This window comes from Strongylocentrotus purpuratus, unplaced genomic scaffold (genome assembly GCF_000002235.5).
Source record: "Strongylocentrotus purpuratus isolate Spur 01 unplaced genomic scaffold, Spur_5.0 spur5_scaffold_18, whole genome shotgun sequence".
NCBI lineage: Eukaryota > Metazoa > Echinodermata > Echinoidea > Camarodonta > Strongylocentrotidae > Strongylocentrotus > Strongylocentrotus purpuratus.
This window is the reverse complement of record NW_022145603.1, coordinates 9,930,523-10,073,086: the sequence shown is the minus strand read 5'-3', so window position 1 is coordinate 10,073,086 and position 142,564 is coordinate 9,930,523. Positions and strand designations below refer to the sequence as shown.

The 142,564-nt window shown below is 37.7% G+C and overlaps 2 protein-coding genes across 2 annotated transcripts in view; both read left to right on the top strand.

Moving 5' to 3' along the window:
• LOC115925410 overlaps positions 1–9,854 on the top strand; it is a 27,721-nt gene extending 17,867 nt beyond the window's left edge. Inside the window, exons 10-11 of the mRNA XM_030989178.1 lie at positions 1,135–1,198; positions 9,668–9,854. Of these exons, the coding sequence (XP_030845038.1) occupies positions 1,135–1,198; positions 9,668–9,784 (181 nt within the window). The 3' untranslated portion in view covers positions 9,785–9,854. The remainder of the gene's footprint in view (positions 1–1,134; positions 1,199–9,667) is intronic.
• An 11,722-nt stretch (positions 9,855–21,576) lies between these two features.
• On the top strand, positions 21,577–93,492 carry LOC100888763 (hemicentin-2). The gene is made up of 15 exons (XM_030989517.1): positions 21,577–21,933; positions 71,740–71,875; positions 75,581–75,745; positions 78,493–78,697; positions 82,517–82,656; positions 83,680–83,818; positions 84,669–84,796; positions 85,706–85,830; positions 86,378–86,528; positions 87,062–87,352; positions 88,306–88,578; positions 89,443–89,526; positions 90,091–90,250; positions 90,929–91,087; positions 92,833–93,492. Exons 1-15 carry the CDS (start codon positions 21,577–21,579, stop codon positions 93,029–93,031), a joined length of 2,712 nt encoding a protein of 903 aa, XP_030845377.1. The 3' UTR covers positions 93,032–93,492.
• The last annotated feature ends 49,072 nt before the right edge of the window (positions 93,493–142,564 follow it).

Sequence of the window (142,564 nt, the reverse complement as noted above, 5' to 3'; positions counted from 1 at the left end):
AATATATTTGCATATGTGACACATTGCACGGAATCGCCCTAATTGGCACTGATAATTGCTCTCTTTATTTTCCTTCTTTTTTTTTCTTTTTTTTTATTTATTTTTGTTCTTTCTTTTCTTTTCTTTCTCTTGTTTTCATTTTGGATCTTAAGGTAAAAACTGGTGAAATATATGTGTACAGTACAGTATGTGGCTACCGGTAAGTGAGCATTTGTGTTGGAAGCCGAGTTCTTTTTTCTGTGCCATTGCCCAGCTTCTCCGTGTTATGGTGCAGATCCATTCTTGTGTGGATTAGAATGCATGTTGTTCTTTTCTCTGTCTGGTGTTATCTTAAAATCTACCTCCTTTCTTCCTGGGCCTTTTGTAAAGCAACATGCAGATTAATCAGGTGTCAAAACTGAGGGCTGCAGGAACCCCAGGCTGTGAAGAAAGAAGGAAAAATGGAGACTTGCAGTTTTGTCTCCCTCTCTCTCTCTCTCACTCTATCGCTTCCTCTCTCATTCTCTCTCTCTCTCTCTCTTACTCTCCTACTTTTTTGCTTGTACATTTGGGGATACAGTGCTGGATGAATTTCTGCTCTAAAGTACATAGTGGTCCAGGAAAAAAGGATAGACCCTTCTTTTTTTTAGCAACATGCAGATTAATTAGGTGTTAAAATGAAGGGCTGCAGAGACCCATAGCTGTGAGGGTTGCGGGGAAAATTGAGTTTTTGTCTCTGTCCGTGTGTGTGTGACTGTGTATCTCTCTCTCTCAGTTTTCTCCCACTCTCTCTTACTTTTTGCTTGTTCATTTGAAGATACAGAGTTGTGAGAATTTCTGCTCTGAGGTACACAGTGGTCCAGAAAAAATGATAGACCTGTCTATTTTTTTTTTAGCAACATGCAGATTAATCGAGTGTCAGAATTATTAGTCACAAATGTTTGCAGTCATATACTTATGTATCTCTGGCTATGAATTATTCTGTTTCTAAAAAAAATTCCCTTTGATACATTTTGCTTTCAAAACATATTATCTTTAATCTCACATCTGAAAATAGGCAAGTGCATCTCAATTTAGGTGTAAAAGACAAGATATGTTTACTTGATCACTCATTAATGGTTTCATTTTCTTTCTTTTGTCTCTTTTATTCTGCAGCTCTGCGAAAGCTCAGCATTCATTCAAGATGTTCCACACACCAACACCAGTTCGGCAATCAAAGGTAAGTCCATTTAGATAAACAAACAAAAAACTAATACAAGTTTGAAAGATATCTCTCTTGTTTCAGTACAGTGCGTCCCAGAAAAAAACAAAACCGAGAATGATCAATTTTTTATCATAACTTAATCACAATTATAATTAATATGTGTCATTTATTTATTATAATTGTGATTATTAAAGTTATGATAAAACATTGATAATTCTTGGTTTCGTTTTTTCTGGGACGCACTGTATAATCTTACTTTTATATTGGTATAGTGCAAGAGCTAATTAACTTATAACTAATTAAGCTTATGCCAACTGTAAGTTTCAATTGAAAATCCTATTTATTCCCCTTTACAATGATGCCCCATTTGTAATGATTATTTAATCATGGAATGTGCAGCTCATCTGAATATGAGGGCAAGTCAAAAGTGAAATGTTGCAAAATGCATTCTTATTCCTTCAAAAACACAATCCACTTTCCAAGCAAATGAAAACTTCCCTACTGGTAATAACAAATGCATTTTGCAATATTTCATTTGTGACTTCGCCCATATTCAGGTGCACTGCACATTCCATGATTACATAATCATTAAAAATGGGGTATCGTTGTAAAGGGGAATTGAGAGAATTTTCAATAATACCAACATCAAGTATGATAATACAGTACCAAGAGAGATAGAAAGCTCAAACTTGAATTGCAGAACTTTTTTAGAGATTCATATGTTCTTGAAAGAACAAAGAAAAATGGGCATCCATGTATATTAATCAAATCAAATATAGTAGCAGTGAGAGCACTTAAAGGTAAAGACCGGTTTTGGAAACGTCTCCCCTCTCAAAAGATGAAATGGAAGCTCTTATTACCAATCATGTGAAAGAATATGTTTTGATTAATACGTGATGATAACAACTTTGCCGAGAAACCGCCTACTTATTGATATATTTGGTAAATTGTTATATCTATTTGGATGTGACAGATATCGCGCACGTGTCACGTGATCCCATATACATCTTTCTGTGTCCAGTGCTTGTAACTTTACCAAGATTTGGCCAAATTTCTTATCATTTTGATGATTCCAGAACCTTGCAGTACATTACTTATATGCTAGATGATCAACCTTTTCTGATCGATTCCACACCGTTTCTTTCACAATGCAATCGCATGACCATAACTGCCCTTTATCTTTAATAACAGATAAGTCAAATTATGGTTCAATTGCACTTTTCAGTAGGCGTGATTCCGCTTGTCACCTCATCTCAATCACTACCAGACCATCTTTTCCGACGTTCTGAAAAGCGGCGCAAACATGGCTTTATCGCTTTCCAACAAACACGCTTAAGTCATGTCAACAGAGCGCGAACTGGGCAAATACCGCTGAAAATGCTCCAAAAATTGATACATTTAAGGTGAATTCAGTCTCCCTTGGAGTACATATTTGTATAAATCGAGTGGTGAATGTCACTTTTATTGTGTGGTGCTGGTACTGGTGGAAGTCTCGGCTTTGTAGGGGAAGTGAGCGTGAAGGGCTATTCAGTCTTGTTTTTTCATGGTCTGGCTTTTTGTCTTCTCTTTCTTTGTGATTTTGAAAGGAGACGAATAGGTATGGTACACATGCATGAGATTCTGTGTGAACTTGTTGCTTTCATGTGACTCACAGTATGTTTCACACACATCGGGATAGGACTTGGTTACACTTTTAAAGATGCTCTGTTTCATTTTCTATTTAAGCGTTTGTTTTCCTTCTCCCAAATACCCATTTTTTTAATTAGGATTGGGATATACTCTTTGTAATATTTTAGGCTGTAAATACAAAATACAATATAGGTAACAGGTTACTTTAACATTTAAAAAAACACTTTAAAACTAGTAATGGGTTTTTTGCAAAATCTCCTTAATTTTTGGAAACAAGAATATTAGGAAATGTTATTTCTTCTTCTTCTTCTTCTTCTTCTTCTTCTTCTTCTTCTTCTTCTTCTTCTTCTTCTTCTTCTTCTTTTTTTCTTCTTCTTCTTCTTCTTCTTCTTCTTCTTCTTCTTCTTCTTCTTCTTCTTCTTCTTCTTCTTCTTTTCCTTCTTCTTCTTCTTCATCTTCTTCTTCTTCTTCTTCTTCTTCTTCTTCTTCTTCTTCTTCTTCTTCTTTCCTCTTCCTCCCGTCCTACTGCTCCTCCCCCTCCCCCTCCACCTCTTTCTCCTCCCCCTTTTCCTCCCCCTCCTCCCACTCTTCCTTCCCCCTCCTCCTCCTCCTCCTCTTCCTCCCCTCTTTCTCTTTCTCTTCTTCCTCCCCCCTCCTCCTCCTCCTCCTGCTCCTCCACCTCATTCTCCTCCCCCTTTTCCTCCTCCTCCCCCTTTTCCTCCCCCCCCCCCTCCTCCTTCTCCTTCTCCTCCTCCCCTCCTCCTCCTCCTCCTCCTCCCCTCCTCCTTCTCCTCCTTCTCCTCCTCCTCCTTCTCCTCCTCCCCTCCTCCTCCTCCTCCCCTCCTCCTCCTCCTCCTCCTTCTCCTCCTCCTCCTCCTTCTCCTCCTTCTCCTCCTCCTCCTCCCCTCCTCCTCCTCCTCCTTCTCCTCCTCCTCCTCCTCCTTCTCCTCCTTCTCCTCCTCCTCCTCCCCTCCTCCTCCTCCCCTCCTCCTCCTCCTCCTCCTCCCCTCCTCCTCCTCCTCCTCCTCCTCCCCCTCCTCCTCCTCCTCCCCCTCCTCCTCCTTCTCCTCCTTCTCCTCCTCCTCCTCCTCCTCCTCCTTCTCCCCTCTCTCCCCTCCTCCTCCTCCTCCTTCTCCTCCTCCTCCTCCCCTCCTCCCCCTCCTCCCCCTCCTCCTCCTTCCCCTCCTCCCCCTCCTCCTCCTCCTTCTCCTCCTTCTCCTCCTCCTCCTCCTCCTCCTCCCCCTTCTCCCCCTCCTCCTCCTCCTCCTCCTCCTCCTCCTCCTCCTCCTCCTCCTCCCCTCCTTCTCCTTCTCCTCCTCGTCCTCCTCGTCCTCCTCCTCCTCCTCCTCCTCCACCTCCTCCTCCTCCTCCACCTCCTCCTCCTCCTTCCTCCTTCCTCCTTCCTCCTTCCTCCTTCCTCCTTCCTCCTTCATCCTTCTCCCTCCTCCTCTTCCCCCTATAACACAAGCATTTACTACCAAAAATTGTATTCTTTCAAAGATCACATCGCTAAGATTTATAAATCCGCTCTGGTTAGAACGCACCCACATTTAGTGCACTCTTGATGGCGTTGTTACATTGTTGCATTATAGGTAACTTGCCCTAATTGGTGCTGCCCGAAACGGGGTCCTATAATGGAATGATAATATTTGAACCCTCTAAGAAATTACAGGCCACAACATTGGAGTTGCAGGTGTTCAAAAGCTTGTAAGGGGTTGAAAAATCACCTAATAAATTTGGTCAAAACATTATCGTTCTATTAGCTTCTTTAGCGTGTATAGTGCAACATTATCAAAACATGTGCAGTACCTGGTTTGAGCTGTGAACTATGTACTTTCCACATCAGTTTTGGAGTACTGTTGTAAAGTAATTATTTTTTGGCCTATCTCAAGTTATTCTAATGTAAGAGAGTAATTTCTACACTAAAACTAAAAATTAAAGGGAAAGATCACCATGATATTAAGTTGGTTTGAATAGAAGCGGAAAAATTAGAGGAACGGGTCAGAGAAAGTTTGAGTGAAATTAAATTAAAAATTAGAAAGTTATGAATTTCACTAATTTATGTATCTTGCTTATTTCTTTTTTTTAATAAATACCAGCTAATGATGAGGGTAGACTTCATCTTTAGTTTGGCCAGGAGGGATTAGACCTCCCTGCATGGTCACTGACAGGTGGTTATCTCATCAAATCAGCTCTCAATTAACCTAAGAAAATAGGGACCATGGGGACCAATGGTCGCCCATCATTAGGCATTGTTTGTTATATAGAGGGCGCAAGTAACTACATGTATTGCAGTAGTGCAGTGGGGCTTTAAGATGTTGCATTTAAGAGTGGGGTATATAGAGTACAGAATCTGTGACGTCATAAAAATCTATTTTTAGAATTTCTTTAAAAAAAAAATCATTTTCCGAAAGAGCGTCAAAAATAATGTCCAAATGTCGAAAACCAATTGAATATGTTAAGTATTGGCTGAGATATGACCATCTGAATAAATATATGTCTTATGGGAACTCAGTGTTATATGCTCTGGCTCCTAACCATTAGGAGCCATAGCAGAGAATTAAAGGGAAAGTTCACCATGATATTAAGTTGGTTCAGCGGTTAGAGCGTCCGCCTCATGAACGGGAGGTCGTGGTTTCGAACCCCGGCCGAGTCATACCAAAGACTTAAAACAATGGGACCTTCTGCCTTGTAGCTAGGCGCTCAGCATATTTGATTGGAGAAGGGAAGTAATAACATATTTATGTTATGCAGAAATAAGAGCAGTTTCATAACTGAAATGGCTACCCTGGGTAAATAAAATGTTATTATTATCTTGTATATATGCATTTTTATTGACTACAAATAAAGGTATATAGACATGTATTGAAAGAACATCAAGTCAGAGGAAAGTACAGAAGAGAGAAAAATACGTAAAAAGAGAGTAGAGAGTCTGAATAAAAGAAATACAAACAGACAGATTATAAAACAAAAAGAACAACAAAATAGGCAAGTTAAATCCACTAAGCGAATTAGCAAACACACAAAATGGACATCTGAAGTAGCACTCGACACTTAAAAGCATTTTATGCCACCAGAAAAGTGGCTCTTAAGACCCAGACAAGTCCACACAGCGAACAAAAGCTAGCCAATTCTCATGGGCAGTGCAAGATTTGATTGAGATATTGTTGGTCATTCCTCACCCCTTGAGGTGATATCCAAATTCTCTTTATTGAATTCTTTGAGAAAATAGTTTCCTAGCTGGAAAAGGGGGTTGTTTGTTTGAGAGCTAGAGACCCCCTAAAGCTAATAACGGCCGGGTGTCCAGCTTTCTGGCTTTGTCCCCCATTCACAAAAGGCATTTAACTCCGGATAGACAGACGACGTGTGCTAAGAGAAGGATTTACTATAACTGGTAAAGGATGTCAGAGTTACAAACAGGTACATCAATCAATTAACGGCACAATTGAATGGGAGGGAATTATCTGCAAAATTTGAATTACTGAGGGTTTTTTTTATAGATTAGAGAAAGAAGAATATTAGATTGCAATCTTGCTGTATTAAATTATTTGAAATTTGATTTTGACCTAGCAATTCGTTTTTACAGAACTTCCGCAAAACTTGCATTTATCTTTTGAATTGATTTAATTGTATACATGTACATATTCCTGTCCAATTTGCCAATTGGTTTGACCTATTAAAAGTTTAAAACATTAGGAATCCTTCTTGTTTTAGCTTACCATTGCAAAGTTTCCCTAAGTACAACACAGTGAATTGACCATTTAGTCAATTTCCGATCCACATACGTGTGTGCTGTAATCTCAACTTTCCAACATTTTTAACTTACTCCAATTTCTTTAAAATTTTCACTAAGTCCTATTTTCACAGAGTATTTCTCTTTTTCACTCAACTTGTTTATGCAAGACTTTCATCACCCTTTAATTACCATTTCCCTATTTAGAAGGAAAATATCATGACTGGACAATAAATAAAAGAGAAGCTTTCTGGCCAGGCTTGCTATGCTTGCCGTCCAGAGTCTCACCCAGTCTCGTGGTGGTCTTTCTCGCGTTGCCATACCCTGCAGGACTGATGGTCCTTTGTAGAGAAGTATTAAAGCACAAGTTAAGTCAGTCTTATCTAAAACTTTTGATGGATAGGTGGGTTTTCTCCTACTGACTGTTCTATTTGACAGGCTAGCTGAAGCTCTGAGGCCGTGTGAGTTTAGGCCCAATTATAGCCTCTGTGTGAGGTGTATGAATAAAGACAGGGCTTGTGGTGTGTGTGTACTTTTGAAAGTAGAATAGCGAGAAATAGATTTTGTTATTTGCTTGCTTTTTACCTGAGATCTGACAGATGTGGATGTAAGTTTTGTATGTAACGTGTCAAATGGCTGTACTATTGACTAAAGTATACTGTAATTGCTTTTCTACATGTATCTACATGTATGTCCAGTATAGGGAGTAATGAAAAGAGAAGATAAGGTTTTTTTGTCTAGTGGATAAGTTATTGGACTCTAGATAGCATGTCTTTTGGCAAGGCATTTATCTACATTTGCCACCCTATACCCAGGAGAGAAATGGGGACCTGTTAGGATGACAAAAACCTTTGTGTTAGTGGCATGCCCTCACCGGGACCATATACTCCACAGGAAATGGAGATGGTGCACATTGTGTGTGAATGCAGCCAACCTCAAATGCTGTAGAACTTTGCAGGAATTATGAATATGTCATGTACATGTATGTCCTATCTGTGAAATTTAAACTTAGCAGTGTCCTCATATTCAAATTATGCAAGGAAACCCGTTTACTTGCTAGACTTCACTGTCAGACACTATTGAGTGACTGACTGGCTTTTTTTCTTCTTTGGTAATAACATACATGGAAAGAGTTGTAAAGGGTACATGAGTATTTGTCTACATCAATAACCCACTTCTTGTGATGGCCAAGATTAAACTGATTGAATCTTTGCGCAGCATAAAACGTATGACCATTCGGTACAATTGTCTGAAAATCAAGACTATTACTTTTGGGCTCTATAGCCCTAAAGTCGATTTGACAACTAATAGTCGTTATTTTCCCACTTGAAGACATTTTCAAGCCCCACCTTTTTTCGGGAAGTTCTAAATTAGTATTATCTTTCAAATGCAGTTGGAATTTAACTTTTTCATTTTTGGGGCCTGCAAATGGGACAAAGTCCCTTTAAATTGACATTCGCTTAATGTTTGTTTACTCATATTTACATTGTTATATTTTTTGTGAATTACAGAATAAATTATAAATTAATAAATAAATGCTATATAAATCCAGATCATTATTATTATTATTATAGCCTGAACATTAATCTACATTTGCCACTCTCAACCCAGGTGATGTAAAAGGGCTCTGGTACATGTAGAAAGCGATTCCTTGAATGCTTTAGAGCCTTCAATAACAGGGCAGCTAGCGCAGAGTTGGTTTAACAATCCAAAGCTCTTTAGAAACAGAAAGACATTGCTACATAGTAATGATATCTGCTATATAGAATAACTGAATATATTTGTAGTAAATAATAATATAGTTTATGAACATAATGATCTTTTTGAGTTTGATGGGGGGGGGTCCTACTTGTTCTTCTTTTTTCTTTCTTCTTGAAGCGTATATAGCTGAACATAAAAGATAAAAGTACACTAACAATCCACAAAGGTTATTCAAATTCAAGTTTATTGCCAGCAAAAATCTGGCAATACAGCCAGCCAAAAGGAAAACAAATAATAACAAAAGCTAACTGTAACTTCACAAATAGAACCCCTTGACCGCGACTCTATGAAATAGAGTTTGTTGATTGTTGTAAAAGCGTCACAATTGTGGTGTTTCTTGAAGCTCCAGATCTGGGGGATTATCCGAAATGTGATATGAGCAAAAATGAAAATTGTATAATAGGCCTATTCTTACTTATTTGTGGAATATAAGATTTAAGGCTGGAGGGTCTAAATTGTGGCCTGATTTGTGATTGATTTGAAGTTTTAAAAGCTTTTTCTTCTGAGTCAACACAATTTTATTTCCTTTTTTGTTTAGGAAGTGCAATTGTTGGGAGGAAGTATGGCATTGGCAAAGGGGAGACTTTGCGGCGAAGGAGAAGTGCAATGAATCTTTTCTGTATTTTTTTAATTGGTGTAATTTGTATATGACAAAGAAATGTAGAGACCTTTGATAGATTAATTCATCTTGAACTTGAAATATTACAGAATTTTGACAGTGAAAGATACTAGATTGTATGGGTTCTTTTGCATTTTAAAATTGTATCTCTTTTCTTTTTTCTCCATCTCTCGCTATCATTTCTCCCCTGTAATCACCTGCTTCCCCCTTTCTCTTTCTGTTCTCTCTTTATCTTTCTTCCTCTATGTCTCTTTTTGTTCACTACGTCATTTTGTCTTTTCTATCTCTCTCTCTCTCTCTCTCTTTCTATCCATATTTCTCAATCTTTTCCTTTCTATCTCCTTTACCCCCCACACTCGCCTTCTTTCCATCTCTCCCTGACTTTTTTTCTTTATTTGTCTTTTTGGGGGTTCTCTTTCTTTCCCATTCTCTGCACTCTCTCTCTCTCTCTCTCTCTCTCTCTCTCTCCCTCCTACCCACTCACTCTGCTCCTTCTTCTCTCTTTCTCTGTATTTCTGATTTTTGTTTCTTCTTTTGGGGTCCTCTTTCTTTTCCATTCTCCTCTCTCTCTCTCTCTCTCTTTCTCTCTCTATGTCCCTCTCTCCCTCCCTCTTTCTCTCCCTCTTTCTCTCTCTCCCTCCTTCCCTCTCTCACACCCACTTACTTCTCTCTCTCTCTCTCTCTCTCTCTCTCTCTCTTTATGTCTTTCTGATTTTTGTTTCGTCTTCTCTCTCCTTCCCAGGTCCTGGATCTGCACCAGAGTCCCAATCTATCAAGTCCAGAGGTGGAGCTGATGACCATGAGCTTCGGTTCTCCGTCTGCTACCCTCAACCTAGGTGGAATGAATTTAGATGATTGAGATTTAAAGCCCCACTGCACTACTTATAGCTACTTGCGCCCTCTATATAACAAACAATGCCTAATCGGTGACCATTGGTCCCCCATGATCCCTTTTTTGAAATGTTAATTGAGAGCTGATTTGTTGAGATAACCACCTATTGGTGACCATGCAGGGAGGTCTAATCCCTCCTGGCCAAACTAGTTCGGAGAGGCTCACAATATATCTTAGGTTCTCTATCCTCTTCTCCATTTTTTTCTTTTTATTCTTTATCTTTCTTACTTTCTTCTTCTGCTCATTCGGTTCTATCTTTGTTTCTTCTTCTCCTTGTTTTCTCATCTATGCTCTTGCCTCTCTTTCTGCTAAATCCAGCCCAGCATTATAAAGCAACATGACATGTCAGCTTTGCTTCTCTTCTTTCTTCACACTGAGTGGAATGAGCTTAACTGATTGATGTTGAACTCAATAAACCACTCCCCCTTCATTATTCAATGAATAAATTACCCTAAGCAGTTATTATATGTCATGGAGGTGTCGTAGTATAGTGGTTCATTCACTTCACTTTCAATTCAAGGGTTGAGGGTTCAAATCTCAGCCTGGCGCAAACGCGTTTGGCAAGACATTGATCCACATTTGCCACTCTTCAGCCAGGTGTAAATGAATACCTGGCAATTGCTGAGGTAATAATAATTGTAGGGCCCTCAGGAATAATAGCATTGGAGCTGATGAGGCTTCCCCGGGTAAATATAATTATTATTAATAGCATTACTATGTCATCACACTTCCCTTTTTGGGTCAAATTATATGTCTTTAAAAGTGGATGAAAACGAAAACTTTCATGTATCAGCGCTAGCAAAGTTGGTCAATGCATGTATGATTCTGTGTAGAACAAAGTTAATAAGCAAAGTGGAATGCTTTTTGAAAATAGCTTTATTAGATCAATATTTGCCTAAAATTAGTTATACAGTGTTGTTGTCTTAACATACTCAGACATATTCATGTTTGTCAATATTTTGTAATAGGTTTATTTTCATAATAACCAAGAGGCAAAATATATGACTGTACAGAATAATGTTGAAGCAAGACAGAATACTTTTCTTGACATAACTACCTGTTATGTCCGGAGTATGCCTAAAATAGTTAAACTCTTTTTGAAATTAGGAAATACAGTATAGAATATAATTGTGAATATGATTGTTTTTCATAGTAACCAAGAAACAACTTTTGTGTATATACCGGTACTTGTTTTGTAATAATATTTTCTTATTTGCTTTTCTTAGGATTTGCTAATTACAGTGCAATGATAGTATTTTTAAAATGTCACCAATGTACACATTTTAGAAAACTTTATTATTAATATTTGTACATTATATATTTCTTGACTATTATTTGTCATAATTGAATGTGCACTTATTTTCAAGATGTGTCCACCATGAATTTAGAGAATATATTGTTGTTGTATGATCTTAAAACGTATCTGTTTATGACACATACAGTATTATATAAAATCTGTACTTTTAATTTGCAATTAAATACAATTTTTAAATGTTTATTCACTATTCTAACAATTCAAATGTGCATGCACATACATGTATTTCATATGCAAGAATGTAATTATTTGGTTGGAAGTACACTGTAGAGTTTAGAATGCATGTACTTTTCTCTCTGTTATATTGTCACAATCCTATTACATGTACTGCACCACTTAATTGAAAACAATTGGATACTACTAATGATGTAATTTGTAAGCTACTATGTACATGTACATTACATGTATAATTTTACCACTCCATTCTGCAAATTCCTGTAAAATTTCTTGGAAATTATTCCAAAAAATTGGGTACAAAATAAGTGTGTAGTGTAAATACTGTCGTGTTTAGTGTGGTTTATAGTGTAAAGGTTATCTGAAATGGTTTATATGGACAGAGGAATGATATTTTTGTTCCGCTACACATCTGTTAGCAGGAGCAATAATTCATGTACTAACATATGTTTGTTTAGTTTTACTTTGTGTTTTTTAAAGACCCTGTGGGATGTGAAAAGTGAAATAGATGAATTATTTATGAACTGAAAGATTATAAGCAGTAGATTACAATAATATAATTTACCTGCTTTTTAGTGTCTGTCAGGGGTAACAGCTCTCTGAAAACTAAAAATGTAAAGCTTTAAAAATTACATTTTTATGCCTGATATTTGTTCTTCGTTTATTAAGCTTTTCATGGATATAAGATGTATTCTAATCGGATAGGGTCTTTAATTTATGAATTTTAAGAACATAGAAGATTTATCCCTGTGCAGTCTTTTAAACGTATTGTAGTTTGTTTAAGCAGGTATGAAATTGAATTGACCCTTATTGGTCTAAGTCATATGTAAAATTACTTTCACTGTCACTTGTTACACTAAGATTCAAAGGGGAAAAACAATATTTTGTAGCTTTGCATGAAATATCAGAGATCAGGGACAATATCTCATAACTCATACTGTACATTGTTTTCCCTGCAATTATTATGTTACAACATATTATCATCTGTCGAATGTTTAATATGGGCAAATTATATATCATAAAAATTATCATTAAGTGGTTTGGAGATGAGAATTACACTAACTAAGACATTTTTAACGATTTTATACCACCACCCCCCCCCCCCCTTCTTTCAAATTAATGTTTATTAATATTTTTTATTCAATTTATTTATGTTATCATGTAAAAGTTCAGGGATTTAGAGGATAAATTTTAACGTCCCTTTGTGGATTTAACTGTTTGTGTAAATGACGTGTATTATCTCTATTATGCATGCTTACAGATTTGCCAAAGTAAAATTGATGAATTCATTTGTGTTAAGATTTTATGTACATGGTATGTAGGTACATGTATAAGATTGCTCTAAGAGATTAAGTTAAGTTGACGGTAATTCGGGTATTTCATCATGTCACAATTATGATTACAGATACAGTATCTAGATCTGTGAAATACAATGTAACTTATCTTCTGTACATCTGTTATTAATGTGTGCTTGCAGCTTTGCCAAAGCAATGACCTAAATTTAATGAGAACATTTCTTCTCTATTGTTTAAATTATGAATAAGGGTAGTTAGAAGATTGTGCGGGAATACTTTGTATTTAAATGAAGAATAATAATTGTATCATATCATGAAATGCATTTAACAATTCATATACACTTTTGTTCAGCTTTTTCGCCGCTTTCACTGAAATGCAATTGATAACAAATGCCAATGGTTGTTTTGAGTCTCATTTCTAGTCATGTGACCTCCATTCTCACCTCATTTTCGCAAAGACTTTCGAGAAATCTAGGATCCCTTTCACAAAGCTCTTTTACAATGACAAATGACAACAATCACTGACAAATCTGCTGATAACCAATCAGAAGCAAGGATTTCAGTAGCTTATAACAAAAGCGGTCATTTGTCACTGATGACAAGTTATGTGAAAAGGGGCCGGTCAAAGAGCCTATCAAATCAAGACGGTATTATAAATCTCATAGAAATAATCATGTTCCGATGACGTAATATGTCATTGTCATGTTTCAATGACGTAATGTGTCATTGTCATGTTGCACATCTACGTAGCTGATTCCCCAAAGCTATCGAGATTGCATTGGGTCATTGGGTCATTTTCGAAATTCTTTGCGATGGGGTTAGTTAAATGCCATCTCTTATATTCTCGGTCATCATCGAAATGCTTTTGTGTAGGAGAGGTGTTTGTTTTTGTTTGTTCTTTTGGGGTGATTGTGTTGTGTTTGGTTGGTTTGGGATTTGTTCGTTTGTGTGTATGTTTTTTTGTTTTGTTTGTTTTATTTTATATTGTATTGTACTGTTTTATTTTGTTTTGGAGGGATGTTTTTGCATTGTGCCGAGTATGCCATACATATATTTGTATAATATTCGATTATTTTCTGCTTTCTCTCTCTCTCTCTCTCTCTCTCTCTCTCTATCTCTGTCTATTTATATATCTCTTTTTCTCTTTTCTTCATGCTATTTCTTGCCACTCTCTCCATCAGCTATATATTTCTTTTCATTCATCTGGACATTCTACCCGTCTTCTATTTTTCTTCTTGAGGAATGTTCGAAAAATAGATTTTTGGTGGTAGCCTCGACCGTGACCCTCTTTCGTCCTGTTTCTCTGGCTCTCTCTCCGTAAGCTCGTAAATCGTTCGAGTTTTCCACAACTTCGCTTGAAATCCAAATATCCCCACTGTTTTGTTTCCAAACACGGGGTGCCAAAAATCCCACGCACACTGAAAAGGTGGAAAGATCCGAGGAGAAAATGGGTCCCCCTTCTTCGAACTTTAAAGATCTGAAAGGTTGACGGGAGTATTGGTAAAACATCATTATCAATAACATGGTTTAAAAGGAAACCTTAATAGGTGGCTTCCTGTTAAACATTAAAAGAAAACAGACAAATCACAGAAGCCGGTCGACTGGTGAAGGTTTTGAACAAATCAGACGAAGAAAATAAGACATTTGTGATTTTTTTTTTTTTTTTTTTGGTAACGAAGTTGTTATCATTAGAATGAGCACTTCAAATTGGCTGAATCGGTATATGTCACTGTGATGACATGCTGGACGACTCTTCCATTTGTTTCAATACACAAACGAACTAAAATGCCAATTTAAACTAATGTACGACCCAGTGGGTCTTTTCCTATTAGAGGAACCGTAATGATAATATCCGTAACATATTTTGAGTAGCGCTCGCAAAGAGAAAGCGCTTAGGAGAAAAACAAATTTTAATGACATTTTTGTACAGGACAAACGGGAGTTGTCAGTGACCACGTCACAATCCACTAACTAAATTGCCAATTTGAGATTCGCATATTTTAGTAATCATTTCATATTTCAAACACTAAAAACTCTCTTATTATTGGTATGATTTATTTCAAAGTTTTGCATGTCTGTTTCTATGTTCCTGCTTTATACAAACGAAATATTTACAAAGGTTGGATCGCCCTTTAAAATGTCCTAAAAGTGGGCATGCTAGCATGATGTCTCTATCGATAATGGTTGCAGCAACGGGAAATAAGCTACACCGGAAATCATACAGTGAAGCGACAGCATATAATTTTATCTCCGTTGTACACGAAGCGTAATTTGCCGACGTAGGGACTGCGTCAGCGACTTTGCCGCCACCGATGCGCCTTGCGAGAGTGACATCATTTAGTTAATTCTTAATTGATAGTACACACATTGCTAATCAAGGCAAAAAATGGGAAACACATCGACGACACGCTAGTAACCCAGCGAAACGCAATTGAAATGATTCCTCGAGAGTTATAAGTATAACACCGGTAAAGTGATTATTGTTAGCTCAAGTAATTAAACGCACTGCTTGCATTGTTCGTTCTGCATTGACTCATTTTACGATTTAGCTCTCGCATGGCGAATCAATGACCGTGCTATACGCTGACGCAGTCCTCCGCCAGGTAAACGACGCCACGTCTGCAACTTCTACAATTAATGCTTGTGCATACGAAGCGTCATTTCGATTGCGTTATTTACACGCTCTAATCAACTCTAATAATTCAGCGCAACATCTGTATTGTCCATTTTCAGTCTCATTTTGCACGAATAGCGCTCTCGCATGATGCGTCGGAGCTAGTACTAGTCAGTCGTTGACGCAACCCTACGTCAGGTTAATGAAGTGTGCAACGAAACTATTGCGACTGGTGTAGAAATGAAAGCAGATGGCCTTGATTCGTCATGTTATATCATTTACAAAGGGAATGAGCAAGGTTGACTAACTATTTTCTTAATAATATTAATATATGATTAATTTTGTTGAGTCACTTTTTATCAAAACTTTCGTTTCTTTGGAAATTCCGTCCAAAATCATTCCAAATTCACTTTGGACCTCTTACTGTTCCCTACTTCCCCCTCCCACCGCCCACATACCACATTTACTTGTATTCATTCAAATTCAATAAACATGGCTGTATGAGTCAACTGCACTTTCTTTTATTCCCTCTCTTTCTTTTACCCTCTCTCCCCTTGCCACCCTTTCGTCCCTCTTCTCATCGCCTTAAATATTCTGTTTATTATTGTGTTTGGTGTTTTTTTTTTCTTTTCTTTTTCATCCAGCTTAATAACTCATCATTCTCAGCTATTATGTTCTGTATTATTGATACTTTTATTGACATTTTCACTTCATACTCCTTAACCTCATTTCTTGCGGCTTAGTTTTATGTATTCAAACCACATCATAATAACAGTTGAACTTGTTCCTAATATCTTATACTTCTGTCCACAAATCCCACAGTATGTCCTTATATTCCTTCATTTTATTCCTTTATTTGTGTTGGCTGTCACTCATGTTTCTACGCTCTTCGGAAGCAACTGTTACCGGAGAGTTGCGGGTTCACGCCACTTTTGTTCTCCGCTCCCCTCCTAAGCCGTTCTCAAAGCGGTCCGGATGTTTTTAGAGCGGCAAGCGTCTGACACTTTGTAACAAAATTTCGTTTTTTAAGCGATTTATTTTGTGTCCCCCCCCCCCCCCTCTCTCTCTCTCTCTCTCTCTCTCTCTCTCTCTCTCTCTCTCTCTCTCTTTCTCTCCCTTTACACCATATCTCTCTCTCATGATCCTGTACATGTATCCATTTTGTCTTCCTTTTTATAAGCATTCTCTCTTTATGCTCATCCTCTCTCTCTCTCTCTGCATCTCTCTCTCTCTCTCCCTCTCTCTTTCCCCCTCTCGCTCCCCCTCTCTCTTTCTCTCTCTCTGTCTCTTTCCGTGATTTCCTTTTCCTCGATATCCATATATTTTTCTTCTCCCCCCCCCCCTTGTTTCTGACGTTATCATCCAAATCTATGCCGTGTGCCATGGTTCTTGTTTCAAACGAGTTATACTTATTTAATCATCATGAATTAAAAGCTATTAAGATTCACAACGATATTATGAACAGAATTTGCGTCAACGTACAACAAATCAAATTGTAATTTCAGATCAGTACATTTCTAACCCAGACGAGACGCAAAGGTACTCAAATATGTCATTCTCGGGTTAGGTCTTTCTTCTCGACCTTGATCAATTCCTATGCCGTGTTGATCAGCTGTGAATAGCCCAGCAGGATACGTCAGGTAGGCCATTATCCTGCGTCTTTTAGTTTGGTCCGCCCTCCTGCATTCATGCCACAATACAGCACTTGACGCGTGTAAATCGCTGAGAATTCGCACAAAAACTTTGCCGATGTTTGTTCCAACCCACCTTAGGTGTCTATCCCTCCTCCGACTACTGCTGAACTCAAAAGTATTGGCAAGGGGCGTACTATGGGCATTTTTTGTTTTCAAAAATTGAGGAGGCATGGGAAAATATACCCGATTTTGCCAGATTGTGGATTGTGGAGCGGGGGGGGGGGGCTACGTCTCCCAATTATTGACTTCCTAGTATCTAAATTCGTTACCTGAATCTAAGTTGATAGTTGCCCAAAAAGGTGATTTTAGTGGGAATTGTGGGAGGGGGATCTGGGCATTGTGTTGCCCACTGGATCCAAATCATTTTACCTTCTATATCAATTGGAGAGAGGGTTGACAAATTGCCGATATAATATTTTTTAAGCAAGAAACAAGAATATTATAGCATAATAATAGCCGACTTTGCCGAAACAACGTAAGAGATAGAAATCATTACATTTATACGTTCATGAGAACAACCGGTACTGATTTACAAACTTAAATTTCGAGGGGGAAGGAAGCCCCCTCCCCGGCCGCCCCCTTTATGCGACCCTCTAACAAACCACTGACAACCGGCCTGTACTTTAGAACTGATTCAGTGGTCTTTATGAAATCATCAAAGAAATGAAACTGTTTATTTTCTGTGAGAGGAAGAAAAATATTGCTACAGTCTGCATAATGACGGACCTCCTCCCGATCTATTAAAAAGGGGGCCAGGCCTGGCTCAACAACAAAAAAGATTGGAACCGTTTCTGGTTTGGGGCTGAGAATCAATATTGCGTGTGTATGAAAGGAAGGACTCGTTTCCTTTCTTTCTAAATGAGGACAAAAGGTGTCAATCCCGACACTTTATAATCCGACAAATATTTAGATTCAATCCTCGGCGACAATAAGATATGATAAAGAAATATGCAGAGCGTGAAATAAGATTTTCGAATGCAGTCATTATGCGTTGTGTTTGTCGAGTCATGAACTTACGTTTTGAGGAAGATCTGTTACCGTCGGGACGTATTATAGGATTGTGTGTGCGCTGCCGGTTGTTTCTCCGATGGGATCATTGAAGTTGGATTAACTCCTCCATTTTGTATCAATTCGTCGTAGTTATGCTCTATTTCTTGCTTTTATCATATGAAAGACTGACGTCTATGATCGGTCCACCATCCCATAATAATATGGCCACTTACTAGACCACCTTTGGTTCGATTACATTTAAAAAACTAAAACTTGTTGTTTTTAAATCAAAATATAAAGGTGCCGAAGAGTGACTACTTTGATAAAATGTCAGATAAACACTTTAACATGCTAGATTCAATGTTTATGGTGTTGGATCCAGCATGATCAAAGTGTTAATCAATCATTTTGACAAAGTCCTTTTAATTGGTGATTAAACATTTTTTTAAGAGTGTAAGACATGAAAAAACCCCTAACATGATTCATCCACATTTTTCTGCACGTCCACCATTTGAAATAAGTTAACCTTAATCCTTATACCTAGGTGACATATAGGACAGATTTGGCAAACAGCTAAGAACGTTCAATTGGAAGGAATCGGTAAGGATTGACTAATAATGCCTTACCAAATGACACTAGCACTACAACGTGGTTTCGAACCAAAGGCCTTGAATTACAAGACCACCTTAACTACTGAGCAAATTAGGGAGGTGTCATTGTCCGTGTAGCAGGTGTACAAATGGTGGTTTTAGAACACCACTTCACCAAATATCTACAAGGCCACTGTATTGTCCATTTTATGTAACATCAAACATAAGCCAAATGAATGAATGAAATGTAATTTCACATTCCCAGCAGACATTCAGTCTAAAATCTTCCTTTTTAACAATCCTCCCAACCCGTAGAGACATATAGTACATAATAGCAATCAAAGAAACAATTTGGGGATTACAAGTTTTCCTAATAGTTATAATTCTTTTATAAAGGATTGATAACATAATTGTTATTATACCGGTAGGGAATGTCAAAATTGCTCTAATAGGACATCATAGATTGCATGCGTCCTTCTTTACTATGTCTGCCCATTAGTCTTATTATGTTCTAACGAATATAGATTGCCCATCTACAGATAGAAATTTGTTCGACTGTTGTGCATTTCTTTGGGCTGCTTGAAAAGGTCGCAGCGTTGAAAAGATAATATATGCTTATAATGTAAAGACCTCCGTGCGAGAGCTTTATGTATGTGATCCCGGTTCCTTATTTTTCTTCTCCTTCTTCTTCTTCCTCTTATTATTGATATTATTATTATTATTATTATTATTATTATTCCTCTTCTATTTCTTCTTCTTCTTCTTCTTCTTCTTCTTCTTCTTTTTCTTCTTCTTCTTCTTCTTCTTCTTCTTCTTTTTCTTCTTCTTCTTCTTCTTCTTCTTCTTCTTCTTCTTCTTCTTCTTCTTCTTCTTCTTCTTCTTCTTCTTCTTCTTATCCCTTTTCCTGCTCTTCATTATACTCCTTCTATTTCTTCTACTTCCTATTCATCTTCCTCTCCTCCCTCTTCATTATTCATCTCCTTTCCCTCTTTCTTCTTCTTCTTCGTCCCTATCTTCTTCACCTTCATTCTTTCTTTTCCTTTTACATCCAATCGGAAATTATCTGCTACAAAACTTGCTTCTTAGCTCATGCCTCTATGTTATTTTGGATTTATTGTTTTTTTAAAGAGAAAAATATGTTTCGATCTGACTGTATTCATAATCCCGTCCTTTACGTTGTAAATGAAATAAATTTCCTTTTCCTAGACTGGAATGCTGAATTAAAAGGCAGCACAAAGCCAGCTCATAATCGGTGAATACTTTATTTTAAAAAAAATCACTTTATTTAACAATAGTTACGTTGTAAGTTGTATCAGCGTAGATTAGAGTAGATGCAGCCGGGGTGGGGGTACCGGCCTTCCTCTCGCAAGAGCAGTATCTAGTTATTTCACTTTCAAAAAAGGACGAAATAAATTATATGAAAAACTATTTTTTTAAGGCCATAGAGTGGGGTATGGGAAGGGTTGTAACCTATCGTTTTCTTTTTCACTGTTCTTTCATTCTCTCCCTTTCTTGCTCCACACCCCTCTCTCTCTCTCTCTCTCTCTCTCTCTCTCTCTCTCTCTCTCTGTTCCTCCTGCATTACCATTCGTGGGGGAAGGGAGAACACTCCTCTTCTAGACATTTATATACTCTTTAAAAAACTGCTTCACAAAACGTATTTTTAATTTTAATAATTTTCTTTTCACAGAACATGATTAATTTGACATGTTTCCTAATAAGCCTAGCTGAATATTATTACAGAGAGAAGGATTAAAGCGTCCAAAAGAATCTCTTCGAAACCGTCCTTCATATAACTTACAAGCTACTTTCCTTCTCCGGTTTCGAATACAAATAATTAACTCCAAAAACCTCATCTTAGCCTAATTACGGTTATTTTGCAAGATTTGGATGTCTCACTTTGGAGATAAAAACAACTGGTTTTGTCGCAACTGTCATATTGACACACTCTTGTTTGGCAAAGAAGAAAAGGAGCAAAAAAAATCTGCAAGAGATTTGATTGCTCTACATGAGTGGACACGAAAACCTGTCTTATGAGCTGTGACTCTATTATATGATACGCGAGGTTATATAGCTGCTATTATAACGCCAAAGAGTTGAATTCTCGTTTTTTGAAGGAAAAATACGGATTTGTTTGCTTTAGGCAAACGTCTATACCTTCTTCCGAAAAGGTGTTCTATTATTTCCTTTTCGCCGACTTTAATTTGACTCGAGTAGGCTAGCAAACTGAAGCGATCTCGACTTGCAGTGTGAATCAAGAGCAATTAAGACGAGGGAAGAATAGGAAAGAATAGATTCCAATCAAGTGGGCCCGCGAATTTAATTTCTTTTGCTGTTCCTTTGTCGCATCGGGTAAATTAGGGTCATTTGTGAGACGGAGAGGCTATTATTACGACGTCAGTTGCTTGAGCCCCTCCGCAAATAGACGACTTCGTATGGATTCACCGACAGTCCGGCAGAACACACAATCGTTGACTTCACAAATTGAAATTAATGCCTGATGTGAACGCGGCCTCGCATCCGATATAGGTTTATGATATTCGGAACTTTTCTTTTGGCATTCGTGCGCGCGTCGATCCTCTGTCGTATTTCCCTTGTCGTCGTCCGTTCGCTCGCGTCGCTCCGGTATCCGGCTCGCTTCCGTGCGCACAATTTTGTCATAAATTGCAGACGATGAAATAATTTGTGAGAATTTGTGACTTGACGCTCATGGAAGTTCGGACCAATTACGGAGCTACTTTCGCTTGAGGCAGGTGACTTATTCTTAAAAGGGGACTTGTTCATGCAAAGGAGCTCTCAAAACTTGGTGCTGGAAAGATATTCTCCCTCAGCGATTTTACAGAAGCCCCAATCAAGCTGGGATTGGATGGCACTCATTGTCTGGTTGTACTGCTGACGTGAATTAAGTAAACATTATCTGTTTTTGTGTTTGATTTGTTTGATTATCAAACAGCGTCATTCAAGTGTTCCATTAAGGGCAGGGAAAAGTAAATCGTTTTTCGACTGCCTTCATCACAGACATCACTCAACAAACAATAATTGTCTCTGTAACATTTGGATGATTTTAATAGAAATAGTCAGATAACCATGGGATTTTCGACGTTTCTCGTCTTGGCGGTCGTCGCCGGAGTTCTACTCGGCAACGTCCCCGAAACTCTGGCGGCAAGGCGTGATCGACAACAGCAACAGCAGCAGCAGCGGTGTCAGCGAATCAAGACTCCGCAATGCAAGGACGTGGGACTACCTTACGAGCGGACAGTCTTTCCGAACATCTTCGGGCAAGACAGCCAGAAGTCGGCCAAATCGAGCCTGAAAAAGTGGGAACAGGTTATCGAAACCGGTTGCTCAGCTTACATTCGACCCCTTCTCTGTGCCGCTTTCGTCCCGGCCTGCCCCCGTAAGAGCTCGCAGACACTGCCCCCATGCCGCGAGCTATGCATGAAGGTAAGTCGACACCAATTTTCTATATTTTGTACAAAATTATTGACCTTGGAACACCAAGCGTGGTGCTAAGTTCGTGATCTTTAGAAGATTGTTGATCAGAAAATTGATCAGATCTTCTCGCGGTGTAATGGCATGCTACGTCTATTTATCAAACTGATAAAGGACTAAATCTCCCGTTTAGTCAAAGAAATGACAGTAAACAGGGCAGAAAATAGGTAATTACCGTCATGAGTGAAGTCGTTTAGCAATCAATGTAACTGATAATCTTTGGATTATCGTCCGTCTATTCTTATGTACACGGCTACAACTGTTTGTGAACATAATGTATTCACTGCACGATTTCATGAATGATATTTGAAGGCTGTGATTCATAGCTGGCGTGTGCGAGAATTTCGTTTATATTTTTCCTTTTACCTTCTTCTTTTCACACAATAATACTAATCCTGACGACAAAATATGTCAAAGAGAAATTTTGACACTAAAATATATTTGATTGACAGTAACCGAACGAGATCCAAGTAAGATCAAGAGGCGTTGAATATTGTACATTTTAAGCTTTCTTGAATATAGAAGGCTACAACTCACTGGTATTTGTTCATAAGTATATATATATATTATGTCCTAGGTTTTTCATTACTTTTCAAACAATCTTTCAGATTTTAGAAAAGTATGTCGTAGGTTTAAGTTCACTTTTGAACATACATGAATTTGTATATAACTTTATATCAGAAATTAATTTGGAACAACCATGAAGTTTGCATCACTCTAGCTAGTTTTGTGCGCTGATCAATGTGAACAAGGAGCTTGAAATATATAGAGGGGAAAGAGAGAGAGGGAACGAGGGCGATATAGAAAAGGGGAAGGAGATAGAAAAAGATAACAGAAGAGAAGATAATAGAAGGAGAGATAGATGATCGTTAACTTTTGCTACTGTATTACGTGTATTTTAATTTGTTTGAACTCTTAAGTGCCCTGAAACTGTTTAATATTATGTTGTTTTTTTGTAGTTTGTTCAGGATATTAATTTTCTTAAAATCAATTTTCATGAAGCGCATTATAAATGACTTTTTCATAATCATTATTAACATAAATTATAAGAGAGAGAGAGAGAGAGAGAGAGAGATGGTTAAGAATAAGATTGTATGTTGTTTATCGTACTTTATTAGCAAATCTCTGGTCTGTTTGTTCGGGATCGTTTTTGTAAACTATACACGATAAATGTAACAGCATCAGGAGAAATAAATGAAATATTCATGAGATTAATCTTTCATTGCTCTGATTTAATTACTATGTTAACTATTGTTCTGAATTAGTGTTTTTAAAACAACATTCGATCCTCTGTTAATTTGTGCTTAATCATATGTTAAACCTTGTTTATTTACTGTTAATGTCTACATTTTTGTAAATTCATTAGTTAATGTTAATCTGTATATGTTACACCAGTGAAAATAAAATATCCAGAAATGGACAATAAATACTAAATTGAATTGAATTGAAGAAAACAAAAAATCAACGAAGAAGAAGAAGAAAAGCAAATGTTATTTTTTGTGTATGCCTTTTATATGTATTTGTACCTTTTACTGTATCTTATTGTTTTCTGCATAGATTTCACTATAAAGGCAATAGAATCAGTGACGAGCCGGTTATTTTGGACACATTTACGAGTAATGTCATGTTCTCACCCTCGCTCGTCAAAATTGAAATAAGACCTCTTTCGTTGCTCTCAGTTCAATCCGCCGTAAATCGCACTTCACAACAATTCATCATATTTCGATTATGGCATTATCCCTGCAAGTGCGTAGGTCAAGAATAATGTACCCTTGTAAAGATCTTGATGATAAACCTCCCCAGAAATGCTTCTTGTCCTACTAAATGGAGAAGGGCATTCATATTTTTTGTTTGGCTGGGGGTGGGGGGGGGGGGGGGGGGGGGGTGAGGTGTGCTGGAGTATTGATAACATCCCGTTGATTTTGTTTTGTATTTTATTCAATGGGATAAACGGAGTTTTTATTGTTGAAAACGTTTTTTAACATACATCTCATACATGTTGATCATGATGAACACCAAAATGATCAACGATACATCGTTGTTTTTAAAATATATACTGAGCATTTGAGCATTAGACTCGGCTAGATTAAGCAAACATATTGCTGTCCCTCGAATTAACTTTCAGAGTCTGATATGTTGATTGATTATAATGCAACGGAATCTTTCCTTTAGCGTGGATTAGTAGGCCTGTTGTTTTTGTATGTACAAGTAATACGTGATCTAATCATGATAATGCAACACTGGGCGTAGCTAGCATATACATTGGTGTAGATGAGCGTACGTATACAACCCTTATTTTAAAGTCCCCAACAAAATCAGTAAAAACGCGTCACGCCTATAGGAGATGGACTGTAGCACAAATGCACCCCAAGTACATCATCTACCCCTCTCCCAAGTTTCTGGATACGTCTTTGTAACTACGTTGTGAATGCCTCACAAAGAGTATCGCGAGACCTTTTCTTCAACATACTTTCTGCTATCAGGGAGCTAGGTGCATGTCATTTTAACTTGCGAGTGAACTTTACTATTAGCGATTAAGGTGGGAAGCTTAACCCCCTTCCCTCTAAACAAATGAAATGATGCTCATAATAGTTTATCAATAAATACACAAATAAATTAATAATAATACTAATGATAACACTAAAATTAAACATAATCAAGCCTCCATCCTAATTGTCCTTGATCACACAAATATTTATGCGAGGCATATGACTTTGTAGACATTATTACAAGAACCCCCAATCCGAGCACCCTACCCCCCCCCCCCCAACCCCCCTCCCACCACCACCACCACCACCACCACCACCACCACCACCATCAGCTAAAATGAAGAGAGAAAAAAAATCTAGAACCGTGCCTGATTTCACTCACTACTGTAGGAGTGTAGTCCCAGGTTAAATCCATTCTGTTATGTGTCATTATGTACCCTAAACGACGGCGACCCAGAGGGGATCTTTTAGGAGTTTTGTTGGGAGCTAGTTGTGCCGGACTACTGTGTGGGAGTTTAGAAAAATTGTGAACTATTAAAACGCATCATGTCATAAAATGTTTTTATTTTTTGTTGTTGTTATGTTGCTTTCTTTTCCACCTAGGTCAAGATATTATCACTTGCACTCCTAGTCACAATTTTGCATTTCTGCAATCGATCTGTATCTTGATAGTGATAGTGGGGTTCCCCATGTGCTAAGGAAAATAAAATGTTTTGCAAGACTAAAACAAATCAACACAAGTATCGTAGATTTTTTGGCTAAATAATTTAGTCAACCAATTTTGTGGGCCGCTGTAAATTTGCACCCCCTCCCCACCCCCGGTCACTTCGCAAACAAAGTTTGTTAAAAAGACTATAAAATGTTTGGAAACTTCTTTTTCATTTGCTGTGATCTAAACTTGCAACTGAGTAGAATATGGGTACAGGCTATTGAACTTATTTGGCTTTGGCGCTCGGATATTTATCCAAACTAAACGTTTCTAACGCCCTCTCACTCCAAAGTACAATTAACTATCACTCAAACATCAATCACCAAAGATGAGTTCTGCGCCTCACACTCATCACAAATCCTAGCGATTAATTTCAGTCCTTGTCATCACCATTGAATGCATACAATTACGCGCTTTAATGCGCGGGGGTGAAGGCTGAAGTTAGCAATCAACTCGCGTGTCCAATTTGAAGAGGGTTTACAAACTGGAGCGCGTCGACAGATGAGGATGGAATTATTCGGAGATCACCATCTAAAAGGGTATTGGATGGTATAGCGTAACGGTGTCTCGAAGGTATTGGAAACGTTTACCTTTCTGCTCCATTGGGGACCGACTCTGATGGGTGGAGAGATAGGCACTTTAAACGCAATTTGTGAATCGAAACTAGATTTGTTAAGCTGGTCCTGAATTTGTGTTGTTTTCTATTAAACGTGCCAATGATACGGCCTTCAAAATAATCATAGGCATAGCGTGTTAAAGTACAAAAAGTGCAACATTTCGAAAAGTCTGTAGTAAAAATAACATTGGGATGCTAATTTGCTGAAACAAATGTTTCGTGTACTAGTAGGCTCTTTTGGAAAATAGTTGTATTTCAAGAAATTATGGACCTTTAAATAGGATAAAAATTGAATGATTCCTGTTCTTGCATTGGTGTCAAGATGTCGGTCTTTCTGATGAATATCACGCCACCTGCCACGGTAAAGTTTTTTTTTTGTTGTCAAGAATATTTTGGGCCTAGACCTACCTACTTTCATCGCGATCCCATTTGTGCCCTACCGATTATGATCTTGATTCGTATATTTCAAAGGAACAAAGCATGTTTTATTCTCCTTCTCTTTTTTTTCCCCTTTCTACCATCCCCTCCATATCCCTCTTTTTCGCTCTTTCTTTTCCAAGCTCGTTTTATTTCTCTCCCTCTTTTCTTTTCTTTTTTTCTGTCCACATTTCTCCCTCCCTCTCCATGTCTCTGTCTCTCTGTCTCTCTGTCTCTCCCTCTCTCCCTCTCTCTCTCTCCGCCACACACACAACCATACGCGCACACTTTCAAAACGCCAACGCCAACGCACACTCCCCCACCCCCTCTCCCCCTCTCTCCCTCACACACGCACACCTCTTACACCTCTCCCCCACTCTGCTATATAGCCACTTTCCTTTCTCTTTCTCTCTGTTTCATATTGCCTATACATCCCCCGTGTTTATCCCCCATCTTTCTTACTTTCATGTGCCTATTTTCAGTCACCCCTCCCCCCCCCCCCTTCCCTTTACAAGCACTTTTCAATATGTCAAGCCATTTTGACACTTGGAACATTTCAAACAAATTTGACTTCACGGGTATCAAATCATCGTCATGATCATATTTACAAATGTTCGGACAATCTGTCGACGATAGTAGCGCTTGGGAGGTCTTTTCTTGTCTATTTAATCGAATATATTTCAAATTTATCTTTCTTTTCCTTCATGATACCTCGGTCACACCTTCGAACCATAATGGTCGAACCGACTCCGACCCGATTCCGAACTAACAGATTCTTGGCAATTCTTCACAATGTATTATCATGTTTGGTCTGTTGTTGGTCTGGGGGGGTGTTTCACAAAGATCCTAAGTCGAACTTAACTCTAACTTGGACTTAAAAATTATGAAGAGCCATTTTTAGTCTTAAAATAAAATATATTCAAAAGCAGAAATTCAATTATTTTAGACTTTTTATAAATTCCAAATCATGAACATAAAATCTCCTTGATGAATAGAAATATGAATGATTTGTATCATCATTTTATGCCTGTTAAAATCACTTTTATAAATATTTTTTATGGATGCTAACGGCTTTCCATAATTGTTAAGTCCAACTTAGAGATAAGTTTAACTTAGGATCTTTGTGAAACACCCCCAGGTGTCGGTCTGGTGTCGGTATTGTTGACTCAGTGGTAAGAAAGTGGTCGCGTTACCGGGAGGTCCCGGGTTCGAAACCAAGTCAGAGCGCTCGTGCCATTTGGTAAGGCATTAATCCTCATTACCAAGTCATTCGGTGAGGACTTAAAGCCGTCAGTCCCCTGGTTGTTTAATTACAAACATATACATGCTAACTTAGCAGTCAGAAAAACAATAATAATAATAATAATAATAATAATAATACTCAGTTTATATAGCGCTTATTAGAATCACTAAGCGCTTCCAAACTTGGAGATTATTACTCCGGCTTTAGCTGTGCTGCCATTGCGGCGCTCTAGCATTTCAAGGAATTAATTCCTACCAGGTACCCATTTACATCACCTGGGTTAAGTGTGGCAAATGTAGATCAATGTCTTGCCAAAGGACATTAGTGCCGCGGCGGGTCTCGAACCGCGGACCTTGTGATCGACAGTCCGGCGACTTAAACACTCGACCACGGCACCTCTCAATCAGCGATTATCATCATCGAATGAGTCACGACGCCTGACTGACCATTTCTTGGCCATACGGAGTAATATAATCTTGTGTTCGGCCTGTTTTCGGTCGTGTCGTTTGTACCAGTGTGCCTGGGTTATGATTCTGCGAAGATAATTATTGATAATTATCAATAATTTGATACTCCAGAGTGAAGAAGCCTATAGAATGATCATGATGATGATCTCATCGGAGACATATTTACTCGACTTTTCCTCAATGATTTGATTGTCGAGATCCCCGAAGCGATGCTGGTGTGATCTGTACAGATATCGTGGGGTGGTCGAGTATCATCACCATGCGAGCTTGTGCGGGTCAAACATTTGCAGAGCAACAACAATCGAAAGTGAACCAGTCAAGGATATAACACGTAGAACATGTAAAGAGGCAATTATAATGATTGAAAGTGTTGTCAAAACATGAAAGTGCGGAGAAATTCACCCCTTTCGTTTATACTTTCGATGCATAGACATTTTTTTCTTTTTTTCTTTTTTTAAGAAGCAACATGAAGTACATGACAGATATTATACAAACCAAGAAAAAGGAAACGTACGCATGAAAAACTTGATATTAAAATTTGCCCCACCCCCCAACTCCCATGTTTTTGAAAAAAGTGAACCATTAGCTTTTAATAATTCAACTCTAAAGATGCATAATTATTAAACAAAAACTGCACCTCTTAAGGTTTCATTGTACAATCTCATTAGCCAGATTTCATCCATGGTGCATATTTGTGTTCATATTAGCATCATGCATAGATCTGCTGCTGTAATGCTGTTATTTTTATTTATTTTTTATTTTTTTTTTTTTTGGGGGGGGGTGTAATACTAATAATATAAATAATAATCTGGATTGATATAGAACTTATTACGAAATATTGTTATTAATACGAGATATTATTACCCCGTTCATCGGATTTTTTACGGTCAATGTGCACCATCTCCCCGTCCTGGGCGTTTTCCTTCCATATTGACACCATGAGGGCATATGGCAATTACTAACACCAATGCTTTCATCATCCTACCAGGCCCCCATTTCTCTCCTGAATGTGGAGTGGCAAATGTAGATTAATACCTTGCCAAAGGACATTAGTGCCATGTCGGGGATCGAACCCACATCCTTCACATTTCAATTTAAATGTGTAAACTACTCGACTACGATACCTCCACATGGGTGTGCAACCTGAAACCATAATTTCGTAGTCTGTAGTAAACATGACAAGATTTCTCTCTTTAACCACTGCTTTTCTTGAAAGCCCGCTTACATAAACCCGTTCGTGATCAAGACGACTTCAACGGCAATTAAAGGTAAAGACCAGTTATGGTCATGCGATTGCATTGTGAAAGAAACGTTGTGGAATCGATCAAAAAAGGTTGATCATCTAGCATCTAGCATCTGCAAGGTTCTGGAATCATTAAAATGATAAGAAATTTGGCCCTTTCTTTGTAAAGTTACAAGCACTACACACAGAAAGATGTATATGGGACTACCCTATATCTCTCACAGACCATGAGAGAAACAAAGTTACCAAATATATGAATTAGTAGGCGGTTTCCCGGCAAATTTGTTATCATCATGTATTAGTCAAAACATATTCTTTCACATGATTGGTAATGAGAGCTTCCATTTCATTTTTTGAAATTGGGGCGTTTCCAATACTGGTCTTTACCTTTAAGAAACTGGGAAAGTCAATCTGTTGTTTTGATTACACGGTACATGCTCTTTACAAGGGTGTATCCGGGATTTATCGATTCTATTGGAATTCATTGAAGGGATTATTACTTCCATATCGGTCACGTGCCGTTATTCGGCCGTGTGATGTCATACCAATAATGAACAGTGAATAGGGAAATGCAGAACAGCTTCATTTTAATTAGATTACATGTACAAAATCTGGTGAAAATGGCATCGGATTGATCATTGGCTTCATTTGCAATTTTGTTGCGAAAGGATTGTAGAAGTATTATGTCTTCTTGAGGTATTGGCAAGCGAAAAATAAAATACACGGAAACGGTTGGCGATTTAGCTCTGAAAAGCTCCTTAAGAACTTTGTATAAATCTTACAAAGAGTGCTATCGAAATCTTGTTCGAAAGTCAGTGATTGTAACTTGTTATTGATAACAATGTTTATGAAACAGGGACCTGAAAATATGATGTACATAATTATAGGGTATCTTACGTGTACATTGTTATCTTGCATGGCTTGAATGCTATAATATTTGTGAACATTAGATTGCCTGTTTAGGAAGCAAAACTCTCGAATATGACTGATTGGATAGAGCACCGCCATGAACAAAGGTTAGCGACCCTCACCCACGTATTCAACAAACAATTAATTGAGAGGTGTGACAGCGAGGGTAACGGTGGGTCCATGAGAGACATGGGGTGTCCGAACCTCTTTCTTTCTTCTTTTTTTCATTCAAGAAATCTGCGCGCAGGGAGGACACCCCTCCCCAACCCCCCCCCCCCTCCCCCCTCCACCCACCACCACCACCACCACCACCACCACCACCACCACCACCACCACTACTGCCACGTGTAACAAGTCCTGGGGGTCGTTTGCAGAGGCCGTACAAATCTTGCGACAGGCCTTTGAAACACGTGTTTTACATTCAATGGGATGTCGATGAACTTGTTTTAATGATTGTTCGTGAGTCGATGCCCGGGAGACATTTTCTTCTGAACATGCCCGAACATTACAGTGATTAACCCTGTTTCATCCGAGCGCTACTAGTTTTCCCATAATTTAATAGCACCCCTGTATCGGTATTGGCATGAAATTCATACCCCTTTTGCTGGGTATCCGGGGCGTATCCAGTAAACAGTGGGGTCGACGTACCCCCTTCACCCCCACCCCCCCCCCCCCTCTTCACCCCTTTTGCTGGGTATCGGGGCGTATATCTAGTAAATAGTGGGTTGACGTACCCCTTCATTCCCCGTCACCTGCATCAGAAGATGTCAGTCAGATTTACCTAATCTTGGGTCTCCCTTAAAGCCCCCCCCCCCCAATTTATCAATTTGTGAATATGTCAGTGTACGTACATTCAGAGAGCTAATCATAATTTTGAAAGACAGCCCACACAATTTGAAAAAACATTTCAAAAGCACGAAGATGATCTTACACGTTTGATTTTAGAAACCTGGATAGCCGTCGCATTGACATCAACAAACCCCACAACACAATCTGTTTTTTGATAAAGAGGTATACATTACACTGTATAAGCAACACGTCTGCTGCTGACAATTGTCAAATTCATCATCATCATCGTCAACAACAAAGCCGTCAGCGAGAAATAAACGCCCATATCATTTGGTGGCTTTGATGGTAAAAAAAGAGAAATGGAAGTCACTCCGCTGCCGCCGTCTCAATAAACAGATACTTGTCACAATCAATTTGTGAGGACGTCTGTAACTGAACTGAGGACTAGAGAAATAGGGACACCTCGGAGTTTGATAGCTCGGACCAGGGTATTATCAGAGGGGCGTTAAAATGCATTGGTGGAGGACACAAATATATGTTTTCTTTGAAATATGGATTGTTATGTGAGAGAAAGTGAAAGTTTGAAAACATGATGGTATGATGTCAGGGATAGTTTGTGTTGCATTGATGTAAAATGCTGCCTCTAATCAGTATGATTCAACATTATGTAAGTATGTTGTACAATATTTTGATATGATGAGGAGGATGCGTGGTGGCTGTGGTTATAACGACGATTTTAGTCGAATACGAGATATTATACATTATGCATGAGAATAAAACGTCGAAAGCCAAGTGCAAAATCACAGTTTGCATTCTTCATCATGTTCATGAAGATTTAAATGTATTAAGATAAAATAACTAAACGATTGTTAAACATTTTAAGTTATAGTATACAATACTGTTTACTTGAAGCGAGCGAAATGTTTAGGGTTATCGTCCGTTAACCTAAATAGTGATTTATGTTCAAATCATTCTGTTTTAATTTTGCGTGTCTCTTCGACTTTGCATATTATTTCCATAATCACCTAATTTATTTCATCAATATCAGACTTATGATTTCTAGCTAAAATAAAGATGGGTTTATATTTAGCTATAACACTATAGAAATGGCATAGCCAAATGATTAAGCGACAGACACTATTATACACTTAAAGACTGTTTCAAATATTTGAAAGTCCAAGTATCCATGGTTACACATCGGTATTTCATTTAGGTTATTTGTGTAATGCACTTCACTGAATTTCGGCACCTGTTATAAGTATAGCTAATTAGATTTGCGTGAACGAAACTAAATTACTTGATTAGATGACTTTGTGTGAAATTTAGGTGAAACGTCATAATGTGACATTTCACGAAGAGGGTGTTGAAAGCTTGCAATTGGACTCACTCTTACTCAATGGCCCGAATTCACAAAGCAAGGCTTGAGCTCAGACCGGGTTTGAGCTCAAACCTCCTTTTGTTTCGCCAAACCTCCTTTTGTTATTTACAAACCAGGTTTGTAAATAACAAAAGGAGGTTTGGCGAAACAAAAGGAGGTTTGACCTCAAACCTTGGTCTGAGCTCAAACCTTGCTTTGTGAATTCGGGCCAATGTGTTCTGCCTCTGTATTTAATAACTTAGTCTCTCTCTCTCTCTCTCTCTCTCGCTCTTTTTTTCTTTCTCTCTATCTCTCTCTCTCTCTCTCTATCTCTTTTCCCTCTTTCTCTCTCTCTCTCTTATGCTATTTGCTCCGCCTGACCACATGTTATTTTTTTCCATTTGTAACTGATTTAATAATAAAAGACATTAGTTCATGTTGGGCTACTCCCAAGTCATCAAGTCATATTAACATTGTTTCCTCCACCCCCCTCCCCCACATTCCTCGACTACCACCACTGCATGTTGTAGTACTTTATTTGTCACTCGTTTGTCAATAAAAGTTATGTTGGTGATTGGATAGATACTCCTGAGTCACCTTGAATATGGCCGTGAAACAAACTATATTAAACTGAACGAAAATTCTCTCACACAGTAGAATTCAGGGTTGCATCTCTGCTTTGAAATTAAACAGTGACGAAAATTACCCATCGTGTGATCAGTGGTGAATCTGAAAAGCAGATGAAATAAAATAAACACATTATCACATGCTTTCCAACGTGTGTTAGTTGTAAAGTAACAGAAAACACGATGATAAACAGAAAGGATTAGGCAATAGATTATTGTGCTTTGTAGCTTGATCTGAATTAGGCGAAACGAAAAAATAACTTCACCTAAAGTACATTATTTCCTAATTTTTTAAAGAAATCCTTCACAAAATATTTCGAGTTTTTTTTCTTCTATTTTTTCTTATAATATTTTATTCATGCAAATAATTGATTTAGTCATTATGCCAATGACTTAAAAATCTTCTCTTTTTTTGTCAATTAATTATTGCTTTTGCAGAGGATTGGGATATAATGATTTCATAAATGTATCTGATGCAATAAAGTAAACCTCCGTAATCGCCATTTACAGTTCTCAACCATAAAAAGATGCTCATTTCAGTTGTTTACGAAGCAAATGGCAAGAACTTCTAGGCCTACTCGGGGCTGTTGAAAGAATTATCACAAAACAGAAATTGAAGAACGGGTGTATGGAAACCCAAAGTACTTGGGTTATATTTTAGTTGTCACGGTTCTTGCTAAACTTCACAGTTCACGGGCATTTGTGGAAAGTTCAGCCTCATTCAAATACGATAGTTTAGGGTTGTTACAGGGGCTCGTGGGACAACTAACGTCTTGAGTCGATACCCTTTCTCCGCTCTTAGAATCAACATTATGGCAGGAGTGAATAAATAATATTCCGCATATCTCCAGCTCCAAGCAGGCGAGTGTCAATGTTTCACTCAATCTGTGTGAAGCAGGGGCTTTTGACAGGTGGAGTGCCCATTATAGGGTTCGATGCTCCTCATGGGGGTGGAGTCTCGGATCACAGGGGGGCAAAGTTACCCCCCTGTAAAGCCATCACGTTTAATTTGACTTTTATGAATGCATAAAATGTCTTTGTTTAGAAGTAGAACAAACTTACACAAATATTACCACTGATGACAGAAGGAAGAACAAATACAAGAATGTAACTGGTCTGCTCCTCCTAATGCATGGGGACGGAATTCCGGATGTCGGAGAGAGACGAGGTAGGGTTATGAAGATTACCCCCTTCATTAAGTTTCATTTCTATAAGTATAACAAATGGAATTTGAAAAACAGTAGCAAACGCGAATACCATAACAAATTATACTACATGAACATGAGTTGTACGTGTGGGGGAGGAGGGCTCATGTCTGGAACGACCCCCCCCCCCTCCTCTGGTGAACTATCACAATAATTTTGATTGAATAAATGCGCAACATTGCTTTGTTATCAAGTAGAACAAGGAATAATTAAATCCTGCTACTTCGTTTTCAACATAAAGCACAACAGACATGACAAAACGTAGTGCAAAGAAAATGTATCGTTTACAGTTTTATAATTAAAACACAACAATATGTATCTATGCGGTAAAACATTCGTCAAAAAGATATGAAATTACGAATGTATAGTGTTGCTTTAATGCGCTTAGTACTCAATACACCCACTTATGATTCCACAATTAATATGACAAATTCATAAATTGTTTTGCAGCACTTTAGAGATGGCACAGTACTTCAAACGGAAAACACAAAAAGAGTTTGTGTCTTTTCCTGTACATTTTCTTTTATTTAGGTTTTTTGTTAAGTTTTTATTTTGTTTGTGTTTTTTTTTTCCTTTGTGTTTTGAAAAGATTCTGGGTAGAAAAAACTGTTGCCATATACAGTGAATCCTGATTCACAGCAACATTTGCTCAACCTCTAAACCTGTATTTGTTTATTAATACTTTTGATCACTAATGAATAGTAATGTTAATGAGTTCGCATCGTAGTTCGCAAAACTGTAAGGCATTAAATATTTCTGCCTTAGAACTAAGCGACATGCCTTTGGACTCAGAACAAGAATGATATACAGACAACTTGTCACTTTGGTTAATGTATTTGTTTAATTTTTTTATTGTGGCACTTCATATCAGTGTTGCTGCTTTAAATGTTTATTACTGTTGTACGGCTCAAGACGAGGAGAACCGTAGAACGGAAAATCATTTCTGCTTTGGAACTAGGTTCTATTCTTCTCTGGTCGAAACAAGACAAACAAATATTTTGTTTCATATTCTAATATTTATGGTGATCCATATCAATAACATTGTCAGTAATGGTTATTATTATTGCTCACCTCAAATCGTAGCAATCAAACTGTGTGAGGTATCCACTCATGCTGCCTTGAAGCTAGGCTAGATGCCTCTGGCGTCGAAATAAGAATAATATACGGACAATTTGTCTATTTGATTGACGGTTTGGAAGCTGAAACTAGCCCCTTCCGTGAGGAATTGTTGAAATAGCATAAGGTATATCCCGTAGAGATGGGCGAAAATATCAACTTGTTTTGGGTTGGATTTGAAGTGTATAAACAGCTCTGGCAGGAGATTGAAAGAAAGTGTTTTTGGAGGAGGAGGAGTGGAAGAGAAAAGGAGTTGATGGGTATGGGGTGGAGTAAGGCACAAATCATGAGGGAAAAGGATGAAGCGATGTTGTAAAAATTAACGGCTTTGAAAAGTGGGTTTAATCATGGATAAGGTATTAATACGTACATTTGATTTATCTATTTAAACACGGTAACTCTCTCGGCTTAAACGGCTGTTTTTCGGAAAGTCCGTGTGATGTATATCGTGGGAGCGCTGTGATCTTTTAGTATAGGCTCTACTTGTCTCTCATACGAGAGGTCATGGTTCGATCCTTGCCCGGTGCTTACGTCCTTGGACAAGGTATTTCCGGGGGTATTTCGCCTGCATTTGTCTCCCTCTACACAGGTGTATTCATGGGTACCTGACAATGCTAAATGAGCGGTAACTGTAGTAAATGTGAACAGCAGTGTAAGAAGAATATGCAAAAGGAGGTATGAATGTGACCCTGTGAACAAATGTTACGGGAATCTGTTGTTCTTGAGCTAGTATTCGCTATGTCACAGTGCTAATGTGTGTTGGCAAGACATTTGCCACTCTCCATCCAGGTGAAGTAAACAGGTGTTGATGGGAAAAATCATTTTATCCTTGAAATATGAAAACATGAAGTACTGTTGCGCAATTAAATTTAGGAAATTCATGGATGTGATAATTCCCTTGATTGCCGACATTTGTATTACTGTCCTATTATTTTCATAAATACTACCTGTATTTCAAATGTGTCCAATAAACCTCTGAACTCATAGTTATGCAGCTATGATTAAATGAAGTAAGAGAGTATTTTTTATTTTATTAATAATGCAGATTGGGGTTTTTATACGTATTTTGCGCCAAAGCATAGGTTACAAATAATGTCTACAATATACATGTAGAATCACATATTGGAATATCCCCCGTGCGAAATCTCTCTTGCCTCCAATATCTAGCTACCAGCAAAGAGGACCTTTTAAGTCACCATTTTCTCCTCTCAAACAAATAAAGAAATCACTTCCCAGCGGAGTCTATAAGCAGGTAATGCGGGTCTCTTAACCCGATATGGCTCGGTGAACGAAATCAGAGAGGGGGCAACAAATTTGCCGAGTATTTTAGTCCCCCAAAAATCCTCGAATAAACAGCCGAGAAAGAGAAAGGTTCCCAGGGGTGGGTGGCGGGGTAGGAGGGGAGATGAATCGGGTGACTGGTTGTGGCAAGGCTAGGAAGTACTGGAGATTTCTCTAGAAGGAACTGAGTGCTTTGGAGGCAAGACTTTCTTTTGTTTGATTTAAATTCATGATCCTTCATTGTGTGTGTAATATGTTCTAAATGAACATTGTAGATATTCATTTTAGAATGCTGCAAATGTATAAACATCGTTTAATTGAATCAAAGGTAATAAAAGCATTCTGGAAAGGGCTTGTACTGAAATACCGCATTGATTGTGGTCCTGTTTCCCACGTTTCGGCCATGTTGAACTCATAGCCTGCCATAAGACTGCATGCATGCTATTTTTATAGTGCTTTGTACACGCGACCAAGTTGCTGCTTCTCTGCTTCTTGCATGATTGCATGCATTCGTAATAACAGTTATTGTTCATGCCCATTGGACCGTGCCTAGTGTTTTACACGCGCTATTGATAGTACCATCGCGTTAATCCGATTATCTCGTTATAAACTTGGCACTGGGGGGATGTGTGGCTTGGCAGAATGGGGATTAGCCCTGTGGCATGATTAGAGTTAAGAAAAAATGTTTTAAAAACAATTATCCTTTAAAATCAGTTGGAGCCCTGTTGTATATTTGCGAAAGTTCCCAGCTTTTTTAGATAAGGTCCATGACCCTTGGGTTCGATCCTTACTCGAAGCGTACATCACTGAACGGGTGTTTTATTCGAATTTGCCACTCGCTACTCAGGACTACATGTATATAATGGTTACCCGTGAATGTTGAGCGTAATTAATAATGACAAACGCCATGCTCTCAGGGAGAGCATGAAGGCCTAATGGTACTGATAAATTTACCCTGGGTTGATAAGTTAATATCGCTCTGAACATTATTATCGTATGTGTAGAGATATACAACAAATTATAAAGTAATGGGAAACAAAATTCGGTGAAGTATTTTTCAATCTATTTCTTTTAGGTTTATTCTATTCGCTTGTTACTCTGCTATAGTACAGTAGTACAGTGAAAAGGTATATACAAAAATACATCTTTCCGCCTGTGAATTCATCTACCCAATGAAAACAACCTAAAAATAAACACTTTTCTAAGACAAGCATCCTAGTTAAATCATCATTCACACCCAACAAAATTACCAATAACTTGAGTCGTTAACAACAGCTCAAACAGCTGATGAAACGTCCAATCCCCCCCCCCCCCTTCATGTTATTTGTTTTCACTGAGAAGCATGATGCGACCACATACCGGAGTAACCAGCTGTGTTGTGAGTGGATATGACATTGAAGTGACATACGGGACACGGGTAACGTTGTGACGACATTGAGAAGACATGCGTGTAGTGTTGATGTGACATTGATGTGACATTGATATGACATTGATATGACATTGATTTGACATTGATGTGACATTGACACGACAGTGTGAAACGACTTGTTATTATCGTGAATTGGTTGCTAAATATGGGATGTCGGTTGTGGAGATGCCACCGGAACTGAGAGGACAACTTTTAGGAAATGATATAAAGGAGCGATAGGGAGAGAAATGATAAAAAGGGTTTTATGCATCAAACAAATGAGGCAGATACAATAAGGTTCAGGTGGTTAGGACAGAATCGTGAGTGCATGATAGAGAAAGAGAGAGGGAGAGAGAGAGAGAGAGAGAGAGAGAGAGAGAAAGAGAGGAGGGGAAAGAGAGAGTGGGAGAGAGAGGAGGAGTGGGAGGAGGGGAGAAAGAGAGAGAGAGAGAGAGAGAGAGATGCAACAAGGCGAAAACAGTCCATGTACGGTAACCATGGTTACACAGTTCATTGATTCCCGATTCTTGCGGATCGAAATACCTTTATTATTTGTACAGCAAATTTGATTTTCTTAGCTTCTACCGATTATAGTGTCAAAGAGTCAACACCTTTTACGCTCTGAAGTGAAACGCGTAACCATAGTTGCATAAACAGCCGCTCAGAAACGGGATGCACTTTTTTTTTATAATTGAGGTATGAATCGGAATGCACCGCCCCCCCCCCCCTTCCCCCTCCACCACCACCACCGCAAATAGAGGAAATGAAAGATGATTATGGTAATATACAATTAAAGGCCGTTATCAATTTAATTCGAGTTAGCATTGTTGCTCCATCTTTGTCGAAGAGCTGCATAGCAAGGAGATGAAGTTTTCTAGATTTAGAAGTCTATTCACTATCTATAATTATTATGATAATGGAGTAGAAATCTGTTTTCTTTTCTTCCTAAGATAGCAACCCCCCCCCCCCCCCACCCTCCCCCCTTCCCTCACCGCTACCAACATCAACAACAAAACCACCAAATACAGGAAATGCAATAATGAATTTGGGATCTACGATTACAAGTCATCATCAAAATATTTTAGAAGCGTGATAAATTGTCATGTCTAATTGGTACTGATGGTCTCCCGCCAGTGGCCGCGTCTGGGGTACCCTATATCTGTTGACAACTAGCGGGCTGGATGCCCGCCGGTCGCCCTTGTCATCGACACTCGCCAGTCACGGGGGCCGGTAGCTATGCCTCCCGCAGATCGGGCTTTCATCGAAAGGGTGCGGTGCGGTGCGGCGCGGTGTGGTGTGCTCAACGCACCCATTCGATAAAAGAGGGGGGCCTTTTCTCGAAAGGGTGCGTTGAGAGCGGAGTACCGTTTTAACACACCCTTTCGATGAAAGCGGGGGGGGGGGGGGGCTTTTCTCGAAAGGGTGCGTCGACTAGTCTTTCGCATCAGTCGTTTAAAATGAGGATCTCGGACAGAAGGTAATAGTTGCCAATTTAAGTATATCGAAAATGTATTTAATAAAATGGAATGGTCTTGATTTTCGTTATTACTATGTTGACAGAGAGAAGGAAAAAAGGGAAAGGGAAGATAAAAGGAAAGAAAGAGGAATAAGAAGAGAAGAGGGAAACGGGGGGGGGCGAAGGACTCTTGCCCCCCCCCCCCCGCCAAAAAATAAATCAGAGAGAGAGAGAAGGGAAAGGGAAAGAGAAGATAAAAGGAAAGAAAGAAGAGGAAGAAGAAGAAAAGAGGTAAACGGGGGCAAAGGGCTTTTGCCTCCTCCCCCCCCCGCCAACAAATAAATAGGAGAGAGAGAGAAGGGAAAGGGAAAGGGAAAGAGAAGATAAAAGGAAAGAAAGAAGAGGAAGAAAAGAGGGAAACGTGGGCAAAGGGCTTTTGCCTCCTCCCCCCACCCCCGCCAACAATAAATAGGAGAGAGAGAGAGAGATAGGGAAAGGGAAAGGGAAAGAAAATATAGAAGGAAAGAAAGAAGAAGAAAAAGGAAAGAGGGAAATGGGGGAAGGGCAAAAGGTTCTTGCCTCCTCCCTCCCCCCCCCCCCCCCCCAAAAAAATAAATAAGAGAGAGAGAGAGAAGGGAAAGGGAAAGAGAAGATAAAAGGAAAGAAAGAAGAGGAAGAAGAAAAAAAGAGGGACACGGGGGCGAAGGGCTCTTGCCCTCCCCCACCCCCCCCCCACCAAAAAAAAAATAAGAGAGAGAGAGAGAGAGAAGTGAAAGGGGAGGGGAAAGAGAATATAAAAGGAAAGAAAGAAGAATAAGAAGAAAAGAGGGAAACGGGGGCGAAGGGCTCTTGCCTCCTCCCCCCCCCCCCCCCGCCAACAAATAAATAGGAGAGAGAGAGAGAGAGAGAGAAGGGAAAGGAAAAGAAAATATAAAAGGAAAGAAAGAAGAAGAAGAAGGAAAGATGGATACGGGGGAAGGGCGAAAGGTTCTTACCTCTCCCCCCCCCCCTTCCCGCCAAAAAAATTAATAAGAGAGAGAGAGAGAAGGGAGAGGGAAAGAAAATCTAAAAGGAAAGAAAGAAGAGGAAAAAGAATAAGAAAAGAGGGAAAGGGGGCGAAGGGCTCTTGCCAACAAAATAAATAAGAGAGAGAGAGAGAGAAGGGAAAGGGAAAGAGAAGATAAAAGGAAAGAAAGAAGAGGAAGAAGAAGAAGAAAAGAGGGAAACGGGGGCGAAGGGCTCTTGCCTCCTCCCCCCCCCCCCCCGCCAACAAATAAATAGGAGAGAGAGAGAGAGAGAAGGGAAAGGAAAAGAAAATATAAAAGGAAAGAGAGAAGAAGAAGAAGGAAAGATGGATACGGGGGAAGGGCGAAAGGTTCTTACCTCCCCCCCCCCCTTCCCGCCAAAAAAATTAATAAGAGAGAGAGAGAGAAGGGAGAGGGAAAGAAAATCTAAAAGGAAAGAAAGAAGAGGAAAAAGAATAAGAAAAGAGGGAAAGGGGGCTAAGGGCTCTTGCCAACAAAATAAATAAGAGAGAGAGAGAGAGAGAAGGGAAAGAGAAGATAAAAGGAAAGAAAGAAGAGGAAGAAGAAGAAGAAAAGAGGGAAACGGGGGCGAAGGGCTCTTGCCCTCCCCCCCCCCCGCCAAAAATAAATAAGAGAGAGAGAAGGGAGAGGGAAAGAAAATATAAGAGGAAAGAAAGAAGAGGAATAAGAAGGAAAGAGGGAAACGGGGAAGGGCGAAGGGCTCTTGCCCCCCCCCCCCCCGCCAACAAAATAATAAGAGAGAGAGAGAGTGAAGGGAAAGGGAAAGAAAATATAAAAGGAAAGAAAGAAGAGGAAAAAGAATAAGAAAAGAGGGAAACAGGGGCGAAGTGCTCTTGCCTCCTCCCTCCCCCCCCCCCCCCCCGCCAAAAAATAAATAAGAGAGAGAGAGAGAGAATCTGTTCTGATCCTGGTCCTGATCCTCAAGAGGGATATAAAGATGACCAATAAGAACGTTATCGTTCGAGAGAGAGTGTTTGTTGCTTCTAGAACATTTTAGAATTAAGTCCCATCACATTGCAGTTGTGGGGAGGGACTATGATTATATTACCCCCTTGGATGGCTTCCCATAAGAGTCCGGCTTTGAAGGTTTCGACTGCGTCGCAGGCAAAGATGCTGGGGGGGGGGGGGGGGGGGAGTAAATTCCAGGCCCGTATGGTTCTTGGAAAGAAGGTGAGTCGAGATATATCCGTCTTGCATCTTATGTTGGAGAAGGAGAGGGAAAGAGAAGATAAAAGGAAAGAAAGAAGAGGAAGAGGAAGAAGAATTTGTGTTCTGCCAGTGTCACAAATAGATATATAAATATGCTCATCTGACGATAATTTGATGTATAAAACCCCTCACCTTCTTGGGGCTCCGCCCCTTGGATCCAACACCAATTTGTGTCCTTCCAGTGTCACAAATAGATATAAAAATATGCTCATCTGACCGTTATTTATTGCCCAAAACCCCTGAGCTTCCGGGTGCTCCACCCCCTGGACCCCACGCCATTTCGTGACCCCTGTGTCACAAATAAGGTATAAAATAATAATTATTTAATGGACAAAAGTCCTGAGCTTCTGGGGGCTCCGCCCCCTGGACCCAACACCAAATTGTGTCCTGCCACTGTCACAAATAAGGTATAAAATTATGCTCATCCGACGTTAATTTTGATGTTTAATACCCCTGAGCTTCTGAGGGCTCCGCCCTGTGAAAAAAACGTGTAAAAAAACACGTTAAAATTTACCGTTTTTGGGAGATACACCCCCCCCCCTGGCGTTCAAGGGGGGGGGGGGTACGATTTTTCAAATTTTTGAGGGCCCCAAAAAAGATTAGTGCTCTCTAGTAATTTCGCGACTACTCCGGAACCGCGGCAGATATAAAGTTTTTCTTTCATGACTTTTTTCTTTCGAGTCTTACGCATCTTTTGAAACATTTTTTTTGTTGAAAATCGGACGTATAATTGCGGAGTCACGTGACCTTTTGTTTTTGCATGTCAGCCCTAAAATCGCTCATTTTTGTGATTTATGTACCAAACATATGGAAATACCATTTATTCTTTTAAAAAAAGAGAAAACATTGGTTATTTGGTCTTGTTTCAAGTAAATGTGTTTGATTTTGGCTAAAAATAGTTGAATTGTGGTTAGAAATGAAATGAAATAACAAAATAATATAATACATAAATACAAATTATCAAAACAAGAGATAACATAGGGATAAACTGGCTCTTCCAACTTTGTTGTCGTATTATTATTCTAACGAATATATGAAGTGAAAAAGAACGCTCGAATATGAATTATATATGATTTATGGGTAAAAATGTGAATTCTCTGACCTTGTTTGCATAAATTACCATAAATATGCATTTTCGCGGCGATCGGCTGTGAAACGGCCGAGATCTTAGGGGGACCCCCCCCCCCACCCTCAAGCCCACTCCAATCACATTGAAAAAAAGTATGACTTAAATCATCTCTCTCATCATTATACCGCTATAGTATTCATGTTTTTAATATTATTTATTGTCCATTAAACAAGTTCATAGAGAAAATACTTATCTCTCTGCAACATTAAAAAAGAATCTTCATTAATATGTCTTAATTTGTATTGATAGCCTTGTGGTCGCCAACAGTGGCGAAGGCAGGGGCGTCTCCAAAGGGGGTGTGGGGGTGCGACACCCCCCCCCCCCACCTGTCAGGATATTGTCGGTAAAATTGCGCTGCCGTCGGGAAAAAAGAGAAAAGGGGGAGGGGAAAAAAGAGAGTAAAAGGGAAAGAAACGAAAAAAAGAAAAAGAAAGGAAAGAAAAGAGAAGAAAGAAAAGAAAGAAAGAAAAAAAACGAAAAAGAGGGAGAATAGGAAAGAAAGGAGGCAACAGCCCTTCGCCCCCGTTTCCCTCTTTTCTTCTTATTCTTTTCTTTCTTTCCTTTTATCTTCTCTTTCCCTTTCCCTTCTCTCTCTCTCTTATTTATTTTTTTGGCGGGGGGGAGGGGAAGGAGGGCTAGGAGGCCAGAGCCCTTCGCCCCCGTTTCCCTCTTTTCTTCTTATTCTTTTCTTTCTTTCCTTTTATCTTCTCTTTCCCTTTCCCTTCTCTCTCTCTCTCTTATTTATTTTTTTGGCGGGGGGGGGGGAAGGAGGGCTAGGAGGCAAGAGCCCTTCGCCCCCGTTTCCTTCTTTTTCCTCTTCTTTCTTTCCTTTTATCTTCTCTTTCCCTTTCCCTTTCCCTTCTCTCTCTTACTTATCTTTTGGCGGGGGGGGGGGGGGGGAGGAGGAGGCAAGAGCCCCTCTTTTCTTCTTATTCTTCTTCCTTTCCTTTTTTATTCTCTTTCCCTTTCCCTTTCCCTTTTCTCTTTCTCTCTTATTTATTTTTTGGCGGGGGGGGGGGGGGGAGGCAAGAGCCTTTCGCCCCCGTTTCCCTCTTTTCTTCTTCTTCTTCCTCTTCTTTCTTTCCTTTTAGATTTTCTTTCCCTCTCCCTTCTCTCTCTCTCTCTCTCTCTCTTATTTATTTTTTGGCGGGAGGGGGGAGGGTGGGGAGGTAAGAATCTTTCACCCTTCCCCCTATCCATCTTTCCTTCTTCTTCTTCTTTCTTTCCTTTTATATTTTCTTTCCCTTTCCCTTCTCTCTCTCTCTCTTATTTATTTGTTGGCAGGGGGGAGGCAAGAGCCCTTCGCCCCCTTTCCCTCTTTTCTTATTCTTCTTCCTCTTCTTTCTTTCCTTTTAGATTTTCTTTCCCTCTCCCTTCTCTCTCTCTCTCTGTTATTTATTTTTTTGGCGGGAGGGGGTGGGGGGGAGGTAAGAACCTTTCACCCTTCCTCCGTATCCATCTTTCCTTCTTCTTCTTCTTTCTTTCCTTTTATATTTTCTTTCCCTTTCCCTTCTCTCTCTCTCTCTCTCTCTCACTCTCTCTCTCCTATTTATTTGTTGGCGGGGGGGGGGGGGAGGAGGAGGCAAGAGCCCTTCGCCCCGTTTCCCTCTTTTCTTTTTATTCTTCTTCCTCTTCTTTCTTTCCTTTCATATTCTCTTTCCATTTCCCTTTCCCTTCTCTCTCTCTCCCTTTCGCCCTTCCCCCGTTTCCCTCTTTCCTTCTTCTTCTTCTTTCTTTCCTTTTATATTTTCTTTCCCTTTCCCTTTCCCTTCTCTCTATCTCTCTATCTCTCTCTCTCCTATTTATTTGTTGGCGGGGGGAGGAGGCAAAAGCCCTTTGCCCCCGTTTCCCTCTTTTCTTCTTCTTCCTCTTCTTTCTTTCCTTTTATCTTCTCTTTCCCTTTCCCTTCTCTCTCTCTCTGATTTATTTTTTGGCGGGGGGGGGGCAAGAGTCCTTCGCCCCCCCCCCGTTTCCCTCTTCTCTTCTTATTCTTCTTTCTTTCCTTTTATCTTCCCTTTCCCTTTTTTCCTTCTCTCTGTCAACATAGTAATAACGAAAAAGACCACTCTGTAATCAAGACCATTCCATTTTATTTAATACATTTTCGATATACTTAAATTGGCAACTATTACCTTCTGTCCGAGATCCTCATTTTAAACGACTGATGCGAAAGACTAGTCGACGCACCCTTTCGAGAAAAGCCCCCCCGCTTTCATCGAAAGGGTGTGTTAAAACGGTACTCCGCTCTCAACGCACCCTTTCGAGAAAAGGCACCCCTCTTTTATCGAATGGGTGCGTTGAGCACACCACACCGCGCCGCACCGCACCGCACCCTTTCGATGAAAGCCCGCAGATCGCTACTGGCGAGGGATGTGTGGTCTAGCAGTTCCATGAACTTGTGCTTAAGCATTTAACTTTGTGCACAAAATGATATTCGAGAAAGAAACTTGACATTCAGCCCCCACCCCCCCTCCCCCCTCAACAGTGGCGTAGCCCCTGCATTCATCAGGAATCTGGAGAGAGTGGAATAGGGGTCGATCGTAGTTTTTTTAAATGTAGTTTGTTTGTTAATTTGTTTTGTTGTTAATTTTTCTTTATTCTTTGTTAACTCTGCTTTCCCTCCGCTTTCCGTTATCTCTATTTTATCTTTTAGATCTTGTTTAAATGTATGATTTCGTAATTTCACGGGACACTACCAATAGTGTAACCCCCCTCTCCCTTGTTACTTGTTACTTGTTGGGCGTTCCCAACTCAAGCTATGCTTTCCGGGTTTTCGCCTCCTTCCGTATCTGAATTATTTACTGTGTACTCAATGTTGAAATAATTGTTACATACATCATGTATATAAACATTGTGTTTCATATTATACTGTTGAGAAGGAAATACATGTTAATAAATACAAAATAAAAATACTTGTAGCTAAGCCATTAATTGAGGATACTACAATCCTCTACAACGAACCTTATATCGCGTGTCAAAGGGGGGAAAGGAATATATAAATAGTAGTTGACACATATCGAGGAACGAATATTATTGTGCAGGAAGTATTGTAAACATAATGATACGTGAAAATACCAACCAGATCGAAACGAGAGAAGGGGGAAGGGGAATGTGGATGTTGTGTCTGACTCGATGTTCAAAACAACATTTTTCTTTTTGACCTGATTCTAAAAAACACAAAAACAATAGGAACAGGTGCCCCTTCCCCCACACGACTTATCTCCTGAGATTCGTCCTTAATTCGACTCCCATACCCATTTGGGAATATTATGGGGGAACATTTATCGAGAAAGACAGTTGTCTGGTTTCGAAATTGAAATTGGTATGACGATATGTGAGGTTTTGTTTTGTGAAATTACGGAAAAGAAAATTCCTCACGTTCGATGCAATTGAACGCAGGTTTCTTTATTCAAAACGTCTAGTTGGATAAGTATCGTGTGAGGTAGAGTAAAAGTACATGATTACTTTCGTATTCACACTCAGCCAGTGGCAAATCGACTATAACAATAATTATCCTTGCTTATATAGCGCCTAACACTTACTTTATCAGAAGTCTAATGCAGCATAATTACCCTGGCTTTAGCAGTGCAGCTGTTACGCGCGCTGCGTTTCAAGGAATAAATTCCTACCAGGTACCCATTTACTTCATCATTGTCACATCTATCTTTAGGCAAATTGTATAACATATATTTATCCACATTTAATTAGGACTTCTCAGATTTCTACCTTGGAATGGGAACCCCCATGTCGTTATATGAAGCATATATTTATCACAGAAACGGCAAACGCATAACCCTAATAAAAAGTCATGCTGAAGATCATATTCGCTAGTCACGTCAACTTGGACATGGCACCCGCGGGGCATGTTCGTGAAATGTCCATTAAAAAGACATTACCGAAACCAACGAAACCAGGTCGAGATTCTGATGTACAGCATTTACAACGATGAACCCGCGTATAGAATTATAAGAATTGTTGTGTCTTCCACAGATCAAATTTAGAAGGAGATGGGGCAGCGAATCTTAATCCATAACAGAAATTGTTTATCTCTTTTGTTTTAATCGAGCGAATCAAATTGTGGATATAAGAATATTGCATTAACCCCGAAGTGTAGCTGATGGGACGGCAGCGGTGATCGAGGCGTCTGAAAGTGAAAGATGGCAAACGCTTTACATAGAAGGCGACTGCCCCATCCCACTTACTTCCCCTCTCTTTATTTCATTCTCTCTCTCTCTCTCTCTCTCCCTCCCTCATCCCTCCCTCATCACTCCTTCCACCCTTCTTCCATCTTCCTCTCATTCCATTGCTCTTTGTATCTTTCTGCATCAAATACCCTCACGATTTGATAACATGGTCAGTTTTAATAGGCCGGTTTAATAACCAATGTACGACCCACATTTTCAAAACGTTATACACTTCATTTTCTATTACTTTAATTTCCTTTTATCCTAGGAAGTAGGGCTTACTTCTGACTTTCATATACTATTTGAATCTGTACACTATTTCTTAGCGCAATTTCAAACGAACTCTTTCACCTCACTCCACCCCCTATGTTTGTATTCATTGGTATCAATGAACGCCGTTATGGGGGCAGTTTACGACGCCAGGGGTACATTCTTACATCCCTACCACAGGAGCAGTCATCAAAAGCCCTCGTTTCCATGTTTATATCTGTCATTAATGTCAAATATTGTAATATTCCGACATTCTGGCGCGACTGTTAAATATCTAAATCATCCAACGTGAACATAATGAGAAATAAATGCAACTCTGGATGAAAGGCCGTTAAAAGTTCATGATACGATCATTTCCATTGGAGAAGGAATTTTAGTAGTTCCGCTTTCATAATTTATTTTGCAAAGATCAATCTAAGATCAATTGATGCACGCTCAATCTTTATAATAAAGCTTCTTTTCATTTTTCTTTCAATTTAAAGTACATTTCGACTAAAGGATAGGAAATGATATGGTTGCTTTATTCTTCAGAGGGTGTTTCTATTTGTAGCTAGAATGACGTTAACGTTAACACAGAGTTAACGCCCTTCTATCTCTGAATAGACTTTATATGACTGATTATCAAAGTGTCCTCAATCGTTATATGAGCTTGTTTTCAACAAAATGATATGGGAGGTTGCGATCGCACTGCATGAAGTACATTTGACATCGATCCGATTCGTTAACAATATGCGGATAGCAAATTGCACAAAATGGTAGGGCGATATAAAAGGAAGAAAGCGGTTTTTAGAGCAACATCACGAACCCTTTTACTGATGAGATACAGATCGTTTGATTTTATACAGTTGTGATTTTTGTTGATGATGTTCTTGTTATGTTTTTGTATGTAGATGTTCTCGTCATTATAGAAATCTTGTCTAATACCAGCGACGAGTCCAGGAATTTTTAAAGGAATGGGCACAATATTCAAAAAAAGAGCTGCCACCTCAAAGGGGAGGCACAATAAATTATGATATTGTCTGCCTTACATGAACATCAAAAGAGGGGAGACACCCGCCTCATCAATTCCCCCCCCCCTCCCTCGTTAAATATACCAGTGTCTAGGAGGGCCCCACTGAGGGGGTGAATGCCCTCACATACCAGAGCGCATTTATAGTATCCATGGAGGGTCCGTGCACATCCTTTAATTTGGAATGAATAGCCCAAATGTCAGGCCATCACGTCCATCAAAAAGTAAATGTGTCGTCTGCCGCATATTTCACTTTTATAGTAATATAAACACGGATTTGTCAGATGTAAAGCCTGTGCTTAGATGTCTACATCTGAAGTGCTCTTTTAGCCTAGATTTAAGGCGAATTGTATATTTTGTTGTCATCGAAATAAATGATTGACCTAGGCCCCTTTATAAATTATTTCATTATCATGTAAGATTTATCTTTACTCCGAGTGCCAGCAAGCAAAATTAGCTTAAAGGTACTTTGTCCCATTTGCAGGTCCAACTAATGAAAAGGTTAAATTCCAACGGCATTTGAAAGATAATACTAATTTAGAACTTCCCTAAAAAATGTGGGGCTTGAAAATGTCTTCAAGTGGGAAAATAACGACTATTAGTTGTCAAATCGACTTAGGAGCCAATAAGAGCCAATAAGTAATAGTCTTGATTTTCAGACCATTGTACCGAATGGTCATACGTTTTATGCTGCGCAAAGATTCAATCAGTTTAATTTAGGCCATCACAAGAAGTGAGTAATTATTGATGTAGACAAATGCTCATGTACCCTTTACAGCTCGTGTTATTTATGTTATTATCAAAGAAGAAAAAAGCCATCCAGTCACTCAATAGTGTCTGATAGTGAAGTCTAGCAAGTAAACGGGTTTCCTTGCATAATTTGAATAATAGGACACTGCTAACGTTTAAATTTCACACATAGGACATACATGACATATTCATAATTCCTGCAAAGTTCTACAGAATATGAGGTTGGCTGCAAAAGGGACATAAACCTTTAATGTAATTACGTTCTGTCCTACCATTATCATGAAGATAATTAAAGCGGTGCTTATTTTCCTTTATAAAATATGTTAATTTACAAAAGATATTTTAGATATTTATGCCGTTTTGGGGTCGGATGTAGTATCAATGTACTTTCGGCATCTCAACGAGCTTCAGATTAAGAATTTAGATGATGTTATTGATCTCTATTTCCAAAACGCATACACAAATAATTGAGACCCGCTGGCATCTCAAGAAAGACACTAACGTAGAAAATACTATCAATATACAAATTTACATATATCCTTTAAACATACTTAGATACAGATAGCGAGAGAAAAGATGAGGAAGAATGGGAAAGACCACAATTACATTTTTTTTTAAATAGAAAAAGAAAATGTGCACCTCAAGAGATGTCTCTTTCACTAACTCCCAACCTGTTGATTTAATTCTCAAAATGCTCAAGGCAACAATCACCGATATTTGCCACGACTTATTTAATACTATATGAAGACATTTCTTTTTTCGCCTGGTATATAGGCCGCATAAAAACATTGACACATCAAGCAGATATGAATTGAAATATGTACATGGTACATGTTTAGCTTGGGAGTTCACAGTGCACGTAGGAGAGGGTCTTTCTTAAATCCCACTTATATCCAACCGTGTTATTCTGAAATCAATATTGAAGGGTTTTTAGTTGCAGAAGGCTTTTTGTGTTGATATTTGCCATTGAGCATGCTATGTTCATATTGCCACGCTTTGAATAAACACATTTATGTCCTCATCGGGTTCTTTATTTAATAAACCTGCACACGAGCCCTTTTGCAACTGCAGTATTGACACTTTAATATACATGATGGCATTTAAAACGGTGACATCGTTACCAAAGGATATTCAGTCCATTTTTGATATAATTGATACTCGGGACAACCCTCAGTTTGGTGTTGCGATATAAAGCCTGAGTTCATGAAATTCGAAATTGACTTATTGCCTTTTGTAAACGACGTCATTTTTTAAAATACCATCTTGCCTCACTATCTAGAACACAAAAGGATTTACGTGTCAACACTGGAATCGATGCTATGCTCATTACAAACAAACAGGCATATTGCCTTGTCACACAAACGTCACCGTTTATGCCAACATGCCTATTTTCTTTATTACACCGAAGAAGATTTTAAGTGCCTGTATGTAGAATGTGAATCTTGAACTTCGTCCTGGGTTCATAATATTAAATGTTGACATAAGACCTCATGGCATGCAGCCATCGTCTAAAATGTCTAACTTTCTTTTTTACAACACAAATGGGCTTAATTACATGTATGTTGAATGTAAAACATTAAGTGAACGTCGTCCTGGGTTTATAATTTACAAAATGGACATAATACCGTATGACATTAACGCCATCGTTTAAAATGCCAACATGCTTATACTGCACAGCGCAGAAAGGTTTAAGCACAGGTATGTTGAAGGGGAAAATGATATGGGTTTGATTTAGGAATCAATTTCGCATTAAAAATCTAAATGGACTTATCGCCATCATTTAAAATGCCGACATGCTTACTACAGCGCAGAAGGATTTAAGTACAGGTACAGGTACAAGTATGTTAAATATATAAAATGCGATGCGTTTGAATTAGAGAATAAATCTCGCAGAAATATCAGAATGGACTCAACTCCTTGTGACACTAACTCTACCATTTAAAATGCCCACGTGCTTTAATATACTTCAGCGCAGAAGGGTTTATTAAAGTACGGGTATATTGAATGTGAAACATGCGAGGTGTTTGATCAAATTCGCATGAAAATGGGAATGGACTTATCGCGTTATGACACTAACGCCATCATTTAAAATGCCGACATGCTTACTAAAGCGCAGAAGGGTTTAAGTACAGGTATGTTGAATGTGAAACATGCAGTGTGTTGGATTAAGGGATGAGGAGGTCGTAAGTCAGGAGTGAGCCCATGAAAGTACATCTGCCCTGCACTGTGACGTCTTATTTCCAATCCTTCATCACCTGCATCACTTGTGGTACTTTTCTTCCTCAGGCAGTTCACTACTTTTCTCAATTCGTACATGAATCAACTTTGCTTTTTCAAATTGGCATGAACGTTTCGTTTGTAGTTCACTCTTACCGAGTTTAAAACAAAACAAATGTTTACTAAATGAACCGATGTGAATGAAAATTACAGTTGTAACAAGAACAATAATGTAGTAATTGAGATTTTGAGATTGTAATGCTTATTTTCAATAGAAATTTGTTTTTATTCTTGAATGGCACATTGTAAAGCAATAGAAATGAACTTTTGAATGGGCATTTTCTTTTCATGTATTATGGGGTATGGAGTAAGTCATGGCATTTGGCTAAAAATGTCAAGCAAAATCGTCACTGAAAGCCGACTTTGAACTTATGTGGAGTCCTCGGGCGTCGATAACACATTTTAAATCTGCGATTGTCGGACCAAATTTGTCGACAAGCCTTTTGCCGAAATTTTCATTTTTATCGAGACCAACATAATTGTTCTTTTGTGCTGTTAACCACATTGAACATGTTTGGTATCGAACGGAAAGCTCAAACAAAACCGGGGAGGGGAGGGAGAGAGGGGTAGGCCATAGTTAATACCCAAACTACTGTGCATTTGGAAAAACGCATCCCTTTGTCTGAGTGGAAAATCTCTCGAGATGTTTTCTTCCCTACCAAAACAGCATCATTTTATGTAGTATGCAATGTCTTAAAAGGACGTAGACATAACGCAGAGACAATATTTTGAGATGCCCTAACATCCCCCTCTTGATACTGAGCAGTTTCCATTGATTTGACAGCACGAGCTCAGAATTATGTTAAGAGGTCGAAACACATTCGAAACCTTGTCACTGTTCGTAAACTTGTCTCGAACCATCATCAGCGATGGACATGACCTACATAGGTCTATTTATAGGATAAGATAGGATGGTATAGTGGAAAACTAGCTACTACAATTACCATTTGACTTTTTTGAAAGCTCAATCGGTCATAGGCTGCGCAAAATCTATACTTGTAGGCAAAGTTAGACCCTTATCCCTCTTGAGCGGGGTTGCCCCCTCCTCCATCTTCACATTTTTACTTTGTGTTCCTCCATTTTTTTTCTCCCCCCTTACACTTTCTGCATCTTCTCAGTCCCCCCCCCCCTCATTCACATATTCTTGCTCTTCGCCTCTTTTGCCATGTTTAATAGGCCAATCGGTCTTGGGTGGTACAATGTCTACTTGTAGAGAAAGCCAGATCCCTTCTCCCTTATGAGGGGGGTTGCCCCCTCCTCCTTCTCCTCTTCATCCTCACATTTTTACTTCTTTTCCTCCATTTTCTTTCTCCTCCTCCACTTTGTATATTTGCTCCCCCCCTCCCCCCCCCCCCTCCACCCACATCTTTTTACTCCTCGTCTCTTTTCCATCACATTCATAATTCATAACTTCCTCTCTTTTTTTTTTTTTACTCATGTATATGTATCTCAGAGAGAGGGGGAGAAGAAAATTAGAAAGAAAGTGAAAAGGGAAGATGGAGAAGGTAAGAATGAAAGAAGGAACGAAATAAATAAAGCAATCAAGCAAGCGAGAAACATAGAAAGAAGAAGAAAAGAGAAACAAAAATAGAAAGAAAACAGATACAGGAGGAAAGAAGAAGAGAAAGAAAAGGGCAATGGATTAAAGTGGGGTTGTTTATAATCGAAGTCAAACGCGACGTGTTTTGTTGGGAGTAGAAGCCAGACTTTTGTTCGATATCATGTTTTTAATGATGCATCAAAACTGTACCTATTATGTGGATGATTTGTGTTGTTTCTACTTTCTGTTCCTGTAATGTGCACTTTGAAAGAGATGGTTATCAGAGTTATACCGAAACTCTCATTAATAAACAGTGTCTCCTCAAGAGGGGAAGGGACATGGGGGTACTAACCTCGAAAAAATTACAAGATAAACATTTATATCTTTGACTGTGTGAACCAGTCATAGCTACGTGAGTTCCATAATTCAACCTGTTGAAACATGCAAAGCCGTTTAACGAGATTAATGACTGATTTCTTACAAATTTCTTAAAAAATAGAATATGAATAGGTTGCATCATCTTAAAGTTACAAACAAATGATACACATTTTTACTGCTTAAACCGAGGAAGAAAATATTTCATTTATTTTCAAGCTTTTAAATATCAATATTACGACGCCCGCTAGGTGACATAATAGGTAAAATTAATATTGGTTACCGTGATCATCTTACGCAAAAACAATGTGTGACAATACATTTACAAATAGTATAGACAGTAGACAATTTACTACGTATACACATCAACATATTACTTCAAAACACCGGCACATCGATTCCCACAGTTATACGAAATGAGAGACAAAAAAATGCATCTCTCTGCAGAACACTTCATTTTACAATTGTACATGAGGATTTCTGTTAATACAGCACGTTGAATCCCTAAACATGGTCCGAAATGAAAATACACTTTTGAGAGGAAAACGTGATTTTCCCAACCTTACCCATCCCACTCTCTCTTTCCTCTTCATCATCCTCATTTCTGCAGAGACAACAAATATTAGAGGGGTTGTTTGACGTCTAGCCTAACGACGAGCACATTGCCTGTCACACGCGATTTAAAGGATTAAACCATGAAATTGGAATTGTTCGAGTTGGATTTCTATTTTATTCACGATCCAAACGGACATTCAATTCCGCAGCAAGAAGATTGCTTTTTATTCAATCCGGCTTGAGCGTTCAACTATTTGTCTTTCTTTTTTGTTAAATTGTTTTCATCCTTTATTCTCCTTAGTTTTGTCTTTCTTTCATTCTTTTCTGCACTTTTTCTTTCTTGATTTTTGTAACCGTTTTCGTCATTTAGTTTGTGGCTTTTATCTCCCTTCTTCTCGCAGAAGGATAATGATCATTTGATGGAGGAGGTCACCGCCCTTGATTGTCCTCATTACTAGTATCGAAGACTGAACGTGAGATCTTCTCTTTGACCTGGACCCTCATATTTTGCTTGTTTTGGCATAAATGATGTTTGGTTGAATTGACTAATTGTCTGATTTTGTCAATATAATATTATGACTTATTTTGACGTATTATTTACTAACAAGCGTGACACCAAGTAAGGATCATTTCAATAAAATAAAGATTAAATTTCAGCATGTTCAGACCATCTCTTTGATCTGGACTCCTTATACTAATTTGCTATATATGCCCCACTGCTTCCGGGGTGAACATGTTTGGTTTTAATTGACTAATAATTGTCTGATTTTTAAAAAATTCAATATCGTGACTACATTTACATACACGCGTAATACCAAATAAGGACCTTATCAGTAAATAAAGATTGAACATGAGATCATCTCTTTAATCTAGACCCATCATAATTTGCTGTAGGTCCCACCGGTTTTGGCATGAATGATGTTTGCTTTAATGGACTAATTATTGTCTGATTTTGTTTTTAATGTAATATTATGACTGCATTTACATACACGCTTAACACCAAGTAAGGACCTTATCGATAAATAAAGATTGAATTTCAGATCTTCTCTTTAAACTGGACCCCTCATAATTTGCTATAGGTCCCATCGGTTTGAGCATGAATGATGTTTAGTTGAATTGACTAATAATCTGATTTTTTGATGTTACATTAAAAAATCAGACAATTACAGTAATATTATGACTTCATTTACTAACAAGCGTGACACCAAGTAAGGATAATTTCAATAAAATAAAGATTAAATTTCAGCATGTTCAGACCATCTCTTTAATCTGAACCCCTTATACTTTGATATATGTCCCACTGCATCCGGGGTGAATGATGTTTGGTTTAATTAACTAATTGTCTGATTTGTTTAATATAATACTATGACTACATTTACATACAAGCGTGGCACCTAGTATAAGGACCCTATCAATAAATAAAGATTGAACATGAGATCATCTCTTTAATCTGGACCCCTCATACTTTGCTGTAGGTCTAACCGGTTTTGGCATGAATGATGTTTGGTTTAATTGACTAATTGTCTGATTTTTTAAAATATAATGTTATGAATACATATTATCAAAAAAATAAAGATTGAACTTGAGATCATCTCTTTAATCTGGACCCCTCATACTTTGCTGTAGGTCCCACCGGCTTTGGCATGAATGATGTTTGTATCACTGTATAGCATCAACACGAAACTGTGATGACATGCATGCCATACACGATGACAGATCTAACTAACCGTAGCGAGCTCTGTATCCTTTTCCTACTCGAATCCAGCCAATTTCTACTTCTGACTTCTGTTATTGATCTTGATCTGTCGTTGGCTGAATGACTCAACTTTCTGCTTCGATCTGAAATTAACAATGAGCACTATTCGAGATTTTGCAAGTGTTCCACTAAAAAAACTGATAAAGTTCATCATGATTGGAATGAACAGTTTCTTTGAAATTCTTCATAATAAAGACGATCCCCCTGTCCAAACCCGAATTATGCAACTATGGATTAATTTTGTATCCTCTTTTTGACTCGTATCCAGCTTGAAAAGGGGATAATCAAGAGCGGTGCCCCTACCCCAAAAAAATAAAATGACGAGGAAAAAAAAAGGAGAAAATAGGAACAGAAAGAGAAAAGGAAATTGTGAAAAGGAGAGTGAAATGAGGTCGCTTGGAGCCCCTCCCACGCTCTCCCCCTAATCAATGTCCTTGTCAAATCGCATTTAAATCACCAAGTACGACTACCGCCCCCTCCTTCATGACACTCCTGGTCCCTCATGTCTGGATTTACGCTACGCCCGTGGTCTAAGTGGCCTTTGTTTTAACATTCGTAGTTATCAGTACTCATTAGTAATCATCTACTTTAATACTCTGATTCATTATGACGTTGTATTTAATGATGAATCCTTTCGTAAGGCCACCATGGTAGTTAGGTTAAGGAAGCACAATGTCATTTGCGTTGCCATACATATAAATATTAAGACAAAAATGCCTCGAGCAAAGACAATTCATCATGAGCTTGTATTCAATATTTAATCCGTTCTTGTGAAGCTCCTGCTAGGTTAAGGAAGCACAATGTCATTCGCGTTGTCAATCATGATGTTTAAAACACAAAAATTGCCTCAAGCGATGACATTCATAATGAGCTTGTATTCAATATTAAATCCTTTCATGTGAACCTCATGTTATTTTAAGGAAGCACGATGTCATTCGCGTCGCCGTGCATAATATTTAAAACACAAACTACCACAAGCGATGACAGACGTTACTAACCGTAGCGAGGTTTGTATCCTTTTCAGCTCAATGCCTGCCATTTCGTGTTACTGATATTAATCTCTGAATGGCCCAAATGACTCGACGCACTGTCCTTTTTTTTAAAGAAATATTTTAGATATATAAACAGGAAACTGTAGAACTCTATCATTAGGGACTTTTAGATTTGCGTGGACTGATACGTGTGACGTCCATTCAAGGCAGTGCATTAAAAGGACGTCGATCGTAGCAATCCACGTTGTCGTTGTGCAAATCTAAAAGTCCCTATTATTGCATCAAGCACCTACTAGAGAAACATAATCAGAAAATGTAGGGCAGGGGAAATATTGTCCTTCTGTTTCACCAAAATGTATCTCCGCTTAAACATGTCAAACACATTTAAATCTACGCACCTGCATAATTGAGCTGACAGATTTTTTTTTCTCCCTAGACTTACGAGTTATCTTGTTCTTGTTTTCGATGAACATATATACGAATGCATTTTATATCATTATATAATTAATTGTACATGAAGGGTTGAAATGAAGTGATGTTGGTAACTGAATTACCTAGAAAAATTGGAACTTTCGTGTTCCAACGTGCTAGATAGATAAATAAATGCATATTACATGTATATAAAGAAAGAAAGAAGCAAATAAACAATTTTTTTCAAAGTAAATCAGTACATGAATTAATATTTGATTAATTATTATCATTTTACATTTCTACAGTAATAATAAATAACATGATCATTCTACCTTCTTTACACTTTAATCAAGTAGTATAATTATTGACATAGGCTACATCTGTTGTATTGTGCTTGTTGTAAAACGGTTTATATTCATACAGCTTAAGTCAAATCGAAAAAGTGCGCCTTTTCCCAAGTGGATTTATCCTTTTATGATGTGCATTTGATTTTCTTTTAAGCGGTTCATCCTTAAATAATTTATAACAGCTTTGTACTTTGATGAGGAATTCCGTTTGTCGTTAATCCAAATAGTGAGAAATCAGGATGTCATAAAGGGTGTTTAACACGATGTCTTGGGCCGCACGTGACAGATTTAACTAACCGTAGCGAGTTCTGTATCCTTCTTCGACTCCAAACCCGCCATTGCCATGATTGCTTCTTCTGTTTTTTGTCTCCGTTTTTGTTCGGTGAAATTACTCAACCACTTCCTCTGACATACATACCCCTTGGAATTAGTAACCTTGCAGAAGTGATTCAATATTGGGGGTAAACTTATTCATTGATTTTACTTTGTTCTGAAAGATTTTTTTATGGAGAGAGAAAAGAACATAGGCCTAATACTAATTCATTTAAAAGAAATCTTTTTGAAATGAAGAACATGTTTTTAAATTAGTATCACAGATAATGCATCATGAATCCTTTGTTTTAAAGATAATGGTTATGTTAATATTAATAATAGTAATATCAATAATAATAATAATAATAATAATAATAATAATAATAATACTTATTATACTACTAATATAAATAGTAATAACAATAGTTATACTACTATTCCTACTAATTCTAATAATAACAATCATGTATGATGATGATGATTAAGATGATGATGATAATTATTAGTATTATTAGTAGTAGTAGTAGCTTTGCAGAGTGTTATTATTATTTTTACTATTATTATTATTTATATTACTATTATTGTTATAATTGTAAAAATTATAGAAACAATCATATTCATAATTTTGATTATAATAATGCTAATAATGACATTTTGAAAATGCAATGTGCATTCCAATTTTTATATACAGAGAGATTTAAAAGGTGCTAATTTATCTCTTTTTTGTTAATATGATAATTATAGCATAATTTGTAGGCAGGTATGACACTTTATATAGTCCCTTAACTTAACCGTCTTTGCGAAGCGGACAAAAGCAAAACAAAATAAAGGAATTTATAATCCTCCACGATTCCAACCACTTTCGTGGAACTTCTAATAAGTTTTTTTTCCCAATATGTCAGAACATATTATACAAAAAAGTACACTTGACTTTTACTTTCCTTTCAAGTCTCCTACCATTCGAAACATTTCCACTGATTCTGTGAAACGCTTAAGGTATTGGCTGCACAAATCTCAAGGCATTATAGCTCAAGTGTTTGGGGTAAATCATCATCTTCATATTTTGCCCCGGTTGGAATATTTTCCATTCCTCCTCCCTCCTCGGTTTTATCTCATCACTCATCTGATGATAGACCCTGCTTCTGATCGAGTCCTCGTGTGCGTGAGGTAAACTACCATTTGGTCCAAAATCGTTTCTTCTTATACTCATTTCGTCTAATTTCATGTCATTGCGTCTACTTCTCGTTTTGGTAGGCCCGGTTCTTGAACAGCTAGTTCTCGCTAGTACATGTACCCACTTAGATTAGCAGGTATAACCGGACGACTAGGACAACTCCCCATAGGTCAGCTATTCCATAGGATAATTACTCCCGGATATCTGCCCCGGACAGCTATCCCCTCAGTTAATTACCCTAGGTAGTTTGGGGAGTGTTGTTTGTTATGACGGGTATTTGCACGAAAAGTATTTGTCTGGGTTAAAGTTCCTAGGAATACTTTTCCTAGAGGGTAGTTGTCCTTTTGGCTGGTTTTCAGGAGGTTACTTGTCCCGGAGAAGTGGTGCTGACCCGGGGAAACCCCTGCCCATGCTGATTATATAATTTCGTCTAATTTTCTCAATGAGCTTGAAAGTTATTCTAGCAATATAAATTCTCAATATTTTGATTAAGGAGTCATTACGATTATGGATAATTTCTTTATTCGATATAGTAGGGGAACGAATTCAGCCCACGAGACCGATATTTGGTGTCGCGGGCCGAAATAAAAATTGTGTGGGAGTTCACGAGGCCGAAACCGTTGATCATCGTAGGCTGTCGGTTTTGTGGGCTACCTGTCTACCGGGATGTCCCGAGGGCGGGGTGGGTGCCGATAACATGTGATGGGACTAGCTGGGTTTTTGGAGACCTAACAGAAATAAACTGGTTTTAACTCATCTCTCATCAAGTAAAAGACCCTGTTTGCGATCAGAACCTCGTATATACGTGTTTAATACCATCATGATTGATTGACAGAAATTGGTAACACAGGGCGCCAGAAGTTACCCGTGCATGGACCTGACATGTCATGCCACCCTAGTAGCCCGATCGCAGCTTCGTTATAGGAAAATGAAAATGTCCATTATCTTTCTTATGTCCTTTTTGTTATGACGTCGTTCTCTATATAACATGGCTCCTCATTACTAAGTTCATGAACCTAAATCTTTTATGATTTTAGAAAGATGGGAAAGAGTGAAGTATTAATCACGGAAGACCAATATATTATATTATATAGTAAAGGCCACTTGCTAATATGAGAGACATACTTGTGTTGTTATTTTCATCTTATTTTTACTAAGAAATTGCTATCTAAATTGCGTCACACTCCGTACCCCTGAGTATCAAAAGATTTTACAAACTATATATATTTTATTTTGTTTTATTACTATTATTTTCAGTACAGGCAAAAGTACCTCGTATCCCAGATTGCCATAAGTAATCCCTAATCGCAATTGCATTTTTATTGTTGTAAAATGAGAAGTATTATGCTTCTTCCATCTCCTACCTTCGTGTCTACTTTATTTTTCTTTGAGGTTGCAATCACATCCCACGCCCTCTCATCTGGCCATCTCTAAACACTTTATTTCATTTTCATTTTCATTCAAAAAGCAGTTGGAAATCGCATGTTCTAGTGGGTGATGTAGGAAATCAGTTCTAAGAAATGACTATGCTCGCGTTTGATTCCTTGTTATTTCTTCCATGACTGTACTGTGTTTGCACGCCACCTAGCTTGCACAAACATTTGTGAAGAAAGAAAACTTAGAAGTCAACAACCAATCATCGCTTGGCGTTGCGTGGCTTCTATGATCACGTGACTTTTCTTAAACTTCTTTAAGTGCCTCTCACCATAGCCGTATGATCTTTCTCGCAGGTCCAAGCTCTCTAAGTATTTTAGTCATCTAATACGACTCAGCTGGGGTGTTGGTATACTCATCATCGTTAGGTCTTACAAACTTCAGATAAACTTTTGTGTTTGTTAATACCAGTTTATTTTCAAAAGACATCGATAGAGTTGTTGATAATAAAAGTGATAGTTTATTAGAAAAGGAGGTAATAGAAAATTAAACATTTGTTCATATTTGCATTAGATAACATGTTTTTGTATTCATTCATTCATTTTTGTTCGTTTGTGGATGTTATTTGCTATTTTGGTTGTGTATGCAATATTTTGTTATGTTCTTTTTTTCATATCGAACTGTAAACGTGCATAATTATACAACGGTAAAACAGACTGCGTCATGAACAGAGATCAGTATTTGATTGACAAAGGTTGACACAGCCTGGTGTATTTTAGGGTGTATTAAGAGCCTTCTATCAAAGCAGTGATGATGTATACTGTGTTTGTATAATAGGGTCAGGCAGCAAGTCGATGATTTTTCACGGTCAATGCTAAGAAATGCATAGCATGGACCACCCCCTGCATTTTCCTTATGATACTAGGTCTATTCCGTTATACCCATCCGATTTTGTTCAGTATTTAATAAACTAATAGTTTGTTCCTCTCTTTCTTCATGATTTTGTTAAAACTTGCTTCAGCAATTATATATTGCAATTATACTTTATCATTTATTTCTTGTGTCTTTTTCTCTTTCTTCTTCTCCTCCTCCTTCTCCTTCTTTTCCTCTTCCTTCTCTTTCTCCCCCTCTTAATTCTTCTCCTTACCTCCTTCTTTTTATCTCCTTCTTCCTCTTCTCCTTCTTTTCCTTCTTCTTTTTCGTCTTCTTCTTCATCTTCGTCTACTTTTTCTTCTTCTTCTTCTTCTTCTTCTTCTTCTTCTTCTTCTACTCCTTCTTATTTTCTTTTTCATTTTCTTCTCCTCCTCCTCCTCCGTCTTTTTCATCTTTTCCTTCTTCTTTTTATCCCAAGAAACATGCATTCTATTTTCACTTTCCAATATAAGCCTTTTAATAATTTTATTTTATTTAATGTTTTGATATTGCGTACCATTATGCTCCCTAGAGAAATTGCAAATCTCAAAATCAACTAAATTTTTCCTGATAATCCAACTTTACTGATGATTTGTAAATATGAATGATCTTAAAACTTGTATAATATCTCAATTAGTAATTGAGAGTCTGTTTTGGTAGGGATGGAAGGAGATTTAAAGCTGATCCCAAAATATTATCATGAAGCGAGCATAAAAAAGGAGGCTTATCGAAATCCGATCTGGAAACGGCTTATGTTAACAAGACTGAAATCCTCTAGTAATTGAACAAGATCGTGGTAATGAAGATATTTTTATATCATACTTAAAATAATTACCATCGATTGGCAATGAGTCAAAATTAGAAAATGGCGGGGGTTGTCATTTAAAAAAACACTCTACAGCAAAGCGTCCTGGCGTATCCACCAGAGGGTGATGGCGGGGTACGCCCCCACCTCTTTCCTCGGAGGGCAAGGACAAATTCAATGGTTGTACAGTGTGCAGGACTGTCTATGTTTATATTGACCCCCCCCCCCCTCCTTTCTCTCGGGATGATTTCATCCCTTCCTATCTGGTTGTATACTCCAGTAAACAAAAAATGTTTAGATCTCTTTGAGGTACACGTACGAACGATTTAAAGTGATATTGTTGGATTGAGAACGAAGGGTATCATATTCGGTCTGTGTGTTTGTTGTTGTTTTTTATTACAGAAGTGTATCAATCAGATATGATTATTTATATGACCGACCTTTGACGAAACCATCCGAAAGACGTGACTCCATTTCGAACCGGGGTCCGCCTAAGTAGGCTTGTCGGCAATGACAGAGAGCTGACTATACAAATGAACGTACCACTAGACCAACTCACAACTCCCTAAATAAGCCCATCCTCCTCTATTTTGTAGATAGTTCTAGCATCGTCCCTGGATAAGTAGGTAGTCGTAGAGTGGGTATGTTATCCCTGGTTGTACACAGTGACCCGTTACCCTATCTTAGAGCATTCAACAATGGGTAGCGGAATAGAAAGTTGTATTTAAAAGGTTTCGGTAATCACATTAAAATGGTACATCATAATTCAAAAAGATTAAGTGTAAAGGTAAAACGAGATCGGACTAAATTGACTGATATCATTTGTTTTTATTTGTTATTACAGAGTGAATGTGTTTGTAATAATTGATGGCGCTCTCGTTGATTTGATGACTCTCTCACAAACGTGTACTTTCGCTTTCATTTGGTCTCGCTTTGCAAACTTGAGTTTAATGAACCCCCCCCCCCCCCTCCCCACCCACCCACTTCACAATACTCATCGGTACTGTTATGCACTCGGTAGGGCACGTTATTTGCTTCGTTCATCTTTACAATGAGGTTGACGTGTCAATAGAAGTAAAAGTTACCCCCTCCTTGCCCATATCTAAATATGTTAATTCTCCCCTCCCCCAGTAATTAAACTGAAAATTTGAAATAAGTTTAGACGTTTCGCGACTCTCCCCCCTCCCCCCCCCCCTCTCCACACCACCCTCCACCACCTGTTATATATAGGGACTTGGACTACCCCCTTCCCAACCCCCCTCTACGGTCACATTGATACTCCTACGACATATAGTGGAAGCACCCACGTCAAATGCCATAATGATGCTTTTATATCCCAATAATTACATGGACAATGAGCCCACTGTTTTGGACACAGTCCCTACCCGGCATTACCCTTCTCTTCCACCCATGTTACTCCCCCCCCCCCCTCACCCCCCACCACGCACCCCTCCCCCCTCCCACCCAATGGGGGCACCCAAGGTCAATGTCAAACACGGGTATTAAACTCAGTTTCCATCCTCTTTGCATTCACGGAGGTAATGTTACCAACACCTGTCTTTTTCAATCTTAAAAGTGAACAGAAGACGAGAAAAATGAAGAAAGATTACTCAAAAGACCTGTTCAGAAAGAACCGACTATTCTCATTATCTTTGAAGCCCTAATCCACCGTAATGACATTTTTCGATTAGTTGGCTATCCTCATGGGAGGCTGCAGGGCCGCCCAGTTGTAATGTTTTCGATACATGCTTCTGAGGGACTGAGAGGGACAAATCGTAATGCGTATCTGTTTTGTTTTCCGTTATCAAGGTTTATTAGTAAAGTATTTTGTTTGTTTAGTTATGAATTCATTTGTTTGGTAGTTTGTTTGTTCTAGCTCATAATTCCACATTTATGAAGAAGGAGAGAGAATGGGCATAAAGAAAATTGAAGGACTTTTGGGACGGGGCCCTGATTGTGTTTTAACCGTGATTCATCGTCATAGTCATGTTTTTGTAATTCTTCTTCTTTTTTCTTTTTTTCATTTGATGTTTTTCATTTTTCCATGTGTAGTTTTTAATTTATTTTGTCCACTTTCTCTTCATTGTGTTCTTTATTATCCTTGTTATTATTTCTTCATGTCTGCTCTGATCGTACGGCATTTCAGTACGTCGGCTTTGGCTTTATTTTTAAAGGTAAAGACCAGTTATGGTCATGCGATTGCATTGTGAAAGAAACGTTGTGGAATCGATCAGAAAAGGTTGATCATCTAGCATATAAGTAATGTACTGCAAGGTTCCGGAATCATCAAAATGATAAGAAATTTGGCCCATTCTTCGTAAAGTTACAAGCACTATACACAGAAAGATGTATATGGGACTACTCTATATCTCTCACAGACCATGAGAGAAACAAATTTACCAAATATATGAATTAGTAGGCGGTTTCCCGGCAAATTTTGTATCATCATGTATTAGTCAAAACATATTCTTTCACATGATTGGTAATGAGAGCTTCCATTTCATTTTTTGAAATTGGGGCGTTTCCAATACTGGTCTTTACCTTTAAGCCTAAGAGACAGTTGTCTGTTTTTACTTCGTGTCTGGATTTACACAGTAATTGTGTTGGGACAAAAACCAATTTTGTGACTTCTGTCTCCAATTAAATCGTAACAACGTCTTTCTTCGATTACATCTCCATTACTCGCGTCTCTATGTTTCTGACCACACTGTCAGCACCTGCCGTTGGAGCATTAGTTTCTACCAAAATCATTCAGGCCGACTGCACTCCTTATAGCTACTTGCGCCCTCTATAACGCAAACAGTGCCTAATCGGTGCCTGTTGGTCCCCCTGATCCCCTTTTGTTTTATGTTAATTGAGAGCTGATTTGATGAGATAACCACCTGTCAGTGACCTTGCAGGAAGGTCTAATCCACCTGGCCAAACTAGTACAGAAAGGCTTTAAAGGCAATGTGTACAGCGCATTGGAGTGGCAGATCCAGGATATGATGGAGCCGTCATTTTAATTAAGTAATTTCCAACAAGTCATATATTTGCAAATGATAATGTCCATTTGACAGATGTGTCTAACGTATAACGTGTTAGTTAAAGACTGTGATAAAATAATCCGATCGCAATTGCTATTACTGTATTAGTGGTGTCGGTGGTGTTATATACAGTGCGTCCCAGAAAAAACGAAACCGAGAATTATCGATGTTTTATCTATATGATAAAACAATCGATAATTCTCGGTTTCGTTTTTTCTGGGACGCACTGTATATTATGCTTATGGGGTCGCTCGTAGAAGGAAATTATATTACCAGGGTTCAGAAGCGTTAATTCGCAAAAGAAGAAAAGGCAAGATGCTAACCTCGCTTTTCTTTTTTACAAATTTCGGACAAAATCTGGCCACTGGTCATTTTGTATTTTGACCTTATCGAAGTTCAACAACCCAAGGCTGAACAGCTTTAGCAGGATTTTCATTACTAACCCCGTTATTCTGGTCAATAAAACTAATAACTGGGGGCTACAAAATATCGGTTAAAATTGACCCCTTAGATTATTCCAAGAACAACACGAAAAATAAAGGTCTTTTCAGTTTGACCCTTTTGGAATGTTTGACACTATTAGGGGGAGAAATCGATGCAATATTGATAATAAAAAACATAAATATTTCCGGGAAAATATGTATTTCGGCTTCATGAGCTGCATTAAATTTGTTTTCCAGAAGAGTTCTTTGTCATATTCATACAAATTAAATACTATTGCGTATATGAAATATTCTTCCAACCACGGAAATGAGAAAGAAACAAAAAGATGGGACAGTAAAGGAAGAAGTGAAAGTGAGAGAAAGAAAGAGAGAGGGGGTTAAGAGCAGGACATTGATTTAATTTTTTTTTTTTTTTATATAAATGAGTGGAAATATTCTAAAATTCTTCCATAATATCTAATAATATTGTCTTTCGATCTATTTCCGTGTATACGCGTGTACCTAACCGAACGAAACGGGCATAAGCATAAAAAACAATATGAAAGGGTGGTAAGTTTCCAAACTATTCAAAAATAAAAGTTTTTAAAAACGGCATAACAAAAATATGAAAGGGTAAAAAGTTTCAAAAACAATTCTCGATTTACAACTTCTGACCACTTATGGCCACTAGCTTTAGGCAAGGAAAAAAATTCTCACCAAAATATTGCTTTCTTCTAAAAACGTCACAAGATAAAATTTAAGCTTAAACAAACTTTTTCCGGCGTTATGGAAAAGTTCCGGCTCCATTTTCAAAGTTTGAAAGAAAGTGTTTTCTGTTGTTTGGACAAGGAAAGAGACTGTGGGAGAAAAATCGCCCGAGAACCTGCTCTTTTCACAAGTAGTAGTTTCATTGTTTTGCCCAAAACGTGTTTGGACACCGGTTTACTTTCCAAAGTCATATTATTCAACAAATTTCTATCCATTGTTGAAATAAAAACAGAAATTCCTGTACGGCTTGGAGTTCTTAATTGCCGTAAGCCAATTTTCATGAAAGGATGTTTTCACAGAGAACAATATAGCGACTGACCACAGCAAATTTCGAAGTGTCGTGTTAGGAGAGTGTGAAAATAGTAATAGGTATAAACTTGTAAATATGGTCACCTAACGGTGGATTACAATCGAACCAGGGAAGAATCAGATTGGATAACAATCTTAGGAAACTTTACTCTTTATACATTATTGGAGTCAGGAAACCACTCAATAACGAAAGATTGGACAGTCACAACATTTATGGGACTTTTTTTTACGTGCAATACTTCTAAATATGTTTTCTCTCACAATTAACGCATTGCCGAGGTCCTCGGGGAAGTGCGGGTAAAAAAACACTCCCCAAGTTTGATTTCAATATAAATAAAGCAAAATATTGTACATGGAAATGCATGAGATCTCCAAAATATTGAGACTTCCTAATAATCATGAATATTGAAGACTCTTTCAAAATACGGTTTACGTCGAGATACTAAAAAGAGGTCGTGTAGATAAAAACGATTTGAATTGGTGAATCATGTTAACTTCCCCAGTTTCGTTTTAGCACTTTTTAACATATCAAATACCAATACAAAATGAAGTTTGCACTCGATAACCTCAGGAAAAGAGGATATAAAATATAAATTGGAATATGAGACCACGAATAAGGGAAAAGTTCTTTGCCCATCGCATTTGAATAGACGTCAAGTTCAAACTGATGTCATCGTTCCAAATATGTCAGACTTTTTTTTTCTTTTTCTGTAAACTCTCCAAGTATAGTCAAGGTCAATTTCATTTCTTCGCAGAAATTGTTTGAAACCACGGCCCACATCAGTGCTCTAACCCACTTCTCTCTCTCCATTTAATACGATTTAGTAATGTAAATACATTTATCTCATTTGTCTCGCCGCCGTCTTTTTCTTTCTTTCTCTCTCCCACTCCATTAATCCTCAACCGCTTAGATCCCCCCCCCTCTGCCCCCCCCCCCTCTCTCTCTCTCTCTCTCTCTCTCTCTCTCTCTCTTTCTCTCTCTCTTCCTTTTCCCAGCATTTTCACTACATCTTACCGCAGTTTCTCGTTCTCTTTCTGTATACCTCTTGTCTTCTGATATATTACTTTTCCATTGCTAAATGTTAATATGTATTATAGAGATAGAGAAAACTTTATAACCGACCTCTTCTCTTTTTCTATCTTTTTACTTTTTTCTCAAACGTGTGGAGGTATCTCTCTCTATCTCTTCATCTTTCTAGTACCTATCTACCTATATCTCTTTATTTATTTCTCTATGTCTTTCAATTATTTTTGTTACATATTTCCATTCATGACATTTTGTTCAATATTTGTAGAGAATTATTTATCACTATCATCAAGCACTCCCCCCCTCTCTCTCACTCTCTCTCTCTCTCTCTCTCTCTCTCTCTCCCTCCCTAACTCCCCTCCACTCCACTCCTCCCCCCCCCATCTCTCTCTCCTTATCTCTCCCTCTTTACTTTTTTTCGACTCCATAATCTTTACGTTGTGCACGAATCCGATTCCATCATTTACTCTTCGGAGGCGTACGTAAGTCTCGCAGTCAATAACACCCCCTTTCGTTCCCATTCAACGACTTTAACCGGCAAATCAGTAAATTTCGTCGGCAAATGTGGGAATACGAAATAAGCGTCCCGGTAAATCCCCCATTCAAGATTTTCAAAGGTAGGCGGGTCAACAGTGGTCCAGATTAAAACGCCATTTTCTCTATTTGAATTGTAATAGATACCACTTTACTCGCTAGGTGGGCTTTGCGGTACCCCTCTACCAGCGTTCCGCTCCCACGCGCGCACCACCTGCGAGCCCGGGCAGGTGTATGGGATTGGGTCGTGGCGCCATTTTGCTTATGTTGAGTGCGCACATTTTTTAGATATCCTATTAGAACATGCTGTAAAGGGGTGAATGAAATTGTCATCAATAAAGTCGTGTGATTAAATAAAAGTTATTTTCAGTTATCCCTGTCCAACACCCGACGATGAAAAAAAAAATTTTTTAAAGGTCACTTCATTTCTTTTTCTTCGAGTTACTTGGCATATTTCTACAGTTACCCAATGCTTCGCTAGAATGCTCTAAATTCCTTAAAAATATTGTTATGATATTGATGTTATAAAATATTAAAGTTACTAAACAATTTGCTTTGATTACAAAATATCAGCACGATAATAGTTCCAACAAAGAATTCACATTTAAATGTAAAAATTGATAACTGTTAATACTACGTAATGGCATGTCTTACAACATTCACTTTATAAGGGGGGGGGGGACATGATATTTCAGTTTCTTAATTGCTTTTAAAAGACCCAAATTGGAAAGTAACAGACGAGTTGCAAACCAATCGTATAATGTTTGCGATAGAGATAAAGAATTACGTCACTTCAAAAATTCTTAGAAAATTAGCCAACCTCAGATTCATTCGTCATCATCTAATTCCACGAAGAACTTTCCTCCGGGATATAAAGGGCGCAATTTTGATTAAAAAAGATGAAGCTATATCAAATATCACTTGCATTAACCGAGTTCTATTGCCAGAAGTGTGCGAAGAAAATGAGTAAGTCGGAAGGGCATACAAAAAGTTGGTCAATTATTCGGAAGAAGAGAGAGAGAGAGAGAGAGGGGGGGGGGGGATGGAAGCAATGATGGTGCCAATTTTAGGGGGTTAGTATGTAAACAAAAAATTGTGATTCATCGCGGATTTTGAATTGGTAAGGAATACGGTAAACCACTACATTACTATATATACACACTATACCCTAACCAAATTTTGCAGTTTTTTAAGTATGTGAGGGAATAAGTTTGTCCCGAGCTATGGTTCTGGAAAATGTGACATCTTTAAAGCTTGCATCTAAAGGTATTCAACAAAGGCCCTAAGTCGTCCAGTTCACCTTTCATCCTTGAGTTACAAAACACACAAAAACATCAAATTTACGAAAAGTATTAATAATTTAGTTGTTAACTTAAATGAAATTCAAGTCTTAATCACATGAATTTTATGTTTACATAACCACTTAAACCATTGTACTGTATTACTATTTACACTAAGGGGACCAAGTGACATTCGTAAATCCGTTATAAATAGCTTTGAGTGAGGAGTTGCATGGATTAATGGAATACATCTAATGTAAAGTCTATAGAAAGAGGGATTCGAAAGTGAAAGAATGGCATAGAGATTGGCACAGAGTTCATTTTTATTAAACGAGAGAAGGCTATTAGAAATATGGGACTTGTGCAAGGGGGTATTTTGTTTTTTGTTTTAGTAAAATATTAACTTATTCGTGTTTATCCCCCGCCCCCTCCCCCCCTCTCTCTCTCTCTCTCTCTCTCTCTCACTCACTTTTGTATATATTTATCTTTATCTCCTTCCCCCTCTCTCTCTCTCTCTCTCTCTCTGCCTCACTCACTTTTGTATATATTTATCTTTATCCCCTTCCTCTCTCTCTCTCTCTCTCTCTCTCACTATAACTTTTCAACTTTGAGCAGGCGCGATAGCTCAGTCGGTAGAGCAGTGGTCTCGTAATTCGGTGACCCGGGTTCGAAACCAAGTCGATGCGCTAGTGCCCTTTGGTAAGGCAGTAATCCTCATTACCATTACCAACCTAATCTTTCTATACAGCCTCCCTCTCTATCTGTCGCTAACATTCACTCGTGACTTATCTTTTCTGCTATGAACAGCCATCAAGGGTAAACGACTTTTTGTAATTCAAAGTTCGGTAACCGATTCCCATTGTTGGGTATTAAGCGGCCGTTTATCCTTTAATTGGGCCCCCTTTGCACAAACATTGTATTGCATTTTAGCAAAGCGTTTTCTAATAGAGGGGGAAACATCAATGGCAATTGAATATTGTATGGACCAGGTCGTTCACCTTAAATGCATTTCAACTTGAATAACAAATGAGGGATTGTGAGTGCACTATACCCTTTTAACAAAATTATTTCGCTCTTTTGAGAGAAAAGCTTGCTTTAGCGAAAAATGATAATAATACAATATTAAAACTAACATATTCAGGAGGTCTAAGCCCTAAAAGTTCACCAGTGCGAAGGTTAAATCATAATTTATGAATGACAAATTTCTAGATTGTTATCTGTAGATAATTCATGATGATAATTTAATAATAAATGCGTATGACTGAAAGAGAAGTATTTGAGCACATCTTTTTTTTTTTCTCTTCATATCTTTGGAAGGGGTCATCGTCAGTTTATCGAAGAGTTATTCACTGTTTAGATAAAGAGAAAACGATTTATAAACTTCGTTTAACTTTATGGCTCTATACATTGGTATCTTTCTTGTCGGTACCAAATAATTACTTTTATGAACTAACTTTGTGTTATTGTACTTAAGTGATCAAGTAGTATGTTAACACGAATATGTGATCGTTTGAAAATACCCGAAATGCATTTGTTAGATTTCTTTAATTATGGTTTATCTTTATCAATACACCCGGTTATAAGCTTTTAATTGTATTTATCTTCGTTGTGCCCAAATTAAAGGTAATATGATTAAGTTTGATGATCGACTAGGATCAATAGACTACATGGATTTCGCCATTTGGTTGAAGGGAATTCTCTTATTTGAGAATGTAATAAAGGAATGGTGTTAAACAATGTAAGGTATATTTTTAAATTTAATTTCGGAAGAAAATATTCTTGTAGATCATGAATTCCTTTAAACATGTTAGTTGTTCCTTATAAACATATACCTATACACTTTTGTTTTTCCGTAATTTTTATTTTCCCCAACCAGACGAATAATTTTTCAAATACAATTATTTGTCTTTCACCATGATAGCATAACTAAAATATTTTAATACATGTACAATAATTCATAAATTCCTTCGAGAATAAATTAAATGACATCAGTTATGATATAAAACAAATTATAACCCCCTCCCTTACTACTGAAACCAAAAAAAACCCACAACAATCTACTATAAACACACGCACACACACGCATACACACGCACACACACGTGCATACAGATAAATATATATTTCAAAGTGTTCTTGGAACTCATTACACTTTTCTGTAGCTTCATGTTAGTTTGAATGTGAATGTGAAACCTTTCCTTTAAAGGTAAAGACCAGTTTTAGAAACGCCCCCTCTCAAAAAATGAAATGGAAGCTCTTATTACCAATCATGTGAAAGAATATGTTTTGACTAATACGTGATCATACAAATCTTGCAGAGAAACCGCCTACTAATTGATATATTTGGTAAATTATAATATTTATTTGGACGTGATAGATATAACGCACGTGTTGCGCACGTGTGCGTAGTCCCATGTACCTCTTTTTGTGTACAGTGCTTCTAACTTTACCAAGACTGGGCGAAATTTCTGGTCATTTTGATGATTCCAGAACCTTGCAGTACACACCAATACTTATATGCTAGATGATCATCCTTTTCTGATCGATTCCACAACGTTTCTTTCACAATGCAATCTCATGACCAGAACTGGACTTTACCTTTAATGTCGTTTTTTGTTTCTTATCATTTTCCAGGCCAAGATGGAGTGTGAGAGTCAGATAACCGAGTCCCCGCTAGAATGGCCTGTAGAGCTGAATTGTGATACATTACCTTCTTACAACCCGGAGAGAAAGACGCCGAAATGTATCCACTATGAGCCTCCAAAGCCAGGTAACATCATGATCAATAATTATTACATCGGAATATTGAAAGTGATAGAAAAAGCAGAAAAAATGCGAAATGTATTTAGTTTTATGTTAACCCATTTTTATTGTTTTTGTTCATATTAACATATGTGTACATTTAAAGTGCCAAAAGCCAAAATCATTAATGGTATTAATAAATACAAATGTAGTCACATTTAAGAATATTAGACTAGTAGTTACGGATATGCACAGTGTTTAGCACATTGGGTCGCAAAAAGTGCTCTAGGTTAAGTCGTAAATGCAAAATGAATCAACTTAGAGTGCGGTATCCAGTTTACTTAGCCGCCACTAGAATGGCATGAAGGGTTGAATTGTGATACACGTGCAACCCCGAGAAAAAGACACCAAAATGTATTCACAACGAGCCACCCAAATTTGGTTTAGTTATGATTAAAAGAAATGAGTGTATTACATAGGAGTATTACAAGTTCTAGTTACCCCTCTTTAGAAAATTATATGAGTTTAAAATTTAAGGAGCGGGTGCAGTTGTCATCTTTCCTAAGGCTGTTTGGATGAACCAAATATTACCATACTTTCATTTGTATTAATATTTTTTTGCTTTGTGTAAAAAACTTTATAGATATACCGGTGTAAATTAAGGAAAAGACGAAGCTAGTTTTTTAATCTCTTCTCTACTTTATCAAATTGAAATACACATTAGAGTATGTTAATGCTACTAAACATGGTTAAAACAGGCCAACATTTTCAAAAGTTTGTATTTGCCATTTAGTTCATATTCGTTTTAGAGTATAAAAAGAAGACAAAAAAGTACCTGAAGAGTTCTAATTTCGATACATTAACTTTTCGCTATAACACTGGAGAAGAATTGTACCCAACTCAAGAAGCAAAATGTCAGCAAAGTAGCTGTTTAATTTACATACAGGAGCTACCAATGAAATGAATACATTCAAAATGATCTAGATGATATGGAACATTGTTAAAAGAACCCGTATAACCAGTAAAACTATAAAAGCATAAACCATCGTAAGTAGCAATTCGAAACAAACTCTTTTAACATTCCATATTTCAGCTTTGGCACCATTTAATTTCTTCTTTTGACGGATTCGATGTTTCTGGAAAGATGATTCATACGTCTGAACTGAACAGGGTGGTGAATCAGAGGGTTTGAATTACAACTCCCTCTTTGAAGAAATTGTATTTATTCTTGTACATCATATAGTGGTGTATCCATACATGGATAAAAGATGGGGCAAAATAAGGATAATGTGTTGATGTAATATCTTAAATTTGTCTTAAAGTTTCCTTAAACTTTTTATAGCACTCTGCAATACATTCATTTGGTTTATTTCGGCGAAATATTGCCATTAGTTTTAATGAGGAAAAATGTATATTTTCAAACATGCAACCAGGGGGGGGGGCGTTTCCCGCTCCGCCCTCTCCTGGATACGCCATGTTTACCTATTTATCACTATTATTTATAACAGTACGTCAGTTTAAATACGCCATTGGCATTCAACTTGACTTCAGGGACCACAAGAAAAGTGTAAACCTTAAAAAGAACACGAAATGATTGGCGTTGAACAGCGGTGCGGGCGTGGAGCGACATCCTGCCCCGCTGTGGCCCGGACGTCACTCAAGAGTACCCCTTTTGTGCCACCCGGGAAAAAAAGTGTAACCTAATCGCCATCAAATCGACAGAACGTGTTGATTTAAAGGCAGTAAATAGCGGCCCGGCCATTGTCTCGCTGGTGGGAAATTGTCGAAATGGAAAGGTTAAAACATCAAGAAAAGTGTTACAAAATAACAGTCACATAAATTATCGCCGCTGCAGTTGGCGCAACTGAGCAATTTGGATGTTTTGCCATTGTCAACTATTTTAATAAGAGCTGGTTTTCTTCTTGAAGTGGAAGTCACCCCCTTTGTCGGGGTTAGGAGCTTAGCCTATATCTAGGGAGGGGGAATCAATTGTCACACCTCCGTTTTTATTGTTTGATGGTGAAGAGACAAATTTAATTGTACTATTGCGTAAATAATTTGGTTTTTCCTTTCTGTACGAAGTGCTAATGAAATGATCTTGAGTTGACGAAATACAAACCCTTTTGTAAAATTTCTTTTTGGGACTGTGAATGGACTTGTTTGGGACTGTGAATGGACTTGTGATTCAAGAAAAATATGACTTTTGGTGACTTAAGATCTCAATATAAAGAGGATTAAAAGAATTGTTATTATTGAATATGAACTGATCGTGATGTGACGAAATACAAACATGACTACCCTTTTGTAAAATTTCTTTTTGGGACTGTGAATGGACTTGTGATTCAAGAAAAATATGACTTTTGGCGACTTAAGATCTCAATATAAACAGGATTAAAAGAATTGTTATTAATGAATATGAACTGATCGTGATGTGACGAAATACAAACATGACTACCATTTTATTAAGTTTTTTGTGGGAGTATGAATGGACTTGTGATTGAAGAAAAATATGATTTGGGGTGACTTAAGATCTCAAACTAAACAGGATTAAAAGATTTATTATTATTGAATACGAAATGGTCGTGATATGACGAAAATACAAACATGACTACTCTTTTATGAATTTCTTTGTGAGACTGTGAATGGACTTGTGATTCAAGAAAAATATTACGTTTGGTGACTTAAGATCTGAAGATAAACAGGATTAAAAGACTATTCTTAACTCATGTTCTGCTTTATGCAGAGAAGATGATTATTTTAAAACTTAAATGCCTTTCCTTTTCTTTTTTTTTTGTTGTAATGGATTTGTCTGGTTTAATTCTGTATATTGATGCTTTGTGTTATTTTAATCTCTGTATTTCTATCTCGTTTTTAGTATATTTAAGAAACTGTTTATGTAACTTTTATTATCTCTGGGAATAACCTTGATAGGCCATTGGCCTTTGTTCCCACCACATTATGGTTTAAATTGAAGATGTGTCATTTTGAACGTTTGTTAATGTATATACATGCATATGAATTGTACTTGTGTTTTTTTTAATCAAATGTGGAAATAAAACTTGAACTTGAACTTGAATTTGACGATCTATGGTTTTTAGATCAAGAAAAGTGCAAATTCTGAACATGTTTTAATGGTGTCCACAGAAAGCAAATTTAAATTAATTCCCTTTTTCCTGTTTCGTTTCCACACACATTATCTTCTTAATTATGATGCTAAAAAATACGAATCATGAATTTGGAGAGAAGAAAATTCTGATTGGTAACATCACTGTGATCAAAATAATGATACTCAGTTTGCTGTGCCTTTTGAGTTTATTACTACACAGTTGTGTTAATATTAATATATGTCCATTTCAAAATTAATGACGTCTATCATGTCTATTTTGTAAAGTCATTATCAATTATTAGACAATTTGAAAAGGGGAGAAATATATCCTAATTCCCCAAAACTCGAACAAGAAACTGGTTATATGTTCTACTTGGCTTCATACGTTCCCTTCAATAGTACGTTTTATTTATGATTTTTTTTTTGTTCAAGATAAAAAAGAAATCCTACCGGCAATACCGTATATTATGCATACTATTGAGTTCAAAGTTACATTACACATAAACTATTGTATTTTTTCAAAAACCATGCTTGTAAGTATGATAATTTCGAGTATTTGATGTCTCTAATATCAAAACTACGTTTATTAATACACATCGGATTCATTTCCAACCTTTTTTCCTCTAGCCCATTGTAAACTTCACAAGGAGATCGGACCGTGTAGCACCTACCATCCTTTCTGGTACTTCGACCGGGTGGCAAAAACTTGCCAGACATTCACTTACGGCGGTTGCCTTGGCAACAAGAACCGGTTTGAAACGAAGGAGGCTTGTATCCGAACCTGTGGACAAGGTAGCATATATGTACATGACCTCTGACCCCTGTCACCTTTCATAGTGCTTCATTTCATGCCATTTTCATTCATCACCTAAAGCTTGGCTCTGATTGGCGTACTCTAGGTCGTCACGTGACCAGTGGCGCCTCGAAGCCGTTCATCTTACATCTTCACACCCCTTTTCATTTTCCTTTCATTTTATTTTGCTATGTGTGGACAAAGTACCGTACGTGTACATGACCCCCGACCATTGTCATCTTCCAAAATTACGTCATCTCATATCATTTCCATTCATCTCCCAAAGCTTACCTGTGATTGGCTCATTCTCAGTCGTCACATGAATCATGTCGACAAGGTGCCATTCAACTTCTATCGCTCACCTTTTTTTATTTTCATTTAACTTCATTTTTGCTTTGTGCTCTTTGAACAATTTTTCGATTCACATTATTCTTTTTTTAACCTTTCTGTTTCCTTCATCTCGTATTAAAGATAGACAGTGATTGGCTTGTACCATATTGTCACGTGACCCATGGCGCCACGATGTCGCCCATGTTTGTTTTTACTCGTTTCCTTAGTGTCTCCTATTTCCTTTGTGCTCTTGTCACGAGAATGCCTTTTTGTGTGTAAATTACTATAACTTTCGTGCATCTGAAAAAGACAGATCATAGCGATTGGCTCATTTCATGCTGTCACGTGACTCACGGCGCCGCGTTGTGTTTATCTCACGCCTTTTACGTGTCATCGCTTTGAAAAGGAAAGTGGAATATTTACAATTATTTTGTACAATGGAGAATTGGAGAATGATGTGAGGAATGAAAAGGCAAACGGAGTTTTAAAATGAGAGGAGATAGACTGAGTCATAAAAAGATGAATATAGCACCCATAAACATATTTTGAAATCGACAGGAAAATTAATACCCGTGGGTCCTTCATTGACCAGCATATACCCAGAATCCTATTCTCTAATGAATCGGAAGAATTGAATGGTTGGATATGTAGAATTGTATATTTCTTCTTGGCCCGCAGGCAAAACATTAAGTTGGACTGTGTGAAAGAGTTATTCATATTTACTTAGTATTTACTTTTTAATTGATTGCTCTGCTTAACACCCGTCTACCCGTGACTCATCCATCGTAGCGATCACCATTTCATCCACGGTCCTACCCTTCGTCATCATCCCTTGGTAGTCGTTTATTTTCTTTCGCTAGTTTCTTCCCTCTCTCTCTCTCTCTCTCTCTCTCTCTCTCTCTCTTCGTCTCACTCTCTCCTCTCTTCTTTTTCTTTGCCTCTCTCTCCCTCTCTCTCTCTCTCTCTCTCTCTCTCTCTCTCTCTCTCTCACACCTAACTATTTATCTTCCTCTTTCTCTCTATCAATATTAGTCTTTCTGTTCGGTCTGTCTCCCTTTCTCTCTCCTGTGCTCCATTTCTTCCCTTTACGTTTTTTTGTTAACCCTCTGATGTCTCTGCTATAGGAATTTGTTCTCCTATTTTTTCTTATCACCTCTCTGTCTCTCACACATTTTCCTATCTCTTTCTTGCCTAAATCCCTATTTTATAAAGACTTTATGCTCTTGTTGACCAATCGCCTTAGGCACTTTCTAACACTCTTTTCCTGACTCACACGTCTTAATTCATCTTAATTCGCAGACTTGCAGACGACTATGAGTCTATAATGATGATGCTGACTCCATTATCGAATTATAGTTTGATTTAATAGTCATGAATTCTCTTTTCATTTCATTATAAAAGCTTTTTACCTCCATATTTATTCATATGTGTTGTTGTTCTTTCGAAATAATCTAGTCATACGTCATTTTCATACTCATATTTCAATATATGCGTCATCTTTAGCAACTTTTCACGCCTTCCATTTCATAATTTTCATCATTTGCACCAAATCTCTCTGAATTAGTCATGTTCCGTGTGTCATCTCATTATAGCTACAACAAAATTAAATTAAACATTACCCATGTCTTTACTATTAACATCTCATATTTTCAAAAGTGTTTCATTGTTGTAGGCTCATTCTTTTTTTTCTTTTTTTTGAAACCGTTTTGTATTATCGTCATTCTTTATATTTTCGCCATTACTTTGTTTATTATCGTAATGAGTATAACAGTATTTTCATCCGCCAGTGTATTGTTACTGTGTTGCATATGTTTATTTCTCAATCACAGTTCACGCTTATGACGTCATCGCTTTGTCATCACCTTTCTTTATTCCTGTATACTTCTTTTGTTTTGTTTTGTTTTCTTCTTGGGGGGGGGGGGTATTATTTGGGGCTTTATCATTTCAATCATCCATCTTCAAATGTCATTCTCATCATTTCCTACGTGTTGTATTCCGTTTCCTATTCTTGTTATTTTCTATTATATCTATTGTATTTTTTATGAATATTGTGTTAGAAAATGATTTGTACTACTGAATGAAAGAATAATGAAGTAGAATCTGGAAATCGAAATTTTTACAACTTTCATAATAAAATCTTCCATTTTCTGTATGCACATTATGTAGAGTGCACTGTTTCTTTAGTTCATGTGACTTTCTTATTATTCATAGTAGCAAACTTTCTCATAGTTGGAAACATTCATTAAGAGAAAGGAAAAAAGAAGAATAGAGAAAAGAGAGGAGAAAGGAAATAAGAATAAGGATAGGGAAGAACGAAGATTCCATAAAAATGGTCTCAGGAGTGGGATTAGAACCCACGCATTTCTTTCTCGGATTTATGTTCAACTATTTCCTTTTATCCTCCCCGATCCCTTAGAAAGCACAATAGCTCCCGGTATGTTGAGTACCACATTGGATATCACTACCAATGAGGCGACCACGCCCCAGCCCCTCCCAAAGGTTCTTGAACGCCCCATGGACCAGACGGTGTTTGAAGGCGAGACTGTCACTCTGAACTGCTTTGCATCGGGGGCGCTGGAGTATACGTGGAGGAGGATAGCTGGTCCGATGCCTGAACATAAGTAAGATTTGATTTGATTTTATATTATATGGGGGGGGGGGGGTTCACAAATATCCTAAGTCTAACTTAACTCTAAGTTGGACTTTGGACTTTAAAGTTATGGAGAGCCATTTTTGGCCTTAAAATAAATATATTCAATAGAGAAAATTGAAGTATTTTTGATTTTTTTTTTTTATAAGTTGCACATCAAGAACATGAAATCTCCTTGATTACAGAAATATGAATGATTTGAATCAACATGTTATGCCTCTTAAAATAACTGTTACAAAATATTTTCAAAGATGCTAACGGCTTTCCATATTTGTTAAGTCCAACTTAGAGATAAGTTCAACTTATAATCTTTTTGAAACACCTCCCTGATGTGATTTGATTATATTTTATTGTATAAATGTATAAATTAAACAAAGTATTACACTGGAAGTCACGTAACATGTGCGATGCTGGAAATCTAATAATCTGATTTAATTTGAATCATATGATTTGCTTTTGCTTCAATTTGTTTCCATTTGTTTTTTTTTTTTTTAATTCTTTATTTCGTTCCTTCCTTTTCATTTATTGTCGTCCTCAGAATTTTCTTTAATCTATTAAAATCGATTTTGAGGCAGTTTGACCTAATTGCAAGTATCAAATCAAAGGCCATGAATGTTATTAGGTCTTACTCTTTATCAACGTTTATACAAAAAAGATTATTCAATTATATCATTATGATCATACTTCCCGGAAAGATCGACTTACATAATTGAAACTTGCTTTTGCCATAAGAAGTCAAATTTTCTCGCTAAACATTAAGAAAATGTTTATCCGTATACTGCAAAATCACATTGTAACCCAATACATAAAGATGAGACGGCAACCGATAAACTTTGGCTATTTCCAGTACAATTATTAGGATGTGGCATAATGTTTCAAAACAAGAAATTGTGAAAATATGCTTTCAATTATCTTGAAACATGTCTGATATTTATTTCTGGTAATTCGAGGAAGATGTGTAGGAGGCGCATGATTCCCAACCGAAAGGTGATAGCGGATAGAGATCATTTAATGTAATACCTCGGAAGTAAAATAAAAACTGAATCAAAATAATGTGCAACATGATCTTAAACATGTTAAAGAGAATATTGAGTTCTGGTAAAGATACACAAATTTGGGATTCCTCATTCTCTTTATGTCATTGTATAAGAATACCATGGTGGAAATTTCCCCTTAAAGGAGTGATCTTGGAATGGCCCGATATTCAAAACATTTAATGTAGGCCTAATACCTCGGAAAATCAAATAAGAACGGAATTAATCACAATATGTGCAACGTGACCTAAAACATGTTAAAGAGAATATTGAGTTCTGGAAAGATGAACAATAATTTGTGAACTTTCGTCATTCTCTTGAAGTCATTCTGGAAGAATATCAGGGTGGAAATGACCCCTAAAAGGAATGTTCTTTAAATGGACTCATATTCAAAACATGACCGGAAACAGCTTAGAGGTTTCGACCAAACTTTCAAACCACATGTGTGTACAGGTCCATACACCCGTTTCTGTGTGGATATCCTCAATAAGATTGAGCCAGATTCTTTCCATATTGATCATTCCAAAACCTGAAAGTATTATTTGTGTTTGTGTACAACACAATAGACCGGTTTACTAACATATTCAAATTTCATGCATACTTTTAAACAAAGTATGTTCTTGACAATGTATATCTTGCCCGAGGCTTGCCCAAGGCATGCCCGACATATCAGCAAGTAAAATATCCAGTTAAGACTGGATTCCAAGTATTGTAGTTCATTCATTACTAACAGGTTAATGGAATAACTTGTCACTAGGTCCCAAAGGAAAACAACACCCATAATTGTTGGCATGTAAAGTTAGTAAACTGGTCAATAATTTAACCCCGATTGTCCCAGACAATTTCTTTCACAATTCAATAGGAAGACCGGTACTCAACTTTATCTTTAACGTTCCAAGAACACGATTCAAATTATGAAATCAACTTTATAACGAGTTTTGTCATCTGAATTAAGATTGACAATCGAGACGTTTCTTTGAACGACTTGACGGAAATTAGATGAAATCGGAGAAGGGATTATATTTCTCTCTCTTCCTTTTTGTGAATATCAAAGGTAAAAATCTTGTACCAGGAACGCCTCGAGAGGCATATTAGTCATTCCTGAAAAGTTGAGTGATTTGCTTTTAATGGGGGAAAGAAGTCCTATTTGAAATGCACTGTCCGGAGAAGTAATGAGAATTTTTGACATTGTATTTTTTCCATGTGTCATGGTTAATATAGTGAGACTGATTGTTTGCCGGAGGGGGATATTGATGAGACATGTATCTTTGCCTCTCTATCTTGTCATCTGTATCTCCCTCTCTCTCTCTCTCTCTCTCTCTCTCTCTCTCTCTCTCTCTCTCGCGGGCTTTTGGGGCTCTCTCCCTCTCTCTATCTCTCTTCACACTTTGCTATAGTTTCTTTCCTTTTTTCCCAATCCACCTCCTCCCTCTTTCTTTCTCTCTGTGACTTTTCTACCTTGCTCGCCATACTGCAATCTCGTCCTATACCCCTCTCTTCCCCCTTTTTTCCTCTCACATCTCTCTCTCTCTCTCTCTCTCTCTCTCTCTATCTCTCTCCCTCTCCCTCTCCCTCTCTCTGACTTTCCGGTTTGTTTGTCAGTTACCCTATTTCTCTATTTCGTATTCTAGGAGCATTCTTCTTTCAATCTTACCCCTTTATTCTCTCCGGTCCATTTTCCTCACTTTTCTGTCATAATTCTCTCCCTCCCTATTTAAGTATTCTATGAAGGTCAACGTCAGTTCACAATTATAGAACTATAGTTTACTGAATATAGATACTATAATGGAGGGGTAGACTTTCATGGCTTGTCTTTGTTCTTGTGATAATCACGTCCGAGTAGTCCACATGGGAATTTTACCTGGAAAATATAGCTTGAGGCTTGAGGGGAGTAAGGGGTTTGTACAATTATGACTTGATCAAAAATTGTTTCGACTGACGAAACTCTTGTGCTCGAATCAAAAACATATTCTTCACCGAGCACGAATGTTCTAACTTCGTCCACTTCATGAGGGGGCATACTTCCCTCTCCCCCATTTCCAGATCCCGCACGCTTTCGAGTTATCTGTCTAGAGTTCAAAGACCCATGATTAAATGTAGATTATGGAATAACAATTTGTCAGTATGTCGGTTTGAAAGTTTAGGGTGAAACCAATCTGTCCATGGCCTATTTATTGTAATGGATGACTAGTGCTCTCCTGAAGAGGTTATATTCGTGACAGACAACTATGCCGGCTGATATTGGAGTTGTAGTCGATGTAACAGACATTGATCTTCAGGTTCAGGTTCATTACAAGAAAACATATTAGATAGTCCCGGTTACAGATGTTTTGTGGTTGGATGTTTATTTGTAGTATTGGCTCGTTTGTTTCTTGTTCTGATTATTTACACAATAATAAACTTAAGACACTTTTTCGAACAAATATCGGGAAGTCTGGAACTTGACTCAAAACATGGGTGATTGAATATTTGAAACAGTGCTTTTAATTTTGGTTCTCTCTCTTTTTTGTATCTGTCGTCTACATGTTTATAAATTAATGTTTAGTGCAAAAAACGAATAAATACTTTATTTGTCCTCTCTCTCTCTCTCTCTCTCTCTCTCACTCTCTTTCTCCCTTCCTTTTTTTTTATAATCATTTTCTGTTATCTCTCTTCTTATACACTGTCTCTAACTTCAATTCTCTTTTCATCTTGATTTACCTGTGTATAAACATATAGTTCTCACTTTTCATCACGTTTTCTCTTCACGTCATCAGGATTCTCGCCGAAGAATACAGCAGAGAGGGCGCTATTCTGATAATTGCTGACATGATGCCCGAGGATGCTGGGTTATACATGTGCATCGCCGAGAACCAGGCAGGCGTGGAGGAGAGTGTTGCCTCCATTACAGTTTTAGGTATAAAACGAATATAAACGCAAGAAAAACAAAACAAAAACATCAAGAACAACATAAGTAAGCAAGAAACAAAACTATATTTGTGTGTACAAACACGTGGATGGTGTACGTCCAGATGCTGGTGATGATGAAAGGTGTTCATTATAAGGTGGTTGTGGTTTTGTTGTGGTGGATATGATGATGGTAATGTCGATGATGGTGGAGATGATGATGGCGATGATGAAGATGATGAAGAAGAAAGAGATGATGGTAATAACAATGATGGAGATGATGGTGGTAATGATGATGGTGATGATGATCATGGTAATAAGGATGATGATGATGATGATGATGATGATGATGATGGTGGTGATGATGGTGATGATGATGGTGATGATGATGATGGTGATAAGGATGAGGATGATGATGATGATGATGATGATGGTGATGGTGATGATGATGGTGATGATGATCATGGTAATAAGGATGATGATGATGATGATGATGATGATGATGGTGATGATGATGGTGGTGATGGTGATGATGATGATGATGATGATGATGTTCATCATGATCATGATGAGGATTATGAGGATGGGGTTGAAGGAGGTTCTGATGTTGCTGTAAGTGATGGTGGTGATGATGAGGATTGGGCTGGTGGTGAGATTGTAGTGACAGTATTGATGATTGAGATATGATATGATATCGATGGAGATATGTAGCTATACATACGTCATATAAACCCAAGTAATGCAATTGCTACTTATTTATCACCTGAGAGCCGTTCTCATCTCTGTTGGCATTCCCCCTTGTTTTCCTATTTTGTAGTTCCTTTTGTAGTTACAATTTGTTAATTGAATTACTCATTATTCCTAAGAACCATTTAAAGGTCCATAATTGTCAGGCATTGATTTTAAGTGGACCCCTCTGTTTCCAAAATGTATTCCTAAATTGTTGTAATTGTTCATAATTGTAATGTTTTTTCTGAAAGCAGAAATAAATTGGTTTGGAATTGAAATATATTCCTCCTTCTTTGCCAACCAGTACCACCTAGGATCGTCAAGTTTCCCGATAGTGCGTTGATCATCCAGGGGGAGACCCTGGAACTGAAATGTGAATTCACGGGGGTTCCCCCTCCCAAGGTTTACTGGGAGAGGGAGGATGGCCAATTCGTTTCACAAAGGTGAGATTTCTATTCAAATGTATTCAAATATATTCAATTCATTCAATTTATTCAAATTTCTTGTGTAGTAAAAAGCCTCGTATTTCTTATCTGGTCACAGGTATTGGAATTATGATCGATATTTCAATTTATGTACTTCAAAATGTCAATGTAGTACAAAGCATATTTAGAAACGTTTTTCATTTTATATGAAATCCAGCCAATGGTTGCAGTAAATAAATGAATGATTGAATGATCAGCAAAAAAGGCATATTCTGTAAATATCACATTCTTTGAGTCAAATTACTTACATCTATTATATCATGTGCTACGAAGATGTATATCAAAAAGTCTTTCCTTTTTTATCAATTTTGAAATTCGTACTTATTCTAGATTATGTCATTAAAACATTGCTTTCGAATTTGTATTGAAATTTATTGATTACTTTAAAACCTATTTGCACTAGTTTGGCATGGAAGGATTAGACCTCCCTTGGTGGTCACTAGCAGGTGATTATCTCATCAAATCAGCTCTCAATTAACATAAGAAAAGGGGAATCATGGGGGACTAACGGGTACCGCTTAGGCATTGTTGGCTACATAGAGGGCGCAAGTAGCTCCAAGTAGTGCACTACTTACAGCTACTTGCGCCCTCTATAAAACAAACAATGCCTAATCGGTGACCATTGGTACCCCATGATCCTATTTTTCTTATGTAATAGAGAGCTGAGTTGATGAGATAACCACCTATCATGTGAGCTTGCTGGGTGGTCTAATCCCTCCTGTACACTAGTACAGATGGGCTTTAAGAGATTTGACAAAATAAGTTTCATTGCATTTACCCTGAGACATCATGTTTAATATTTCACCAGGGTGAACGGTACGGAGTCGACCGTCATCATAAGCAACATCAATGACATCCAGACTGGTATGAGGTTCACCTGTGTAGGACGGAACGAAGCCGGGCTCGACAAGCGATTCATTGACGTCGAAGTGAAAGGTTAGTGCAAAAGGGGCGTTAAGGGTAAAAGAGGAGACAGTATGCGTGAATGCGATGTAAAGGGCGTTTGTCTTTAAAGACCGTCAATACTACTGGGCCAGAAGGGATTATACCACAAATCAAGGTCACTGACGGGTGGCTATCTCATTAACTCAACTCTCAACTAACATAAGAAAAAGAGGATCATGGGGGACCAACATGCACCGATTGGGGAAGTTTTCTATATAGAGGAAGCAAGAAGCTACAAGTAGGACAGTAGGGCTTTAAATGTTGTATGTTCAGATCTAGAAGGGCATTCATTCTGCATTAAATTATGAGTAAATGTCTTTCTGGCTCTATACAAACGATATGGTATATAAATGTCAATGGTATGAGGTTCACCTGCGTAGGACCTCGACAAGCGATTCATTGACGTCAAAGTGAAAGTGAGTGCAAAAAGGGCGTTAAGGAGTGAGAGGGGAGAGAAAGTATGTGTGAATGTGATGTTGAGGGCGTTTGTCTTTACACATCGTCTGTTCAGACCTTGAAGGGCATTCATTATGTGCAGAATGATATAAGGTAATGAATTTCTGGTTCCATACAGACAATATGGTATTTTGATTTAACTGGTATGGGGGTTATCTGTGAAGGAAGGGATGAAGCTGGGCTCGAAAAGGATTCATGTTTTTAGATATCGAACTACAATATTGAGATCCTAAGCACTTTAACGCAGTAGACTGCCAGGGAAACGTTGATATAATAATTATTTAGAGCGTGATTGATGCTTTTTGTTAAAGGCATCTTCAATGCAATCTTCTTAATTTAATATTTCCACAGCGCTTAGAGACTTAATTGTAATTTGCGCTATATAAAAACTGAGTATTATTATTATTATTATTATTTCACATTTCTTTCCGTTCTCCCATATAGTGCCGCCATATTTCACCGCATTTGCTCGCAACCGAACGCTGAATGAGGGAGAGACAGCAGACTTCTTATGCCAGGCAGAGGGGACAAGACCCTTGACGATAACGTGGTACAAGAATGGTGAACCGGTAAATATTGCCACTAAAGGGGTCCTAAAACCATTCATTTTATGATGTTATCAAGTCATTATATCTTGATTAATGTACTATTACCTGCGGTATGAAAGCCTTAATCCTAAATCTCTTTGGAAGCACGATTAGGCATGTCATGTGATATGCCCTATACAAGAAGTGTATTAGTGTATTTCAATTCAAGAAAATACATTAAAAATGCGAAGGTAATTACTTAAAATACATCTAGATAGCTCTTTGAAGGAAAAATATAAATATTTACAGTAGGCCTACAGTATAATATAGAACAATTTTTTGTTTAAACGGTATAATGGGAACTAGGATGGCCATACAAAACAATTGGGGTTTTGAGGCGGCCGCCCGAACAAAGCATAAATGTCGTGTATTGCAGTACATGTTCGACATAATTTTTAATTCACAATAATAATTGGTTTAAATATAACTTTATCATGAATATCATAACATAAGGAAACAAAGACAAACAAACACACACAAACAAACATATAAGCAAAAACCTAATTCTTCCTTGATTGACATCATCTAGCTTGTAGCGGATGGTGTTCGAACCATCTTCTTCGACAACGGAACCAGCTTCCATATCACTTCGACCACGCCCAGCGACTCTGGACGATACACCTGCTCGGCATCCAATACCGTCGGGCAGATCGTGGACGATGTCTACTTCCAAGTCATCGGTAAGTCCGATAAAAAAATTAATACAAATATAATTAAACTAAATAAAAAATATAGCCACAACAAAAAGGATTAATCAATCTTTCCGAAAAAGAGGGAGAAAAGCTTACTCCCATTGATATAAAACATATTGGAGATCCTTGCTAAATTGAATATTGAATAGAGTGTAATAGAAAACAGATTTATGAACTAATTTTTCAGAATAAAAAAAAAATAACGACTTTTATATTATAATGATATATTTCAAAACATATGACAAATTTAAAAGAAAATATATTTCAAGTTTAAACCAAAATCAGATGGGAATATATGAATCTTGAAAGAAATTGGCAACCAGGTGTGTGATAATGGAAATACAATTCAAACTTTAGTTTCATCCTAACCCTTCCTTATTCTTAAATACGGAACTCTTACAGATAGAAAATTTTAAAAATAGCCAAATTAATTTATCGGTTCATGAGAACGCCGACGAAATATGAAATATACAATTTTGGTTACTTTTGATTTTCCAAACTATTTTTTAAAATCTTTTCAGCTTCGGCAGCTTTACCACGAATCACCGAAAGCCCGTCCAATGCAACCATCTACATTGGACAATCCATACGTTTCCATTGCCAAGCATCTGGCGACCCTGTTCCCACAGTAAGCTGGTTGGTGGACGGTTTTACTATCGGTGTCCCTCCTCTTGATCGAGACATGCGGTATTCGTTCAATGGCACCGATCTCGTCATTGATCACGTCAATGTGCGCGATGCCGGGAAGTATACGTGTTTGGTCACCTCGCCGCATGGCATGGAGCGAGTCAGTGCACAGCTGCGTATTAGAGGTGAGATTAAAGGAGGGGTAATGGTGGTGGAGGTGGAGTTGGAGGTGGAGCTGGTGGTGGTGGTGGTGGTGGTGGTGGTGGTGGTGGTGGTGGTGGTGGTGGTGGTGGTGGTAGTGGTGGTGGTGGTGGTGGTGATGGTGAGTAGGTTGAGGAGGAGGAAGGAATAATGGGGATGATGATTATAATTACGATTGTGATGGTAATCAATAATAGTCGAGATGACGAAGAAGATGATAACAGGAATGATAGTGATAATGATGATGATAATGGTGATGGTGAGGGGGTCGAGGAGCAAGAATGGTGATGGTTATTAGAATTATGTTTGCTGATGGTAACACAAAATAACCAAGATGACGAAGAAGATGATAACAGTAAAGATAGTGATGATGATGGTGATGAAGGGGAGGATGAGGAGGAATGGTGATGTTGATTATAATTACGATGGGTGATATAAATCAAGAATAGTCGAGATGACGAGGAAGATAATTACAGTAATGATAGTGATGATGGTGATGATGATGGTGAGGGGGTTTGGGAGGAGGAATGGTGATGATGATTATAATTACGATGGTGATGGTAAATCAAGAATAGTCGAGATGACGAAGAAGTCAATAACCGTAATGATAGTGATGATGATAATGGCGACATTGATGATGATGATGACAATGAATACAAAATAGTAATGATGATGAAAGTGTTGACAATTTTTTACCGTGATTACGATGATGGTGATTATTGAAGCTTAAGACAATAGTCAAAGATGATCGTAATTACAATAATGGTGATGATGACTAGAATGATGATTAAATGGGGATGATAAACACCGACCATATTACATCTGCTCAAATGCCAGCTCCTCCATTAGAAGGACTTTGTTCATGCTCTTACCATCTTTTCCCTCTCTCCTTGTCTTTTCCTCATCCCTTCTTCTCATCCTTTCTCCTCCAACTCAGAACCCAAACTCGAAATGGAAACTGCCATCAGCGACACCAACGTCATCATCGGCGACGATCTCGTGCTTACTTGCGAGGCGAGCGGCGAGCCCGAACCCAGTCTGACCTGGTACCGCAACGGTCTCCCAATCAATGAAACCCTTCAGAGATTCTCCCTCGAAGAGAACTCCCTGATCATCCCCATCCTCACCTCCAAGATGGGCGGTTCCTACAAGTGTATCTATGACAACGGGGTGCTGACGGCGTCATCTTCGGCGATGGTAGAGATCCTTGGTAGGTTGACGTTACATCGCGTTGCGTTATTTCATGTTACATTATGTTATGTTACATCAGCGACTGCGCTAATTTTTGAGTTACGCGTTACACAATATTATTGTATGTTATCTTAAGTCTTCTCATGATTCATCATGTCAATAACATTAAATTGTGTTCATTGTGCTATGTTCCGTCAAGCTGTCCCACCACCCGTCATTTTTCTTATCATTTCAGGGTGCTTGCTTTTATGATCAAAGTAAAAGAAAATAATGCTACAAACGTGTTGTTTTATGTGTATTTTTATATTTTCGCTTAATTTTTTTTTACTGCTCTTTCACTAATGCATGTACTTCAATTGCACATGAGATGTGAATTGGCGCAGAACAGCGTCAGGGTGGTATTTGACGCACAATACAAAGAGTGATCGTGAAATTAACAGTGCAAATATTGTGGTGATTTAATTCTGTGTGGGTTGGGTGCATTCACAGAGCTGCTTATTGGGGTAGTAATTCCAATCCAAATGACGTCATATGTGCAACCAGCTTTGTCAAATCGAAATGAGAAATTAAATGAGCAATCTTGCATGTAATAAAGCAACCACAGCAGCACATCACTGAACCAAAATGTTTTTCTCAGAAGGTAATTTAAGCAGTGACCTAGCTTCATGGGCACCAGGAGAAAGGAAATGTGGACTGTTCTTTTTTAAACCGCATCATTTTTTTGTCTGTCATGTAGAAGCGGACATTTCCATATTCTTTTTTAAGTTCTCTGCCAATACTAAACTTAAAACTTTGATTTTCATTAGTTTTTGTCACTACATGTTGAGGCAAAATCGGTGTTTTCGGGTAAAATTAACCTTCATTCGCTCATTCTTCACAGCAGAGCCTACTGCTATCACTCCTGCATCATCAATGCCGCCCCCTATGTCAAACTCAACGACAGCCACGCCGCAGCCATCGGGCACGAGTAAGCATGAGAAAATAGCATGTAATTGCAATCCCGCCTTAAAACAAAGTCAAAACAAAATCATTTTGCTCATATTTCTTTTCCTTCTGCATTGCAAGTTCGGGAGATGAAAAGTATGACTGATTTTTGGTGCCGTTGCAATTGTATTTGAAATTGTAATTTGTATATGGAAAATGGGACCAAAACGATGGAGAAGAAGAGAGAAGAAGAAGAAGAAGAAGAAGAAGAAGAAGAAGAAGACAAAGAGAAGACAAGGAGAAGAAGAAGGAGGAAAGAAGACGTAGGGGAGGACGGAAGTTTTTTTTTTTTTAAAGTAATCAATTATAATTTGAGGAAAAAAAGTTTGTGTCAATAAATTCTAAAATAAATCAGTGAAAATAAGCTTCTGTGTGAAAGAAGACAATGTTTATTGTGGATGGACTGCTCCACGATAGCATAATTAAACAAGCATGCTAGTCTGATCGTGATTCTTCAGATTCAGAAATACGTGATTCATAATTAAATTATTCTAATATATGATAAACCAATGCAATATTTTCCTTAATTTGCATGAATCTATTGTAGATGATATGTCGGATACTGATTTGTCAGAACTTGGAACCGCTCCCTCATCTCTAATGGAACTCAAACTACGTCGCTATGACGTCACAGACACAGGTATACCAGACCTGTTTCGGGGATGGGCCGACGTCCAGGGACAGGGCGCCGCCAACGATTATTGCAGGTAAGCAAATCAAATGGATATTTGTGAACAGTATATACAAACAATTTTTGCAAGACAAATCTTCCCAAGTTTTCTAAAAGTGCACATAAAGTTCATATTTCAGTACAGCTGTTATATTTTAAGGATGATAATTGGCTTTCTCGTGTACAGTTGATTGAATAGCATTGAGTCTGTTTGATCATAATCATAAATCAATAATTCAACTTTCTATATATTTACAATTATCCAGCAAGGTATAAAAAGAGATAACTGAGAGAAGTGTATTATTTTCCACTTGATAATTATTTTGCTGCCTCCAGACTTTCAAATGAATCACTGTGTTAAATCATGCCCTTCACTCATGCCGCAACACGCAGTCAAATATTGCCTCCGATTATGTCATTGAATTAATAACAATGACTTTGTAGTGCTTGATGTTTATCTGAGAAAGAAATAAACATTGTTTTTTTAAAGCACCACTGCACTACTTACAGCTACTTGCGCCATCTTTATAGCAAACAATGTCTATTCGGCGACAGTTGGTCCCCCATGATCCCCTTTTTTAATGTTAATTGAGAGCTGATTTGATGAGATAAACACCTGTCAGTGACCCTGCAGGGAGGTCTAATCCCTCCTGAATAAACTAATGTAGAAGGGTTTTAAATATTGATCTAATATTGGAATCTTATGTGCATTCAGAGTGATTGAGCCAGTGGAGGGACAGTACCAGCTCTCCTGTGTCCTCGCCGGGAGTGAAGGGGAGGTGAACTACACGACGAATCTAGGCTTCGAGATTGGTGAGAGAAATACCTGGTATATGAAGGATGAGGACGGCGATGGAAGAGACGATTACTGCAGGTAAATACTCCCTTGAATACACTTTGTCTAGATCTAGTCCAAGTTCTTGGTTTAGGTCATGTTTAAGAAACGTGTTACTAAAATCAAATCATAAATTTCCATGTATGAAGGATGAAGATCGTGATTGCAGGTTGGTTCTCTCTTGAATATACTTTGACATTCAAGTTCATATTCAAGTTCAAGTTATACTTCAAGTTCAATTTCAAGCTCATTTCAAGAACATTTTAAAAAGACATGGTTCAGAATTAGCATATTTTATTGAAAGGATGAAGTATAAACATAAAAGAGATGATTACTGCAGGGAGATTCTTCCTTGAATACAATTTATGTAGAGGTGTCGTGGTCGAGTGGATACATCGCCAGACTGTCGATCACAAGGTCCGCGGTTCGAATCCTGCCGCGGCACTAATGTCCTTTGGCAAGACATTGATCTCCATTTGCCACACGGCACCCAGGTGAAGTAAATGGGGACCGATAGGAAGGAACTCCTTGAATGCTGTGAGCACCGAAATCGGTAGCCTAGCAGAGCCGGGGTAATATTGGAGCGCTTTGAGCACCCTGCAGGGTGGATTTGTGCGCTATATAAATATCCAATATTATTATTATTATTATCCCTCAAGATAAGCTGAAATCATGTTAATAGTTGGTGCTAAAATACAATTTAGAATTAAAGTTCTAATCATCCGTGTATGAAGGACGAAGATTAAGATTGCAGGTACAGATACTCCATTGAATGCACTTCCTAATTTTCAAGTTTATGATCTAGTTTAAAATCTAGTTTAAGGTCAAGTTTAAGAGCAATCGTGCTTCAAAATTAATGGCCTAGCATCAGTATACGAAGAATTTAACTGGATATGGCAGGTAGGTTATAGTTCATGACACAGGCTTATGTTTACGCCCATTGATTTACCTTGAAATGATATTAAACCGTATGTGCTCTAAACTGTGTCGTAACGAGCGTGTCATTTTCATTTATTGTGTTAAATAAGTACATAGAATGATACAATGATTTAAACCTTGTTATTCTCCAGATACATTCGTCATTTAAACCTTGTCATTCCCCATATGAATTTATCATTTGAACCATGTCATTCCCAAGATGCATTCATCATCTAAACCCTGTCATTCCCCAGATGCATTTATCATTTGAACCATGTCATTCCCATGATGCATTCATCATCTAAACCGTGTCATTCCCCAGATGCATTCATCATTTAAACCTTGCCATTGCTTAGATGCATTCATCATTTAAACGTTGTCATTTTCCAGATGCATTCATCATTTAAACCCTGTCATTCCCCAGATGCATTCATCATTTGAACCATGACATTCCCAAGATGCATTCATCATCTAAACCCTGTCATTTCCCAGATGCCTTCATCATTTAAACCTTGCCATCGCTCAGATGCATTCATCATCTAAACCCTGTCATTCCCCAGATGCATTCATCATTTCAACCTTGTCATTCCCCAGATGCATTCATCATTTGAACCATGTCATTCCCCAGATGCATTCATCATTTGAACCATGTCATTCCCAAGATGCATTCATCATTTAAACCTTGCCATTGCTCAGATGCATTCATCATTTAAACCTTGCCATTGCTCAGATGCATTCATCATCTAAATCCTGTCATTCCCCAGATGCATTCATCATTTAAACCTTGTCATTTTCCAGATGCATTCATCATTTAAACGTTGTCATTCCCCAGATGCATTCATCATTTAAACGTTGTCATTTTCCAGATGCATGCGAGAAGCTGGCCAAGGAAGATGGGTCTACTGCACCAAGGCGGGGGCAAACGGTTTCTATGGCAACCCTGATGCGGAGGACTTTGAGACGAACGAGGTATCGTTCCGCGCCCCCGGACCGGGTGAGGAGCTGAAGAAATGCAGAAAGAGGAGAGTGGACCCTTTCTTCGGATTGCCAGAGACACTGGAATAAAAGGGCGTTGCCTCTCTTCAATTCTGATTAAAAGACTTTAAATTTAAAGAAGGATGTGAGCAACTGTTCGTGGTAGCAGAAGATGTTTTTTGTCAGAACTCAGATGAGAAGCTGAGGTGTCTTTGAACTGAATATAAACGCTGGAGCAATGGACGCTGTGCCTCATTTCGGATAGCTGAAATTTTTTGTAACAATAATGAGATGTGAGCGTCTAATACCAGGATGTTACATCGTTTCCTTCTCCACATTTTTTTCATTCATCTTATTTATTCACTTTGGGGGAAGCTGACGACAGAAATATCCGTCTGTTAGAACGAAGTCAAGTGTCAGTGATGATGATATGCCATACCCGGCTCTCTTACATTGGTCAGTTGTGATATATAAGAGTATTTTTTAAAATGGAAACTCCAGGGGAATACCCATCTGTACTAAGCACTTTTCCTCTTCCTGATCCACGACCCCCGACCCCCCCCCCCCCAAAAAAAAAATCAATTTAATATTCCTTTAGTTGCGGTTTCACTACCCCCCCCCCCCCCCCCCCCCCCCGCCCTCCCCCCTCTGTTTAACCCTTTATGGGCGTTGGTAGACTAATGGAGCAAACAGTGAACTGCCGCTGTCGACTTTTGTCACTTATGCAGTGTATATACTCCAATCAATGTGGCAGGCTCGGGTTTCAATCTGCAGCGGGTAAAATAGTTAATACTTTGTGAATATGCCATTAAGAATGCGGCGTGGGGGTATATGACTATCTTCTTTTCAGTTGTCCCTAAAGAATCCCAATGGACTTCTTTCCAACCTGCGTTATGAATTAATAAAAGATATTGTGCTAAGCCTCAGAAACAACCCTGCAGCTTTTAGACGTGACTTTGTTCTGTTATCAATATTAATTAAACCAGTGAAGGTATTATGAGAGTCGTATTTAACATGTTTCTATATCAGCATTATAATTGTAAAATACCGACTTAAAACTATGTTTACCATGAATAATAATAATAAAAATGTACAGGAGTAACACTTTAGTCTATCCTTCTAGGAGCCATGTAAGGGGTCACTTCGTTTTGGAGTGGGATTCCTCGCTAAAACTATTCGAATCTACTAACTCTCAAAACAGCTATCAAACCATTAGTATGGGATGAATTCAAATTACTTCGAATCATCGGGTCATCGCGTCGGGTCGGGGGTAATTTTTATAAAATAACCCTCTCATCTACAAATGGTCTGTTCCACTTTACACGACACTTTACACGACACACGAAAACTCTACGGTAAATCTTCCAAGGGTCGCGTCCTTATAACATGCATTTGCACATAACTTTCCGCTTTCGTTTCACGAGAGGTCATGTAACGCGACCACCTGACCAGACACGGTGATCCCATGACTCGCAGTAAGCCAATCGCGTGGCCAGAACTGAGCGTTATCTATACCAAGCAAAATATGACAATCTGGACCTATCAAAGACAGTATGATTTAAAGTGTACATATTTGTTAGATTGAAGAGTGGATGTAATGGTTGATGAAACGTAAAGTTCAACTAGTATTCCTTATTATTATAAAATGTTATAGTTCTTGATGGATGTTTAATCTGATAGAACGCGTTTCCCAAATGGATGTCCTAGATCGTACATAATCAAAGTCTTCCAGAAGGTGGTTCTCTTAAATACCAATGTAAAGTTTGTCATGTACATTAAGTGTATGTTAAATGTAATGTAAGTTACATTTAATTTCTAATAAGTCCATATCACATTTTTAATACCAATGTAAATTATACATGTTAGTTGTTTGTTATGTATTACGTGTAAGTCCACGTAATGTACAAACGCCAATGATAAGTTAAAAGTATATTGGAATTCCGCATATAGGAGGCAAAAGGGGGAACAAGTTGTAGATGCTTTATACTGGAATGTTTTCTGACTTTTTGTATTCGCTTATCATTGTACATTACGAGTTCGTAGCTTCATAAAGAGGTGATGTTTTATAACTGCTTTCTATAACATGCAATGGCTCATCAAAGAAAAATACTTAATGAACCAATTCGTGTACATATATTTGTCTTAGGACCTTTCTACTTATCATTGTTGTACAGTATTATTGTTTCTATTAAAATATCTTTGATATACCTCAAAGTGAGATGTCGTCTTCCATTCACACTTTTACTATCGTTTTACACTGCCTATATTATATAGGCCTTAGGGCTTGTAACGACCACTTGAGTAACATTCACACTTATACTATTATTATACTATCATTTTACACGACCTATAACATATAGGCCTTAGGGCTTGTAACGATCACTAAAGTAAACATGTTGTCTTTCATTCACACTTTTACTATCATTTTACACTCACTGCCTATGGGCCTTAGGGCTTGTAACGATCACTCAGATAAATATGTTGTCTTTCATTCACACTTTTACTACCATTTTACACTGCCTATATTCTATAGGCCTAAGGCCCTTTTACACTTTCACGGATCGCATCACGGATCATCCCGGATCTTAATCCGGGGTGTTCCGGCGTGCGACACCACGATTTCTTCTCGATGCCGGTGTGGATACGTTCCGAACTGGGTGTATACACGGGCAAGTACGGTGTCTCCACGGACAGACAAGGTAGCAACGCGGACCACGCCGGAAACACATACGGAGCTAACACGGATTTCAAGGAAGAGCACGGAGGCTACTGGGTTGTCTATTGGGATATCTCCGGAATGTTGACGGGTGACTTGAGCTTGTAGGCGCTCATTTGATATACGGAATTTCAAACCCGGATGAAACCGGTGTTAATTCGGACTTCCCGGTGTCTACACGGACTGTCCCGGATGTATTCGGCGGCTACACGGAGGTACACGGTGCCTACAGGGAAGAGGACGGATTGTAAAAATTAAGCAAGCTTAATTTTTCCCCGGATATGCCGGTACGCCAAGGATCACGCCGGATGCCTCCCCGGTGTATACACGGTAATGCCGGAGATAACACGGATGATCCCGGAGCGACGATCCGGGATGATCCGTGATGCGATCCGTGAAAGTGTAAAAGGGCCTTTAGGACTTGATAACGATCACTCAAGTAAACATGTATTCAATTCACACTTTTACGATCATTTTACACTGCCCATATTCTTTAGGGCTTAGGGCTTGTAACGATCACTCAAGTAAACATTGTCTTTTATTCACACTTTTACTATCATTTTACACTCACTGCCTATAATCTATAGGCCTTAAACATAATGTCATTCATTCACAATTTTACTATCATTTTCTACTGCCTATATCGGACCTTAGGGCTTGAGACTCTCACTCAAGTAAACATGTATTCAATTCACACTTTTACGATCATTTTACACTGCCTATATTCTATAGGGCTTAGGGCTTGTAACGATCACTCAAGTAAACATGTCTTTTATTCACACTTTCATTATCACTTTACACTGCCTTTATTCCATAGGCCTTAGAGCTTGTCGCAATCACTCAAGTAAATATGTTGGCTTTTATTCACACTTTTACTATCATTTTACACTATATAGGCATTAGGGCTTGTAACGACCACTCAAGTGAACATGTCTTCTATTCACACTTTTATTATCATTTTACACTCCCTATAGTGTTCTATAGGCCTATAGACTTCAGATGTAAGTCTTCGTTTGAAGAAGCAAGAAGCAAAGTCCCTCATCTGAAGGATTGTGCTTTATAGATTTGAAAGTTGGAATTTGAAGGCATCAGACATCACGAGAATCAATGCCCTTGAAATGTGTATTTAGAGGAGACTTCTCAGGGTCACCTGGAAGGACAGGAGGACAAATATATTGGGTCGGGAACAGCGTTAATGGTACGAAATGAAGAAGGAATGGAGGCACGAGTCAAGAAGAGGAAGATCACAAAGTATTGGCACTGGAAAAGAAGAGAGGAACGTGTTAGAACGGTCGAAGTTGAAGGGAAGTCTCGCGATGGTTAGGCGTCCTGCGGGATGGAAAGACAACGTCAAGAATTGGGAAGATCAATTGGGAGTAGCGAGATTGAATGCGCAAGAGAGAAAGCGACGGCCAGAAGGGCTACGGCATAACATACATGAAGTATAGTATATACAAATATACACTGTCTTGAGAGGTTCTGGTTAAAACTATGCGCAAGAGGTGACTCCAATGGTACTATTTGTTGAGGGGCGCAGCCCCAAAGCAAATGGTACTTTTGGAGTCACCGAGGCCCATAGTTTTAACCAGTACCTCGAATAGAAGGCATGGTATATTTGTTTTATATCCTACATCAAAAATGTATTTTATAAAAATACAAAAATAAACAAAACATTTTGGGGAAGAAAAACAAATTTAGAACAAAAAAAATGTCAATTTTTATCTAAAAAGATTTAAAATGTTATGTTTTCATTAAATTACGATGGGAAAAAAATAATCAATTAAAACAAATTTTGTTTCAAGTCCTAAATAGTAATCCCAAACAGTACTCTCATATAGTACTTTCTAAAAAAATAGTTCAAATATTCCTGGTCATGTGACGAGCTCTCAACCAATCAAGAGCCAACACATTTTTGATGCAGGATATAATAGTAACTATATTCAATATGGATTACATTTTAGCTTCAATGATTAAACGGAGTTAAGATATGGTAATATTAGCAAAGGCAAAAGAGATAGAGAAGAGACAGAAGATAAAGGAGCTAGGAAGGAGGGAAGAGAAACGGAAAGATAGAAAGAAAAAAGGAGGGATAGTGGAGAGAAGAATAAGCCTGTGAAAGCAGAAAGGAAACATGTAGGGGAAGAGGGGAAAAGAGAGGGAGAAGTAAAACTAAATATATATATATTAAGAGAGAGAGAGAGAGAGAGAGATTGAAAGAAAGAGTATGTTATTTTATGTTACAGTGTTACTACTAGTACTACTACTACTAAAAATAATACTAATTATACTAATAATGATAATGATAACAATAATTAAAATAGGGTGGGAAAAGACGAATAAAACGAAGAAGAAGAAGAAGAAGAAGAAGAAGAAGTGGAAGAAAAAGGAGAAAATAATTAAAAGAAAAAAGAGACGAAGTAGAAAAAGAAAAAAAGAAAAAAGTAGAAGAAAAAGAAGAATACAACAAAGAGGAAAAGGGGAAGAAAAACATGAGAACAAGAACAAGAAGGCGATGACGAATAATCAATAATGCAGTCCGTTCGCAAAAAAAGGATGGATGGTACAAGTGTTTCAGAAATATTTTCTAAATACCAATTAATATCACACCCAAATCATAATTTCACTACAATGTAAATTTCACGGCACATCCACCCTCATAGGTTCTGAAATTAGATCATCACTTGAGAGTTAATATGAGAGATCGAATGGGGGTTATTTTCTTAATTCTACCGGTACTTCATCATGTTTATAGCAGCGAAGCACCTAGATTAACTATGAACCTTGGTTACTTCATCGACAGATTGAGAATTTGAATTTATTACAGGGCTGATAAGAATGGGGTTGCAAGACGCCAGTACCCGTTTTGGGAAGATGGGGACACCTTCCTTCGGGACAGCATCATTGGTTCGAGCTGAACACATGGTGGCATTACTGAAAATTATTTTATGAAGTTTTAGGGCGGGATTTTCACGTTTTTGGTGGTATCAAAAAGAAAAGAAAAAAAAGAAAGGAAAAGAAAGGAAAGAAAAGAGAAAGCAAAGAAAGAGAAAAAAATGAGGGAGAAGAGGAAAAAAAGGAAAAGAAAGGAAAAGAAAGAAAAGAAGAAAAGGAAAAAAAAAAAAAAGAGAAAAGGGAAAGAAAAGAAGCGGGGGTGAAGAGAGGAGAGAGGGGGAGGTAAGAGCCTGAGAAAGGAGGAGTGGGAGGAAAAGAAAGGGGGGTTGTGGAGGGAGTCGTCTCGTCAACGAAGCAAGAAAGACATGGGTAAATATGTTGCTGTGTCGGGTCAGCTGTGTCGGTATTCTTGCTCGATCCTCGTGTACTATATCAATGCAGAAGTTTGAAGTCGGTCGGCCGACAAGTTTTTTTTTCCCTACGAACTGTGACTTTTTATCCGCTGTGACGACTTCGAGAGTGACTACAACTACAATACTTGTATTTTCTCGAAGTTTCACTTTCCTATAATATAAGCTAAAGAAATCCGAGGTTTAACATTTTCGGGGAAACTAATTCAAACAAGGATTAAGATTTGCGCGGGTGGGGAAAACTTCATTTAGACGAGTCGAGAACGGTTCAACGAATCGTCTTCTTTCTCTCATAATTTAAGGAAACGTCAAAGCTTCCGCGCTTCGCGCAAGAGGGGGAACTGAATTCAGATAAATAGAGCTCAATAAGAGTCGAAAACGGTGCAACGAATCGTCTTCTTTCTATTATAATTAAATCAAACCTCTAAGCTTTTCGCGCTAGAAGGGGGAAACTGAATTCAGACAAGGATTAAGAGTCAAAAACGGTACAACGAATCGTCTGCTTTCTCTAATAATTTAAGGAAACGTCAAAGCTTCCCCGCTTCGCGATAAAGGGGGAAACTGAATTCAGACAATTAGGGCTTATTAAGAGACGAAAACGGTATAACGAATTGTCTTCTTTCTCTAATAATTGAATGAAACGTAAAAACTTATGCGCTTTGCACGGGAGGGGGACATTTTATTCAGACAAGGATTAAGACTCGAGCACGGTTCAACGAATCGTCCACTTTCTCTAATAATTTAATGAAACGTAAAAACTTCGCGCGGGATGGGGGAAAACTGAATTCAGATACGGATTAAGAGTCGAGAACAGTAAGCCGACACCTAATCGTCTGCTTTTTCTCATCATTAAAAGGTGCTATGTCCCTTTTGCAGCCAACCTCATATTCTGTAGAACTTTGCAGGAATTATGAATATGTCATGTATGTCCTATCTGTGAAATTTAAACGTTAGCAGTGTCCTAATATTCAAATTATGCAAGGAATACTTGCTAGACTTCACTGTCATACACTATTGAGTGACTGAATGGCTTTGTTTCTTCTTTGGTAATAACATACATAAAATGAGCTGTAAAGGTTACATGAGCATTTGTCTACATCAATAACACACTTATTGTGATGGCGCAGCATAAAACGTATGACCATTCGGTAAAATGGTCTGAAAATCAAGACTATTACTTATTGGCTCTACAACTCCTAAGTCGATTTGTCAACTAATAGTCGTTATTTTCCAACTTGAAGATATTTTCAAGCCCCACTTTTCATTAGGGAGTTCTAAATTAGTATTATCTTTCAAATGCCGTTGGAATTTAACCTTTTCATTTTGTTGGCCTGCAAATGGGACATAGTACCTACAATGATACGTCAAAGGGGGGGGGGGGGAGGGGGGAAACTGAATTCAGACAAGGATTAAGAGTCGAGCACTGTTCAACGAATCGTCTAATTTCTCTAATAATAAAACATTTAATGAAACGCCATAAATTCCGCGCTTCGCGCGGCAGGGGAGAAGTGGATTCAGATAAGGATTAAGATGAATTCAGATAAGGATTAAGAGTCGAGAACAGTACACCGAATCGTCTGCTTTTTCTCATTATTTAATGATACGTCAAAGCTTCCGCGCTTCGCGCGGGAGGGGGGGAACTGAATTCAGACAAGGATTAAGAGTCGAGCACTGTTCAACGAATCGTCTACTTTCTCTAATAATTAAAAGAAACGCCATAGCTTCGCGCGGGAGGGGGAGAACTGAATTCAGATAAGGATTAAGATGAATTCAGACAAGGATTAAAGGGGCATGTTCCCCGTATTCCAGAGGGCGTTCAAAATACGTACCGAAGTAATACCAATCGCAATTCGGCTCTAAGATTCGGATGCTGTTTCCGCCCAAATTTGTGACGTCGCGATCGGCAGCAATCAGCTGGCTTGGCGAAGGCAGGCCAGGCCGCGCGTACTTTGATTGACAGCTGTATGCAAATTAGAAGTCGACCTTCGGAACCAAGATGGCGATGACTAGAGCAGCGATAACTACACTGGCGGGAACATCGAGCACGGTTCAACGAATCGTCTACTTTCTAATAATTGATGAAGCGTCAAAACTTCCGCGCTTTGCGCGGGAGGGGGGAGAAACTGAATTCAGACAAGGATTAACATCGAGAAAGGTACAGCAAATCGTCTACATTTTATAATAATTTAATGAAACGTCAAAGCTTTCGCGCTGGAAGGGGGGGGGGGGGAGAGACTTCATTCAGACAAAGATTAACAGTCGAGATCGGTACGATAAATCGTCTTCTTTTCCTAATAATTTAAGGAAACGTCTAAGGTTCCACGCTTTGTGCTGGAGGCCTAACACCGACACCCCCTAATGATCGCGCTTCGCGCGCTCTTTAAGTGATTCGCTTGCTCACTACCGCCCCTCCCTCAAATAAGATCCCAGCTCCGCACCTGCTTTAAAATATATAGCTTTGATGTTGACTAAGTTGACGAAATAATTCGTATATTTATGTCGTCGAGGATAATGATCATTTGCGCATACGCAATTACTATAGATAGTCCATAGGAAAAACAATTTAGCGTTCAGCCCCGGGTTTATATGGTTAAATTTGTAGATATTGGGACATTTAATTTTGTCGGTAATGGGTGGCTAGTTTTGTTGGTAATTGTTGGCCTCTACACCCCCCCCCCCCCCCCCCACACACTGAAAAGGGTCTAGCGACGCTCCTGCCTATAGTGTTCTATAGCCATAGACTTCAGATGTAAGTCTTCGTTTAAAGAAGCAGGAAGCAAAGTCCATCATATGGAGGGTTGTGCTTTATAGATTTGAAAGTTGGAATTTAAAGGCATCAAACATCACGAGAATCATGTAGATTTAGAGGAGACTTCTCAGGGTCACCAGGGGAGTGTTTTACAAAGATCTTAAGTCGAACTTAACTCTAAGTTGGACTTAAAAATTATGGAGAGCCATTTGTAGTCTTAAAATGAAATATATTCAAGAGCAGAAATTCAATTATTTTAGACTTTTTATAAATTCCACATCAAGAACATGAAATCTCCTTGATAAATAGAAAATATGAATGATTTGTATCATCATTTTATGCCTGTTAAAATCACTTTTGTAACTATTTTTATGGATGCTAACGGCTTTCCATAATTGTTAAGTCCAACTTAGAGATAAGTTCAACTTAGGATCTTTGTGAAACGCCCCCCTGGAAGGACAGAAGGACAAATATATCGGTCAGGAACAGAGTTAATGGTTCGAAATGAAGAACGAATGGAGACATGGGTCAAGAAAAGGAAGATCACAAAGTATTGGCACTAAAAGAAGAAAGGAATATGTTGTACAAGGAACTGTCGAAGGCAAAGTTGAAGGGAAGTCTCGAGATGGTAGGCATCCTGCGTGGTGGATAGACAACAGTACGAATTGGGAAGGTCGATTGGGAGTAGCGAGAGTGTATGCGCAAGAGAGAAACCGACGGCCAGAAGGGCTACGGCATAACATACATGAAGTATAGTATACAAATATACACTGTCTTGAGAGGTTCTGGTTAAAACTATGCGCAAGAGGTGACTCCAATAGTACTATTTGCTGAGGGGCGCAGCCTCTTGCGCATAGTTTTAACCAGTACCTCGAATAGAAGGCATGGTATATTTGTTTTATATCCTGCATCAACAAAAAATATATATATATATATTATTAAAAAATATTAAAAAAACATTTTTGGGGAGAATTTTTTTTTTAAAACAAAAACAATGTCAATTTTTATCCAAAAAGATTTAAAATATTTGTTTTCATTAAATAAAGATTTATAAAAAAATAAAAAAATTCGAACTCCCAAACTTACTCTCATATAGTACTTTCTAAAAATAGTTCATATATTTCAGTTCGTGTGACGAGCTCTCAACCAATCAAGAGCCAACACATTTTTGATGCAGGATATAATAGTAACTATACTCTATATGGATCACATTTTAGCATCAATGATTAAACGGAGTTAAGATATGGTAATATTAGCAAAGGCAAAAGAGATAGAGAAGAGACAGAAGATAAAGGAGCTAGGAAGGAGGGAAGAGAAACGGAAAGATAGAAAGAAAAAAGGAGGGATAGTGGAGAGAAGAATAAGCCTGTGAAAGCAGAAAGGAAACATGTAGGGGAAGAGGGGAAAAGAGAGGGAGAAGTAAAACTAAATATATATATATTAAGAGAGAGAGAGAGAGAGAGAGAGATTGAAAGAAAGAGTATGTTATTTTATGTTACAGTGTTACTACTAGTACTACTAATAATAATAACAATACTAATAATTATAATGATAACAATGATTAAAATAGGGTGGGAAAAGACGAATAAAAAGAAGAAGAAGAAAAAGAAGAAGTGGAAGAAAAAGGAGAAAATAATTAAAAGAAAAAAGAGACGAAGTAGAAGAAGAAAAAAAGAAAAAAGTAGAAGAAAAAGAAGAATAAAACAAAGAGGAAAAGGGGAAGAAAAACATATGAGAACAAGAACAAGTAGGCGATGACGAATAATCAATAACAAAGTCCGTTCACAAACATAAGGATGGATGGTACGAGTGTTTCAGAAACATTTTCTAAGTACCAATTAGTATCACACCCAAATCATAATTTCACTACAATGTAAATAACACTGCACATCCACCCTCATATGGTCTGAAATTAGATCATCACTTGAGAGTTAATATGAGAGATCAAATGGGGTTTATTTTCCTAATTCTACCGGTACTTGATCATGTTTATGGCAGCGAAGCACCTATATTAATTATGAACCTTGGTTACTTCATCGAAGTTTTCTTTTTTTTCTTCTTTTTTTTTTGGAGAATTTGAATTTGTTAAAAGGCGGAATATAATGGGGTCGCAAGACGCCAGTACCCGTTTTGGGGAGATGGGGACAACTTCCTTCGGGACAGCATCATTGGCTCGAGCTGAACACATGGTGGCATTACTGAACATTATTTTATGAAGTTTTAGGGCGGGGTTTTCACGTTTTTGGTGGAATCATTTCCTATCGTCTTTACAAGTTACCTATCAACTTGTCCATCTCTCTCTCTCTCTCCAAGTCTCTGCCCCCCTCTCTCTCTCTCTCTCTCTCTCTCTCTCTGTATTCTTAAGTGTCGCTTGCTTTACTATCAGATGGGGCGCCTGGCCCCGTAGCCTCCCCCACTTCAGAATAATATCTGGACATTTTTCTTCATCAGTCTAAAGAAAACGTCCCATTCTCGTTTGAGGGGGGCGTCACGGGGTTTCTGGATACGCCGCTGTTTTTAGATGCATCTCAGGAAATGTTTGAAGGCCATTTTACTTGAAGAATAACACGATATGGTGCTTGCAGAGAAGTGATTTATCATTATCATTTCACCTCCCTTCCACATCGGTGATCTTGTTTGGAGCTTGGAAAGACTTTGAATTTGCAGAGGAAAAATGGCGCCCTTTCTTCTCGCTTTGATCATATTTGGAGTCGCAGCTCGGACGGATGGTAAGTGACAAGAGGATATCCCGTTTAATCTACGTTGTCAATTTCATCTGATGACAGGTATATATGCCGCGATGTGCTTTCGATAAAGAAACAATAATTGTCCTATGATTTTAAAAAATATGAAGAGGCATAGACAGGTTTAATAACATGTTAAGTTAGTCATGCCAGGCGACAAATGTTATGTTTATTGATACATATTGAGATATGATAAGTGTATTCTTCAGAGAGAAATTATGCTCTACACTTTTCAAACATTCAAATATCACTTATTTAATAGATATTACTAAACGTTCAATACTCAGATACTAATAGAAAGGCTATATATATGCGCTGAGCATTTTTACAACATGCTGATAAGTTATTCCTCCAAAACGTTATTGTAAATTAAGCTAAGTTTAAAAGAAACTTCAATTTTATATCTGCCAATAGTCATTAACGGCACATTAGCAAGCGTTGTAAAGTACATAGTTTCCAAGAAAATATGTAGAAAATACAAAAGTGATTTTACCCCTCCCTTCCTTTCTCTTTTCCCCCTCCCTTCCCACTTGTTTCCTTTCCTCTGGTTCTCAATTTCCTCTCTCTCTCTCTCTGTCTTTCAACCTATATGTCTTCGTCTCTAAATCTATATTTTCTCCTATTAATCTCTCTCCCTTGCTCCCTCCCTCCCTCCCTTACCCCCTCCCCCTTCCTCTCTCTCTCTCGCTCTCTCTCTCTCTCTCTTTCTCTCTCTTTACTATCTCTCTTTACTATCTCTATCTCCATCTCTCTTCTACTCCGCTCCCTTTCACTCTCACCTTTTCCCCTTCCTATTCCTCCATTAACATTCCACTAACTCCCTTTGTCTCTCTCTGCCTCACAGCTCGGCCAAAAACCAGAGACATCCCGGGCGACGACGAAGACGGGTACCAACTCGACGTCAATCTCTACGAACTCTGTCACAACCTGACGACATATGACGGCGGGATGGTCGACTTCGTGGTCGAAAACATCTGCCCGTTGGTCTTCGGTGATGAAGAGGAAGGCTCTCACTGGCCGGGCAGTGGGCCTGAGATTTTAACCTTCACAGATTTAGGTATGTTTGTGATATGTTGATGACGACGACGATGATGATGATGATGATGGCAAAAATATGGAAGATGATGATGATGATGATGATGATGGCGAGAATAGGGATGATGATGATGATGATGATGATGATGGCGAGAATAGGGAGGATGATGATATTAATGAAGATGATTCACAGCTTTTCTATGGCGCCATAATATGCCTGTTAAAATTGTTCAACGGTGCAAGCTCGTGCACTCTTTGTTGGTTGGTCTAATTAATGTATTCATGATGTGGTCCGAGCAGGTCGATTATTGAAGGCCAAATAGAATAAAAAGAAGGTTTCCCTGGAATGCTGTGAATATTCCTAAAAAATGTACGTTGACAATAATTGTATGAAATATTCAGATGAATCACGAATGTATATATTAAAAATCTCTCTCTCTCTCTCCTCCCCCCCCCCCCCCCCCCCCCTCCTCCCTCCCTCACTCCCTCCATCTGTCCCTCCCTCCATACCCTCTCGCTCCCTCCTTCTCTCCTTCCCTACTTATTCTTCCTCCCTTCATCAATCCATCTTTCACCCTCTGCTCATCACCCCTTCTACCAATCCACCCTCCATCCATCCTTCCAACCCTCCATCATCTTCTCACCTCCCCAGTCCAAGCGCTCACCCCAATTTCATTTACCAGAGACTCATCAGAGCGATGATCGAGAGTACCTGCAAATCCGAGGGCAAAGGGCAAAGGCTAGATTCCTTCTGTCGTTTCCATCGGGACGGCATCGAAGTCAGCGGCGTAGATGGTGGTAGTGGTAGTGGTAGTGGTAGTGGTGATGGGAGTGGTGATAGAAGTGGTAGTGGGGATGGTGTCTATGGCTTTTCTGTTTATTGGAGTAGTATGGTTGACGGTGACAATTTCTGGTAAATAAAGAAAAAAATCACGAATCGTAAGACACATTAATTTTGAATTGCGATTATAAGTCGATTAGGTAAAAATGTATCACGTTTATGTAGTGCTACCCACAACATGTTTTGGTCTTGACATGCTTGATGTAAGGGTTTCCATGTGGCTATACTATTTCAAAATATTTCAAAATAAAAGCTTCAAATGTTACTTCTACAAAGAGATATTGCAATTTTAAATTTCAGTGAACAGCGATACGTCTTTTATTTATTTTATTTTTTATTTATTTCTAATCTTTTGACAGGCTAGCCCAATCACCAATAAGTATTGGTCTTCCATGGGGCCCTGAATAAACATGAACGTATTTACATCATAAAGCATAACGTTTATACAGAACAGTTACAAAATAATACTCGTTTGCAAAATACACATATATCATTAAACTAGTTCAACAGCAATGTCAATAGGAAAAATATTGATTAAGTCGCAATTATGTGAATAAGCCATGTTAATATTACAAAACATGCACATGCATGGCTGAGCCATTTACAAATTATAACTTTGTTTTAATAAACAATCTCTTAAATGAATTGACAGAGGAAGCCGTTCTCATTGAATTATCTAGCTTATTCCATTCAAATGTGGAAGAAACAATTGGGCTACACTTATAACAATCAGTGTGAAATCTAGGCACACGTATACATCCACTGTCTATTTGCCTTGTATGATGCTCATGTATATCATTAAGATTGATTAAGCCTACCTGAATGTTAAAAGGTGCTAAGTTATTAACGCATTTATATATCATCATAACGCGAATTAACTTTGTCTAGTGTCATCCATTTAAGACTTGTGAACAAATCAGCCGACGGTGTGTCATATGTCTTGTTCAATTTTATTCTTGCGGCCCTCTTTTGATTTATTTGCAGCTTTAATTTTGTATGAGAATGAAATCTGTTCGACCATACAATTTTTTCTTCAACCTTCAGCAATTTAGCCAATACGATCATACCATTTCTGCTTTACTTGCCAAAAAACATGGTGACCGCTAATTAATTATTTAAATTAAAATAACAATACATGAGCCGGCTAATTGTGGGTAAAATAAGCAGCACGAAAATGCCAACATAATAGCCAACATCAGCATGGGCTGAAATACGACGTAAAAGGCGTTATTTAGTGTTTTTTTAACGGTTTTTTCAAAGTTTTCAAAATATTTAATATTTGTGGTGGTACACAAGTATTAAAATTCGTTATATTTCAGCCGTCTCTGAACCGATTTTGATCAAACAAAGATGATTTTGTCATTTAAATATTATGTCCTTTCAAATTAGACACTCAGTTTTTCATTATCTCACAAACAAATTATTTTGTGTAGCGCCCTCTGCAACAGAACTAGTATCCCTTTAAAGCTTTTCGTCTTTCGAGCATTATTCTTTCGCGCACTTTGTTCCTAATAGCATCAGTTTATATTGTATTGTCCAATTTCGGCTTTCTGATCATTATTGCAAATTACTCTGATGATTGCAAGACGAAAAATCGTTGCTATTCACCAAGTTTGCAAAATAGATAGTAGAGAGAATCTTCGATTTGTCCTATAAATGCTTTAATAGAAGAATCATGTCCTCATGTATAAGTTAAAGTAACCTAGTCATAGTTGCATGGTGAAACAGAGTTTTGTTAAACATGGTCTGTTGTTAGACAAAATATATGATTTAGGCAGAGGAGGCTGCTGGAAATGCGAAAAAAGTCATACCTCCTCAATTGTATTCTTTTATTTGTCTTGCTGGATATTTGTTTCAGTAAATTAGTACCACGTTTTTATCATCTTCGGGGGAGTTTTCTAGGGCATTATGTTACGAATATGCAAATTAGATGATGTAGGTATATGCTAATTCCAGGATGTGGCTCGAGTTGAGAGCAATAAACGGATCAAAGGTAACGAAATCGTCTTGATTTTCTTTATATATTAATGTAAAACCAGAGTTGTGGAAGGGCCAATGCGAGTTGATTGCCCCGACCCAACAATTACGAGTTTAATTGGAATTGTAAGTTTTTTTCGGCTCGGATACCAAACCGGGTGTTTTCTTCTTCTTTATCTAGACCTTGCAATACGGTTTGATATTTCTCCCTTTTCATTTTATGCTTGGCAGAATTACATCTTGTTTTTTTTTTTATGTTTGTTTGTTTATTTACACTGACAATAAAATCAATTTTAACGGAATTTGCTATGAGTTCATGGGAATTTCCAGAGTATCTCAGTCTACTATATGATCATATTTTATTCAACTCTTTTTTCTACGCGTGAGTGAATGAAAACAGCGGGCAACAAGGTCCTACGTTTATTTACTTAGCTCTGTGTTATAATTGTTAGAGAAATGTAAAGCGTATTACAATTTACGTCAATAACGTCATCATAACAACAACAACATATTTTTTTTTTAAACCAACCCTTGTAGTAAGTTCATTTGAATAATAGCCGAAAAATCAGAGAAACATAACGGCAAAAGTTTGAAATAAAACAGACCAATAATAATAAAGTTATGAATGTTTGAAATAAAAGATCCTTACAACCATGTGTATGTCATACAGGCAATTTTGTTAGCGAGTTGTGAGATACGAGAGAAGAGGGAGGGGAGAGAGAGAGAGAGAGAGAGGGGGGAGGAGAGAGGGAGGGGGTCAGAAATAGATAAGCGGGAAAGGGGAGAGGGAGGGAAAGTGAGAGAGAGAGAGAGAGAGAGAGAGAGAGAGGAGATATAGAGAAGAGAGAGAGAGAGGGGGAGGAAAGGAGAAAGAGGGAGAGAGAGGGTGTGAGAGAGAGAGAGAGAGAGGGGGGGGGAGGAAAGGAGAAATAGGGAGAGAGAGGGTGATAGAGATAGAGATATATATATATAGAGAGAGAGAAGAGAGAGAGAGGGAGGGAGGAAAGGAGAAAGAGGGAGAGAGAGGGTGAGAGAGATAGAGAGAGAGAAAGAGAGAGGGGGAGGAAAGGAGAAAGAGGGGGAGAGAGGGTGAGAGAGTATTATCATTCTACACATCCTCGTATGAAGGATGAAGACGGATATAGAAGAGATTATTACTGCAGGTTTGCATTCACGTTTATGCTCAAGTTAAAGTTTTCGTTCACAGCTGACCTTTGAAATAAATGACAATTTTCTGAGTGTAAGCTTTTTTTTACTCACACGGTATAGCTGAGGCGATGAGCTGAGCTTAACTAATGAGAATTGATTTTGAATTCGCGTACTCCACAAAGATGATGTCATCGAATCGATAGCTATTTTTTTATGTTGAAAACTTCGGATTTTTAAAGCTATAGATTTCGAGTTTTTAGAGAGCTGTTTCTCTTCTGACAGACACTAAAATAGCACATAATTGATATAATTGTTTTTCTATGGCTCAAAAGCTTTCCATCGATATTCAATTTATATATTCAATTTTTCACTTTTCGACAGGGTCTTCAGCTTTTCGCAATGACATTTTGTTTTAAAATAATAATTATTTAAGAACCTCATCCGGAGGGGTGTTGCGTTGATGCAGACAATTGACAAAAGCCAGATACCCCCCCCCCCCCCCCGCGCGCGCCCCTCCTCCCCCTGCCAAATGTTGAGTGGCGTTTCTTGAATTAGTTTTGTATATAAACCTTTTGATTGAATGAATGATAAAAATGAAACAAAATGACAAAAATAGGACGTTTTCGTGAATCGTGCCTCTTATTTTATTCTTTATTAGTTTCTGGGATAAACAAAGCACAGGGCAAACAATTATGTATACATTGGAACATTTCATACGAACTCAAACACATAACAGATCATTTTGGATGACCATTTAATATTTACGATAAATATTTTAACTATTTATCAAATATCTTAGTTTTTCTGTCAACCAATTCATTACTAATGCACCAAAGATTTAATACTTAATAACTATTTTCATAGTTGCATTCAACATGATAAACTCTTCGAAATTCTTAAAGTTGATACTCTAAGCAAATAAATGTCCCTTAATTGGTTACCTACGGCAAGTATATGTTATTTTTAAGTTTTTCAATTACTTAGTATATCACAAAAAAATTCTGTCTACTCGAAATCCTCAATTGAAATGTCGAAAATATCCGCCTCTCTTTGCATAGGAAATCAGTCACGGCGCTGGTCTATTATTTATGACCTCACGTCCTGGAAAGAGTATATTCACGTACCCGGATGTTCAATAGCAAACATGTGCAGAGTGATACGATTTTCTGCATATTTTTGTTTCAAAGGCTGAAAAGTCTAATAAATCATAATTCTATGTACAATTCTTTACCTTCCCCTAGTACTTCATAGTATTAATATCATTTCCCCTTATAAAAATTATGACATATACATGCCAACTATGTGCTATTAGTCGATATTTTCACCATGTAATTTTTTTTTTTGGTGTTGAAATCGGCCCAGGCACGTACGGAGTGAACAGTAGCTGTCTACCCATGCACAGTTCATTACCATACACTACAGCGATCTCCCGATGGTTTTTTCTTCCTTTTCCCCATGTCTTTCGCCTTCCTTGGCCCTGAAGATCCTTCATCATCTACCAATTCTGACACCGGTAGTCAGGAGCAAGTCTTTGTTGTTTTTCTTAGCTGGCAACGTCGCTTTCATTCTCTTGCAATTGCCGATAAACATATAACTAGCGCACGTACGTTCCATCACAAGCAAGCAGCGCCTAGAGCAGCGGCTTGGTCTTACCTCCCGATTCTGCTCGCTTCACGAACGTTCATGCAAGAGCCGCGTCACTCGCCAAAATATTATAGAGGAAGCGCGCTTGCATGATCTCGTTCAAGTTTGATATTTTACAACATAAAATGTTTAACTAGTACTGTATCCTTTTTTGAGGCAGTCACACTCATCTATGATAAGTACTATCATAGTTCTAGACCAATTCGTTTTACAAAACTGCTCCTGTACCTTATCTGATGACAATATAATGCATCCGCCTATTCATACGTGCACGATTTAACTTTAATTCCTAAGCAGTAAACTCGTCTTAAATCTCTACCAAATAGGTGAATATGAGGATATAAAAAGAAATCAGCGACTGGAAAATGTTGCTTCGTTATTCTTCATTCAAATGAAAACAGAAAATCCATCAAATATACTCCTTAACAACAACAAATCTAAGCTCTGACAGGATAGCATTTACGTAGGGATATCACTGCCATTCACTCTCACTGAGCCCACGAGTCCCGTTCGTGACGTCACGGATAGAGGCCCGACTCTATGTGCACTTCCGGGTTTCAGACTTAGATATTTTGGTAGAGTTTACTCGAATAAATTCATTATTCTAAACTTGTTTTGTCGGGTGGACACCATTTGGTGTTATTATGGGGGTTAAAAGCTTTCTATTTATGTAATTATCTCAGTATTTGGGATTGTCTTAGAGTATCAACTTTAACAAGATAGCTCTAAAATATCCATGTACATAATTGTTGTCGCGATGCAACGCCATTTCATTTTACTTGGCATTATACATGCACATGCATGTAGTGTACTTATCATCTTAAAGGTTTTACTTCTGATAAACTGATCACTTTTCCTAAAGTGTTCCTTAATTGTGTGAGTGTAACAAAATTAATGTCAAGAAGATATTACTTTTGTATACCTGACATTTCACATTTACACTATTCTAATGAATGCTACGCAATTATTTACATTAACATCGATATATTTACATAGAAATCGCAAACATACATCTGAACAAGACAGAGTATAAGGGCAATTGAGAATATTTGCATACAGGTATGTTATATATCTCGCGTCATATTTAAAATCATCCAAATGAAGGTTCGACTACTGAGAAAGCACGGGTGTTATCACATTTTTTTTTTACAATTTACAATGAAACTGCAGATTCTTGTTGTATGTACAGATATAAAAATAATTGTAATTATTATACAATACAGAATATGCCTCTGAATGTTGCAATTATGCATCTTCATACTCAATGATAACAATGATAACGAACTCAACGAACTCAAATAGTCACAACAAAAAGAAATATAAAACATACCGAAATAACCTCTTTTTTTTTTTAAAGATTATGAAATCATAAATCTGTTTGATAGATGGATCGTTATTAAGATACCAATTAAAAAGGTATTTATTTCATGCCCTATAGTAGTACAATATTACAACACGTTAGCAATTTGTTGGTTAATTCAAGATTTGTGTTATATTTACAAGACTTAACATGGATTGAACTCCCAAAAGTAAGACAAATCTATTTGATATTCGTATGCAGAAACATCAAGGTAAAATGTTTGGCTCCTGAATTTTCGATACCGGTCATTCCAGATTACAGATTCGAGAAATTTATTTGTTACCATCATCATAAAAAAGCATCACAACAATAATACAAAATACAATATGGAATATGGAATCGACCATTAGAATAGCAAATTGTTGTGAAAATGGCCCTAGAAAAAAAAAAGTAAATACAGAAACTAAATTACACAAAGAAGCACATACACTAAATCTTTTACAGGTACACAAATAGTCAAATGTAACAATCCTAAGTTACCAAAAATGTCGATAAATTATTTAATAGGTAACTACGACAAAGATTTTTAACCTAGATAAAGTTGAACTTGATCAGATATGTTCATCTAACTGACTCCAAAGTTTTATCCCAATATAAGATAATGGGGCTAGAGACGGTGCCAATTTTACTTACGATAAATGATGCTGATGTCTTTAATAAGATGAATGTGAACGTGAATATTTTCGTTCCTATGTAATAATCGTTAAATGCAAGACTATTTGGTGCCTTCAATATTGGATTAAAATATCAGAAAGAAAACACGAAAGCCTTCAACATAAAGATGGAACAATACATTATATAATGTATATGATGTACAGCGATAGTGGTAGATATAGATAGTTATTGTTTTTTGTTAATAATATTTGTACGCACAATATCTCAGAAGAATATTGCAAATACAATCAAATCTATTTCAATGATAGATTTGGTTTATTGACTCAAAGCCAGAACTCTTTCAACTCTTTATTTGTTTATTTATTTATTTCTCCATGGATCATCATATTGCATAGTATATGACCAAGATGAACATAAGCAAACGATATCATTAGACTTACAAAAGCAATAACAATCATAATACATTTTAATGAATATTGCATGTAGAAACACACAGAATTGTTTCAATATATACATTTAAAAAAATTATAATCTATATTTATATATAACCATATATTTACATATATACACATTTATGTACCTAAGGTTTGAGACGTTGTCACACATATACCATTCAATTTAAAGATAAAGACCAGTTATGATCATGCGATTGCATTGTGAAAGAAACGTTGTGGAATCGATCAGAAAAGGTTGATCATCTAGCATATAAGTATTGGTGTGTACTGCAAGGTTCTGGAATCATCAAAAAGAAATTTGACCCAGTCTTCGTAAAGTTACAAGCACTGTACACAGAAAGATGTATGTGGGACTACGCACACGTGCGCGACACGTGCGTTTATCTCTCACAGTCCAATAGATAAACTAATTTACCAAATATATCAATTACTTGGCGTCAAAATCATGTATTCATATTCTATCACATGATTGGTAATAAGAGCTTCCATTTCCTTTTTTTGAAATTGGGGCGTTTCCAATACTGGTCTTTACCTTTAACATAATATAATTGCTAAATACTACTTGCAAGAGCAAAATGTCTAAATAAAAATGTGTTACGTTCAACAGATATAAACAATTTACAAGTCTTTTTTTTCACGGTCATGTCCTCTTGACGCCATCCAGATGCCATTTTATAAAATATTCAACACTTGTTTCACGTCTTCAATTTAGTGTCAGTTGCTTTGCATATTTGGCATCTTGACAATTTATTACATGGTCAAAATTTGTCAACGCAATTGTACACGAATATTTGCCGTTTTCTAGGATACATATAGCTCCGTTTAGTCTCATTTCACAACGCCCCCTATCGTCAGAGTCAGCAGCCTAACATGTTAGCCTATGGAATTTTACCCCAAAAAATCGTTACAAATTCATTTTTTGTTTAAACGAAAAGCACATCCACCACGACGTACGGTATCACTAGCTCTTTCATTGGAACCCTCATGTCTCATTGACTTTTGAAAGTTCACCCACCGTAATTTGATTAAAATAGGTTGCAAGCTCGTCATTGATTATAATACACATGTGAAACAAGTCGAACTTTGGACTCAGTTTGCCAAACGATTGTAAGATTATAGGTCAAGCACACGAAGGATAAGAAGCATGAAATATCATAGATCACTTCTGCTTGGTTCATTATGTCCATTTCATCCAACCCCCCCCCCCCCCCCCCCCCCCCACCGTGCAATATTCGCGAACCGAAGCGTGAGGAGAACTTTGGTCCGTTTCGCGAACGCTAGCGCGCGCTGACCCAGTTAATCAAGTTCATTCGTTTACGTGCAGTTGTCTAAAAGAAGACGTAGATTCAACCAGTGTTTGCCATGATACACTCCCTTTAAATGCAGAGTTCAGAGAAGTTTGCTATCCTAAGAACTGCATTAGCAGTCAATTATTTTCAAAAAGACAAAAGATTGTTTAGACCCTTCGCATTTAAAGGACACTACGCTCGTTCATTATATTTACATGATGTTCAATCGAAAGGATGACACGTTTGATTAAATTAAAATTTCCTTATTCATTTCATTACAACGTCGCGGTGTCAATTATACATTTAAACATTTTGGTGGGTGTTTCAAGTCAAGCAAATTTACATCATCACATGGCCCTCTGAAACCGAGTCTTGCAGGCTATGGTTCACCACATAATTTTCCTATGTTGAAGTTGGCGAGCGTGTTCATCCCTTTTCTTTGTTACATCGCATATGATTGGTAGAAGTGGAATAAAAAGAGGGAGTTGGCACTTTAGATGTATAGTACCGCTCACCTAAATTGAGGAATTAAAAGGAAATCTAATTAAGGTTTCAGAATACCGCCCCTGGTAGATTTTTGAATTCTTGAAATTCTGCTCAAATCGAATATAACAACTCGTTAGGGATGCAGAATAAGTATTACACGATACAAAGAACGTAACAAATAAAAAGAATATATACATTCTACAAACATGGTTAAGTAATACACATACAAGTTCGCGTTATGGTATTTAGCCCACATAGTTGATAGGAAAAAAGCAGATATTTTTTCCCATTTTCAACGCGCCAGCCATGCGTCGTCTATGTGTGACCGGGCCTTTACACAGAATACACCTAATCCACGTACTTGCCAACAAGTCCTCCTGAATCTACCTGGATGAGGATTGCATTTAAATCCTTTCTGGTCCGAGTTGATGCAGCTTTCCATTTTTGAAGAAGGTGTATGTACTTCTCAGTTTTCGCTGGAAACTCCTGTCTGATACCGTCAGCGATGCTGTAATCGATGCAAAGAGCAACGTAAAGATGGTTCCACCGATCAGGTGGTAGAAGCTCTGCTAGTTTCAGGATATCCTTATCTTTCACTTTCTGTTCATCTGATGGACTAAAAATTAAGAATTATAATTTTATTATGCTGAGGCAAAAAGTTACTGGTTCTTTTTTATTCACTTCCCCAGAGAATAAATAAATCTTAACTGTATTAATAAAATAATTTCATAAGTACATTAGAAGTTAACTTGAAATAGAACGAGAAATAAAGTTGACTTAAATAAACGTGCTTTTAGTAAACAGTCAAGTCGCAGCGGGGGCCGAAATTAGCAAAATATTTTGGCAGGGTATTTTTAAGTGTAATGATTATCGAGATTTCAGATACTCAGAAAGATCTTTAAGCAGGCCTAATAAAGAGTGAAGTCTAAAAGTTACGGAAAATGAAAAATTCGTTCATTCAAACATCGCCCTTACAATTTAGAAACTGAGTTATTGTTCTCCTGGATTCCATAAAATAAACTCATGTAGGCCTGTTATTGAGACGTAATTAAGACTGCAGTCATATCCGCACGTTTGCTCCTTGGACAACTACCCCCAGGCTATCCTTCCGGGCCAATTACCCCGGAACTACAGGGGCAGTGTATGAAAATTTTAATACTGAAATACCTCGGCCTTTTTACATCTAGCATGTTTAGCTCTGACAGTTTAGCTCTTACAGTTTTACACCGACCCCCCCCCCCCCCCCAAAAAAAAAAGGTATTGTAATTACAAATAAGTATTCATGCACCTGCCAACTCATTGTCAGGTAGCGATATGGTCTTTTCGTGCTTTTTGTTCTTTTTTCAATGTCAAATAGACGCGGATTTGACGATGAAAAATTATAGCCACAAATGAAAATACATTCATGGATGTACGTTTTTTTTAAACTATTATAATTAGTTAGTCCCGGAGTAAAAAATGGCACCATAATTTGCATATATTCAAGAATATTATCCACAACACATGCCTTTTCATGTCATGATTAAACACATGTACTAGAATTAAATGACTCATAATGTAACGGGAGAATTTTTGGTTTGTCGAGTATGCATCCACAATGAGTATCTTGATTTTACAAAACACAGGCACATATAAACTCACAGGTTGGCTGTCATCATGAAAATGGGTATATTTGTAACAAGAACTCTCTTACTCTTTGCTATACTCATTTAGTTCGTGAAATTCCATGAAAATGATCCTTCCTCCGAATCTCCTTAGAAGTATCTAATTTGGATATCACTTTTGGAAATTTTGATAACTTAAATAACTCCGCCATACTGTGATAAACCCTATTCTATAAATTAACATATTAGATTAGAACAAAGAATCGCTCATGACCATTTGTATGTATCATTTGAGGGGGACACTGGTCTTGGTATTACAATTGGAAAGAGAATGTGTGGAAACTATGGGAACTCTTTAATGCATTACAATTGATGTATAATGTGAGGTTTGGGATTCATCAAAGTCAAAAGAAATTCTTGCTGAAAAACATATGCACTTCTGAATCAGACAAATATTTTGTCCAAACCTTTTTGTTATGTCTTGTAATATTTCAAGTAAAGAGGGCATTTGAAGAGCAATCCGTTTCAAGTATGATTTTTACTATGATATTCATCAAACCGACATACAAATATTGAGAACGCTCACAAAGTGCTTTTTATTTTTATCTGGGCCCTGTCTTTAAGAGTTATAAAGAGTATCATATGTACATACTTGCGATTGAGATAAGTGATTAATATCAACTCTTTGTAAGACAGGGCCCAGAACTCAGCCTGCTCTTTGAAAAAAATATATCACAGATTGTTTACATACCCTGATAGCGTTGACTCCCCTGCTGATTGTGATGGTGCATCCATGTGACAGAGTGCTGCTTCTGCTGCTGTCTTCGTCGCCACGTTTGTTGTTGCTGTTGTGTTTATACCATCATTTTTTTTTAAAGTAGCAAAATGTGAGTTTGTGAATTAATGAAAAGCCAGGTCCATTCCGGTCAATGTCATGAAAACAGAGTGTAACAAGTTTAAGGCTGGTCTTAGAGCAATTTTAGCATACAATTTAAAATACTAGTATTCATAATTGCTACATTTTAAGAGATGCTATGGGGGTTCGCTTCTATTATTTTAGGTCCTTCACCCTTCCAAATACCTGTCTACTGTAGACGTATGTGATTAACTAAATCCCGTTTAAACTGGCACTACTTCTTTACAGAAACACTCATGCTAAGATTACTTGTATGCTTGTGTAGTGATATCAAATAGGAAAGTATTAACTGTAGAAAAAGTAGAAGTGTGTCACATGACACATACATCTTGAGCTTTAAATAAATGTATCATTTTATGGTTATGTTTGAAATACGCTGTACCTCAATTAAAATTACTTTTGTATACTGTATATGCCTTATTTACCATAGTCGGTTTTCAGTTATTCATCAAGGGCTTTACGCGAATGCTGATGCGGATTGTTTTCCTTCTCGTTCTATGCTCATGAAGATTATTTATGATAAAGCAAAATGTATGTAAATATTACGTTTTGGTTGTCATAATTTTGAGAAATTTTGTTTTGATCTTCCTTTTATTCTTAATCATACTACCAAAATAAAGTATGATTTATACACATTGATTATCCCTAGGATCCCATTAGAATAAGCTAATTAATAGCATTCAAAAGGTAATCGTGTCAAAATATATATTTTCTTTGATAAACATTTGATCGCCAATAGTTTCAAATTGAGGTTGAAATTCACATTTAATAGTATCCGTAAAGTTGAGGATTGTATTTGTGTTATAACATGTGGGTAGCTTATGAAACCCTTTAATTTTGTTTAAACAGTTCCACGAGACATTGTCTTAAAAGTAAGGAAGTAGAGGACTTTTAGAATTTCAGATCAAACAGATCAAAGTGTGAAGCCTGTGGTCCTGCCATCATACGTACCATCATATAACAAGTTGAAATGAATCAGGGTGGGTTTACAGAAAGACTCTGTTTGATGCAAGGTAAATTTGAGAAACCTTTGGCTTGCCCCCGACCCGTGTGGCTCCACTTCAAAAGAGAATTGTTGACTTTCAACGAGGTTCATATCCCTTTTACCTAGTATCTGTAATTGAATTGAATTGAATTAATAATAGTTTTATTGAGAATAAAAGAACAACAATGCATCGCGGCCTACAAGACCGAATTGGGCAATGTTTTACAAATGTAAAATACAATATATAAAAACATTCACATTAAATGACATCAAATTAATGAACTGAACTTGAATGAGTAAATTGTTAAAAATAATATTTAACTTGAAAATTCTTATTTCTTATTATTATTTGATCTCCCTAACTCATTTTTATATAAAAAGGAGATAAAAACAAGTGAAGAAGAACATGATGTTGGTGTAGAGTAAAGAAAGCAAAGAAAAGAGGATGGTAAGATTAAGAAGACGATGAAGAGGAAGAAGAAGAGAAAAAGTAGAAGATAAGGAGGAAGAAGAAGAAGAAGGTTCAAGTGGGGATAGTAAGATGATAGACAGCGGGTAGTGCGAATAATAACACTATCATAATGTATCGATATCAAAATTCGAGCATTACACATTATCAAACTACTAATGATAGAGGCGAAGTTATGTAGAAAATAACTACCTATATGAAAAATTGTAAGAATTAAAAATTTACCCTAGGTAATAGCTACTCTACGGAACAGGTAATAATGTTTCAATCAGACTATACAAACGAAGAACATTTAGAAGAAGCAAAAGCAGAAGGAGAAAGAAGGAAAAGAGGATTGAGAAGGAAGGATAAGGGTGAGATGAAGAGAGGAGGGGGGAAAGTAGAAGTGGTAGAGGAGACAACTGTGATATTGGCCATGGAAGATGATTTCAGTCATTTATACAATTAAAAATAAATTAACAAACACTTTGTGTAGAATGTTGATAATACAGTGTGACGTTGACATGTTTTTTCGGTTTCCAAACTGCAACTGATCCAAATTGGGTTCTTGTCGTTAATTACCCATTTTGCGACGAAACCTTCTGTTATTTTGGCAAAATGATCTGTGAGTGATACAGGACGGAGCCTCTCAACAGATCGGGGATTCGATTTGGGGATGGGCAATACACTTGCCCTTTTCCATTCATCAGGAACTACATTTTGTTGAACAGACGAATTGATCACGTGAGTGAGGGGGGTAGCGAGTTCATACGAGAATTCACGTATGATACGAGAGGGAATGCGACCCGGGCCACTCGCGGTATTTCGCTTAACTTTGGCGAGGGCCTTCTGTAGCTCCCAAGGGTAGACTTTTGGACTAGGTTTGGGCGATGGCAGAAAAGCAGGTAGGCAGGAGGCGTTTAGTGGGTCTAAGTCTCGTGAAATTGAAATGTAGTGCTCATTAATTGCGTTAGCAATCTCCTTGCTGTCCTCTGAATCTAACCAAGGTACGGCAATAGGCGGCTTGTCCTGCTTTCCGCCCGTTATCACGCGAATCTCGCGGTACCAGGCAGCAGGGTTGCTCTTCTTCAGTTGCTGTACACGCGTTGGGTAATATTCCGATGATACCCTTTTTAATCATTCGTTTGATTTTATTACGTAGACGTTTCCAATCAGCATTGTTATTACGTTGGTCATATACACGCTGCCGTTTGTGAATCAGGTATTTTATTTCACCAGTTATCCATGGTTTATCCGTTTGGTGTAGTTTCATTTTACGAGTAGGGAAGTGGACGTTGATGGCAGCATAGAGGGTTTTATAGAAGGCGTGACACTGCGCGTTGACGTCACGTGGTTCGGTAACTTCTCTCCAATCATGTGAGCTCGCCCATCTACCGTAAGAACAGATTGCACTGGTAGGCATTGGACGGTTTATGCGTGTTCTTGTCATATTTGGCGTTGCTCTGTAATGTCTCGGCTGCCAGAGTAATGTCGCATGGTCAGATTGTCCAATCGATGACAACATTTTAAAGGTGAAATTCAAAGAAAATCACAAATATGTCAACTAATGTATGACTAGAAACTGGTAAGCTAACAGATGGCCATCGTACAAGTTTTAGGTCAACTACTTATAGAATGATTAATACAAAATACAAATACAACCACCGGCATAGCAGCTGGGATATACGAGAGATTCGCCGGAAAAATAACGATGTTTTAATGACGTCACTATATGGACCAATACTGCCCAAGCAGACGACATCCCATAGAGAATGAACATAATTGCAAAGCTTTTATTTGTCAAATTATAATGAGTTTAGTGTATATAAATGTGATGGCATGTCAAACCATTCAAAAGGGGATATGACCCGATTCCGATAACTAAAATATTTTGCTTGTAAATACACAGTATAGGGGTTAATTAACAATCAAAGAAACCAGACTTTCGAATTGAAAACCCCCGGAACGATATTAAGGACGGCATTTGTTCCCTTTTGAAACGCCGAACATACCGCGGTGTGTCCAGCTGAATATTCAATGGAGTCTTATTTTGTTTACAAGCGACAGATTCCTTTATTTTTGTATCGCTGTATTTGTCATCAAAATAAAACCATGTGCGGGGTTTAGAGTGAGGCAATAGATTATACATTTAGCCTGACGGTAGTGGAGTAAGAGAAAGAACTCAAGAAAAGATGAAAACACAGGCACTGAAAATGTGTGAGATGTCATGGGACATCGTCTGCTTGCGCAGATCGTGTCCATACTGTGATCTCACGCATCTCAGCAGCGTTCGGGGAGCTCTTCATGTGCTATGCCGGGGCTGTATTTAAGCGTTTTATAATTTATAATAATCATTACTTCGAATGTTTCCAAGCATTGAATTTTGATAACCTTGTCGAATCAACGTTTAAACTTCGCAACAATGAAATTAAGTTAGTTTTTAAAATCAATGAATATCTACTTTAACTTTGTCATAAAGCTGACTAATGTTAGAAATTATTTTGTCTAGTGAGCGTGTGCCCCTTGTTGGTTGGTGCACGATTTGTTTGCACCGTTGGTCATACAGATGAGGGGTAACGTCGAGTTGATTAACATCACCCATTACGATAAATCCCGCATTTGGGTGACTTGTAGTGAGAAGGTCCAAGGTTGATTGAATGTGGCTGCGGTATGGTATGGGGTATGGTATACATGGCGACTGTCAGAACTATATGTTTTTACTGTTTCAGGCCCCGGGTTTAATTTGACATCCCCACAGCATATCAGTAGGGTGATCACACTGCCTGTGCACACAGTCTGCCCCGCGAACACACACACACACACACACAACAGCAGTCAGTTGGTAGAAATAGCAATTTTTGTAAATTTATTTTAAAAAAACTAAACAATATTTTTTATTTCACATATATTTCAAGCATACCTTTAACTACAATTCTGTGTAGTTTCATTGTTATATGCATGTGCGATATATGTTTAAATTATTTAATTAGAATATTGTCTTTTCAGTCATGTGTGACATGGCCCGCTGATCGCCCATTGACTCGCACTGCTATTCTGCGTGGTGAAAATGCACGTCAATGTATAAAACTCCCCTACAAAAATGCAATGTCCTCATGTGTTTCACTTATTTTTTATTTACACTCAAGGTAGCCACAACTGTACCGGGGTCACCAAACTTTTGGTACTCTGAAACTCAGTCCCTGTGGAATGTTATGGCCTGTTGAATGGTTTCTCGGAAAATCGTCATAAATCCTCAAATCTGGCCTTTTTAAATAGCCAAATATACTGTGAAGTAGTTGGAAGTCTACAAATTCTTATCATATGATCGGTTTTTCTGAATAATTTGTGAAACACATGAGGAAATAGCTGTGACGGTGATTCAAGTAATTTCCATCGCCATATTTTATTGGCATTGCAAAAATATTTGGAATTTAAGGTTAATATTTGGTGTAAATATGATCTATGAATATATGATTTAAAAATGCCAAAAGAATGAACAGTTTGACTTTCTTAATTTGCATAATTAGTGCGCGAATACATAATTAGCTGAAATGACCTAATTTGCATATTTGATGATTTGCATATTTTTTTTCAAATGAAATATATTTCCATACCTGTCTGATATACATAGGTTTCACTGATGTATCATGTTCGGTTTTGATTTGATTACATATGCGCAAATTAATTAGGCGGACTTAGTTATTTTTACAACTTTTTCATATCTGCAGATTCGCAAAAATGGCAAAAATGACCTATTTTGTTGGCTTCTGTTTTCAAAACGGTAATAGATATATGAATTTTCTTTTTTGCATTTTTTACCACAAAGATGATATTTTAGTGTCTGATAATTTAATTTATTATTTGTGTCCAAGAAAGTGATGAATTAAGTTGTCAACTTTGTCGACTTTTGACGTTTTTGCCAAGTTGACTACTTCTGGTAGGTTTTTCGGTAATTTTGCGATTTCAAAAAAATGGTATAAAATCACAACGCATTGACCTATTTCAATTCTGTTTTTTTTTGTTTTTTGAAGCTTTCATAAAGCTTGATCATTTCCAATCATCAAATAACATGTGTTTGTTGTACTTATTTTAGGTGTGCTATACCTAATATCAGTGGGAGAGAAAAAGTGGCATATGAGTTCGGGTAATAACGTATCGGCGCTTTTAAGAAGCCTCCCCGGAGGAAATACTTGCTGAGTTTCGGTTCAATGTTTCGGTCCAATGTTGTTTAGGAGGTAATAAAAGGAAAATGAATTCAAGGAAATTCAAGTTCATTTTCTCATTAAAAAACAACTTGAAAAGCCTTAACCTGAAGTCTAAACATCACCACATACTTTAAATGAACAACAAGAAGCATATTTTATAATGGTATATAAATCGCATAATCATGCCTAGGTACATAAGAATTGAAAATAAGAAGGCGAGAAAGAGATAGAGAGGGGAAATGTGAGTAATTCCGTTGCAATGCATTTTCTTAGTTTTATGACATCATAAATTATATCAAAAGGTTTCACTCAATATTTGTTTGATTCAAATGAATGAAAATAGGCGAAAGGGTTAGTAAATATGTTTTAAATAGATTTGACAATACAATTTTTATAAAATATTAGAATTGAGTTTTGACCTAGCACAACTGTGATTGAATTGTACTCACTAAAGTTTTACACATTTCTTTTCTCTGAACCATATATATTCACTGAAAAGTCAGACCCAACCCTTTTTTGATGGCAAATGAGAAAGGGTGTGCATATTATGTGTATGTGTGTTAAGGGTGTTTGCAGGGAGGTGTGTGTGTGTTGTTGGCTGATGTGTGTGTGTGTGTGTGTGTGTGTTTGTGCGTGTTTTACCGTGTGTATCTAACACAGAGAGAGTGGCCCTTTTGACATATTTACAGAATTTGACTTCAAAATGCTCGCAAAATTTCAGGGAAAAACAAGATTGGAATGGAAGCACTTGTATTATTAAAAATATATTTCATTAGTCAGAATGCGGATTACATACTTCAATTATTGTTAGGTAGGACAAACATAAGGCTTCATTACTTTATAAAAATGCTCTATTTTCTTTAATTATCCATACACACTTAGCTTTGAAATACAGAACGTACCATTTCGCCAATTTTCTTTTGATTTTCCTTTGAGCCGTCGAATAACTCGATATTGATATCACCGCACCTCCATTCTACGAACATTTGCTGGGGCGGATAGAGCATTCTGTACTTCTTCATTTTGTCGTTTGTTTTCTGTTGGAGCAAAACATAATGTACGGTAAAAAGCAGCCCCTATCAATCTCTCTCTCTCTCTCTCTCTCTCTCTCTCTTTCTGTCTTTGTATGTATATATATATATATATATATATAAAGAAAGAAAGAAAGCTATATATGTATATATGTATATATATATATATATAGCCAAACAAATATACACTGTTGGTCATAATGGTGGAATAATTATTTGTACCCCAATTTATGGAATGATTTTGGCAATGATTTATTCATAATAGATCTAGATAATAGTATACATTCTCAGATGTTATTAAATAGAAATTTGTGAGTGTTTGTTTTGCGTGACTGCTAAATCTTGTGCATGCTACTATGCTAATCAACTAGGGGACCTACGTCCTTAAGTCATAACTGACAGTAATGAGGATTAGTGCCTCATAAAAGGGCACTAATATAGCACATCGACGCGGTTTTGATTCTGGGGGCTCACAGTAACGAGGCCATTGCTTAGCCACTGAATCATGACTGTACACAGCGGGGGCTAGGGTACGTCGCCGCCCCCTAAAAATACCCCCAAATCAATGAAAATGCAATAAATTTTCAATAATTCATTGTATTTTGCCCGATCCACATCATTAAAAAAAAATCCTCTATGTGGGCATGCCTTAAACCATAATGCATTGCCATACAGTGGAATTTTCCTGTTAGGGACCGGGGGAAACACCACCTATCCTTCCCCCCCCCCCACCCAATTATATACAACGGCCCAAGCCGCCCAACGCCCTTATCTATGTCTCACCTTAATGACATCAACGAGATCATCATATATGCAGAGTAGCACTAAGTGCGTGAACCCTTTCGTGACAGGTGGTCGTACATATGGCGTGCACTCGACCCTCTTTCCGACGAAGTACCGTTTGATTAAGGCCACAATCCACCAATCACTGAAATGATCTACAAAGAGATCCAAGTCCTTCGATCTGACGTCGCAACGTGGACAACCGTTGGTGGATGCGGGTATTCTCACAAAAGCTGTCGAGTCTATAACAACGAAATTGATAACATAAATATTCGGTCTACCGTCATTTGATTTTTTTTTGACAAATGCTAAAGTATTGGTGAATCTATAAACATTAAACAGTGTGAGTTTTAAAAATATAGACCGGTAGTGGTGAAATTGCGGTTCAAGGGTTTTGGGTGCAAAATATCCAATCATTATTGGTTAAATATTGCCTTCAGAGGTTTAGATGGCAATACTCCAACCTAAATTCGCAACAAAGAAAAAAAAATTATATGCCCAAATGTTCAATGTTGAAGAGCATTTGCGATATCTATCCAGGCCGGATCGATATGATAATTTACCAAATATATCAATTAGTAGGCGGTTTCCCGGCAAAATTTGTATCATCACGTATTAGTCAAAACACATTCTTTCACACGATTGGTAAAAAGAGATTCCATTTCATGTTTTTTTTGAGAGGGGGCGTTTCCAAATCTAGTCTGTACCTTTTTAAAAGGGTTACACTAATCATTTGAAAAATCTTCTATGAACATTAAATTATTATACATCTTATAAAAAAAAGTGTTTTATCCCAAATTTGTTGGTATCATTTGTGTGTGGTATGTGTTTACGCTTGGATGAACAGGAGACAATGTTTCAGTCTTTGCTTCCCATAGAATCATCTTCTGGTCCATAAATGAGTTATCACTAAGCTTACAGAATCAAACAAAAATCAAGAAAAAAAGGAAACTAAAGGTGACATTTATTTTTTCCTATTTTGAATTTTAACGATAATTTTAATCATATTATTTGTTATATTTCTATGTCGATATTGTTTGTTGGATGAAAAAGGTATTTGAGCTACGGTGAATGTTATATGATACTTGCTCCTGCGACAATTGCTCCACTTCAATTTCCTAGAATACACGAATCCTTTTTTTTAACAAAAACAATTCCTAGACCTAACATGGAACTTAATTGCTACCCTAACCATATGCCTATAACTTTGAGAAAATAAAGCCAGGAACAATTATTGTCGCAGGAGCTTTTGTCAGGTCCCCGTGGTGATTGCCCAAGACCTTTGTTGCGGGTGTAGAAGGCGATCTCTGCACGTCTTGGATTGGTGAAATTTGCATTATGGTCCAATGTGACCTTGATTGTTTCGCTGAGCTTGGCTCCAGAAGGCGAGAATCTGATGCCGCATGATATTACTACTTCGTTATCTTGAAGGATAAGTTCTTGAGGACTGTCTGTCAAAAAATCCCAGTGGACTTTCTTGCCAACTGAAAAATAAAGGATGGTAGAATGTACAAAGTTTGTTAATTTTCTCATATGTAAAAGATTGTATAATCTACTTGACCAGCACGTTTTCAAGAGTTGTACGATGATCACCACCGTCATCATTATCACCATCACCATCATCACCAAAATCATCACCATGATCATTCATTGTCACAATCATCATTATCATCATTTTACCGCCAACACCATCCCTACCAACACAGTCAACACCGTCACCACTACCACTACCACCATCATAGAGTCGGTCACACCGGCAAACCTTAAGACCGACTCCAAACCGATCTATTTTTAGCCATTGGGTGAACAGTGCATGTAATCATCTCCCAGTCTCACTTAATTGTTTTTTGGTGAAAACCAAAGTGAATAAACGATTTGATGTTTATAAAGACAATAAATGGTTATTATTGAAAATTTGTGTCGTTTATATATTTATATTTTTTTACCGTTGATCTGATGCCGGGCCGGAGATTCTTGCATGTGACCTTAGATCTTTATCAAAATACATTCATTCAACAGATTCTTAATTTGGAGGTGAGCATATCTATGTGTTCTTGCATACAAATATTAATGTGCCTCAGATGCATAAAACGTTTCTCACCTGTGGGGTGATCTGTGGACTCTACACTGTCTGTTCCATCACTTTGCGCCTTTTCCGGAAGATTCTCATAATCGTTCTTCCCGGCCTCCGTAGCTCCTCTGTTGAATAAAAAAATCAACGTACAAATAAACAAACGTTATACAGTTGACCACTAGGTTATTTATACCCCTTGTAAATTTGATGTATTTTTCGTTACTCAAGAATAAAAAGTGGACAGGTGGAATTAGGAAATTTGTTGAATACTTTTAGATGTCATATTCTGAAGAAACATAAATCGGGAAAAATCAAAATCCACAAACTTCAATGTTGACAAAACTAATTTTGGTTGTTAACTGTTCTTGGAAGTACGTTGAAAGTCATGTACCAATTAACGTGTAGCAAATTATCTTTTAATTGGGGGAAACCCATGACTCCGCTCCAGATGAATACATTACCATGAATCAAAATCAACTCAGTTGTTGCTCACATGCAGCTGCTACCTTACTAATTACATTATAACAATAATAATAATAATAATAACAATAATTGTTTTTATAATAATGATAATAATAATAATGATGATGATGATAAAAAGAATAATGATAATAATTTCTTTCAGTTTCTTTCATTTGATCCAAATATTTTTATTTTAGAAAACCCACGATAACTTTGAAGCTAGATATAACATTGTCACAATTTTCAAACAAATATGTACAGTTTAACAAATGTCGGTAAGTAAATTTTCTTCCATTTCTTTCACTTGAAACGGTAAAATTACAGGGTAATTTGATAATCTATGTTTTGTATGTTAGAGTAAGTATTTATATCTTTCATTGTTAAGAGATGGATCAATTATGTATTCCTTTAATCCAATGACTGAGATATAAATTTTTGCCGTAACAAAAGATAACATAAAAATAATGATAATATCATTATTCAAAGTAATATACTATGTAGTTTCATTCACGTGTCTCTTTTCTCCGTAAAATTGTCCAGTTTCGAAAATGAAATACTAAGGTACCATGTTCTTCGACCAATTCATTTTCCTCATCTTTAGTTTCCAACATTTGCTCTTGTACTTCTTTAGTCAAGGGAGGTCTATTTTCATTTCTCGAAAATTGTAATATCAATGATGAAACCTATCGGTCGAGTGATACATACAATAAGATCTGGATCTAGGTGATAGTCATGACTTTCAGTCTGAATCATGAAGATAATATATTTAAATATACTTGTACTTGATTGTTTTTTACTTTGTAAAGCGCATAGAGAAACTTCGGTTTATTATGCGCTCAATAAATCTATCTTTATTATTATAATGGATGGCGAGATTCAGAATTTTCATCCTCCCCAACATGCGACCCCCCACCTTCTCTCTCTATATATATATATCTCTCTCTCTCGACTAGAACAAAATCAGAGCAACTTATGCGAAGCAATATTTATAAAGTACACTGCAATCAAAAAATTGTCAAGTATTTGTTCCAAGGAATCTTCAAAATTCAGTTTAAATATAACAAGTAAAAGTGCATGAAAAAAAATCTAATAAATATTGTATTCCCTTTTTTATTACCCTTCCCCGAATGTGAGACTTAAATTTTTTTATTTTTTTTTTAATAACTAGCCATGTGTATGATGATAGAAAAACATGTTACTCAGAAAATATAACCAATTACCAATTCTAAAATATTTGAATTATAGAGGCAAATTTATGCACCTGGCTGTTTTTTCAAAAAAAGTGTTACGTTTGTCTCTTTTCACAGAAATAACCGCTGTATCGCAATTCTTCGGTCAATTCTCAAGCCGTAAAAAAATATAGAGTTAAGATTTTTTTTAAGGACTATAAGATGGCATGAAAAGATATGGCATATCTTGTGTAATTCCAAGGGTGTCGATTTGTATCCGCGGTTGGGGGGATGATAGGTGCCAAAATATCTTCGGCAATGGATCAAAGCAACCAAGAGGTAGAGGCGTGTGGCAGGTTGCACCCCCTTCCTTCCAAGTTATTAACTTTTTCAAGTCACCCTCATTAAAGATAACATTTTAGACCCATGTGGGTTACACGTGGGCTTGCTACCTGGGTCATTATCCTCTCAAGCATAAAGGCAGGATTTTAAATTAGGGGGGCGGTAGTGAGCACCTCCTAGGGGGTGGGTGCAGGGAGGGGGAGTTTCCGCGAAGCGCGGAAGCTCTGACGTCCTATAAAATTATTAAAGAAAGAAGAGATTCGTTGTACCATTCTCGACTCTTAATTCTTGTATGAATTCAGTTTCCCCCCCCCCCCCCACTTCCCACGCGAAGCGCGGAAGCTCTGACGTTTTATTAAATTATTTAAGAAAGAAGACGATTCGTTGTACCATTCTCGACTCTTAATCCTTGTCTAAATTCAGTTTCCCCCCTTCCCGCGCAAAGCGCGGAAGCTTTGACGTTTCATTAAATTATATGAGAAAGAAGACGATTCGTTGTACCATTCTCGACTCTTAATCCTTGCTGAATTCAGTTCCCCCCCCCCCTCTCCCCGCGCGAAGCGCGGAAGCTTTGACGTTCCATAAAATTATTTAAGAAAAGAGACGATTCGTTGTACCCTTCTCGACTCTTGATCCTTTTCTGAATTCAGTTCCCCCCCCCCCCCCTTCCCGCGCGAAGCGCGGAAGCTTTGACGTTTCATTAATTTATTAGAGAAAGAAGAAGAGTCGTTGTACCATTCTCGACTCTTATTCGTTGCTGAATTCAGTTCCCCCCCCCCTCCCTGCGCGAAGCGCGGAAGCTTTGACATTCCATAAAATTATTTAAGAAAAGAGACGATTCGTTGTACCATTCTTGACTCTTCATCCTTGTCTGAATTCATTCCCCCCCCCCCCCCCCCTTCCCGCGCGAAGCGCGGAAGCTTTGACGTTTCATTAAATTATTAGAGAAAGAAGACGATTCGTTGTACCGTTCTCGACTCTTAATCCTTTTTCTTCCTACGTCCTCTTCGTTTCTTCTTCTCTCTTTTTTTTTGTGGGGGGGGGGGGCGATCGCCCCCACCACCCTCTGGCTAAGCGCTTGTTTCCTCTCTGTCCCTCTTTATCTCTCTCCCACTCTCTCCTTCTTTTTGCACTTTTGCGCTTCGTGTTTAACATTTACTAAGCTAGTTGCTTTTTAACGCTGGGGCTTTGCATTTGGCGCACTGCATTTTTATGTTGCTGTTGATTGAATAAATTGAATAAATTCATGAATTCCTGATGAAGCCGTATGAGCGAGAATTCAATTATTTCTTGTCTCATATACGGTCGTCTCATTTACTTCGTTTTCTATTTATATATGTATGTATTATGAAAATGAGATAGCAAAATGTGTATATTGATGGTCATCTTGCGAGTAATAACTATTAACTACTCTTATCGGGCTCTCATCATTAATCTTTTCCTCTTTTTTTTTTTTCTTGATGGTGAATTATTGGGGGGATGATTGTACAGGCCATCCCCCCACCTGAAATATTGGGGGGATATATCCCCCACCTAACCCCCCCCCCCCCCCCCGGGATGGACACCCATGTGTAATTCCAGGGTAACACCTTATGAAAAGAGACACATTTTCAAAGTGCAAATGGGTACGGCCAAAAAGTGGTATTTTTGGCCCTCTATTACCATTCTCACACAGCCAACACAAATGAAATTCAAACAAAACTTGCTGCCTGATGAAGAACTCTTATGGTCCAACCGTCCAACATTTCAGGCCACAAGACATTTGATGAAATGACTTTGTGTTTCCAGAAGAGATGCGTAACACTGTAGGTTGAATAGTTTCACCCTGATTGTGGTTATACCGATAGTGAGCTACACCACACATTTAAGAAATGTATTCAGCCTAAAACGATACATTTTCTATCCATGCGAACAGCTTTCGTTTTTCAAATTGCCTACTGGTGATTTTGACAGGAAGGGGGATTTTTACGCCGTATTCTAATTTCATGTCCACCAATGGACAGCCAGTTTTTTGACATTCAATGTAGAGCGTAATTTGCAGCCGTCCCTCTTTTTTTCTTGACACGGGGCGCTCGTTTTTCTTCTTGTTACGTATTGCACTCATTTCTTTTCTTACGGGATCTATTCTTTCATTTCCTTCAATTTGATTTTCTCGTGCAAATCTTTGCTGAGAATTTTGAATACATGCTTTACCCACTTAACGTTTTGACGTGGATAAAATGTATTGCACAAGTGTCAAAATTTGATGCCCATTTACCGTAAAAAGAATGATAAATGTTTATTGCAGACTGACAGGCACAAATTCGGATAATAATAATAATAATATTTAGCTTTTATAGCGCTTTGATAATACAATGTCCCGAAGCGCTTTACCAATATACTATTACACCGGTCATTGGATTTAGTGCTTACCCGCACACACTGTGTGCACAATCTCCACTCCCTGGGGAGCATTCCAGCCAGACATTACTTGACGCTCAAAAACTGTTTGACCAACCATGACGGTCGCATCCTACCGGGTAGCCAGATGCCGCTTGCGTGCGTTTCTAAATTGAACACTTCGAAATTAGATGACCCATGACCCTAACAATTAAACCGGGAAAATATCACTTTGGGAATGATGATCTAAGCCCTTATTCAATGTCGCACGAGTTACTGAGTTATAATAACTAAATGTTAATTTGCATGCTGATTTACGAGGTTGGGCAGGAAAAGAAATGCCGCTGTCATAACAGCATCAGCGCATCAAATTAGATTGCGAAATAGACTCATGAAAACTTAAACTTACTGATCTGATTCGTCAGCTAAAGGTTTAGATGTGCCAGCAGCTTGCGTATTCAAGAGCGCATTGTCCTTTCCACTATCTGAAAATTAAATAAATGTATTAAGGTAGTATTGACATGTGGTATTAACAGATTATAATAAAATGTGAATGATCCCATTGATAGTACCGACATTAACTTCTATTCTGATCAATTAAGAAGCCGATACAGTACATGTAAACACTGAACAAAATATTGAATGATATCCCCCCCCCCCCCCCCCAGTAATTTGCGAAACTTTATAAGTCAGGGAGCAGGCTGACCAACCGATGGATATTACCTTTCTTTCACTTTCATCTTCAAAAACGCATTTTTCATTATTGTGATGGTGTTAGATCCTTCACAATTTAGAATAAGTGAAAATGTGAAGGATCTAACACCCTCAAAATCCAGAGGCTTGACATAAGATAGTTGTCCAGAACGTCAAAGCAAACATCATGAAGAATGCTTTCAATATATAGCTATGGAGTACAAGAAAATTATTTGACTGAATATTATCGTATTTCATTCATAAGGCCGATAAATTATATCAAGGTTATTAACTAATCCAAAATGATTAACTCAAATGATTCCTTTTTTATGTTGTACTTGAGAGCATTAGAAGAATATAATTGCATTATTTATGATACCCTTGGTTATTTCTGCTTTCGATGCGTCCTGCACAGACTCCCAAACCAGCTTCAGTGTCTGCTTTGCCTTAGGCCCTGAAGTCTGAGATGCTTTCCAACATGAGAGCATTTGGATGTTAGCGTCTTTCCTGTTGTATAATGTCCGATGTTCGATGTGTTGTAACTCTGATGTGTTGAAACCCAGCTTCTCGCCAATCTCATAGAACTTCTTTGGTCTGATATGACGGGCGAACGCAAGCAGTGTCCTGTCAGGAACGTCTCTGTATCATTGGATAAAGTCTGAGTTAAGAATACTACAAACATATTTATTCGCTTCATCAAATACTTCAAATCACCGCAAGATTATGTTTCAAGGTACTAGTATGTTGGCGTGCGAGTGTGTTACTTTTCTTTCTCTTTTTCTCTCTCTTGTTCTGACTGTTCGTTTGCATCCCCCGTTAACGACAACCATCCTCAAGAACAACTACCCCCGGACAACTATCCTAGGGGGTAGTTGTATGTAGGGTAGTTGTCCGGGGTTGGTTGTCCTCGGGGTAGTTGTCCTAGGTGGTAGTTTTCCAGGGGTAGTTTTCCGGGGGTAGTTGTCCTCGGGGTAGTTGTCTGGGGTTAGTTGTCCGGGGGTAGTTGTCCTAGAGGGTGGTTGCCCTAGGGGGTAGTTGTCCTATAGGGGGTAGTTGACCTGGGGTGGTTATCCGTGGGTGGATGTTCGGATATGATTTCAGACTATTCCACTGTTTACCTGTCGGCGCCCTCCACATAACTATAATGTGCATTCTGTATTTTTGTTTCCATCCTGTTTGTTTTTTTATCTTAAAAAGGCATTCCCAAGTCATTTTTTGAAGGCTTTTCTTTGCATGTGCATTATATTTTGATTTGTCAAAAGTTTTCGTTTTACAGTATTTTTATTCTTTTGTAAGGAATTCGTTTTATTCATTGTAAGTTGAGGGGGAAAATAACATCGGAACATACGACATATACATGTAATTGCTTTAGGCTTTTATGATGGTATTGCATTAAAACCTATGCCTCATACTAACTGCTTAGTATTACTAATACTGCAGCCAGTTTATTTTCATTGGCGAAAATAAATAGCACTTAACCGACGTTCAATATCAATTATATCAACACCTTAGTTGATATAAATTTGAATCTTACCCAGTAAGTCCAATGTCTGATGCACGTAGATGAAGCGAAAGTAGAAAATATAAAAAGATAGAAAGATATAAACATAAGAAGCAAATAAGAATAAGAATGTAAAAATAAACAATTTATGAAAAAGATTAAATCAACTAGTTGTTAGCCTCGTTTTATTACGCCAAGCCAATAATGCATGTACTTCTCTCACACTTTTTTCTACATGTATGATTTACGAATACTATATTAATATTATTTTCAGTATCCCACCCCCTATTTGTTCTATTATCTTTCTGTTGTAGAATAACAGACATGTATTATGCATTTAATATCTTGAAATAACTAAAATACTTAATTTCCGATACATTTTAACCCTTGGTCCAACACACTTTTAACAGTTATCTAGAGCTCTAACTTATTTCTTGACTGTTATGTGCCTTCAGCGTCTCGCAATAGGTTTACTGGACCTTTCTCTTAAATATATACTAAACATAGATTTTAGAGTCGCACGGCACAGAAATACAAGTTGAATGAAGTGTAGATATGGCATACACATATTTATTTTCCCAAGTTATCCTGATTAAACAACTCTATGAATCTATGAATAAGTTGCCAAAAAAACGACTGGAAGTACTCGTGTGTACTCGTCCCAGGTAAGCAGAAAGTTTGAAGCCTACTGTTTTGCAATAACTTAGGTTCAATATTGGTATACGATTTAAAGAACAGTGGATTAATCCTTGTTCTACTATATTTGTTATAGTGTATTATTGAGTAATAATTTTCCAAATGGATATCGACAAGAAAGACAAACCGACATTTTGTTCAAAAGTCAAACCTGAGATGGCCGTTTCTTCTGCTTGTGAACCTACAGATTCCATGAGTGAGAGAAACGTTTCCTTTGCTGCTTGGCCGGACGGTTGTCTCTCTCTCCATGTCATCAACATGTCATAGATGGCCTGCTCTCTGTCACGGAACCTCCTGTATTCTATTACATCCAGCTGTCGTATGGTGAAACCAAGAGATACTCCCAAATCATAGAACTGGTCTACTGTCATTGTTTGGGCTATTGTGAGGACATCAATATCCGGCAGGTCACTTTTCAAGACTTCTTCCACTGCCCTGCAATACAAAATAAAGATTTTTTTGTGTGTGTGATTTTGCTTTGTTGAAACAACTTTAAAACGATGGTTCTAATGGTATAAACAACATAACGCTAATGACTAATGGCAGGGCATTTTTTTTTATTTGTCCAGATACATCACAGTCCAAGGAATGATTACACGATTCCGAAGGCAATGGCTTTGTGGTTAATATGTAAAGCCTAATATGTGCAAATTTACTACACAAACTTCAGCTCAGGATCAAATGTTACATCCGTTCCGAGTTATAAACGTAAACCCAAATTCGATTGCTTTATCTGCCCTATGAATATCTTTGACGAAATAGAAAAGGAGAATCGCTACCATATACGTTTCTGATCCCCTTTGCAAAATAGAAAAATAATAAAGTGGGGAAAAGGTGTCTCCTTTCACGTGATCTGTTAGAGTTCATAATTATGTAGTTCGAGCCCGAACTGAAAAACAAAAAACAGAGGTATTGGTCTGATCTATTCCAGATTCTTAAAGAGTATAAAGTTTCATTCTAACAAATGATATACATGTAGGTTTGTTCAAATAAAAAAGTATTCGTATTTATTTACTACAAAGATCCCTAAATTAAACTCAGGGCCAAATAATTCATCAATTCCATCCATTATAAACGAAACCTAAAATTCAATTCCCTCATCAATATCTATGACGAAATAGAGCGTTATAACGAAGAAATTTCATTTAAATTTACAATTGTTTTCTTCAAGTCCTAAAATAAAAAATAAAGAACAGAAGTATTAGTTTGATCTATTCCACAATAACTATTCCTAAAGAGCATAAAATTATATTCCTATAAAGCTGATAAACATCATGTAGTTTTGTTCAAACGAAACAACATTATCAACTATGATATATTATTTGAAACTTACCGCAAAAATGATTGGGGCACAGAAGGAGAAAGGTATTGCTGTCCAACTACAATTTTTTTAAGAAAGGCAAATTAAAGAGAAAATACGAAAATGACTTGCGCTTTTTAAAAATATTATTACTACTATTATACAATTTCCTTTGCTTATGGTCTCTAGTTTTCAAACAGTTTGCTGAACCTTTTCTCTCATGATTAAACTCACAGAAGAAGTATAATGTATAAAGAGACATGTGAAAATGAACATTACAAAAGAGCGAATGTACATATGCCAACAAATCGTATTTCATGACGAACTGTCAAAAATTCGTACCAAAAAGATAAAAACCCAATCCGAACTGTAATTTGGCTTCATTTTGGGGATAATCTGGGGTATTCTTCGCTTATTGAGAAAACATTTCACTCGGATGCAATTATTTCTAATCGCTGGATATCATTTGCCGTGAGATTCTCCAAATTTGTCATATTCTTTCTCTGATCATACTCTTAAGTTATTAACCACGAACTAACTGAGTAATTTGTCATAAAGTGCACAACAAATGATGAAAAGAGACTAATTATACCTGTGTGTCTGATGATAAAATCAATTGATCGAAACACCCCTAGCCGTCCAGCTTGTGTAATCGTAATGGCTATCTCTGTGAATTCTACATCATCCTCAGTAGGAGTTACGGACAACAATATGTTGTGTCTCATTTTGCCATGAACATCCTTTAAAGAGAGAACCTGTAATATTGAAATAAAGAATAAGCTAACAATATTAGATTTAAGAAGATGTCGTTATGAGGAAAAATAAAACAAAATCGAGACGTCTAAATTTATTCATAGCATCTAGAAGATCACAACTGTTTTCGATAAATCAGCTCAAAGGCGATTTCATAAAAGAAAAAGATAAGTGTCATACGTCGATATAAAAATTGCCTGCATCTGATAGTAGATGCGATGACTTTTACTATGGACCCATTACTCTGGAGTACCGAATGCACCAATTAGAGCAGTGTGTATGGTAAGCATTTATTTCATATAATTGATATTAATGCCTAGGTCACATTTGCCGCGGCGGCCGTGCGGTCTAAAATATCTACGGCCAATATCATTATAGGACCGCCGCAGCATTTCCATGGGTCACATACGGTAGCGGTCACATAATTTATGTTAGGGTAGCCGCACGCCGTATTTTGAATTTGTGATGTGATTTGAAGTGATGACGCACGGTCGCCTTAGTAGGTCCATGGGGCGTCTCTGCGGCGGCCGTATAGCTTTTTTTTTAAGTTATACGGCAGACGCAAGGTAGCCGCCAGGTTCCCGCAAGGCAGTCGAAGGGGGGGGGGCATACGGCGACCGCGCGGCCAGACTGATGCTACCGCTTCACCCCTGGAGTATATAAAACACAAGGCTACCGTGCGCCCGACGTACGGTCGCCGTGGAATTAACCGCTCTGCTGCATGGCTACGGCGTGTCTAATCGCTACGGCAAAACTACAAATGAAAACAGTATTATAATCCCACGGCGACCCGTATGCCCTGTACAGAAAGGGATACGCCCTAGGGTGACCCTGGGGCCACCGCAGATCTTCTGCGGCCGCCGCAAGTATCTCTCGATTTCGGGGGCGTACGGCCGTCATATCCTAGTCGTAGAGCAAATGTGACCTAGGCATAAATGCCCCTCTCTTCCTCCTTGGTGTAAACTACATCAAATCTTAGTCATCAATAGGATGATGTTCATGTCGGATAACTTCATCAAACATGGAAAGAGAATGTTTAAGTAACATTGCCCGGTAAAATTGCCACATAAAAATGTCAGAGGGCAAAATGTCAGAGGTAAGAGCGGTAAAACATGAGAATGCCAGAAGGAAAAAAATTCCACGGGTAAGAATGCCAAAAGTAAACGTGGAAGGTAAAATGAGTGGTAGATGTAGAAGTTAAGAATGTCAGATGTGAATGATCGACCTACCTAATTTTTACCTCCGACATGTTTACCTCTGACATTTGTCATTAAACCTTGGTAACTTTTAAAAATAAAAAAAAGCTTCATCATCAAAATTATCTAGCCTTTGCTATGGAAACACAAACGTTATATATTAGCTACAGCTTTTTATAAGAAACAATGGTACGTCATATAAATCCTTTTAAGTTCAGATTACCTTGCTTTCAACTTGTTTGCCGTCACGGTGGCATGTCACTGTGACGTCACCAGACTTAGATTCAACACTGAAGGGAACTGAGGGATGGATCTTGTGGTATGACTGCTGCTTCTTCTCCTCTTGTACATCCTATTACAAAGAAAGAGAATAAGTACCGTTGATACACATTAATGAGAAATGCAATTTCCTTGCGGTTGAGAAAATGTATTGAACCTCAACATGAAACTAATAACTAATTCAGCAATCTTTGAATGAAGTGGTTCTAAACGTTTCTTTGCAGTGAGCAATCACGGTAATTAAAACATCCACACTCCTAGAAACATTTGAAGATTTAATAAATTTTCTTTTAACAATCCCAGTCCTCGGTTAAAAAATTATATTGCACCTATGGACCATTTCTTGATGTAATTAAATTTAAATCACAAATCTTTGTTAAGTGTCTCGTTACAAATTATTTCATTCACCTGATATGAATAATTGTAATTCAATAGTCAGAATGCGAATTTTATACATTGCGTGTTGTTAGGTAGGACAAGCCAGAATGTTTTATTTCCTAAATAACAACAATTAATGTATGCAATGTGCCCTCTGACTATTAAAATACAAATAATCTTATAATAATTTGCAACGAGGGTCGCAAGATTTGTGTATTAAATTTGAAACATTACGGAATGGTAAATTTGGTGAACACGAAATCGGTTGATATAACTTGTGCAAACGAATTTGGGCTGAATACGTCTGTGTCTTTATGCTATTTGGTTCAGTAAAACTGTCATTCATACCTCGTTTCTTTGTTTCTCATTCACTCTACCCCCCCCCCCCCCCCAAAAAAAAAAAAATGACTACAAGGAAGGTTGGTGGTGAATTCTCTTAAGAATTACTTAAAATCATATCTTGGAATTTATACAAAACCTAATTGACCCTCTGTAACCATGAGGATATATGAATTTCTATATGAAAGGATGTGTGTAAATGTTATCAGACATTGACAATTATTGTATAGTTCATTCGGGACAAATTTCAAGAACCATACATGACAGGGATTTCAGCGAAGAGCCTTTTTTTTAAATATCATTTAAAACTAATAAACAATATGAGGACTTTGATTCATCGCGTAGCAATAAGAAGGGCTTCCCCTAAAACCGAAATCACACTGCCTGAAGAAGCCAGTAGAAACTGGTGAACGTTGCGGAGTAGTTGTAAGTAATGAATTCCAACAATTGATTGCTATAATCAGGTGCTTGTTACTGACTGTTTCGATTCCAGGGAGGTCCGCATGCATCTGCAGGTGAATTTCAATCTCTTTGCCTCTCTCTATCTTGTCTGGGACGTATGGTGTGCACATAAGTTGGTGTCGGATCATCTGTTGTTTGAGAGGAATAACGACCCACCACTCTGCACCGTGACCAATGTACAGCTCAAGATGTCTCCTGTACACTCTGCAGTATGGTGGTTTGGCTGGTGAGTTTGATGATCTTTTTCTTGTTAATCTTGGTAGACCTGGTGTCAGTGGGTAAAAAATCAAATGCGTTTTTTCGTGGAGAAATTATATTACGCCATGGGGTCGATCTGTCCTTTTTACAGTGAAACCTCAGTTATATACTGACATCATATATACCCATAGTGTGCGTATTTGTCAAGAATAACAATTAAGATGATTTTGAATTTATGAAAAGCCATATGAAAAAGCACCAAATACGGCCCCCTTTACCCCTTCCCCTTCCACAGATACACGTTAGTTTTGACACTGTGATGAGGACGATACTAAAGAGCTTGAACTACTAACTCCAACATCAGAATTTAAGAGCAAGAGTCAAGGTTCATTGTCTTCATGAATGCACCCGATGGTGGCCTGTACTACTAGCGAAGAGGAAGAAGAATATAACAGTTTTTTTTTTAAATCAATTGGTTTAATATGATAACGATGATGGCTTCTACTATAGCACCGGTTTCCGCCTCTGATGGGCGCTCTTGGCGCTTGCTGTATAATGTCTTACAAGTTCAACATGCTTTGCTTGGCACGCTAAAAGTGGATCTCGGTGCATCAATTTGAATTTTTCCCAGCATTAAAATAATATAGGTAACTTTTTTGATCTGACCCAATAGACTAACCCTTGACTGAATTGCATACACGGGAAATGATGTCTGGTTTCACTTGATCAGGGTTCAAGACCAAGGAATAGTGTGGTATCCTGATCTTAACAGGTTGATGGAAGATCATGTTTGAAGGGTCACATCTGATCCCGTAGCAGGCCACTGATTCATCATCTTGGATGTCAACACTGGGAGGGTCTCGTAAGAGGGTTAAAGTGATCTTGCACGGGTCACTCTGATGAACAGCGTCCAGATGAATATACAGTGATACGCCACGGTCATCTATTTCGATTTTCTGACTGGTATTCATTTCGACTTCAACAGAGACGATGGGAGGAGTTGATGGTTCATCTGTTATTTATTTCAAACAAAGGGAAATGGCATAATTTTTTTTTTTTAATATAATCGATAAACATGACTGTAAATTCAGATCGGTATATTTATTAGAATGATAAACCAATATATAAATATAGTTTTCATCTAATCTATGTTCACAAAAAGATTATCCAAACCCTAAAATTCCTCTTAGTTTGTATTATACGCCAAAGGGCCTTTGGTAAACCAATAATTTATTATAGAAATTGCATCTTTATATATATATATATATATATATATATATATATATATATATATATCCATCTGTTTGTTTGTACTTGCTTCTTCTGTGCTCATTCAACGTTCATGTCTCGTATTTCGGTCATTGATGGAAACCTGAATCTAAGTTCTTCATACATGAATACGAATACAGTTTTTGTAGGAAGTACGTGATTGAGTTGTGTGTGCGATTAAGTAAATGGCCCGGACAATGAATTAGTTAATTCCTTGCTCTTCGGGATGGAAAACTAAAAAAATAATCATTGCTAGACTTTAATATGTGACTAAATGGATAAGAGAAAAATAGACGCACTAGTTTATCATTTACACCGAGAAAAGCTATTTGAGTTTAGAGGATGTTCTTACCTCGATAAGACTGGATCTCCTCTAAAGAAGGTAATCTGAAATTGACCAGTGCAGATGTAATAAATTCATTAAGTAATTTATATACAATTTGTGCTGTGAAAACGTGTATTTGTTTTCACTTATGAAAAATTACAAAGGCCTAAATGATATTGAAAAATATCGAAAAACTATTAAGAAGTCAAACACTTATCGAGGCATATTATTTAAAGAAAAGAGACTACAATCTTCGCACTGTCTAGGAAACAAATTAAAATACATATTTTCTGACCTGGTAATGCGGCAAACCGCAATTATTACAAGACCCAAATATTAAAAGATCAACAGTTAGCTAATATCTCCTAAATGAATTTTGGTTTAAAAAAGAATATATTCATACATGCATTTATATGTAAAGTGTTTATATAATTTAATGTTAAAATATCTTCCATCACGGTAATAAACAAATAATAATCAAAATAATTGAAATAAAAATCCGTGAGAGTTCTCTTTGTTACTACGACCGGCTTAAAAAAGAAATTCAGACAGTGAATTCAAATTAAAATTTACCAACAATACGAATTTTTGTTATTCTGCGTACAACAGAAAACCCTAATGTTGTATCCTGTCCTTAATATCTGTCTTCAAATACATATGAGGGATAAATCTTTGCAGAAGTGTGTGTTTTATGATATCCTCGTATATGTTTTGTTGCACTTTTTTGTAACTTTTTATTTTGAATTCAAAATCTGAAGTAATAAAATTGAAACCGGTCATAGTAAAGAAGAGAACTCTCAAGGATTTTTTTTATTTCAAAAGGTCTCATTATTATTTATGTATATATATATATATATATACTGACTATCTGATGAAATGAGGTTTACAATCCAGAATGCTTCACTTAGTACCCCCGAACAAATTAATAGTTTATACAAAAATATGTACCTTTTATTGTTTGAACAACACATTTATAGATAACTGTATAAGATTAACATTAAGGATAGAATATCCATTTTTAAATTAAAAATTATTTTACCAATTCTCAAAAGTGGAAAATGAACAAAAAAGTGCGTTATTTCCTTGGGTTTTGATAAATCGTTTGTATTTCAACTTGCGGGGACAAAATGTTATTCGTTTAGAGTGGAAAGTATCACCTTGACAAAATCATCTGTTTGACCACTTCGTCCTTGGCATATTGGATTGGTAAGTTGCCTGTCTTGTCCCTCACATTTAACTTGGCTCCATGCTCTAGAAGATAAAACACCAAGGCCTTCTCAGGAGATAGTTCGCCCTTGTAATACTCATCTGAGATCTAGAACATAAAACATAATAAAACTTTTTATTAGAACAATATCGTCCATAAATTGACAGGGTGAAGGAGTAAGCCACCCTGACACTTGCACGATTTTTTTTCCCCGCATTTCCCCGCATTGAGGCGTGCCAGTGCGTGACACTAGGGACTTTTAGATTT

Coding starts and splice junctions, on each gene's coding strand:
- LOC100888763 (XM_030989517.1), top strand. CDS start 21,577: ATGGGATTTTCGACGTTTCTCGTCTTGGCGGTCGTCGCCGGAGTTCTA. Junction 21,934..71,739: donor GCCGCGAGCTATGCATGAAG/GTAAGTCGACAC, acceptor ATCATTTTCCAG/GCCAAGATGGAGTGTGAGAG. Junction 85,831..86,377: donor GGTACAAGAATGGTGAACCG/GTAAATATTGCC, acceptor GACATCATCTAG/CTTGTAGCGGATGGTGTTCG.